The sequence below is a fragment of the Pseudorca crassidens genome, chromosome 2 (assembly GCF_039906515.1).
Source record: "Pseudorca crassidens isolate mPseCra1 chromosome 2, mPseCra1.hap1, whole genome shotgun sequence".
Lineage (NCBI taxonomy): Eukaryota > Metazoa > Chordata > Mammalia > Artiodactyla > Delphinidae > Pseudorca > Pseudorca crassidens.
In genome coordinates this window covers 115,147,366-115,262,083 of record NC_090297.1, presented here as the reverse complement: position 1 = coordinate 115,262,083, position 114,718 = coordinate 115,147,366, and the positions used below count along the sequence as shown (strand labels likewise).

Genomic DNA, 114,718 nt, shown 5'->3' with positions numbered 1-114,718 from the left:
GCACTTGTGAGCTGCTTGCTGGTGAGAACCTAGCAGCATTCCTTCTGGACGGGTGGCCCTGGACCACAATAATCAATTTTGGGGTCAGGTTGTCCTGAGCTCCCAGCCCTGACCCAGGCATGAATGTAGTTCCAACCCCACGGCCTTCCCATCAGACCCTGTGTCTCCCTAGAGGCTCTGGGCCAGTCCCCCACTTCAGCTCCCACCCGCATCAGCCAACCTGGCCTCCACTGTCCCTCTCCCCATGTCCACTTCCGTGTGTCTCTATTTCCCAAGGATGGGAAAGGCACAACGTTGTGCCTGAGGGTGACAAATTGTGCAGTGGTGGATAACAAGAGAGCTTCCATTCTCCTTTCGCCCACCCCACTGTGGTTCCCGCTGCCAAGAAGCACCTACTGTGTGCCAGGCCCCATGCCACTGCTGTACATTAGCCGTCAGCTCAGGGGCTCTCCGCCTTATCCGAGCCCCAGCCATGGGCGAGATGGTGTTTGCTTGCCTGCTGTACTCCCTTGGGCTGTGGCACAGATAAGATAGGGTACAGCCTATTTGCAAATTCCCCGGGGATTAGCTGTCACTCCACCCCGTTATCTCCCATTCAGGAAGCCTCCGTGGAATGCCAGTGAGGAAGAGTGATGTCATTGCAGACGCAACATTGAATTCATTGATATTTGAACTAAAAAAACCAAACCATTTGCACCCTTCTCTGATTTAACTATAGCTATGAATTATGGGCCACAGGCCTCACGACTTTCTGGGACCGGCACACCACAGAGCCAAGACTGAGGACCACTGTCTTCTCCCAGCAGATTCCCATGTTAGTCCACAAGGTGGATATGACTGTATTATTTCCCTCATTTCGTTCCCAAATGAGCGTACTGGGTCCCAGGACAAGAAACTCACCCAAAGCCATATAAGGATTTAGTGGGCAGAGGGGTTTTGAACCCAGGTCATCCTGGCTGGGAGCTGGCTGAGCCTATGCTGCTCCAGCCGGACTGGATTTGAGAGGTGCTCAGCCACGGGGCTCACCTCCCTCCTGGCTGGATCCACCACCCACCGGCAAGCTCTGGGAGGCCCCTCCACGTCTCCCCTTAATCCACTTCGCTCCAGGTTCAGCTCCTTCCTTCTGGAAATGGCCTCCACTGACTCCTCAACATTTTGTTTTGTTTTCTGTTTGCTTTACAGCATTTTGTTCTGTGTGAAATCACAGTTTCATCCCTAATTTGGCCCCTCTCATCTCTCCTGGCACTCCTTCAGGCCCTGGAGCCCAGAATGGGTCCCAGCCCTGGGAATAGGGGGAAAAGCTTCTCTGAGTGGCAACCCCTTTTCCTGCCATCTCCTAGCAACTCATTCCCCGTGGCTTTCCACACTGGTGTTCCCTAACACCCTGCGCCTGCAGGACGGTTCCTGCTGCCCCGAACAATCTCCCCTTCCAGGTGTCACCGTGGCTACTTTCTCTCCTTCAGGTCTTTGTTCAAATGTCACCTTCCAGTTCAAACATACTGCCTTCCCTGGCCGCCGTGTTTAAAATTGCACACTCCACTCTCAGCCTGCACCCCATCCTCCTTCCCTCCTTTCTCCTATCACTACATGATACTAATGTAGTTTACTTATTTATCTTCTGTCTCCACCCACAGGATGTACACTCCGTAAGGGCAGGTTTGTGCTGGTTTTGTTGATGCGCAGTAGTGCCTGGCGTGTTGTAGGCGCTGGATAAATATTTGTTGAATGAACGAATGAATGAGTGAATATCACACTGCCCTCATGCTCCCGAATCCCCTGGCCTGGTGCCCAGCCAGCCCAGGGTCCCAGTGACCCAGCCTGTCATCGGATCTGAAATGAAACCAGTTTCCATTTCAGTTTCCAATGCTTCCTCATTTCCTGTCAGTTTCCAATGCTTCCTCATTGTTCATTTCTCAAAGGTAAAAAGCTGAGAAGCGGGTTCTCCCTATAGCCAGAGGAGTGGAGGTTGGGAAGGGGATGGAGGGTGGTTTGTGTGCTCTGGGCAAGTGGAAGGTGCTTGAGGATTTGGCAGAAAAAAAGTGGGAAGAGGGCAGGAGGAAGGGGTAGGAGCCAGCATTGGTTCATTTACTCCTTGCCTTCAGCCTTGCAGTGGAAGATCACTGTGGAGGTAAAGGGAAAGTAGACTTGGCCCATGGTGGCTGATGGGAAGGAGAGCTGGAGAAGGAAGGCAGGCAGGAGGAAGAGGAGGGGGAGGGGGAGGAGGAAGAGGGGGGAGGGGAGGGGAGGCTAGGGGGAGGGGAGGGGAGGGGGAGGAGGAGGAGGGGTTCACAGTGTGGCTGACCTGTAGGGGAAAAGTATAGTTCTGTGCGGTCTGTTCATGTGCACTGAGTGTGCGTCCAGGTGTGCGAGAATTCACAGGGCCAGGGCTCGGTGGTGCGGGTGGGAGGAGATGAAACTGTGACCTTGTGTGGAGGCTGCCTGTGAGTATGTGTTTACCAAGGACTGGGGACTGGGGGTGCAGAGAGGTGTGTGTCAGGTGTGTGTAGGCAGAGGGTAAGCGTCTGAGTGTTTGTCCATGGCTCCCTGGAGAACAATATGTCCATTCCTGCCTGTGCAGCCCAGAGAGGCCTTTGAGAGCTTGGCAAAAGGCCCAAGGACCAGTGGAACAGGGAAAGGGCTGGACAGTAGGGCCCCAGGGAGGGAGCAATAAAGGGCCTGGGATTAAATTTGTTGAAGAGAAGGCTAAAGGTAAATTAGTAACCGTCTCCTTGTGAAGAAATGAGTTTTAGTGCCAGTGGCTAGGGAGGTAGATTAAAAGAAAATGCACTGAAGGTCCACCTAGAGGAATTTAGGTTAAACAAGGAAAAATGATCCTCTTGACCCTGAGGTGTTATTAGCCTCTGGATTCTCTTAAGGGTCAGGAGGAAGGTCTTCAATAATAGGACAAGTCTCATCTTAAAGTGGAAAATGAGCAATTCCGCCTGGGAACACTCATATACACACCCATTTTTTCATTCATGTATTCATTCCTTCAACAATTATTGGGGTTCTACCCTATGCCAGGCCTTATGGGGCCTATGAAGATTATTCATACATGATCTCTTTGCTCAAAAAGTACCTCGTCCTGTAGGGGAGGTAAAACATGGATAGGAGCCATGATAATTCAGAAAGCCAGTGATATGTGCCTTTGGAGAAAAGCAAGTAGGGCTCTTTGGGAGGATCACTTGCCAGCCTCCCGCAGCCCTGGGTCATTTCTGGGGTGGAGGTTGGTGGTGATGTCATGGTGAGCTGAGGCTATGTGTCTCAGGGATCCTCTCCCCTGATCTGCGGGGGGGGGGGGGGGGGGGGGGGGAGTGGGGCTGCTGGTTGGTGGGGGTGGGATTGCTCCTCCGGAAGAAGGAGTAGTCACTGGCTCTGTGGTCAGAGGTCAAGTTTCAGTGCGGGGGGTGGGGTGGGGGGGGTGAAGGGGCTGTTCCTTTCCTGCCTGGAGTGGGGGTGGTCAAAGAAGCCTGAGTCAGGGTGAGAACCAGGGATTGGGTGGGGACAGATCAACATCACTGGGGGAGGGTAGGTGGGCAGTGGGTCATACAAGCGTCTCCCCAAACGCTGGGGCTGTCACACCATTTCACCCCGCTGTGGGCAGGGCCTGAATTTTGAGTTGTGTTTCCATGAGAGAAATGTAGCTCGGTGTGGGGCTGAACCATCATGGAGATGATGATGATTCACTACCATTTTTCTGTTAGTCACTCTGCTGAGGGCTTGACCTGTATATGTTCTTCCATTATTTCAAAAAATATTTATTGAGCACCTATTCAGGGCGAGGCATCTACTGGGTGTTGGAGGATACAGAAGTCAACAAAACAAGTACAGTTTGTGCCCTCCTGGGAGGAACTAGAAGAGCAGACAATCAATTATAATGTGATTTGTGGCGTGCTAAGGGAAGTCTAGGTGAGAACCCAGAGGAGGGGACTTAACCCAGCCTCACGGGGAGAGGCATCAGTGGAGATTTCTGGAAGGTCTGAACTGAGGATTTAAGGATAATTAGAAGCATAAAGGAGAGGCCAGTAGTGTTGAAGAGGACAGCGGTCTCCGGTCTCTGCTGAGTTGCAGCATGGGTGTGGGCTGGAGGTGGGAATGTACAGGGCTGGACAGTAGAATGGGTGTGTTTAGAGGGCGGAGGGGTGGGTGCTGAGAAATGCACATCCTCAGAGGGCCTTCAATGTCCATGAATAATTTTGGACCTTTCATTAAGGGCAGGGGAAGACATTGAAGGATTTTAAGCAGGGGGATGAGGAGATGAGAGTTGGGTTTTAACTTAGCCGATTTCCTGAGGCTGCAGGGTAGAGAATGGCCTAGGGTTGGAGAAGACTAGTGAGTGAGGCAGGCCAACTCCAGGAGGTTACTGCAGCAGTCACAGCAGAGGCAAGAGTGGCCTGGGGAAGGAGGACCAGTGGGGATGGAAAGAAGAGACTGGATTTCAAAATTGTTTAGTACTCTGACTGTGCAGAGTTGAAGAAGGGGGCGAGGGATCCAGAAAGACGGGCTTCTGGATTCAGCCACTAAGCAAATGGTGTCTGTGGCTAGGATGGGAAATCCAGGAGAAGGGGCTTGACCACCACCACAGAATGTTGTTCTCTCCTATTTTACAGATGAGGAAACTGAGGCTAAGAGAGCAAAAGTAACTTGCAGAACCTACCTAGCAGGTGGCTGAACTGGGACTTAAATCTTGTGGCAGAAGAAGTCCAAGCTAATTGCTCACCACATCGTGGAGCTCCCTGGCTTGGTGGCTGACCCTGGGGAGAGGTTCGGCCTGCAGCCAGCATGAACTATGGTTTTTCTGTAGGTGGAGGCCAGGGCCACAGTGAGGAAGGGAGAGGTCTGGCTTAGGAAGAGGTGCAGGAAGTTCAGCTCTGCAGCTGCCACCCCTCCAAGGCAAATGAAGATCTGGCAGCCACAGGAAGGAACTAAGAAACCCAGCCCCTGATCTTGCACCTTGGGGTTTCTGTCCTGAAGGTCCCCTGACTTTTTTGTTTTTTGCAGTACGCGGGCCTCTCACTGTTGTGGCCTCTCCCATTGCGGAGCACAGGCTCCGGACGCGCAGGCTCTGCGGCCATGGCTCACGGGCCCAGCCGCTCCGCGGCATGTGGGATCTTCCCGGACCGGGGCACGAACCCACGTCCCCTGCATCGGCAGGCGGACTCTCAACCACTGCGCCACCAGGGAAGCGCAAGGTCCCCTGACTTTTTGGAGCCTTCTGACAGCCTACCATTTCCTTCTAGCCATAAAGACTACCACAGCCCCCAGGAGAGTAGCTGAGAGTTGTATTTTCAAGGCATTTCCATATCTATTAATTCCAGGGAGACTTGTCACCTCTTGGGAAGGCTTGAATATTTTTATACCCTTTGGGGAGAAGAGACAAACTGAAACCGAGAGACTGAAAGTGATGGGCCAGGGTCCCAGGGATCTTGAGAGTAGAAAGCACACCTTATGTGTCTTCAGATGGCTCATAGTTCTCAGAACATTAGTAGCAGGCCCAGAGGAGCTCAGCCCAAGTTCATGGTTTTGAATTGGTTCTGCATGTACTAGAATTCAGGTCTGTGGACTCCTGGTCAGTCGCCGGGTGTTGAAAATACCCATGTCAGGCATCCCTGGGGATGGGCTGACTGTAGGTCCCATCCTGTATTTTCCCCCAACCCAGCTACCCTCTAAGACTGTGAGCATTGGAATCCCCTGGGGTACTGGTTAGAAATGCAGATTCTAGTTAGTCCTATTAGACCTATTAGGCCGGGAATCTGTGGTGGAGGTGATGGGGGTGGTGTCTTGAATTTGCATTTCAAACTGGCTTCCCCCATAATTCTTAGGCGGCAACACTGCCCTAGGGGATTTGGAGAGAGAAGTTTCTCCAACAAGAAAACTGAGGTCTGAGCCAGCCCTGGCTACGCCTTGAACGGGAGTTGTCCCCCCCGCCTCCCCGCCCCACGCTGTACTGTTTGGTGACTGTGGCTGGGTTGCCGGGGGAACCAGGCTGTGTAACTTCCTGGCTTGGGTGGTTTTCCCCTCCTTGGTCTTATCTCAGCATCCGCCACCCAGTCCAGGGCCGTGCTGGTCACGTAGGAGGGGAAGCTGGTGCCAGGTGTGTGGAGACGTGTGCAGGGCACCAGGGCGACACTGGCCCAAGGACCTGGGGCGGGCAGGAGGGTGATGAGATTTTGAAGAAGAAGTAGGGGAGGCTGCAGATTTGTTGACGACTTTCTCCTTGGTCTGAGGGTTATCTGCCCAGTGGGAATGTGGCCAGGTGGGGATGTTGAGGAAATGGGGATGTATGACCAGCAGGGGGCTGTCTCTGTCACGGCTTCCACTTCCACTCCCACCCTAACCATCTTCCTCCCCCAGCTCCGCTCCACCCCAACTCTTTCCCTCATGCTCACTATCTTTCTCCTTGGCCCCAAATTTCTTCTTGTTCCTCAAACTCTCTTCTCCATCCCTGTCCCTTGCCCAGTCTCTCAGGTTGTAGCAGGAAGGCTCTACAGTTTTGAAGAATGGGAAAGAGAGAGAGAGTTTGGAAGAAAGCAGGAAGGCAGCAAATTCCTGGAGGAAAATAATTCATGCATTTAAGTATTTATTTATCTTTTAAGCCATACTGTGTTTTAGAGAGACTTGAGGCAATTTTGATAGTTCAAGTATTCCAGGAAGAAGGGGGCTGTGAAACGGTCTCTCAGGCATCCTTTGCAACTTAGAGGATTTACAGTCTGACTCCTGGTCGTTTATATGACACTGAGGACAAAAGACATTCTTCCCGCCCGCCCCCAGTATCTCCCTGCTCTGTGGGAAGGAAAAGGGAAGAAGATCACCAGGCACTATGCAAACTGATTTTCCAGCCTGGTCTGCTCTTCCCAGAGCCTCTCTTTTGGGCTATTACCCACTGCGCAGATGAGGAAACAAGGCCCAGGTGGTTATGCAGTTCACCTAAGGTCTCTCAGCTATAAGTAATGGTGACAGGGGTCCAAGTCTGTTGGTCTGGCTCCAAAATCAGTCACTACTTTCCTTCTTCACTGCGCTGCCCCAGGAGCACAAGTCATGGGAGAGCACCTTCCAGTCTGCCTTAGATAGAATTGGGGGCTCTGAACAGCCTAGGAAATGATGATTTACTGAGACCTGACGGGCATCCTAGAGTTCCCATCATGGGCAGGTGTCACCACTAAGATGGGAGTAGAAGCTGCCCAAGGAGGTGGGTCCAGAGGAAGGAGCTGGGGCCTGTATCCTGGAGAACTGCCAGGATGTGTATATACGGCAAAGGAGTTCAGAGAAAACAGGAGAGCAGTAGACCACCACTAACCCACACCTCCATGCACTCAACACAAATTCTTCTATGGGAATGTGGAAGCCTCATCTTTTTGCCCTTTGTCCATGTGGGGCCCGGCTCCCTGCATGCCACATCCAGACTCCACAACTCTGATCCCTGTTCCTAAATGCATATCAGAGAGAGAGGGAGAGAGAGAGAGAGAGAGAGAGAGAGAGAGAGAGAGAGAGGGAGAGAAAGGGAATCAGTCTCCTTTCTCATGCTCTTAGGAGACATGCTCTAGTGAGAGGCCAGAGTTTTCATTTTAACCAAATGGCTCCTCTGGGTCCCGTCTCCCAGGCTCCTCCCATTTAAACGTGCTTGTTCATCACAGAGTCAAAATTCCTATCCCTCCTGCCTCAGCCAATGTGGGGAGCATCTCAGGAGAACGGCAGGGTGAGGCCTGCCTGACCCAGCGCCCCAAGGCCCGGTAGGGTGAGGAGAACCTGCGGGACCCAGCCCAGCCCCTGGGCTCTGCTCCCAGCTCCGAGGCACCCAGCAACTCTGCGGGATCTGGGCTCCTGGCTCCTGGCCAGCAATCCTGGGTTTACTCTGAGACTTCTCTGGGAGTGGCGATCTGGTAGGAAGCGTCAGGCAGCCAGAGGTGGAGTTAGGGTTAGGCGGATAATCTGGACCTGTCCTCTTCCTCAGGTGGCAGCAGCCAGCCTCTTAAACCTCCCTCCCCCGCCACCCGTTGTTCTCATCCCTCGGCTTGCTAGGCAATGAGAATGCTGAAAATGAGACAGAGCACAGGAGGAGAGTGAAATGACAGCTTAAGGACTGGGCTAGAAGGAGGAAGCCCCCAAAGGTGCACAGCGAATAGAAGAGACAGGAAGAAGAGGAAGGGCAGAGGGGAGAAGGTGGAACAGGCTGGTGAGGGGAGGAGAGGGCTGAGCGTGGCTGAGGTCGGGAGGTGAGAGCGAGGGCAATCCGCCCACACCCACCGGACACGGCTGGGCAATTGAGCCAATCGCTGAGACGGGAAAGGTTGCCTCCTCCCTTCTCAGAGGTGGAACTGGGTTTTGTGAGACCTGAAGCTTATACAATTTTGGAAGCTCCTTTTAAGAAAAACAAAACAAAATTAATGACAGGAGTAAACATTGAACTAGAATAATGTCACAACAAATTATACATTAAAAAAGAAAATCTGGTAGGGATTTCCCTAGCGGTCCAGTGGTTAAGACTCCGTGCTTCCACTGCAGGGGGCACGGGTTCCATCCCTGGTTGGGAAACTAAGATCCCACGTGCCGTGCGGTGTGGCAAAAAAATTTAAAAAATAAAAATCTGGCAAATACTATAAACATCATAACATCTGGAAGAGTGACATAAGATTCGTATGAATTCACTGCCTGAAACAAGTCTAAAATAGTTTTCGCCCTTACCTTTTTTTTGGGCAGCTTATTCTTTGTCTCTTCACACGATAAAGATTTTATAATATTACTTTATATGGAGAACAGAATAATAATTCAGTTTTTTTCCTCTGGCATGATTTTGATCAACACTTTTATTATCGATAGATTAGAATGTTTCATTTCACAGCTTCTTGTTGTATCAATTTTTTGATTGTTGTCACATTTGGGAAAAATCTCTGAAATTTCTCTCTTATATGAGCTGTAGAATTTCAGGAGATTGTCCAGTAATTAATTTTTTTTTTTTTTTTTTTTTTTTAATTTAGACCGTGCCGGGTCTTAGTTGCGGCACACGGGAGCTTTGTTGTGCCATGTGGACTCTTAGCTGCGGCTTGCGTGTGGGATCTAGTTGCCTGACCAGGGATCGAAACTGGGCCCCCTGCATTGGGAGTACGGAGTCTTACCCACTGGACCACCAGGGAAGTCCTTCAGTAATTAATCTTAAGTGTTCTTTGAGTTGATGACACTCATTTACCCGATTGTCATAAGTCCTCATTTTAGTGTACTAATGTGTTTTATGCAATCTCCATCAGTGTCAATCTTTTATATCAAATCAACAAGAAAGTTAATATTTCCCCAATATGTTCATACAATTTTCTTCCCCTTGTTAGTTGGATTATTAAACAATCCAAGTGCTTGTTTATTCTGTTCAGAATTTGTCTATCCCTCTTATTGAATTACCTTTTCTGGTAATCTGAAAATTTTTGTTTCAATTTGCTTCTCAATTTCAAAACAATTTCTACTGATTCATGGTTCATTTTTATTATTTGTGTTTCATAAACCCATTAATATCTTTTATTGAAATATAATTGACATATAACATTGTATTAGTTTCGGGTGTACAATACAATGATTCAATATTTGTATATATTGTGAAATGATCACCACAATAATTTATCACCACACATTTTTTTCTTATGATGAAAACTTTTAAGATCTACTCTCTTAGCAACTTTCAAATATACAATACAATATTACTAACTACAGTTACCATGCTGTACATTATATCCCCAGGACTTTTAAATTTAATTTAATTAATTTATTTTTTTAATATTTTGGCCATGCTGCATGGCATATGGCATCTTAGTTCCCCATCGAGGGATTGAAACTGCACCCCCTGCAGTGGAAGCATGGAGTCTTAACCACCGGACTGCCCTGGAAGTCCCAGGACTTATTTATTTTATAACTAGAAGTTTGTACTTTTTGACCCCCTGCCCTGCCTCTGGCAATCACCAGTCTGTTCTCTGAACCTATGTGTCTTTTTTTAGATTTCACATATAAGTGATACCACACAGTATTTCTCTTTCTCTATTTGACTTATTTTACTTAGCATAATGCCCTCAAGAGCCATCCATATTGTTGCAAATAGAAAGATTTCAGTCTTTTTCATGACTAAATAATATTCCACTGTATATATACGCCACATTTCCTTTGTCCATTGATGGACGTTTAGATTCCTTCCATGTCTTGGCTATTGCTGCAGTGAATATGGGGTGCATATATCTTTTTGAGTAGTGTTTTTGTTTCTTTTGAATAAATACCCAGAAGTGAAATTGCTGGATCATATGGTAGTTCTATTTTTAATTTTTTTGAGGAACCTTCATACTGTTTTCCACAGAGACTGCACCAGTTTACATTCCTACCAACAGTGCACAGGGATTCCCCTCTCTCCACATCCTCGCTAACACTTGCTATTTCCTGTCTTTTTGATAATAGCCATTCTAACAGTTATGAGGTGATAGCTCATTGTGGTTTTGATTTGCATTTTCCTGATGATTAGTGACATTGAGCATCTTTTCATGTACCTGTTGGCTGTATGTATGTCTTCTCTGGAAAAATCTCTATTCAGATCCTCTACCCATTTTTCAATTTTTTTTTGGCTGTTGAGTTGTATGAGTTCTTTACACACTTTGAATATTTACCCTTATCAGATATATGATTTGCAAATATTTTCTCCCATTTGGTAGGTTGCCTTTTCCTTTTGTTGATGGTTTCCTTTGCTGTGTGGAATAAACCCATTAATTTTTCAGTAAATTTTCCATCCTTTAATACATACTTGTAAAGTTGACAAAAGAAGAAAATGTACTCTTTCTTTCTTTCTGGCTGCGTTGGGTCTTTGTTGCTGCATGCAAGTTTTCTCTGGTTGTGGCGAGCGGGGTCTACTCTTCGTTGCAGAGCGCGGGCTTCTCATTGCGGTGTCTTCTCTTGTTGCAGAGCACGGGCTCTATGTGTGCGGGCTTCCGTAGTTGTGGCTTGTGGGCTCTAGGTGCTCAGGCTTCAGTAGTTGTGGCGCACAGGCTTAGTTGCTCTGCGGCATGTGGGATCTTCCTGGACCAGGGCTCAAACCCGTGTCCCCTGCATTGGCAGGTGGATTCTTAACCACTGCGCCACCAGGGAAGTCTGTATTATTTAAATTTTTTTTTTTTTTTTTTCTGTATGCAGGCCTCTCACTGTTGTGGCCTCTCCCGTTGCGGAGCACAGGCTCCGGACGCACAGGCTCAGCGGCCATGATTCACAGGCCTAGCCGCTCCGCAGCATGTGGGATCTTCCCGGACCGGGGCACGAACCCGCGTCCCCTGCATCGGCAGGCGGACTCTCTACCATTGTGCCACCAGAGAAGCCCTGTATTATTTAATTTTTAAAGACACTTTCCAGAAAGCAGTTTAGAAAGGCATATGTAAGTTGTTTCAACTTTTTGAGAATATATTATAGATCATTAAAATATCACTGTTATGTAGCAAGGTGTGGGAGGCAGAACAGTGCACCACCTCCCCTCCTGCGAATGTCCACCTCTTAATTCCCAGAACTGTGAATATTTACCTACAGGCAAAAGGGACTCTGCAGATATGGTTAGATTAGGGACCCTGAGATGGGGGGATTACCTTGGATTATCCAGGTGGACCCAACCTAATCACAAGTCTAAAACTCAGGGAACCTTTCCCAGAACGAGATGCGACTAGGGTGGAGTGCTCAGAGAGATGCAGTGTTACTGGCTTTTTTTTTTTTAATTTTTAAATTAATTTATTTATTTAGCTGCACCGGGTTTTAGTTGCGGCATGTGGGATCTTCGTTGCTGCGAGCGGGATCTTCGTTGCAGCATGGGAGACCTATATCCCTGATCAGGATGTAACTCAGGCCCCCTGCATTGGGAGAGTGGAGTCTTAACCACTGGACCACCAGGGAAATCCCACAATGTTACTGGCTTTAAAGATGGAGGAAGGGGGTCATAAACCAAGGAACATGAGTGGCCTCTAGAAACTCTAGATAAAGGATTCAGCCTAGAGCCTTAGCAAGGAATGCAACCCTGCCGACACCTGGTTTTTACCCAGTAAGACCCTTGTTGAACTCCAGAATTGTAAGATAATAACTTTATGTTGTTTTAAACCACTAAGTTTGTGGTAAGTTGCTGCAGCAGTGGTAGAAAACGAATACACAAGGCTTGAAGAGTTTTCAAATGGAAAGACCATCTCATTATACCTAGAAAAATCCAAGTAAGCATGTGTGTTTAAAATTATCTAGAAGTCGAAAAGAAAACCTATCACTGTTGGAAAAACAGAAGTAGTCAATGAGTTTAGGTCCTTTGAAGGCAGCTTTTTTTCTCTGATGAGATGCATATTGTGTTTATAATTACATATGTTGCATCACTGGGTCTCTTCCAGGCCAGAGAGAACTTCAGTTTGACCAGGTCTTGATAAGAACAGAATACTCACTTACAGTTTTACATAACAGAGGCTTAGAATCTTTTCACAGAGGGACTTCTGGCTTTGTTCATTTCAAACCTTGTTTTTCCTCCACTTTGCAAATACTCTTGGCGTGAGCAGCGTAGCACATATTCCCATGGAGATTATGGCCAGTCCCTCCTGTCCTGACATCAGGTGAGGTGGCATAGTGGCTTGGTGGAAGGAGTGTTCCAGGCAGCCGCTCCTCCACCTGGACAGCTGGCAGCAACTTAACTATCTGTGTAAGTGGTGGAGAACCACACAAACCTGTTTCATTAAATGTATGTAAATGTAAAATGTATGCTTAATTCAGCTTACTTTTTTTTGGCCGTGCCGCGCAGCATGCAGGATTTTAGTTCCCTGACCAGGAATCAAACCTGTGCCCTGTGCAATAGAAGCGCGGAGTCCTAACCACTGGACCACCAGGGAATTCCCTCAACTTACTTTCTCAAGGGGCTCAGGCAAATGGGAGACCTGAAGTTTAAGCACTGATAGCTTTGAGGTAAATTCAAACAAAAGCCTGGGAAGCAATTCCCTTACTCTGCATTTGGTCATCCCCCTCCCTTCTGCCTCAACCTCACACCTTTCCTTCAGAGAAGCAGCCTGAGTTGAGAAAAGAACACTAACTTTTGAGTTTGGACAGTTATCTCTCTTGGTCTCAGTTTTTTCTTTGGTGATGGGGATAATAACTACCCCATAGAGATGTGGCTGTGAGAACTGGGTGGAAAACATAGGGGAAGCATCCAATCCACAGGGGACTGGTTACTTCATCTTCCCTCCTCTCTGGGTTGCTACGAAGAGGCTGGGGAAAGAACGGTGCCAGGAACAGAAAAGCCCTTCCCTCACTCTCAAGCCGGGAGGATCGTGCCAGCACCTGTATGGTAGCTACCCTGGCTTCTCCCTCCCTCTGATCCCACCTCCAACACTTTCTGCCCGCCCCACCCCCTAACTTGTCCTTCTGAGGATCCCAAAGGAGATAAGGCTGGAAAATCCAGGGAAGGAATGTGAAGCTTGCCGGAGTTAAGCCCTTTTAAAAACAACTGGAGGTGACCTGGTCTCCCTTCCCCCACTCCCCTGGAGCTTGTAAACAGCCCTCAACCACCCTAGCTCTGCAGCCGATCCTTCAGCCCTGAGTATGTCCGAGGAGGCAGTAACTGGCTTTACAACACAAAAGTCAGGTTGGAGTAAGCCCCAGAAAGGTGGGCTGTGGAGAGAGGTTTGGGCGTGGGAAAGTAGCTCAGAACCGAAGTCACCACTTCTTTTTGGTCTAAGAGTTCAGTTTATCAGCACTGGAGAAAAAAACAAAAGGACTCGGTCTTGTGGGAAGGCTTTGTGAGGCCCGGAGCAGGCACAGCTGTGGGGTAAGTCCAATCTTGTCCCTGCAGGTTGGGAGGTATAGGTGCCAAACCAAATTGGGAAAATCATAAAACTCCTAAAAGGCTTTCCAGAACAGTACATACAAACTGGGAAGCATTAAAAGGCAGGTTCCCTAAAGCCAGGTCCATAGATTTCGATTCAGATACTCTAGTAGGGTCTACATTTCATTTTTAATAAACTCTTCCAGGCGATTCAGAGCTGGAGGTCTGAGGCCCACAGTTTAAGGAAATGCTCCTGAAACTACATACACATCCTCACGGCTGGAAGTTCTTTCTTTGGTCTAACCAGACTCTCTGCTGCTGTGAAACTTGTTTCGTCTGATCCTGATTGCTTCTCTGCAGACTAAATTCTCATCAGCGTTTGGCTTGGCCCCTCACAAGCACTGGGGCAACGGTTACCATGGTAACCTAGATGGGGTGTAGGGGAAAAACCGTGACCCTGGGCCTGGCTCCTGGAGTGGCTGCCAGCAAGTCAGACCCCCTGGGCCAATGCTAGGACCTTGACGGTTTGGGTCCTGACCCAAGAGTTCAGCCAAAGCTAAGTGAAGAGCGGGGCGCGCCAGGGCGGGACAGTCTTTCAGAGCCAAAGCTCCCGCTCGAGCGCCGGCGGGAACGGTCAGAGGGTGGGGTTCGTGTTTCTAAAGCCACAGCGCGCCGCGTCTACCAGCCGGAGCGGATCAGAGCGGAGGGGCGGGGCCGGGGCCGGGGCCGGGAGGGGGCGGGGCCCGGGCCGGAGAACGCGGGCTCTTGGTTACTACGGTAACGCGTCAACACCAAGCGTCGGTGGTGCAGTCGGTGGCGGAGGCGGTGGAGGAGCGGAGTTAGAGAGTGCGGCTGAGATGGTGAGGTCCCGGGTGTGGAGGAGAACCTCGGATGGGGGCCTCATGTGTCCTCAGTTGGGTTGGGGTTCTAATCTGGGAAAGTGGGCATCTGGGAGACTGACAGAAGTTGGGTCTGGGGTCAGGAAGGCCCAGGAGCGGGGATGACACCCCTGGAAGAGGCAAGGGAAGTCCTGAGGGGGGTCCAAAAGAGAAATTAGGGGTGGGGTCGATAGCGATTGGAAATGTGATCTGGTGCTGAGCAGAGGAGGTGGGGAGAAGGGCTGTCCCAACCTTCTTCCCCCTCCCACCGGTCTGGGGCCTCCATGGGCTGGGGATTGTGGGATGTGATGTGGGAAAACCATTGGTGAGGAGGCCAGATAACAGGTTATGGTACGCGTTCTGCCTCTGACCAGCAGGGTGACAATGTGTAAGTCACCTAATGTCCTGAGCCTACAAGTCCTTGTCTTGTTACTGGGGCTCTGGGTCACTCATAGGTACTCAACAAACATTTGCAAATGAATGAATGAATGAATGAATGCAGAGGGTACCAGATTTGAAAGTCCCTGGAGAGGGATTGGGACTGTCTAGCAGGCCTGGGGTTCCCCAGGATGGAGAGAACAAGGGTCATGAGGGTTGAAAGGGCAGCAGGCCTGGGAGGAGGTATGAAGATGATGTCTGGGATCCCATGAGGAGGGTGTGGTCCCTGAGGAATAAGTGAGAGGGGCAGAGGATAGGTGTTGGAGCCTTGGGTTACTGGAAATAACCTTAGAATTTCTGGGTGAACACCTGGTGGCAAAGGAGTCTCTGATGTACCTGTGGACACACTTCATGTTCAGAGGTCACACTGCTTTTCTGGGACTCAGTGGTTCAAATTCAGGGTCCCCAAGTCAGGATTTCAAGAAGAGCCTTGTTAATTATAAAAGAAACAAATCTCCCACAAAGAGCATTTATGCATTTTACGATGCATGTTTATCTCCAGCTTTCCTGAGTGATTTACAGGCCCAGTGCTGTGTGTGTGTCTCTGAGGGCCTAGCGTCACACTTGGCATCTAAGGGCACACAGTAAATGTTAGTTCTCTTTTTCTCCTGTTTCAAAAATGTCATATTTCCAAGTCCAAATTCATCAGTGAGTTGCACCTGGGCTAGACTTGTGGGCTTTGGCTCATGCAAATCAGGGACTCCCCACCCAAGGGCCACTCAAGGAGGGGTTTTGGTCTGTTGACTGAGCCCTTCTGAAGTCCCTTGGACAGGACTGGGCATATGAGCACCTTTGAGAAGCAATGGGTCAAGTTAATGATCTCTGCCCTTCTGTGAGACCAAGAGTGTGTGTGTGTGTGTGTGTGTGTGTGTGTGTGTGTGTGTATGGTGCTACTTACTAGCTTTTGAGAGTGTTTGGAGGAGTGGGGAGAGGTGATAGTTGCGGGGAGGGTCACAATGAGGCAGACCTCCAGGATTCTTACAAAAACAATGAATAACATCCCCCAGAAGGAGGGACAGGGCCTCAGTACTGAGTAGCATGTCATCTTCAAATGGTACTCCACAGATGGCCAACCCAGTCTTATTTGAGGAAAGAGGTGACCTGAATGTATCACTCAGTGGAAGGTAAGGTACCTGGTTCATGGGCATCCCCACCTTCTTAGTAACCAAAGTCTACAGAAAGCAGGAAGAATCAGGCTAAGAGCTCAAAGCCTGAATTTGCCAGCCTGCAGTGAACCTATATGCAAAAGAGACACTAGGTCCCAGGTGGAGAGGACATCCAGGAAAGGACAAGCCTTTGTCTTTGTTCAGTTGACAGGTGTTACAGTTACGTCATGGAAATTCCACACTGCCCTGTTCCAGCCCTGTTCAAGATCTGTCTTGTTGGATTTGAGCTGAACATCCTGGATCTCGGGACATCTGGCACTGCAGCTTTTTTTTTTTTTTTTTTTTGCTATACGCGGGCCTCTCACTGTTGCGGCCTCTCCCGTTGCGGAGCACAGGCTCAGGACGCGCAGGCCCAGCGGCCATGGCTCACGAGCCTAGCCACTCCGCGGCATGTGGGATCTTCTCGGACCGGGGCACGAACCCGTGTCCCCTGCATCGGCAGGCGGACTCTCAAACACTGCGCCACCAGGGAAGCCCGGCACTGCAGCTTTTTAAGGGCTGCACTCTCTGTGTTCAGAGTCAGGGCACCAGGTCCACTGCTTTGTTTTGTAGTCAAATAAAAATAGTTCCCCCCTCCCCCTGCCCCAGTCATAAAGAGAGTTACCTACTCAGTGCAGAACATTATTCAATACAAGAAACACCTTAAGATGCTAATACTCACATGAAATTACTGTTAAACATTCTTGTGAACTTTCTTTTAGTAACACATTCTGGATGAATACCCTTCACATGAACATTTTTACTGCTGTACTTCCATGTTTCTTATAATCTGCTTTCTTTAACACTTAATATGGGGACTTCCCTGGTGGTCCAGTGGTTAAGAATCGGTTTTGCAATGCAGGGGTTGCCGGTTCAATCCCTGGTTGGGGAACTAAGATCCCACATGCCGTGGGGCAACTACTCGTGTGCCACAATTAGTGAGCCCGCGTGCCACAAGGAAAGATCCCACATGTGGCAACTAAGACCCAACGCAACCAATAAATAAATATTAAACAAAAAAAAGAATTGAAAGCAGGGACTAGAACATATATATAAACTTAATATGTTAGGGAGATCATCCTGTATCTATAACGGAGTGAAAATCATCTTCTGAATGACCAGTTAATCTTTCTGCATCAGTCTCTCCCAGAGCCCCCAGCAATGGCTGAATTCTTGTAAACCTGGGATGGAATGGTATTTGAAGAGACAGGGAGTCAGCTAGGTCACCAAAAGGAAAATATCAAGGCAGAGCTGGCATCTTTTTCTGTCCCAGTCCTCGTCTTTGCCGATCATCCTTGTCTCCTCAGCGGTCTTTCCTTACCTTCAAGAGCTGCCTTGGGAATTCCTTGGTGGTGCAGTGGTTGAGAATCCGCCTGCCAATGCAGGAGACACGGGTTTGAGCCCCGATCTGGGAAGATCCCACATGCCGTGGAGCAACTAAGCCCGTGTGCCGCAACTACTAAGCCTGTGCTCTAGAGCCGCGAGCCACAACTACTGAGCCCGTGTGCCACAACTACTGAAGCCCGCGTGCCTAGAGCCCGTGCTCTGCAGCAAGAGAAGCCATTGCAATGAGAAGCCCGCACACCGCAAGAAAGAGTAGCCCCTGCTCGCCACAACTAGAGAAAGCCTGTGTGCAGCAGTGAAGACCCAGTGCAGCCAAAAATAAATTTAAAAAAATAATAATAAAATAAAGCTGCCTTCCACCAGGGAAGACTAGCCGGCTTCTCTCTAGGTATGGCTCAGCTTCTTGGGGATATTTATTTGGTCATGCAAGAAATAAAACCAGCCCTTCACCTCCTGAAAGAACCTCTTGCCTATTGCCTCTAGCCCAGAGGGATCTAACTTTCCATTTCTGCTTGGTTCTTCATTTTTTTCTAGTACTTTTACACAGTGACCTCCTTAATCCTTCCTGTTGCTTTTGGCAAAACTGGTTATTCTAACCCTGGTGTAAGGCTTGTGGCTTCAAAGTCAGCATTTCCCCAATAAGGTTTTTCAGCCACCCAACCCCAGAGCTCCAGGCTTCCTTCTGCTCTGCCCAGTGGCCGCTTTACTGTGGTCATTATCTGTTTTCCTTCCTATGTTCTGACTTCGAGGCTCAGGCAGTCGAGTATCTCTTGTGCGACTTTCTTTTGATCTGGGTATCAAGAGCATAGGAGAGAAGCGATGCAGTCCCAGCCCTGGAGGAACCTATAGTCTGGTGGACACCCAAGGCCAAGGGAAAAGCTTGTAGGAGCCCTTGAAAAGAAGCAGGAAAAAAAATGCAAAACAACAATAATGCTTTCCATCTGTGCTCCGAAGCCCTTTCTCATACATTATTTTCCACAGTGCAGAGCACATCCGTGATATGGAAAATGTGGAGTGGTGGCATACTCGGGAAAGGCTTCCATCTCAATCTGGCCTGCAGCCCCCAAGAGGTCGTCTTGTTTGGCTTCATTCATTCATTCTTCCTCAAATACATATCGAGCTCCTACTACATGCCAGGCACCTCTCCCCTTAGTTGTCTACAGAATTCACGCCATCTCTCATGTTCCATTGCCCTCCATCTTTTCTGCTTATTCCCAATGCTTTGCCTCAATCCCACCTATAGTGGTTTCTATTCATCTCCTCTTATTCTATTTTTGGTGGAAAGGGGAGCTGTTGCTCCCCAGTTACCATATAATAACCCTTCAGAGTCTGTTATTAGGCATCCTTGGGGCTGCCGTATTTACCTTTTAATAAAGCCGAGTTTCTCTGCTCTCCTATACGGGGGCTGACCAAGGCTGTAAAGGGAGGCGCCCTCTGTAAGCCTCCTGCTGGCTGTGCCAGGCTGGGAGGGAAAGGGTGCACACAGCAGTGCCCGTTGTGTGGAACAGAGCCAGCTGGAGAATAATCGCCCGATTTAGTGTGAAAACCTGATTCAGGTGGAACAGGTGCTGCCGGGGTGGGAGGGTGTCTGTGTGGTCATGGCAGATCAGAGAGAACTTTCAAAGCACACTGTCCAGTGTTTAGTGACCTGGAATGCGTCTCCCTGTCCACCGTGTCCTGTTGACAGCTGCTCATTCCCAGGCTTGGTAGACCTGACGTGCCCAGTCCATTCCCCCTAGGTGTCCCAGATCAGAGAACTGCGGGAGATGTGGGCTCCTCCGGAGCGAGATGTGAATCAGCTTTAGATGAAGCCTGGAGTTGTCCTGCGGTCCTCACAGAAACTGCCTCCTGGAGATAGACTTCTCCTCTTGGGTGTGAGCTGAAGCTGGACTGACTTTGGGGAAAGGAGGTTGTATCAGTCAGGTTCTTGGTTATAAGCAACAGAGCCAGAACTTGAATTTAAGGAGAAGGGAATGTATGGAGAGGATTTTGGAGCGCGCACAGACTTCACACCAACGCTGGGCAAGTAGGCTTGGAAAATGAGAACAAAGGAGGCACTGCAGCCGGAACCCAGGCCTAAATGACAATCCAGAAATGGTCTGGCAAAGACCCTCGATGCACTGTGGCACCTCCAGCACCGGCAGCTTTACTGTGGGCAGTTGCCACTGGTACCCTTATCAGCATTGCCCCAGACACGGGGTGTGGCTGCCTCTGTCAGAAGGGGTTTCCATGTTCTCCTTCTTGCATCACTAGTTCCCTATTTATTGTCAGGCTTGGGGTATCTGATGGCTCAGCCTAGGGGTCCTTTGCCCAGGCTTGGAAGACAAACATCTAGTGTTTTCAGCTTCTACATTCACGGATGATCCTTGTCACTCTCAGCTCATTAGATGGGGAACTCCCCCAATCTAGAAAGTACTGGATGCTTAAAAGCTGACTAATGCACATGAAAGGGGTCCTGGGAGTGAAAGAGCATCACGGTGGATGCTCTGAACTGGTCTGCCTAACTGTAGCTGGCAGCTGTTACAAAACTGAACCACCCGCCAGCAGTGGGCGAAGTGCTTTTCCATCCTGCATGCCCTCAGGTCCCCACCACAACCTTGTGAGATGGTGGGGACATGAAGGAGGGCAAATAGTAGTGTCAGTTATGAAGGAGGTTTGGCACTCGGGCTGAGGAGTTTGGAGGTGAAGAGGACACTGCACTTATCTGGGCAGGAAAGCCCACGTGGCCTCACAAGACTGTGCTTGTGGAAAACTAGAACCGAGCTGACACTGAGATCATCCTCCTGCCGTCCTGTGTCCTTTCTCCTTCCTTCCCTGCCGCACGGCGTCTTGGCCGTCTTTAGCTGGGGAGCCTCAGGAGTCCTCACTGAGCTGGTGTGCCCGCCTCTGCTCCTGTGGGGTGTCCCCTACATTTCAGGGCTTACCCAGGGGCTTTCCCACATGCCCATCCAACATCCCCCCAGCATGGGCTGGCGAAGTGTCTACCTTGCCCGGGGTCCAGATGGCACTCAGTACTGATGACCCCAACTCTCTGCCTCTCCCTGCAGCCGTTAAGCACAGCTGGCATCCTGAGCTCCTCCTCTACCACTTCCAACAGGTTAAGGAATAGGCCTTGCTATCGGACCAAAGCCCTGAACTCCGAGGTGGATGAGAGCCTCTTCGGAGCTATCAAGGTAACCCTCACCCAGCCCCTCCAGGGAGCGGCCACTTGGAGGCAGTGACCCAAACTAGCATTGCTCAGGACAAAGCTAGCTCTGGGCAGGCCACCCCCTCCCAGGTAATTCTCAGACTGAAGACCGGGAGGGGTTCTGAGGCTCGAGTGCACGAGCTCGGAAGCCTAGTGGAGCCCAAGCAAACAGGGCACCTGGCTTCCTCCACCATGAAATCCTTAGGTCTTCACAGCATTTAAAAATCTGTTATAACGTTGAAGGGAGTCTCAGCTGCAGAGCACTCAATATTAGCTCTTTGCTCAGTGAGCGCCCCGTGATGGAAATGTTTGAGGGCCACTGGCCCAAGCTTGCAGATACAGACCAACATAATTACCCCTCCATCGGAGAACAGCATCAGAGTGAAAAAACACAGAATCAGCCTTCTTTCCTGGTTGCTCAGCTAAAACAGTTACTTTGGGCTTCCCTGGTGGCACAGCGGTTGGGGGTCCGCCTGCTGATGCAGGGGACAAGGGTTCGTGCCCCGGTCTGGGAGGATCCCACATGCCGTGGAGCAGCTGGGCCCGTGAGCCATGGCCGCTGAGCCTGCACGTCCGGAGCCTGTGCTCCACAACGGGAGAGGCCACAACAGTGAGAGGCCTGCGTACCGCAAAAAAAAAAAAAAAAGAAAATACAGTTATTTTGCTTTGGGAAACAGGCAGGTGTTTGTTTGCAAATGTCATCCCATCTAAGAGGCTGACGACTTGAGAAGGAGAGCCAGAGTGTAACTTGGAATAACCTTGGTACATGTGATGTTCAGACGGTAAGAAGGAAGAGAGGCAAGAAGAGAAAGAGGATGAGACATGGAGAGAAGGGTGGTGAGAGATTGAGAGAGGAGAGGGACGCTGCCTGTATGTTATCTAGTTGTTAGAGTAAATGCTAAGAGCTCTCAACACAAGGAAAACGGTTTTCTCTATTTCTTTAATTTTGCATGTATATGAGACGATGGGTGTTCCCTAAACTTATGGTGATAATCACTTCATGATGGATGTAAATCAGGTCAATATGCTGTACACTTATACAGGGCTGTATGTCAACTATGTCTCAAGAAAACTGGAAGAAAAATAGAAAAAGAGGCAGAGAAAAGCGAAAAAGAAGAAAGATACCAGTGGTGGTGTGAATACTAGTGTGAATAGCTCTGGCTGCAGGCACACTGGGGAGACGAGAGTTGACGTCTACCCCTGCCCCTCACTCCCCTCACTGCGGACAAGAAAGAACTTTCCAGAGTGTTCCAGATGGGCATCTTTATCCATTTAGAAGATGCCCACTCTGCAGCAGTTTCCTATTGACAAGGGAAAGAATCAAAGCAATGCAGTTTCACTTACAGACGTGTCGTTTATTTGTTTTGAGTCCATGGGGAGTCTTCTAGTTAAACTGAAGATAGATTTGGAAATGGCCGAGTTCTCCAAGCTTAGTCTTGCTGACTTGCAAGAGTGTGCAGGCAAAGTAATGCCTATTCCTGGCCTGTTCTTTGGCCTTTTTGCTGGGTGAGAGTCCAGGAAGTCTCCCAGCCCGGCAATTGGGGGCAGAAGTGGCCTGTGGCCTGACTGAGTTGTGCCACTTGGAAGCAGAGATGGGCACCAGGTGGCAGCAGCACTCCAGGGACGGGTGTGCAAAGCGGGATTCTCCAGACAGGAAGGACCTCCACCGAAGCCATGCCCCTGCCTCTACTCAGGACCACAGATACTGCATTCATGACAAATGAAATTCTCTCCTGTGTTCAAAATTTCCTGAAAAGTGATTTCATTTTCTTACTATGTTACTCCTTCATGGTCAGAGCATTTTTTAAAAAACCTCATATATCTAATTTGTATTTGCCTTGCTGAAATCTGATTCACTGACTCCCTCATCCCATTAGATTTAAGGGCAGGTCTCCACCAGGGCCATTTAGCTATTTCTAAATTCCTCCATATGGCTTTTTTGGGGGATGAAAGTAAATGAATCATTAGAAAGGATTAAAAATAACAAATATCATAGATTAGATGAGTCTGTAACAAATTGTATGCTTCAAACCCACAGCGTGGTCAGGAGAGCTAATTATTTTTTCTTTCGTAAACCACAGAGGGAGGAGAACCTAGAGACCCCAAATTTTCATTCCTGATGGTTTTAGGTTAGGAATGGACATATGCTAGCAACCCTCCCCCCGCGCCCCCATCCCTCTGGGAGTATCTGTACAAGGTATAAAGAAGGCTTGCTCTCAGAAGAGTTGGTCGGTACAGAGCACATCTGGCCATGTTCAAGGGCAGAGTACCCTGCTGCTCTCAGTGCCCTGGCTACTCTTGGTGGTCCTGCAGTCTAGGCCCCAGCCGGCCTCCTCTGCCGCTGGATGGGGTAGAAGCCCCAGGAGAGGGGAAGGCTGCACTTGAAGTTAGGGCTGACCAGCAGGAAGTGTGGTGACCAGCTTTTAAGCTGTCCTTCCTGACACCACAGCCTCTGACCCAGAGCGACGGCCCCATCGTGCTGCTCCGAGACAAGCATGCCATTCGGAAAAATCTCACTGCCCTGGGCTTGGACCACAAGCCAGAGACCGTCCAGCTCATCACCCGGGACATGGTCCGGGAGCTCATGTGAGTACCTAGCGCACAGAGCCTTTCCGCTGAGGACCTCTGCGTAGAGATGGGGAAACCCACCTGGTCTCATTCTGTCATTGCGGACCCCACCACTTTCCTATTCATTTCCCCCCTTTCGTTTCTTGGTTCTCCTTTTTTCTCCATTTTGGTTTCTTTTGTTTCTCCCCACCTTGTATCTATTACTGCCATTGCCCTTGATTCCCAGCTTCTTTCTCTTCCCTTTCTTCTGGCTGCCTTGGGTCCTATGGGGCTGGTAGAGGGGAGGTGCTTAGGGGTCCTCTCTGAGCCCCCATTAGAGCACTTTCCCATTGGTAAAGGGAAATGTCCAGATGAGTCACTTCCTTTTGGCTGCATCAAGAATAGGAAGCAAAGGGAAACTGACCAGATGCCTAATTAGCCCCTTGGCTTCTTGCCAGGCTCTGAGGCCAGAAGAGGAAATTCCCAAGGGCTCTTGGGTTCCTTTGGGATTAGCTCAGCATGGCTTCCTGACTGGAGCAGCCCCCTTGCTTGGGCCCCTCCTGTGGGGTTTAGGCCCAGCTCAGCCATGTGAAATGAGCCAACACCGTCACTCAGTGGTTTAGCTCTTGTGCTAGTGCTTCATTCTCCAAACCATTCTTCCTACTCTGGCTCCACTCACTAAAAACTTGAATTCCCAGAAAATGCAGCCTGTGTCACAAGCTGGGGAGGCTCGGCTGGGACACAGCTCCAGGAGCACTGTCTGGTCAGCTCTGGCATGAAATGGCCAGATGTGGTAGCAGCCCTACAGGTACTCCTGGGGCCCAAGAAATGTCTCCTTCTTGGACTGGTCCATTCCTAAAAAACACGTTGGAGGTGACTTGTCAGGGCTGCTGAGAGCAGCGTGAGATGCTGTCTCAGATTTAGATCATTTTTTGTTATTCCACATCCCAGATGTTTGGGGCCACGCCACCCAGTGAACCACAAGATCTTGGCTAAGCCTCAAGTCCACTCGCTCATTCGTCCACCTCCTGGACACCTCCCCTGCACCAGTTTTTTTTTTTTTTTTTGCAGTACGTGGGCCTCCCACTGTTGTGGCCTCTCCCGTTGCGGAGCACAGGCTCCGGACACACAGGCTCAGCGGCCATGGCTCACGGGCCCAGCCGCTCCCGGCATGTGGGATCTTCCCAGACCGGGGCACGAACCCATGTCCCCTGCAACGGCAGGCGGACTCTCAACCACTGCGCCACCAGGGAAGCCCCCCCGCACCAGTTTTATTGGAGGAAGTTTAACTTCCTGCCTCCTAGCCATGTACCTGTTAAATCGCCTCACCCAGAAGCATCTTTATCCCCACCCCTCTGCTCCATCTTTAATGTGTGTCATTTGTTTGTAATCTTTATAATTATCTATTGGTTTGTTGAATGTGCTGGGCAGCTAGAAAGGTCTATAGACATGTCTCTGACTATTGTTGATCAGAGAGTTTAATTAATATTTAGGTTTCAAAGCTTCTCTCTGGGCTGGATGCACAGGGATGCTTTTGTTTCTCACTGGCATCCACTTCATCCTTGTCTGGCATCCCCTTGCTCTTTGTATGTCATCCTTGAGGAATCATCTATTTTAAAAGTTCAATTCAACAACTTTATTATGAGTCCTCAGTCTGTGCCCAGCACTGTGCCAGACGCTGGGCTGCCTGTGGGGTTAAGACGGAGTCCGTATCCTGGAGGAGCTTGTGAGCCAGCAAGGGAAACAGAAGTTGCCCACAACACTGGCAGGGAGAGCAGAGGGAAGGAGGTGGTCTATGTATGTATACATGGGGGAGGGTCATACACGGCGACGCAGAGAAGGTAGCATATGAACCGGACTTTTTAGCAAAAGTCCTTAAACTGTCCCTTCTTTAGCCCGTGACGCTACTCCACCCTTGCCTGGGACCGCTTTTCCCCAGTGGACCCGTTGCGCAGTTGGCTGTCTCTCCTGCCCTTGCCCGAGTCCCTGCAGGCGGGTGGGCAGTGATGAGGGGCAGGGAAGAGAGCCGAGCAGCCTGCAGTGTGGTGCTGAGAGCTTGCCCTTCCCTCCCCTCCCCTCCCTAATTTTGTTCAATCCTTGTGTCAGCATCCCCACCAAGGACCCCTCCGGGGAGTCCCTTATCATGAGCCCTGAGGAGTTTGAGCGGATCAAATGGGCATCCCACGTGCTGACTAGAGAAGAACTCAAGGCCAGGGAGCAGGCCTTCAAGGAGGAGAAGGAAGCCATTGTGGTAGCTACCCCCGTCCCCCATCTATGCAGAGGGGGGTTGAAGAGAAGGGCTGGGGAGAGGCCGGCTTCCCACAAGACTGGGAGCTCTAGTTATGGGACCCTGAAATGGGGCGTGAACGTGCTAAAGAGGACGTGTTGTAGAATTAAGAGTGGGTGTGGGGAGGAACCGCAGGGCGGCGGGAAGGGTGAGGAAGCCAGGCTGAGAAACCCCTGGGCTCCGACAGTGCGGTGGGGTGAGGCGAAACTCATCTGGGGTCAACCGTGGCAGCCGGGCTAGTGCCCAGGGCACACAGCACAGGCAGTAACCCCCCACTAATCCCGACGTGGCTCCCATAGGACGCAGTGACCACACGCAAGAAGATCATGAAACAGAAGGAAATGGTTTGGAGGACCAGCAAGAAGCTCAACAATCTGGAGGAGGTGGCCAAGGACAGGGCCCAGAACCTCCTTCAGAGAGCCAGGCAGCTGCGGATGGAGCAGGAGGAGGAGCTGAAGGACGTGAGCAAGGTGAGCTCTCCCTTCTCCCTCCCTCCTCCTATCTCTCTTTCTCTCTCTCTTTTTGTTTTTTTAATTTAATTTATTTTTGGCTGCATTGGGTCTTCATTGCTGTGTGCAGGCTTTTCTCTAGTTGTGGTGCGCGGGCTTCTCATTGCAGTGTCTCCTCTTGTTGCAGAGCACGGGCTCTAGCCACCCAGGCTTCAGCAGTTGTGGCTCACGGGCTCTAGAGCGCAGGCTCAGTAGTTGTGGTGCACGGGCTTAGTTGCTCCACGGCATGTGGGATCTTCCCGGATCAGGGCTCGAACCCGTGTCCCCTGCATTGGCAGGTAGATTCTTAACCACCGCGCCCCACCAGGGAAGTTCTATCAAGCTTCCTTTTTTTTTTTTCTCCCCTTTGGCCGTGCCACACAGCTTGCGAGATCTTAGTTCCCTGACCAGGGATCAAATCCATGCCCCCTGCAGTGGAAGCACAGAGTCTTAACCACTGGACCGCCAGGGAAGTCCTCCCTCCTCTTATCTCTTATTCACACACCTGACAGCATGGGCTCCAGCTGGAGACAGGGTGCAGGGGTGAAAGGTCAGGGTCTGGCCTTGGCAGGGGAACGGGGTGGAGAGCTGCACTTGCCACGTGCCTGCTGTGTGACCTTCGGCAAGTCACTTGCCCTCCCTGAGCCTCACTTCAGTTGTAAAATGAGGGTGGTGAAACTACTTAGCAGAATTATTGGCAGGATTAAATATGTTAATATATGGGAGAGGCTTTGCGAACTGTGGGTCGATAAATGCATGTGAGGATGTTACTTGTATCTTTATCCGGCTAGTTCAATTCTGGCCACATATGGTGGTCCCAGGCAATTGGGTTCTTTTTGTCGTGTTCAAAGTGCTTCCCTTAGCTGAGAGCATAAAGACCAGAGGCTCATTGGGAATTCTATTGTGTAACTCAATTGCGTGTGGTTCACTTCCTGGCCAAATGAAAAATGCTGACTCCCCAGCCCCTTCATCTACGGTTTCTGTCTCTCAGGTAAATCTTCTCTACTTCCTTTTATTTTCCAAAGCTTTTACTTCATAGTTCTTATTGATGGCTCATGGTTTTTCATTCCGTTATGTGTCATGTTGGGCTCTTCTAGTTTAAAAATCTAGTGGCTTGGCCTCTGCAAGAATGTTTGTTTCCCCGAAGTGCAGAGCAGCGGGTCTTCACTTGGGGTTCATGGGTCTCTAAGGGGGGACCATGAACTTCTGAAGTTTTATGGAAATTTTGTGTGTACAGATGCAAATGAATTTTATGGAGGAGAAAGCCCATAGCTTTCATTATATTCCCAAAGCGTGATCCATGACCCCCCAAACACTAAGATCCAATACCCTGAAAGACGTTATTGTTTTTTTTTTGTTTGTTTGTTTGTTTTGCGGTACGCGGGCCTCTCACTGTCGTGGCCTTTCCCGTTGCGGAGCACAGGCTCCGGACGCGCAGGCTCAGCAGCCATGGCTCACGGGCCCAGCTGCTCCGCGGCATGTGGGATCCTCCCGGACCGGGGCACGAACCCGTGTCCCCCGCATCGGCAGGCAGACTCTCAACCACTGCGCCACCAGGGAAGCCCCGACACTATTGCTTTTCTGGGCTTGTGAGCACACTCAATAGGATTCTGCTCCCATTTCTCCCCGCTCCCACTTCCCTATCCCGGTGATGCATTCCCCCGCATCCTTACTCCCAGGCCTAGTACCACAGCTTTATTTCCCCTCCCCAGATCATCCTCAACGCTAAGTGCCACGCCATCCGGGATGCCCAGATTCTGGAGAAGCAGCTGATCCAAAAAGAGCTGGATGCAGAGGAGAAGCGGTTGGATCAGATGATGGAGGTGGAGCGGCAGAAATCCGTTCAGAGGCAGGAGGAGCTGCACAGAAAGAGGCGGGAAGAGAGCATCCGGTAAAGAGATGGCTTTGGCACCTTCCCCTCTTAGTCATTTCCATGTGTCTTTAGGTCCATATAGCCTTGCAAAGGGGGAAGACATGAGAAATGGTCATTATCCTCCTCTGTTATTATCTCAAAACCTTTATGGAGTGATTCAGAGAACCACAGAACTTCTTAAAACTTATTTCCAAGATCACAACAGGTGCTTCATAATCTGGCCCCAATTCAGCCTCATTTTGCACCATTTCCTGCCATCCATTCTATGAGGCTTTCCTTCATTTCCCCCAACATGCCAGGTCTTGACAAAAGCTCATGACTTTTGTTGTTCCCTCTCCTTTGAATACCCTTCTCTTTCCTTTCCCCCCGAAAAACGCGCTCTCTTCTTTTAGTATGTAGCTTTGCCGTCTCCTCCCCTGAGAAACCTCCCTCACTTCACCTGGCAGGCTTTAGGGCTCCCTTCTCTGGGTCCCGCCACACCCTCTTTATACTCTGGCGCACCCCTCCTTGCACTGTGGCTCCCTGACCCTCACCAGGCTGTATGCTCACTGAGGACAGGGTCCCTGTCTTATTCATTTCTGTAGCTTCTGGGCCTACCAGAGTGCTTGGACTGTAGTAGGTGCTTAATATATGTTAGAATGAATAAATTCAGTCCCCTTCATTCTGCAGGAAAGGACAAGTCCCAACGCAGGTAAATTATAGAATCATAGTATCCTGGATTTAGAACGCCAACTATATAATTGAAGAATTACCTCTATAAATAGTCCTTGTAAAAAAAATAGTCATTGCACCACACTGAGTGGCAGTTCTTTCTCCCCATCTGTATTCTGTTCTCATGTACCATTCATCTTTGTACTTCTAGTAGGTACCTGGCTCACTATAGCAGGCTCCCAATAAAAGTTTATTTCATGGCCAAGTGGCTCTTCATTTTTTGCATAAATAGTTCCAATGAAAGGAAAATCCCTGCCTTATCAGCAGCTCTAATGATTTGACCTGGTCCTTATGTTGAGTCTAAACCCGCTTCCATGTAACTCTTTTACTCATTGCTCTAGTGTATTTCATCTGGAGTCATTCAAGAGCTCTATCTTTATTTATTTATTTATTTATTTATTTATTTATTTATTTATTTGCGGTACGCGGGCCTCTCACTGTTGTGGCCTCTCCCGTTGCGGAGCACAGGCTCCGGACGCGCAGGCTCAGCGGCCATGGCTCACGGGCCCAGCTGCTCTGCGGCATGTGGGATCTTCCCGGACCGGGGCAGAAAGAGGGCAGGAAGGCTGGGAGAGTGGGAGAAGACACACTCCTTCTACGGGAAGGAGTACGAGATTGACATTCAGATAGAGCTCTTGGAATTCCCTGGTGGCGCAGTGGTTAAGAATCCTCCTGCCAATGCAGGGGACACGGGTTCGAGCCCTGGTCCGGAAAGATCCCACATGCCGCGGAGCAACTAAGCCCGTGAGCCACAACTACTGAAGCCCGCGTGCCTAGAGCCCGTGTTCTGCAACAAGAGAAAAGTACAATCTATGAAAGAAAAAAATCAATAAAGTGGACTGCATGAAATTAAAAAAAAAAAAAAAAAAAAGAAGAACGGTGAGCCCCAGAACCAGGAGTTCAGAAGGGAGAGGACCAACCTGCCAGGACCCTCTGGGGAAGGACTTTGGTCTGGGTTCGTGAAGCATAGCCATGTTTAGGGGGCACTTGTCACATTGTTCCTACGATGCCTCCCATCTTGGGGGTTATTTGGGTGGAGGTTAGAACAGAGAGACACAGACCCTTGGTTTCTAAGACACCGTGGCACTGTTTCTTCCCAGAGGAAGACGGCACATTGTGGAACAGATGGAAAAGAAGCAGGAGGAGCGATCGCTGCTTGCCGAGCAGCAGCAACAGGATAAGGAGCAGATACGGGCGTATATGGAGCAGCTCCAAGAGGAGGATCTAAGGGTAACAGGGCTGCACAGATAATGCCAAGTTCCACCGGCAACAGCAAAAAAGCCCTCCAACACTGGGGTCTGAGTGTGTGGGCTGACGTGCCGTCAGGCACACGCTCATTTCACATCCTCGTCACCATCAACTTTTTATTGCCTTATGAAACATTTGTTTGGCTGTGGAGTCATGCTGGGGGAGGAGCAGTGATTTGGACACCGTCCCTGCCTTACTGGGACTTGGGGTCCAGGACTGACATATCCGTGTGAATGGCCACATGAAGGAAAGATACGGCTACATGCTTTGCACAAATAAACATAGGGATGTTTTATTGTCTTCCCTCAATTACCTAGGGATATTATAGACTTCGTAGGTGAACAATAGCAGTGTCTTAGTTCTAGACTCGCTGCTGTTGCCTCATCCAAAGTACATTGCATCCCAGTGTCATTAATTGTGTTGAGGAGTCAAACCCTTTGTTCCTGTTAGCCTCAATAAAATTAGTAAGCATATCGTTGCAAAAGTAATGATGACACATCTGTTCAGACCAGGAAGATGTAAACAAATCTTCTTCTATTGGCTTCATCTGATCTGTTGCAGTGTACATAGGCCCCTGGCATAGTGAGGTACATGGCAAGCATTTGGGGCATTTATTCTTTTTTCCCCTCAATTTTTCACTTAAAAAAAATTTTATACACACAGACAAGTTGAAAGAACTGTACCACACCCATCAATGCTTCACCTAGATTTAGTGGTTGTTAATCTGCCTGAGTTGCTTGTCTCTTTTAGATGTATATACGTATTTTGATATTGTTAAACTGTTTGAAAGTAAGTTGCCAACGTCTTGACACTTTGCTGCTGAATGCTTCAGCCTGTATCTCTGAAGAAAGACATTTGCTTACAAGTCAACAACACCATTATCAACAAAATTAGAATCCAATGATTCTATAATATCATTTCATATTTACTCTACACTCAAATTTACTCAGTTGTTACAAAAATATATTTTCTTTCGTCCAAACCAGGATTCAGTCAAGGTTCACACATTGCATTCACTAAGTCTTTTAAGTCTATTTTGATCTAGAAGAGTTCCCTCACTCATTCATTCATTCATTCATTTTCATAGCACTGATACCTTGAAGCATCCAGGACATTTGACTTGAAGAATGTCCCACATTCTGATTTGTCTGATTGTTTCCTCATGGTACCATTTAACTTGTGGAACACATATTCTTTTATTGTTCTCCTCCTTCCCCATGTTTATGGGTGATTGAGTTGTCATCTCCCAGTGAATTTGATGGTGAGGAGCAACAGGGGGCCCTGAAGGATCTCATGGAGGGCCTTATAATTATGAGGGCTTCTCAAGCACTTGCCGTATGAGGGTCTGTGTGAGGGCTGGGAGGCTGATAACCAGATGGTCAGGGAAGATGAGGGGCAGGCAGCCTTGTGAACTGCATGAGAAGGGGAGCAACAGGGCCATGAAGACAGACAAGGCCTGGCCAAGCTCCTGGCTCAGGAGAGAGAGGGAAAGGGACAGGAAGGACAGGTCTGGGATAGATATGCAGGAAACTGGAAAATCCAAATTGACTGTGGGGAATGGGCATTGGTGGGTTCATTGAGAAAGTTCCAGGTGTCACTGAGTCAACACAATTACTCTGGTGTTAGGTCATTGTCCTTTTCCCGTCCTTCTAGGCACTCCCTAAGTCTCCAGGAAGTATCATTGGGCAGAGGTAGAAACCTCTGCCTCCCCAGCCTAGAACTGCATCATCTCCCGGTGATGCAAGGGCAGCTTTCCCCACCTTGCTAGCAAGATGGAGAGAATGAAGGGAGTTTTCTGGGGTTGCTTCACGATGGCTTCAAAGATGAGAAACGGGGGAAGTCCTTTGGTTTCTTGGAAATGAAATGAACCCACAAAAACAACAAACCAAAAAGTAAATAAATAGGCAAAGAAGTAAGTAAATATATGGTTATATGTATGTCATAGATCAGAAGTCAGCAGCTTTTCTAGCTTTGAGGGTCAGTGGGATTAAATACTGCCTGGGGTACCAATGGCACGTGTAAAACTGATGGGGAGAAGGTAGGAAGGAAAGGAAGAAAGGGAAAAGGGGAAAAAAGAGTGTGGGAGTTGGAGTGTCAGGAGGGGAACTGTGGCGTGAGCAAGGAGGCAGGTGCTTGGTGGGTGAGGGGATGCTGGCGGCCGTGACTCAGGCACCACGTGGACCTGGGGGGAGGCACACAGCACTGTGCTGGTCTGGTTCAGGAGGCTTCCTGGAGGAAAGAGCCCTGAACTGGGCAGTGAGCCAAGCTGGGGGAGGGTCAGCAGTGTTGCCTGGGATGCGTCAGGGCAGAAGCTGGGCTGAGGAGGAACTGGGAGGCCAGGTAGCGGTTAGTCTTTGAAGAAATGGAAGGAGCGGGAAGCAGTGTGGGAGGTGGGGTGAGTGGATGGGTAGGAGAGTTTGAAGCAAGGAGTCCAAGTTCGAGACGGTAGGGAGGCCACTGCCCAAGGTCCCAGTGCCCCTCCACATTGGGACCTGAGGGTGTGCTTAGAAGTGGTCTGATCACTGGGAGCTTTCAAAGGCTCAGGCTCATTCCTTAGAAGGGATCTTGTCACTCAGGGCGACTGGGACTCTGATGTCCATCACTCATTGTTTTTCTCGCTGAGGTTTTTTCTCTATCTCACTTGCCACTCACCTTGGCCCCCTCTTCCCTGCCTCATTATTGAGTATTTGCTGTTTCCCTCTCAGTATTGGGAAAGAGAAGAAGTGTTACACATGGTCCCTGTCCTCTGGCTGGGACAGAAGGAACACACAGGAAGCGAATGGGATACTCACGGCAACGTATGATTAAGTCCGAGGAGGTGTGGCACCATCTTAAGTGCAAAGGGAATTCAGAAATGCAGAGAGAATGAAAACTTGGGGCAATCAAGTAAGAGCTCCAGAGAAGATTGGAACTTTAGTTTGGACAGACCAGGTTCCAAAATTCTGGCTCTGGAGTTCATTAGCTGTACGGCCCTGGGCAAGTCGCTTAAACTCTGAGCCTCAGTTTTTCCACCTGTACAAGAAAGATAACAAGGACTACCTTTCAGGGTTTTTGGGGTACATTTAGGTGCTAGAGGTAGGTTATATAAAGTGTCTTATGAATAAAAAGTACTCAATTAGTGCAATACTCTATTTTTTTTTTAACATCTTTATTGGGGTATAATTGCTTTACAATGGTGTGTTAGTTTCTGCCCCATAACAAAGTGAATCAGTTATACATATACATATGTTCCCATATCTCTTCCCTCTTGCGTCTCCCTCCCTCCCAAATACTCTATTTTATCTATTTTAATCATCACTATTGAACAGAGACCAAAAGTTTGGGTTTGAATAGGGGAAGGAAATTGAAGGCAGGAGGAAAGCATAATGAACAAAGGATAGGATTTTGCCTGACATGGGGGAGACACTGAGTAGAATTTTAAGAGCCTCCACTTCCTGAGAGTCCATAGAGATCCACAGTGTCAGGGGCTGCCGCAAAGTCAAGGTGAATGAAGACTGCAAAGGGCCATTTGGCTGGAAGAGGTCATTGATGACCCTTGAAAGAACAGCTTTAATCAAGGGCAGTAACTGGAGTTAGACTTCAGAGTGTGCATCTCTCTCCCTGCCTCCATCTGTGTCTCTCCGTCCCACGAGGCCAGTATCTTTTGATCTTTCCCCTTCTACTCTGATGCTCTCTCCCTTCGGTGGCAGGACTTGGAACGAAGACACCAGCAAAAGCTGCAGATGCAGGCTGAGATCAAACGCATCAATGACGAAAACCAGAGGCAGAAAGCAGAGCTGCTGGCTCAGGAGAAGCTGGCAGACCAGATGGTGATGGAATTTACCAAGAAGAAGATGGTAGGGACCTGCTTACCGATGCCTGGGACTTCTGAGAAGGAATGGGGTGTCTGTCTCAGGGATATGCAGGCATGAGAACTAAGCTAACGCAACAGAAGATAGTTATGTCGTCATCCTAAAATTCATGTCCTTAGTTCAAGGGCCTGGCTTCTTTTTCTCTTCAACTTGGCCAGTCCCCTTGTTCATTACCAGAGAGTAGCCTGGAAAGGACACCCCAATTAGGGTATTATTGTCCTTGTTAACACCTTTGATTAGAAGTTGGGGTGAGGGTCAGGTGCAGGCAGGGAAGAAAATTAAAACTATTGGTGAAAGTAAAGTTTTCGTGGATTCCTCATGACCTGGATAATTATATCTTCAGTAATCAATCATGGGTCAGCTGCCCCATAAACTTCTTGTGAAAATTCCTGTATTGGGCATCCATCCTATACTGGATGCTAGGCTCAGAAAATAGAGCCTTCAACCACCACCCCCTGTAGTACTTATAAGAACAAATGCACCACGGAACAGGGAGCAATACCCTCGAACAGTTATAGGGAGATGCAGCTCATGAATGTCTGGACTCATTCTGGGGCAAGAATGAGTAATGTCATGGTTGGGGTCTGTGAGGAATGGAGGGCAAAAGAAAGCTTTTAGGCACGGTTTGGATGGAGTGAGCATGGATTTCTATAAGAAGAGAAGGAAAGACTTGAGGTGGCAGGAAAGTTATTCAACTCCTCATGCGTGAGTCCTGCCTTCCCTACTAGCTTTGAGGTTCCATGATGATACCATACTTCTCTATGGTAGGGATTCTTAATTATGGCCAGGGGGAGGGTGTGGGTGCAATTGGAAAAGGCATATTTGATATACCTCTATACTCCAAATGCAAACGAGAGAAAATGAAGCTCAGCAAAGCTCATTTATTGGCTGTGGCTTCCTTACTGGATGCCAGGGATATGCAGGCAACAGAGTGAGAACGCGAGACTGGGGACACGGGGATTCCAGCATAACAGCGATCACACAACTACCATTAATCAAGCACTTAGTCTGTACACAGGCTCTGTGCTAAGGGCTTTGTGTGTTGTCTTATCTAGTCGTTACAACCACCTTGTGAAGCTAGTCATTGACTGATTGAACAGATCCTGAATGCTTCAATGTGTGTCCAGTATCAGACAGGCTGAATGTACCTAGAGTAATGCTATGTACAACGTATGGAACTCAGCAACTGTTTCCCTGAATGGGCGAAGGTGGCGATCATAAGCCAATCACGTGTAGGAATTGGTGAACAGTTTCACTGGCTGCAGCAGAGAGTCTCTGGTGGTTGTGATGGGAAACGAGGTAGCGAGATGATGGAGAGCTGAGAACGGTTGTTGGGAATGCCTTGGACCTTGAGCAGAGCTGCAAGTGTGGAACGATGAGGAATTGCCATTGATTTCTGAGCGGGAGAAGAATAGGTCTTGTCTTCGTACATGAAAATGTCATTGGCAGGAGAACCTGGGAGAGGCAGGAAACTGGCAAAGGGATCGGGCACTTGGGCATGCCCACAGCCCACCAGAAGAATCCAAGTGTATCACAAGCCCTTCCCTGACCTCACAGTGGTCTCTGTTCTTACAGCCGGGGCTGCCGCTTTAGAGCTAAAGGCAGAGATTGGTGGTGGAAGCCTCCAGAGTTCCCTGCCCTGGTATCTAGGGCAACGTGGAGCAGAGAGACCAGCTTGACACATAGCCAGCTGTGCACAGCTCACACGCTGACAACTCATTGGGTGCACAGAAGTCTAGAAAGGTGGAACGAGGCTAAGGAACATTCTTTGTGGGATGATCACATTTCCACCCAACCTAAGCCATTATTAGTCTTATGACTAACCAAGAATCATAGTTGGGAAGCTGTGTATGGAAAGCTTTTAGGGATATGTCTGCTTTTTCAGAGAAGTGGCAAAGGGAGCTAATTTTGATAGTTCATTCCTTAGGTATCTGCTAACCCCTGGGGGGCCGCACATCGCACGGTTGGCCATTTGCCCAAAAGGACTAATGAGATAACTTCCACCTCCTGTACTTTACAAGACAGGCAGGAAGCCACAGTTGTTATTTCTAGAAACTTGGCCCAGCAGCCTTGCAACTTGGAAATTGTGCAGTAGCAGAGAGAGCATGAAGGCTGGGCTCACCTGCATTTGAATCTGTTTGGTAGTTTACTAGCTGTGCCATCTTAGACAGGACCCTTGAATTCTATGAACATCAGTTTCTTTATAATATCAGTCTAATGAGATGTTGTGAGGACCATCTGGGATATTACAGGAGAAGGCATTTTGTAAGCAACGAAGCATCTTACAAATGCTGATTAGTTTCATGTCAATGCATTGCTAGTCATTTTGCCCTACCTTAAAAGGAGTCAGGAAGGGGTAGAGGGGATATTGAATAGACAAGGGTCTCAGTTTCTCTCTGCAAGCCTGGGGCAATGGGAGCCACGCTGTGACGCCTTTTCTTCCTGGCAGGCTCGAGAAGCAGAGTTTGAGGCTGAGCAGGAGAGAATCCGGAGGGAGAAAGAGAAGGAGATCGCCCGCCTGAGGGCAATGCAGGAGAAGGCCCAGGATTACCAGGCAGAGCAGGTACCTATTCAGTCTCAGCTTCTCTCGGCCTCTCCCATCCCCTTAACTGTTCCTCTGACAGCCTGTAGAATGGTCTCAAGGGTGAGGGTATAGAAGAGAGGATGAAAGTTATCTCGACTTCAGTAGCTGGAGGACGGAGAGATGGGCCTGCTTCCAAGCCCACGGCAAGCAAGGATCGAGAAGTGTATTACGTGCTTAAGGTCCAAGAGAAAGACTTTGGCTGCCACATAAAGAACTTTCAACCTTAACTAACCACTGAAATGTGTCACCAGAGGAAACTGTGCCATCTCCATCATTAGCAGTCATTAAAGTTAGAAGCGATCGCAGGACAGCCGGGAGGTGTTTCAGGTATAGGGAGAGAACTGGAATGAGCTGGGGGTGGGGGAAGGACAAGATGACCCCTCAGGGTATCTTCTGACCTGAAAGTTCTATGACAGGATTCCCTTTATTCTTTCCTAGCATAACCCTGCTGCTAGAGAAATTCGGGGGGCTTCTCAAAGCAAGCTGGGGCAGAGTCCGAAGTAGGTGTCTTCGTAAAGGGACCTGAGGTTACTCTGCATCCTCACTGGTCTCCCCGCCCTCTCCTTTCCCAGGATGCCTTGCGGGCCAAACGCAACCAGGAGGTTGCCGACAGAGAGTGGCGCAGAAAGGAAAAGGAAAACGCACAGAAGAAGATGGAAACTGAGGCCAGACTGCGGAAAAGTCGGCAAGAACAGGTGGCTTTCAAGGAGCACGCTCTGGCCGTTCAGGTGCAACGGGACCGGGATGAGTTCGAGAGGATTCTTCGGTAAGAGGAGCTGGGAACCTCAGCTTCCCTTCCTGGTACTGTGGCAGGGATGGTCCGTACTGGGTGGAGAGGCAGTTTCTGGCATGTCCACGGACAGATGTGCATCCACCTTGACCAGGTTGGTGGGGTCATTCTAACTAGATGGATAATTGAAATATTTCAAAGACACTTGAGGCAAGAATTTTATTAAAGAATTGGAAAATAGCACCTACCTGGAAGTGATTAAGGAATTGGTTATTATAGGGATTATTTCCCCGGGAGCATTAAAAGTGTAAGTAATGGTATAAATCTGGTCTCTTCTGCCCTCCCCACCTCCATGTCCCTCGACAAGTTTGGGCTGAAACTGCAGCAGGGGAGGTTGAAGAGAGAGGGAGAGAAGAACTCACACACTCAGGGTTGCAAGTCATCAGAGCAGGGCTTTGAGGGAGGTCTTTTGACAGATATGTACTAAGCACGTAAAGTCTCTGTGTTGGATGCTATGGGAGATATTAGAGATGAATAAAGCACCATTCTTGCCCATTCATCTAAGAAGGATGTTAGAGACTCGTATTTGGATGGGCTTCACCTGTATTTCTCCATCTTTCTGGCCTTGTCAGCTCTTTATCCTTTTATTTTTGTTCTCTATGTTGGCTTAGTTATAATTCCAACACAGAAGTGGAAGTTAAGTGTTCACATCTCTCACTGTCTGTCTCCCTTCTCCTACCCCAAAGCAGTGAGCAGTCTCAGTAGTTCTACTTTCTACCAGTTAGATCTTCCACCACCAGACCTGGCCCCTGGGACGTTCTACTGGCTCTAAGTGTTCTGGCCTAACTGGGAAAGACTCTCTTCTTGCTCTGGTCCAGACTCTATAACATCAAAAAATTTTTTAAAGGAAACAAACAAGGGAATTCCCTGGCTGTCCAGTGGTTAGGACTCGGCACTTTCACTGCCAGGCCCATTTTCGATCCCTGGTTGGGGAACTAAGATCCTGCATGCTGTGCAGTGTAGCCATTAAAAAATAATAAAATTTAAAAAATAATAATAAAATAGGAAATAAACCAAACAAAATTTTAATTAGGGTGGAGGGCTACAAAAATTACAGAAGTTATGCTCAGATAAGTAGAGATTGAGTGATGCAGCCTATCTTTCTTTTTTTTTTATACAGCAAGTTCTTATTAGTTATCCATTTTATACATATTAGTGTATATATGTCAATCCCAATCTCCCTATTCATCACACCACCACCCCACCCCTCTGCCACTTTCCCCCCTTGGTGTCTGTACGTTTGTTCTCTACGTCTGTGTCTCAATTTCTGCCCTGCAAATCAGTTCATCTGTACCATTTTTCTAGGTTCCACATATATAAATTAATATACAATACTTGTTTTTCTCTTTCGGACTTACTTCACTCTGTGTGACAGTCTCTAGATCTATCCATGTCTCTACAAATGACCCAAGTTCGTTCCTTTTTATGGCTGAGTAATATTCCATTGTATATATGTACCACATCTTCTTTATCCATTCATCTGTTGATGGACATTTAGGTTGCTTCCATGACCTGGCTATTGTAAATAGTGCTGCAATGAACATTGTGTCTTTTTGAATTATGGTTTTCTCTGGGTGTATGCCCAGTAGTGGGATTGCTAGGTCATATGGTAATTCTATTTTTAGTTATTTAAGGAACCTCCATACTGTTCTCCATAGTGGCTGTATCAATTTACATTCCCACCGACAGGGCAAGAGGGTTCCCTTTTCCCCACACCCTCTCCAGCATTTGTTGTTTGTAGATTTTCTGATGATGCCCATTCTAACTGGTGTGAGGTGATACCTCACTGTAGTTTTGATTTACATTTCTCTAATAATTAGTGATGTTGAGCAGCTTTTCACGTGCCTCTTCACCATCTGTATGTCTTCTTTGGAGAAATGTCTGTTTAGGTCTTCTGCCCATTTTTGGATTGGGTTTTTTTTTTTTAATATTGAGCTGCATGAACTGTTTATATATTTTGGAGATTAATCCTTTGTCCGTTGATTTGTTTGCAGATATTTTCTCCCATTCTGAGGGTTGTCTTTTCGTCTTGTTTGTAGTTTCCATTGCTGTGCAAAAATTTTTAAGTTTCATTATGTCCCACTTGTTTATTTTTGTTTTTATTTCCATTACTCTAGGAGGTGGATCAAAAAAGATCTTACTGTGATTTATGTCAAAAAGTGTTCTTCCTATGTTTTCCTCTAAGAGTTTTATAGTGTCCAGTCTTACATTTAGGTCTCTAATCCATTTTGAGTTTATTTTTGTGTGTGGTATTAGGGAGTGTTCTAATTTCATTCTTTTACATGTAGCTGTCCAGTTTTCCCAGCACCACTTACTGAAGAGACTGTCTTTTCTCCATTGTATATCCTTGCCTCCTTTGTCATAGATTAGTTGACCATAGGTGTGCAGGTTTATCTCTGGGCTTTCCATCCTGTTCCATTGATCTATATTTCTGTTTTTGTGTCAGTACTACATTGTCTTGATTACTGTAGCTTTGTAGTATAGTCTGAAGTCAGGGAGTCTGATTCCTCCAGCTGTGTTTTTTTCCCTCAAGACCACTTTGGCTATTCGGGGTCTTTTGTGTCTCTGTACAAATTTTAAGATTTTTTTGTTCTAGTTCTGTAAAAAATGCCATTGGTAGTTTGATAGGGATTGCATTGAATCTGTAGATTGCTTTGGGTAGTAGAGTCATTTTCACAATATTGATTCTTCCAATACAAGAACATGGTATATCTCTCCATCTGTCTGTAACATCTTTAATTTCTTTCATCAGTGTCTTATAGTTTTCTGCATACAGGTCTTTTGTTTCCTTAGGTAGGCTTATTCCTAGATATTTTATTCTTTTTGTTGCAATGGTAAATGGGAGTGTTTTCTTAATTTCTCTTTCAGATTTTTCATCATTAGTGTATAGGAATGCAAGAGATTTCTGTGCATTAATTTTGTATCCTGCAACTTTACCAAATTCATTCATTAGCTCTAGTAGTTTTCTAGTGGTGTCTTTAGGATTCTCTATGTATAGTATCATGTCGTCTGCAAACAGTGACAGTTTTACTTCTTCTTTTCCAATTTGAATTCCTTTTATTTCTTTTTCTTCTCTGATTGCCATGGCTAGGACTTCCAAAACTATGTTGAATAACAGTGGTGAGAGTGGACATCCTTGTCTTGTTCCTGATCTTAGAGGAAATGGTTTCAGTTTTTCACCATTGAGAATGATGTTGCCAGCCCTAGCTTTAAGTTCAATTTCACCTTTTTCTAGGTTAGCATCTGGACCTAGGGTCTCCAGGGCCATGTGACCACCACAGTGGGCATCTCCAAGTGCTAGGAGCATCTCTTCCATGGCCAGCATTCCAACTTTTCCTACTTCAAGAGCATGGCCTCCTCTATGGCCTATATATGGACTTCCTGCTTCTGGACAGAGGGATGCCTTTAACTGTCAGCCTGTTGACTAAGCAGAAATAGCTGACCTTCCCTACCCAATGGTTCTTAGAAATGCCTGGAAGCTTTCAAAGAGTACTGGCGCCCAGGAGCCAACTCCAGAGATTCTCATTTAACTGGTCTGGGGTGAGGCCCAGGCATCAGTAGTTTTGAAAGCCCCAAGATGATTGTAATGCAGCCAGCCTCCAGGATCCCTGCCCCAGCCCTGTGAAATTACCAGGCCCTTCCCCGTTTAGATTTCCAATTGCCTGCCACCCCAGGGGCTCTCTAGTGACACATACAGATTCCCCATTTCCACCCTGTTTCACATAATGTGAAACAATAAAAAACTGTTCTCTATATAGGAAAACAATGGCAAGGCAAGGAGGAGAATCTTTCTGCTTTCATAGATGTGTCCGAGCAGTGGGGATTTGGTGTATAAGTACAGAGGGGCAAGGAAGTCAGCAGTTTTCTTCTGATAAACCTGGAAGGTATAGAATTTTAGGAGGTGTCTACATGTAAAAGAGCTGCTGAGCACCGAGAGGACATGCCATGCATGGTGGAGCTTGGAAGATAGCTAGAGGGAAATGAGTCTGTGAAGTGGTGCTTTTGGTTGGGGTATGAGTGACCCCAGCTGAGACGTCCTGGTCTAAGGTGATTTTAAATTTAGCTTTTGTTTTTGATTACATTGAGGAAGAAAGGAGGAGTTAGCTCAGGATGGCCTATGACTGCATTTCCTCTGAGATGTGAATACATTTCATTTGAGTTTTTTTTTCTGGGAACATCTGGCCTACATTAGCCGTTTTCCTTCTGATGTCAGGGTTCGTGAAGTTTTCTTGTGGAAGCGGCTCCTGAGAGTAGTAAGAAAAATCAGAGATAACAGGCTAAGTTCCTTCTTCTTCCAGCAACTAAGAACCAGCATTGCAGAGTTTACAACTTCTTTGAACCTCCTAAACATCCTCTTTGTTGGTTTTGTTAATGTCATTATTATTGTTAGTGGAAAGGAAGGAAGAGAGAGAGAAAGAAAGCTATCTCAGAACAAGCTGGAGAGGAGTTAGGCATCGTTATAGGAGAGAAGAGTGGGAACAATAGCTTCCAGTGGGTGACATCCTGGCTGTAGGGCCAGCTACAAAATTTGCAGGGCTCAGTGAAAAATGAGAATGTGGAGCCCTTTGTTCAACAATTAAGAATTTCAGAACAGTGACAGCAGAGCCTTAGCTCCGGGCCCAAGCGTTGGGCCCTTCTAAACATGCCCGTGGCATAGAGTCACACGCCATGAACCCGGGCCTGGCTGGGATCAGCCTTTGGGGCTGATCTCTGAGCCACAGAAGAGAAGGGCCTGAGTGTGGAGGGCCTTGGTCTCTGCAGCGTGTCCTAGGAGGAGCCTACCCAGCAGCTGCCCCAAAGACTTCCCTGGGCTGGGACAGCTCAGCCTAGCCCATTCGACCGTGTCCCTCCTCTAGGGCTCAGAGAGAGCAGATTGAAAAGCAGCAGCTGGAGGAGGAGAAAAAGGCCAGGGGGCGCTTACAGTATGCCAATGAGCTCCAGCGCCAGGTGCGGGAGAACCAGCAGAAGCAGCTGCAGGACCGGATCGCCACCTTCGAGGAAGGCCGGCGCCTCAAAGAGGAGGCCCAGAAGTGGCGTGAGCGCATTGAAGGCATCAAGAAGAAAAAGATAGAGGAGCTGAGGTGTGCCGGCATCCCTTCCTGCCCAGCTCCTCTCCTCTTCCCCAGGGATTAAGGGAATGAAGGGATGGTGACAGGGGTGTGGAGAGGGCCTGACTCCAGGCCCACATGGGCTGTGGCCCTCTGAAGGGGGCTCCTGGAGAAAGTTCTGGGATGGGGTCTTCCTGGCTCTCTGGGAACTCCTTGGCGGGATGCTGGAGGCTTGACAGGGATGTGTTTGGGGGACCAGGGTTGGGGTACACGTCCCAAGGTTCTGTAAATGCCTGCTTCTGCTGCCTCCTCTTTGGTCTCCTTCTCTATCCCTACCCGTTACACCCTTTCCACCCCTTACACCTGTGTTTCTCCTGCAGAGCCACCGGCCTTCCTGAGAAGTACTGCACTGAAGCTGAGCGCAAAGCTAACATCCAACCCGACACCTCTGTGGACTGAGGGTGCCTCTCGGCCCCTCGGGATGCCTTCAGCGGGCAGCTTCCTCCCAGGCTCTCGGTGTCCATAACTGCAGCTAATCTAGATACTTCTGAGTTACAGATTAAATCTATTCTACTTCTCTAAGGAACAGTCCAGCTTTCTTGCTGCGGGGATGTGGCTGCCACGGGCACTGAACGAGGAGCAAAATTGGTTACGGGAGCCCCAGGTTGTGGGCCGTATGATGCTCAGAGGCAGAGAATGGAAGGATTCTCTCACGGTCAGCCCTCCCGAGCCAGATGGTCCCTTTGTCCTGGTGTCTCCTGGCTTTTCTGTGACTCTCTGGGATGCTGTCATCATGTCCACTTTCAGCTCAGTCTTATCTCTGTCCCCATTCCACGCCCAGCTCAGAGGCACTTTAGGGCAAGGAGCTAGAGATGCTCTCTCAGGGTGGGGCTGGGGCAAGGGCTGGGTTGGGCGGTGCTGGGGAAGGAGGTGTCAGAGCTCTTACCAGTTTCGCGCCTGTGACCCAGATCATGAATGTGGAGAGGGTGATGTTTGAACCTGTGGCTCACGCTCCTGTCTCAACCCTCTCATGCCAGAGCCCTTTCAATGCCAGGCAGTGTCACAACATAGGCACCCACTCCATCCTCCATCGGGGCATGACGAGGGCCCAACGTCTCACGCTGCCAGCCTGGTCCCCTCGCCCAAACACAGCCCCCCGCCCCACTCAAGTGGCCGGCTCTCCTTAGTCCACCTCTCTCCAACAAGTGAGGCTCCCCAAAGCTTTATCCCCAAAGATAAAGATCTGTGTTCGCTGGCCTCGCTTTTCCCCCAGATATTCTTCATTCATTCATTTACTCATCCAGGTACCTCTGAGTGCCTACCATGTGCTGGGTACATTCTAGTGAAGTCAGTTCTCAGTGAATCAGCAGACCTGTTTCCATCTCCACAGAAGCTTCTCATCTGTGTCAGTCAGTCTGCTCTTGCTTCCCACTGCCCCCGTGCTGCTTCCCACAAAATTTCTTGTAGCTTTAGAAGGGTCTCCCCCTATTTGGAAGGACCTGGAGGATCTGGAGGAGGCTGTGTGCTAGCTTTCCGGGATGAAGCCATTTCCCCCATTTTTGTATGCCTTTGAGGGGAGAGGGCCTCCGTCCGGCTCCCATCACTATGGCAGCCTCCTTCCCTCTCGGTTTCATTTCTCAAATCCAGAGCCGAGTCTTGTCTCCTTCGGTGGGTCCTGCACTAAGAGGAGGCAGAAGATAGCTGCTGGGTGCGTCCCCAGTGTTTACAATGCCAGGTTACAAGGACCTCCGGCAAGAGTCCTCTTTTCACAGGGCCCAGGGAGAGTGGGCAAGCTGCTTCCTGTGCTTCCTCTGCCTCAGGACAACTGCAGCTTCCCCAGGCACCTTCCTCACCTTCCCCACCACAGAAGACTGCAGCCCCCTTTTCCCCCAAACCAGGTGGGCAGCCCCACCAGCTGCTAGGGGAAGAGGCTTTCTCACCTTCCCTGCTCCATACCCCTAAGCGCATACCTCCTACCTAAAGAAGTTAATCCCTTCCTCCCTAGGGGTCTTGGGAAGATGTGGTACCCAGCCTGGGATGGGAGAGAAGACATGGCAATGCCACTGAGGCAGCTGGCATACTTGCTTAGGTTCTCTCTAAGCATTCCTATTGCACGATTAAGAATACCTGCAGGGACCGAAGAGTGAGACTTGACTTGTTTCAGGGGACCCTCTTCCCAGGAAAGTCAGAAAGGACCTCAGGCGCCTGGAGCTTGCCCAGCTCGCTACTGATCTCTTCTATCTCGGGGCTGAGAGGAACAAGCTCCCTTGGAGTACGGGCCAAGAAGTGGACCTCCCCCCAGCTGCCCCCACCTGCCCTGCTCAGGAACAACCAGCCTCAGACTTGTTGCTAGAGGTTGGACTTTTGGGTGGGCAGTGTTTTCTCCTAGGGATGGCTTCAACTTTCCCTCCTAGGGCTCAAGGGTAAAAATAAACTCTGTGCACCCCTCCAAGCTGCTGAATCATCTTCGGGGTATCTAGGAAGCTGCGAGATTCCAAGCTGTAGAGCAGCGCTGGGGAAATCTGGAGATAAGTAAGAAGTGCTGTTTAGTGCATTGTCTCTGTTGATGTAAGGATATTAGAAGCTTGAAAAAAAAAAAAAAAAAAAAAAGGGCCCAAGCTACTAACTTTGTCGTATGTGTACCTCATTGACTTCCCAGCTCCCTTCCCAGTTCCTTGGGTCTTCCGGTCCTTTCAATGACAGACTGGGCTGGTGCAGCCTGGTCTATCCAGTGGCTGGGTGCCACCTTGGAGCACTGAGTCAGGTCTGCAGGCAGCTGCCTCCTGGGAATGTATGTCCCAGCTCCTGGCTGGGCTCCATGCTCTCCCTGCCCATGTGTACGTGTTGCCTGAGTCACGGGGCTTGGAGGCGGTCTCAGAACCTTTGCACCTGCTGCAGAAGCAGCACCAGTTGGGCATGACTCAGCAGCCCACCCTGGTGGGCCAGCCAGGCTGTCCCTGACTCAGTGGGGGCCTGGGATGTCCTCCAATACCCCTGAAAGCCTCAACATCCCTGTCAATGACTCGGGCCCCCCGCTGGGCATTAACTGGTTTCAGTAGAATCTCTCTGATTAAGCTCGAATGAAAGGGGCTCAGGAGAGTTCAAAGCCAATCAGGGCTTCTGGGGTGAGGAAGAGTGGCAGCTGTTGAGGTGACAGTGGAGGGGAGATGCTTTAGTCTCAGACAAGAAGTCTGGGTGTTGAGGCCATGGAGCGCCTCACTGTTTTCTCACTCATCCGACCCCACTGCTGCTTCTGGGGAGCTTGGGGCCTCGGAGAGGACTGCTGGGGAGGGGATGGGTCACTCCAGACCAGAGGTCTCTCCCCAATTCTAGGCTGCCGCCAAGGTGACCTGCCCCCCTTTTCCTCCCCCTCCCACACTCTGAGAGATATCCTGGCAAATCACACCAAGGTTACCCGGAAGAAGCTCATGTCCAACATCACAGAAGTCTAGAGTCCCAGAAAGGGCTAAGTTATTCTTGATTTGACTGGCTTTAAATAGCTTAGACTTTCCCTCTGCCTTAGCTCCCAAAGCTTCCAGACTCCCAGCTCTGCGTTTCTTCCTGCATTTTCCATGTCCTCTTGGGAGCGGGGTAGTCATCACCTCCCTGCCCTTTGATGACTTTGACGAAGTCAAAGCCACACCCAAACATACACGGTTCAGGATGATCAATCTTAGCCGCCTAGTCTATCCTGAGGGTCTGGCTCTGACCCCAGTGAGCACTCAGGAGGTCCCAGAGGTTCAGTTCTCAAGGATCTTCCCTCCTCAGTCCAAAAATACCCATCAGCTGTCTATCCTGACTTCACTCTCTTCTCTGCTGTGTCTGGCAGGGCCCTGGTTTATTTTTCAAGGACTGAGATACTCTTCCGGTCACCTCTCTCCACTCTCAGTCCTGCCCGACACATCCTTAGTTATCCTTCAGATCGCCGTTTAAAGGTCATTTCCACCAGGCCAGGGGGGTCTTGCCAAATATCACCATAGCTCAGCAGCCTGTGACGAGGGGTTGGTGCCCCTTCCCTCGTCTGTCTCCCCCTCCAGACTGGGTGCTCTAGAAGATAGAGTCTTGTTAGCCGCTGCTTCCCCAGGGCCTAGCACAAGGCCCCGTTGGTTTGTTGAATGACTGAAGGATATGGTTGATCTCAGCCAGGTGCAATACCTTTTATCTTCAGGGTCTCTTAATTCTTCTTCAGGGATTCGCATACTCTTTAAAAGCAAATTCTTCTTTCCTCCACTGTTCCCTTGATAACAGTTCAGTTTATAACATTTAATCAGCCGCCCTCTGCTAAGATGCTTTGCTGATAAAGTAGGTTAGGCCACTCCTTTTAGGGATGGGAACCATTTCAGGGCTGTTTGCTCCTAGGAGTCTGGGTCAGCTCCAGGATATCATCACCCGCTGAGAGAGAGCTCGGCATATCCAGGCTCCCTCCTAGGGTCCCCCTTCTTCTGAAGTGGACCAGCAGGAATCACTGAGGCTTGGGAAGCCTAAGAAAAGACCCAGGGAATCCCTGGGTCTCACGTGTCAGAAGCTCTGTCCACTAGCCTTGATCTGGGCCTCAGTCCTTAAACCCCAATCCCACTCCTGAAACTGAACCCCACACGTGGATCTTGTCTTTCTCTCTCCAGCTCACTGTAACCCTTCGTCGTCTCAACGCAATTGCTCCCATCACACCACCTGTACCACCTCTAAGCTCCACTACTCTTGTCATCCAAACCAGGGCCTCACCTGGGGGTTCTCCAACCCCAAACCTTCGCTGAGAGCTGGTGGAAGGGCAGCAGCTGCTGGGGCTCCCTGACTTCTCTGTGACTGTGTGTGCCCTGTGCCTCTGTCTGTCCTCTCTAAGCATGGCATCGTCAATCCCATGGCCCTCCTACTCCTAGACCATTTCCTCTGAGGTTTTCTCTACATGGCCACTCCAAGGGCTGCTTCTCACTCCATGGATGTTGCAGGTGTGAGCCTGGGTCTACAGGGGGACTTGGGAGAGGGGCTCGGGAGCCTGCTGACTCTGTGTGTGAGGGCTTAGAAAGGGTCAAGCTGCAGATCCAGGGCCCTGGAGGGGAAATGGGGAGCTTGAACCTGAGCCTGGGAGGCCTGGGGAGAGGGGTTGGGGGTAGGTCCAGGCAGGTGAGGGGAGAGCCTACAGGCGTTGTGCAGAGTTGCTGTGAAGGGCACTTTGGAGGAAGAGTAGACGGGCCACATCCTTGGCCTGTCCCTCCCCGCGATGTTCTGGGGTTGGGCTGTACATCCTCTCAGAAGCAATCTCTGGGCTTCTCTGGGTCCTTATCTCACCTCTTCTCTCTGCTTCTGTACCTCTGTTCACTCCTTTCCAAGCTTCTGTCTTTGTGTTTCTGCTTCTGCCTTAGAACAGACGCTAATACAACCCAATCTTGGGGGGTTATGCAGAAAAGAGGGGCCATTCTGCCCCCCCGGGGAGCTATGGATTACTCAGGGAAAAGCAAGGGGCCCTTTTGGAAATTGGTGTGCTGGGACCCTGACTGTAGCCTGGGCCCTCTGCCTCCTGTCTCTCTCTCAGCCTCTCGTTGGGCCATTTGGATGGCACATGTGTTTCTCTGCTCCTTTTCTAACCACTGCCTCTCCCAATCTCTTTCTCCCTGGGGGCACAGAGGCAATCCCAATAGTCTCCGAGATCTGTCCAGACCTTTATGGGACCTGAAAAGGAAGTGGATGGGGCAATGGGATGTTTGGGGCTGAGACTGGTGGGGAAGAAGAGAGGGAGGAGTTGGGGGCGGTGACCTCCCAGGAATGGGCCCTCTTCCTCTGCTGAGGATGAAGCCCACAGAGTAATGTGAGCTGTGGGCTGGTCCCAGGGGAGGGGCCATGGGCTGGACTTGTGCTATGAAAACTGAGCTGATGCCCCAGTGCCCTCACTCCAACACTGCCCCCTCAAAACCCTTGCAAGGGTCAGGGCACAGGGCAGGAATGCTGACAGTTTCTTTAACGGTCCCCAGATTGCAAGGAGGTGGCAATTAGACGTAGGTGGATCAAAGGAGAGCAACAACGTGCCCTGCCTTTTGAGGCTTTGAGGGGCCCCTGTATGGAGCCCTCAAAAATGGCTGTTCTTCCGAGAGCATCTAGGCCCTCAGTCTTTCCCAACTCCCGTCTCCTAGACTCCAAAACCAGGACTCCCTTCCTCCCTAGTAAAACTGCCTCTGATGGACCCCATCTTCCAATTCAATGTGGTTTCAGAGCCCCACTCACTGCTGTACGTTCCTGCATCCCCTCCCCAAATATCCTTCTGGGAGCTTGACCAGGTGGTGAGCTTAGGTCGTGGAGCAGAATTTCAGAGGTTCCATTTGTTGTGGGATTCAGTTGCTTCATACCTCTGAGATGGGCTCATGTGTATCTGGAACTCTTGCCAAAATCTTGGGACCCCAATCAACACGTGCCATTGGTATTCTCCCAGAGCAAAGGGATGAAAATTCTAACCAAACTTCGATTTAGTGAACGGAGGCTAAGGTCTTTCTATATCATAAATAAAACCTAAGTTTTGATCCCCATGAATCCTCTGTCCATAAAACTTTAACCCAAGTTCTAACCCTAACCACAGCCTATTCTAACTCAAATCCCAAACTAAAGTCTAACACAGTTATAAATCCAATCCTAAATCAATCTCCCCAGCCTTCAGTTTAGCTCTAAATGTATTCCCAGGAAAAACTCGCAATGAAGCTAAAACACTATTCCTTATCATAACAGGAATCCCAGCCATAAACCGTAGCCTCAATTCTAGCGGTTGTTCTAGGCTTAATCTCAGTGTTAACTCTCATCCCAACCTCAAATCTGACCTCAACCTTACGCATCATTCCACCTAACTAATGCCAACCTTAATCCCAGCTCCAGGCTTCACTCCAACTCTAACATCAGCTAAAATCCAGAACCCAGTTAAACTCCAGCCTTATACTTCAGAGTAATGGAATCACGAACTCACTCCTCTCTTTTCAGACTCCCTCTTCCTGGTCCCACCTGTTCACCCCTGCACCCATCACTGACTTTCCCCATGGGTGGGTCTGGTAACACACAGGGTCACCATGCCCTTTTCTTGGTGTACTCTGGATTGAGAGTCAGGACGCCTGCATACCCCCCACTTAGGCCCCAGCAGCATCACCTGTGCTGAATCCTCATGTTTCTCCAGGCTTCTGTTTCCCCATCTGTGAAGTGGGGATAATGATCCCTGCTCTCCAGAGTGCGCAGGGCAACCCCATAATCCTCAAAATAAATTAGGAAATAAGGATCTTCACTGTGTACATTTTGTGGGTCCCAGAGCACCCTGTTATTGTTGGGAGTGCAGCTGGGGGGCTGGAATGCAGAGATGCATGGAGTCCTTGTGCTTCCTTATTGTTCTGTCTTATTTTTTCCCGGGGGTGGGCCCTGGCAGCATCCTGAGCCCCCCCACCCTTCTTGTGCATCTGTCAGCGACGAGGGCAGGCCCTTGATTCCTTTGAGAGGGCTGAGCTGTTGAACAAGGCAACTCATGACCAGACCCCTACCACTGTTTATGGGGCAGTCCTGGAATCCAGGGGAGGCCCAAGGCCTGTTCTGGGACCCCCTGGACCAATGAGCAAGGGCTGGCCCTCCATCTTCTCCCTCTGCCCAGCAGGACCTCCCCACCCCAGCTCCAACCTGCCCAGAACTGTGATGGCTTAGTCACCTGATGCCAGTCCAGGTTCTGAGGTTCTTGGTTTCCCTTCCTGTGCATAGAAGCCAGGGCACCAAGCGATTCCTAAAAGAGGGGCACGTAGAGGGGCTTGGCGCTCCTCAACAAAGATGCAAGGACACATCCTGGTGAGGGGTATACGGGCACTCGGGCACACCCCTTTCCTGGCCCTCCTGGCGCTATTCTTCCTGTCCACTCACCTCACTCACTCCACACACCCTGGTCCCTCTCCTCTCAGGCCTCACTGAACTGGTTTTAGATCTGTGTGGGAGATGGGGGTCTGGATCCCCTGTAACACCCCCAGATCCCAGGGATCCCCTGCACCTGGAGGTGACCTCACGTCAGGTATGGGTGGGGGGCACAGCTACAGAGGGGGCAACCAGGCGAAGACCCTGTTCCCCTACACACCCCTTCCCTCCTTCTTTCAGATCAGGAGGCCTGACTCCCTTTGAAGTCTTGGGGCCCTTTCATCATCCGGGACCTCCCTTCCAGCCCCAGTGACCCCTTCCCTGGTGCCCTTTCCCACAGACTGGATGGGAGGGGGTCTGGAGGGTCAGGGATAGGAGGAGGGGACCGCAGTTTGAAATGCTGGAGCCTGCGCTGGGCGGGCATGTCAGACACCAGTGTCCTGGGGTCAGTGTGAGCCCTTCAAGGCCTGACCACCCTTCCATCCCCAGCTTGGCTTCTCCTTCCTCTTCTCCATTTCCCCTGGGGAAGGAGGCAGTAAATGTGTGGTGAGGGGAGCCCCGTGGACACTGTAAAATTGGGCAACTGTCGTCACCCCGAGGCTGGGGCCAGGAGGAAGTGGATGTTTAACAGGTGCCTAATTACATGTCCCGTTGGCTGTCTTGCGCTACTGTCAGCATAGGGAAGAGTGTGGGGAAGGGCTGGGTAACTCCTTTGTAAGCCACTGTGTCACCCTGCTAATTAGGGCTCCTGGGACTCCTCCCCAAGGCGGGGACCAGGCCCCCCCCTGCCATAGTAATAACTGGCCGCTCCCCAGCCGGGCCCTCACTGCACCTTCCTGCCACTCCAGGTAGCATCTGGGCCCTCAGCTCTCCCTCCGTCTACTGGTCCCTACAACACCGCTGGCCCCAGGGATCCCAGCCCAGGAGGACGAAACGCTGAGCCTAGAGACATGAGAGTCCATGGAGCATTCCACCTTCTGCTCGTGTGCCTGAGCCCAGGTATGGGGCTGGGGAGGGGCAGGGGGGGCCTGCATGATGCCGGATGGGCAGGAAAAGGGCAGCGAAGGGCTCACAGAGGAACCTGGAAGGTGGACTGAGATGTCTTCTCACCCTTGCCCTGCTGCTACCGGGGTTTGGCTGTTGTCAAGGGGGCCTCTCCCCAGGAGAGCCCTGCACCTGAAGGTTTGGGGCACATGTTCTTGTATGGTTCTTCATGGTGTCTGTGAACGTGTGGGGCTCATACGTGTACGCACATGTTGTGAATGGGAGCATAGGGCTCGCCCTGAGTTACTGGGGGAGCTGGGGGTGGGGTAGGAGGGGCAGGTGAGCAGCAAAGCTGGCTGGGGGTTGAGGAAGAGCCTGGGAAAGATTCCCTTTCCATGGGTCTCTGTGCTTCCAGCAGGAGGGCCTCTCCCCCAACCCTGCTTGCCTTGAGAGGGCAGAGCCTCAGGCTGGTGGAGTGTGAGTGGGCCAGGGAGAGCCGGGGCCTGAGACCTCTGCTCAGGGCCCCTGTGCTGTGAGAGTTCCAGGGTAGCACCCACCCCCTCTCGAATAAGCCTGGGAGGGTGTGGAGGGCAACTCCCAGAGCCCCCTCCCTGGGGCACGTCTGGAGGGCAGGGCTCAGGATTGGACATCATGGCTGCCTGCCTGGGATGGAGCAAGTCCCAGCAAGGGCCCATCTGGGTGGGCATTGCTGGAAATGGCTCTGAGACCCTCCTGGGGGTCTGGGTTCAGGCTAAAGGGGCCTGGGGGAGGAGCTCAGGAAGGGAGGAGCATTTTCAGCCTTGGTGTGAGAGTACGAGTATGTGTGAATGACTGCATTTCTAGCAGGATGCCTGCAACACCCTCTCTGTCTGGCAAGAGCTGGCCGGGCAGAGCTCACTCAGGAGCTGTGCTGTGGGGACCTGGGACATCTCTGTGTATAGTGTGTCTTAATGTTATAATGCACGAATCCCTTCTGTGGGAGCCACCTTTTCTCCCCTCCCTTTTCTTCCCCTCCCTTCTCTTCCCCTCCCTCATTTGCAGAGGGAGGGTTAGGAGCTCTGGAGGAAGCTGAAAAATTCACAAAGGACTTACAGACTTAGAGTAGACATGACTATTGAGGTGTCTCCCTCTTCCCTGGCGAGCCTGTTGTGATTTCCTTCCCTCCCTCCGAGTCTCTGCGCCCACCTCTCTCTCCCACTCTGGTCTTCTTCCCTCCCTCCAGCCTCTCTCTTCTCTCACATGCCCTGGAAGTACTTCCTCAGTGCCACAGCAAGAGGAATGAAGGTGAGACACCAGGGACGACTTCCTCAGGAGAGCGAGGGGTGCAGAAAGGCTGGAACCCTTGGCAGGAGGTTGAGAAAGCTTTTAGGGAGACGGAAAGGCTAGGGTGAGGCTCCCTGGCCTGGGACAAGGGTAGACACTCTGCCTAGTGCAGGGTGGAGGCACCCTCTTCCAGCCTGTCCTTCCTTCTCAAGCCCCCTTCCCGGAATACTTACCTTCCTGTCCGGCTGGCTCCCAGGGCATGGAGACCATTCTCTTGTTGTGGGTTGCTTTCGGCAGTCCTTCTCCAGGGTGGGGCCTCTGCTCTCTGCTGAGCTCTGGCTCATTCCTGGTTTGCCTTGTGACAGCCCAGGACCTGGCAGATGGCATCAGGATCCTTATCTCAGGAGTGGGCTGGTGTTAGCTTGGCCTGGCGCTAGAGGAGGCATCACCAGGTCCCATTAAAGCCCCCAGCAGCTAGCCTGCCTGCTCTGGGTTAACCTGGAGCCTAGCGGGGGTTAGGACATGGCTGACGGCCCAGCCAGGATTCCGAGGGGCAGGTTCAGTGATGCCTGAGTTGTTAGGGGTGTTGAAAGGGTGCCTGCTGGCTCTCTAGAACCAGACTAAGCTTCTGCAGGTATGTCTGGTCTTGCATGAATACACATGCGGGGCTCTAAGTGTGCACAGCGGGTGTGTCTTCTGGATTAATGCGCACTTGTGTTTGTGTGTAGATGTGTGTCTGTATGGATTCGACAGTGTGTGTGTGTGAGAAGGTGGGACTGCATAGGTAGGTATCTGCATTTTGAAGGCTTATAAGAGTGTGTCTATGTGTTGATCTCTTTGGCTGTGACAGTGTGCAACTGTGTGTGTGAGATGCTCTCCAAGTGTGAAGGTGGTCCCAGGAGAGAGCCAGAGAAGGGCAGAGCACGATGAGTTGCTGAGACCAAGGGCTGGGGCTCCAAAGGACTTGCTGCCTCTCACAGGAGGAGAGTGAGCCAGGCTGGGGGAGGGGCCGGCAGAGGGAGGACTGCAGGAGGCTGGGAGGTGGCATGCTGCCGGCCCAGCCAGGGTTGGGGCCCTGGGCACACCTCCACCTTCATATTCCTCTCTGGGTCCAACCGGTTGGGGCTAGCACTTGCCTGGGGCTTCAGGTTAGGGAGGGAGAGATCACTCCTGAGCTTCCAGATCCTGGCTCTTCATCCCAGGCTGACTCAGTGCGACTGAGGCTGGCAGTAGCGGGAGGGGCCCCAACTGGAGCGAGCACGTGGAGGTGGCCACACGATCACACAAGGGGAAGGACGCAAAGCGCACAATGCCACACGCCTTCACGCGAGGCTCACCAGTCCTACAGATGCGTGTGGCCATGGTCCCAGCACCATCGTTCACTATCACACACAGACCCAGCTAGGCTCCCGGTCACAGTCACGCACAGGCACGCACTATCACTCAGAGCACTTACACAGCCAGGCACTCACTGTCACACGGGCATACAGCCAGAGACACACGCTGTCATACACAGACACACAGAGACATACGCATTCTCCTGCTCCTTGGGCTGGAAAGGGACTCCAGGGGCCACGGTGTCCATCCTCCTGCCTCTAGACACGATCACCTCACTTGGCCCAGACAGAGGTGGCTTTTAACCAACGAGCCTCTTCCATCAGAGCACTTAACAACTCTATGTGCTCCATGTGCCTGTACACACACACACACACACACACACACACACGCACACACATGCACACACACGCGCTGTCATGTAAATATATAAGCAGACACTCTACCTGGTCATGTGTGTGAATCTCCCTACAGTACACACAAGCAGCCACAAACACTCGTAAACATGCAATGTACATATGTGTATACACCCATACATGGATACACAATCGTGCAAACATACAAGCATTCTTTTTTTTTTTTAAGATTTTTTTGATGTGGACTGTTTTTAAAGTCTTTATTGAATTTGTTATAATATCACTCTGTTTTATGTTTATGTCGCGGTTCCTTGGCCGCGAGACACGTGGGATCTCAGCTCCCCGACCAGGGATCAAACCCGAACCCAATGCATTGAAAGGCGAAGTCTTAACCACTGGACCACCAGGGAAGTCCCCCATACAAGCATTCTTAACAGCTATATATATATACAAACTGTATAGATGCAACCCTACACAATCGTACAATAGAGACATGCTTACACAAGTCTGCATAGACATGCGTCTATCAATTCACGCACACACCTATGCACACGATCAGAGCAGCCCCTCCTCGTTGTGGAACCCTCACTGAGCCCTGGGTCGCCACTGACAGGAATGGTGGAGGGAGGGGGGCTGAAGCTGGCCACCCAAGCCCTGGTCCTGCTCCCCTTACCCCATCTGCCCTGCCTGTGTCCTAGCACTGCCGCCCGCTGTGCGGATCAGTGGGAATGCAAAAGAAGTCCTGAACGTGGCAGAAGGTGACAGCGTGAGACTGAACTGCCCCTACATCCTGGACCCTGAGGACTCTGGTTCTGATGCGCTGGGCATTGAGTGGATGCAGGTCAACCCAGAACCCTCACGTCGGGAGAAAGTGGTAGGTGCTGGGCACAGGATTCCCCTTACTCTACACTTCATGGTATCTACCTGTTGGGCAGCCAGCACCCTGAGGGGAAAAGCAGGGCAGATAAGAAAACCGAGGCCTTGAACTTCCCCCAAGACTTCTCAGAGAATGAGGGAACAGGGAGGAGCTCTGTAATCACCGATCAAGTCAGCCAGTGAGTCAGCTTCCTCCCACCCCACTCCAAAGGGAAGACGAGGCACTGTCCTGGCCCAGACAATATACTTCCAGCTCCGATGATAGTCTTTGATTTTGAGTACCAGTCAGCTGCTCTGTGTACCAGCAGCTTTATACACCTCATCCCATTTAATCCTCACAGGCCCCTGGAAGGTAGACGTTAGGCAGAGAGTGCTTGATCTCATCTGATCTCACACATTCTGTTAAAAGTCAGTGGATCAGGCATCATTGTTCCCATTTTTCAGCTGAGAAAGCGGAGTCTCAGAAAAGTTCAGTGCATTGCCCAAGACAGCCAAACCACAGGGCCTTCCTTGGCTCTCCCTGTCTCACCATCTCTGTTTTCTTCTCTTCACAGTTCCTTAGTTACGGGGACAAGAGGGCCAACCATGGCGACCTCCCCGATCTGCAGCAGAGGGTCCACTTTGCAGCCCCAGATCCCAGCCAGTACGATGCCTCTATCAACCTCTCGAACCTGCAGATATCCGACGCAGCTACCTATGAGTGCCGGGTGAAGAAGACCACCGTGGCCACCCGGACGGTCATCATCACTGTCATAGGTATGACCAAACTCCTCTGAGCTCCTCTTCCCCAGACGTCAGAGCCAAGAGCGGCTTGGCCACCCTGAGCTTGGCTCTGCCTCTTGGCTGGACCCTGGCTCACAACTGCCCCCTCCCCTGCAGCACGGCCTGTGGACCCCAAGTGCTGGATTGAGGGCCACATGTCATACGGCCACGACGTGGTGCTGAAGTGCTTCGTCAGTGGGGGCAGCCCGCCTTTCACCTACAAGTGGAACAGGATCAGGTGGAGCGCCCACCCCTACCGTGCCAGTTCCTACCAGTCCCAGGACACCTTCCAGTCTGAGTTCTCCTACGACGAGTCCTTCAGCTCCATAAGTCAAGGTGAGGGGACCCGGGGAGAGGGGAAGATTGGGACGTTGGGTCCCGCTGGGGCTTCCCTGGTTCATCAGTGGCGCCAAGTCAAACATAAAACCGCTGTGGGAGACCCCTCCTGTGAGCCTGTTCCAGAAGCTGCTATGGAGGGAAGAGGAGGCAAAAGGGGAGAGTCCGTTGAAAGCAGTATGGTTAATTTGGAAAGAGCATGGTCTGAGGTATAGCTGGGCTTGAATCCTGGCTGGACCATAACTGGCTACAAGACCCAGGCAAGTGGCTTCACCTCTCTGTGCCTTAGTTTCATTCTACAGTATATGAAAAGGGAATGATAATGTCTATCTTCCAGGGGCAGGTACGGATTAAATGGATGAGGTGTATAAAGCTTCTGGCACAGGCAGAAGCTGCCTAGTACTCACAATCAAAGACTAGCAGAGCTGGAAGAGACCTTAGACTTCCTCTGGTGTAACCCTGTACTCGCTGTACAAATGAGGAGACCAGGGCTCAGGGAGGGGACATATTTCCCTAAGGTCACAGAGTGATTTCATGGTTTCTCTCCTGTTGCTGGGAAAGGGTCCCTTCCTTGCCTCTCTGTTTCAGCAGGGAGAAGGTGACTCACCTGGAGAGTGGGGTGGACCTGTGTGTGTGCGCACACCCTTCCCTCCTTCCATGCCCCACCCTGCAGTGGTCTAGGCTGGGGTGAAGCTCTCAGAGACCAGGCCCCTCGGCCTCACCATAGCTCTCTGATGCTCCTTCAGTTTCAGGCATGAGCCACGGTGAGCTGGTGTTGATGCATCTCTCCCACAAGGATAATGGGCTGTACCAGTGCACAGTGGCCAACCATGCAGGCCACAGCGTATGTGTGGTGGAGGTGAAGGTCTCAGGTGGGTGCAGGGGCAGTGGCCCTGGAGGCCCCGTGGCTGGGAGGGTTGGACTGGAGAAACTTGTGCTGTATATTGGAGCCTCAACTGGCTCTGCCTTCCCACTGCCATCAGTGCATAGCTCTGCCAGGGGCAGCTGGGAAGCCCTAGGAGAAAGATGCAGACATGAGGGGTTAACTTGCATCTCTCCATATATTCCTCCCTGTGTGTCCAGGGGCCCTGAGATCCCCTGGGTCCCCCATCCTCTTTCCCACAGACACCCTGCCCCTGCAACTCCTGGTTAGCCAGGCATCTGTCAGTCTGCAGAAAGCCTGACTAATCTTTATTTCTCTCCCCAGGAGTCGCGCACATAGGAATAATCATTGGCGTAGTGCTGGGCTGTTTACTCTTGCTGGGCTGCCTGATTTTGGGCATCTGGGGGCTCGTCCGCTGCTGCTGCAGGGGGCCCCGCGGTGCCTTCTGCTGCCGTAGCCAGGTCCGCAGAAATGCCTGCTGCGACTTGCCTAATGATATCAGGTAAAATCTGATGCCTGTTGCTGTGCTGCAGGGGGCTGGCGCCCTGCCCCTTCTCACCCCTGCCTGCCACCGGCTGGCTGGGATCCCCACCCCAACCCTGCCTGCCATCGCCATGGAGTGCTGGGACCCCAGCATGTTGACCGGCCACTCGTCGTATGTTTTTTCTCTCTCCCCCTTCCCATGTCCAGTCTTCACTTCTGCTTCCCTGCCCTCCATCTCCCTCCCGTCTTTGCACCTGTCTGTCTGTCTTATCTAGACTGTAAGCTCCTGCAGGGCAGGGCCTGTATGTATTTTCTCACTTTTCCCCTGTATTGCACCGGTGAGAACTCTTGGACATGCTTACTTAAGAAGAGTTAATTAATATAAATAATAGCGCTAATAACTTATATTAGAAACAAACTAGAAATAAAAATAGAGCAAGACTAGCAGTGCTAATGATTGCAATGCCCTGGGTATGGAGGAAAAGAGGGAGAAGATTAAGAGGCAGGTGAGGAGAAGGGGGGTGGGCAAGGTCAAGGTTAGTTAAGGAAAGGACAGGGAAAGCAGCTCCTTCTGGATCTCCAAGGTGACCTCTCTATCCGAGCCGGTGGTCCTGCGAAAAGCTCAGAAGGGGAGTGGAGGGCGCCTGGATGGGGCTGCCTGCCTACCGTGGGCTGTCCGGACACGTGTGGACAAGCCCTGTCTGGAGGGTGGGGATGGTGCCCCCGGGAGTCCTGCGGGGTCGCTGGCCCAGGAAGAGGCAGAGAAAAGAGTAGGTCGAGGCTGAGGTTGAGAGGCGAGGGGAGGCGGAGGGAGGCGCGGGAGAGGAGAGGTTGCCAAGAGCCCCCAGCTCTGCCCAGGCCGTGCCCACGCCGCGCGGCGGAGGAGCCCGCTCACCCGCGCGCCTGCTGTTTTCCACAGAGAGGACGACGTGGCGCCCGGGTGCAAGGCCAAAAGGCGCGGCAGCAGCGTTACCCACATCTTGGGGTACCCAATGCAGAAGATCAGGCACTCTCTGAGCCTCAAATACGCGCCTCCTCACTGCGAAGGCCCCGAGGACTTGGCCCTGGGGTCCAGCGCCGCCGCCGCCGCTCTAGACTGCAAAGCGGACCAGTCCCGGGTCTACGTCAAGGTCCAGAGTGCAGAGCCAGCCGCCTGCGCCGCCGAGGGGCCGCTGCCGTGCAAGGATGGCCTCCTGGTGTGAGCGCGCGGCGCCCGGCTCCTGCCCGGCCAGGAGGAGGGTGCGGGCTCTTTGCCTGCACCTGGGGACGCGCTCGGGCCGGCGCCGACCTCGCCTGCCTAGGGCCGCCTGGCGGCAGGGGGCCTGGAAGAGTTTCCCTCGGGAGCGGAGTTGGGCGGCTGCGCCTCCTCCCCTAAAGTGGGAGGGGGAGGGGGAGGGAATAGAGACCATCTCGGCCCTCTCCGCATCCCCGCGGCCCTGAGGCTCGGGCAGAAGGAGGGAGGAGGAAGTGTCCGAGAGCGCTGGAGGCCGGAGACCAGGTGTCCCCAGCCAAGGCAGAGAGACCCGGGGGCCGGGTGGGTGGGGGTCTGGGCTGAACTGTGCGTGTGAGGCCTGAGCTCCGAGACGGCAGTGTTAGCACAATAAAGAAAATGTAAGACTCGAGACTGAGGTGACTGTGGTTCCACGGCGGGTTGGGCATGGGGTCAGGGTGGTGGGCCCTGCTCAGGGATGGGGGGGGGGGCGTTGCTCCCTCTGTCGTCCCGCATCATTTCTGCACCATTTCCCCCCTCCCCCTCCTTAGATCGGGAACAGTTAGAGCTGGAAGGGGCTGTCTAATCCTATTCCTTCCCTATGCAGATGGGGAAACTGAGACTCCTCAGGCTTGATTTTAAATCCAGAATCCCACTTTTCTCTTTTATTCCAGAAATCAAAAGAAAGGAAACAAGGTACTGGCAGGGATGACCTCTCTGAATATCCCCTGACCATTCTCAGCATCGTCCTTCCTTCTCTCCTTACCTACGAAATCTTGACTTCCTTATCTCTCCCAGATGTATGCCATCCTTCTCAAAAACCGGGAAGGGTTTCAGAGTCATACTCTGGGGGTAGAAAGACCAAATGCATCTAACCTAGTCCCTTTTTTAATGGAAGGGGGATTGACATTTTTTGGGCACCCTCTGAATTCCAGGTACTTTCCCATGTTTTGTCTAATTTAATCCTTACTTTAATCCTGTGAGGTGCAGTATCCATTATACAGATGAAGAAACTGAGGCTCAGAGGATCTAGTTATCTTAACCAAGGCCACAAATGTAATAACAGGTTTTGATCCAGGCATGTCTGACTCTGGGACATCAGGCTTTTTCTTTGACATTTGGATTCCTTCTACTGCATGCCTGACAAAAGATATTTTCTTGACAAAAGACCTCTTCTTGAATACCTGCAGTGGCATCTCACTACCTCTCAAAGCAGTCCATTTGGCCTCTGACGGTCAGAGATATATCCATATTTCTCCTTTTCAACCCAATTTTGGACCCCACATAGTTTTTATCCCTTGGTCCAAGTTCTACTCTTAGGGAGCCCTAAGCGTCACATTTCCAATTCAGCTGCCTCTAGTGGACCAAGTGGCTGTATTCCATACAGGATGACTGCAACAGGCAAAAAAATGGACCGATGCCTAGTCTAGGGGTTGAGGGTCTTCTGAAGAGCATAGTACTTGAAGGTCACTCTGTTCTACCTGCCTCTGCCCTGTTGCTATCTGCCTGTTGAGAGCCCAGGCATTTCCTTTTCTTTTTGTCTCTTCTTCTCTTGAGGAGAAGCTGGGCTTCCTAATTCTTTCTGCTTCTACCCTGTGGCCAGGTGAAGTGTGGGGTATGGATGGACCTCAGAGTTTGTTGACAGAGGAAGCCCCCAAACCATGCTTGGTTGTACATAACTAGGAAACCCTTCTGGTTGGCTTGGTTATTTGCAAAAGCGTGATGGCATCTCTGGTTCTGCCTTGATAGAGCTTGGGAAGAGAAAGTGGAGATGATGATGGGACAGAGGGAGCCAGGAACAAACGTCTTGGAGTGAGGGCGGGGAGGTGGGGATTATTGAGGATGGATGGGGATACAGTGGGTAAAGGGATTAAGCAGTGAGGGGAACAGAACTGCAGGAACCATCCATCCCCTCATTTATTTGGAAACATTTATGAGCACCTATAGGATGATTTGTTCGTAAATAGTTAGAGCTTTTGGGCTTCCCTGGTGGCGCAGTGGTTGAGAGTCCACCTGCCGATGCAGGGGACCTGGGTTCGTGCCCCGATCTGGGAAGATCCCACATACCGCGGAGCGGCTGGGCCCGTGAGCCATGGCCGCTGGGCCTGCGCATCCGGAGCCTGTGCTCTGCAACGGGAGAAGCCACAATAGTGAGAGGCCCGCGTACCGCAAAAAAAAAAAAAAAAAAAAGTTAGAGCTTCAAGCAGGGCGCTGGGCCTGGCACACTTTTGCCCTAAGGCAGGGGATTGAATAGGGTGACTTGGGGAGGGCTCTCCCAGTCTGAGGAGCCTCCAGCTCAGCTTTCTGCAAGGAGGTGAGGGACAGAGCTGTACAGGTTGTGTTGAATGACATCATCTTCCCCATTCTAGCAACCAGGGAGCTGGGCTCAGACTTAGCCTTCCTTTGAAAGGTGAGAACAGCGAGGCTCTGGCAAGAAAAGCTCATTAAAGAGCCGTAAGAGATTTTAGAGAGACTCTGCAAACAACTTTTGGCAGGGTGACTCAACAGAGAAGCCAGGGGAGTTCCCGAATCCCTAAATAAATTATCACTGCACTTATCACCTCTGGGTGAGGAGGGAGGGAAGTTTCTGCTTCTAAGGTTTTGCTTCAAGGACACCTTGACCTTTTTTCATTTCTCCTGCGTGAAATCTTGTCAGTGTTAGAGGAGAAAAATTTCTGGTGGTAAATGTTTACCAGTGGCTTTGGGAGCGAGGTTGAGGGTATAGGGGGCTGGGAAGCCCTGATGTGTATCATGTGCTATTTCCCTGAATAAAATTCTCCTATCATGGCTGCTTTCAGGCTACCAGCGTGATGTCCTGGTGTGGAATCGTGAGAAATGTGCAGTAACACACCATCCCTGCGGAAGTAAATAACCTCAAGACCTGAGACAATCAGGAACTATAGAAACTAATTAGGAAGGCATGAATTTTGAGTACTTATCTCCTGTGTCTCAGAAGAATTCACTTAATTGTAAATTGATATAGTTTAAATTTTAATAATGGCAGCATTTAATGATTGGCTTGCAAAACTTAGGCAGACCACGTCCCCAGGCAGGCAGAAGGCTGTGTACACAAATGTTGCTTCAAGAGAGGGAATCTTGGGGCTTCCCTGGTGGCGCAGTGGTTAAGAATCCACCTGCCAATGCAGGGGACACGGGTTCGAGCCCTGGTCAGGGAAGATCCCACCTGCCGCGGAGCAACCAAGCCCGTGCGCCACAATTACTGAGCCTGCGCTCTAGAGCCCACAAGCCACAACTACTGAGCCCACATGCCACAACTACTGAAGCCCGCACGCCTAGAGCCCGTGCTCCGCAACGAGAGAAGCCACTGCAATGAGAAGCCCGCACACTGCAACGAAGAGTAGCCCCAGCTCGCTGCAACTAGAGAAAACCTGCGCGCAGCAGCAAAGACCCAACACGGCCAAAAATAAATAAATAAATAGAGAGGGAATCTTAAGTTCAGTCTTGATTTTTCTCATTTTTCCAGAGAGACACAGACAGCACCAAGTCAGTTGTCTTCATCCCACTTCCTAGTTCTGCCTTTTTGTGTCCCAGCCTTGCGGAAACTGAATCCTAGTTCCTCTGGTCGATGAAAACTTATTCAGATAATTTATATGTCCTTGGTAACCATCAGAAACCTAACTTGGCATCCACAGAATTTCCGTGAATGGGTCTCCCAGGGCATCCAACCCTGGAAAATCTACTCAAGGGACATTCGGAGTCCTTCTTGACTCAGTTCCTTCTCTAGTCCTCTTGCTTAGGTTTTAGGAAGTAATTCTCTAGTCATCTTCTCTTAAACCTGAAATTCTCAAGAGCATGACTGTATGGAATCCCGGTGATTTTTCTTCTGTGCTCCTAGTAGAATAACTATCCTTGCTGCCCTGTTACCTTTCAGTTACTCTAGGCCCAGTCACATTGTGTGACTCTGGGGAGGGATTAATTTTTTTTTTTTTCCATGCTTCACTAGAAACAAAGGAGTTTTGAGAATTCATTACCCAGAGTCACAACTTAAGCAGCAACCTGTCTGGAGGTTTATCCCTGTAGCCTCTGCTCCAAGGGAGCCTCAGGTGAGTCTCTGGAGTTTACGCTCTTTGTCTATCCAGCCCACCTGGAGGAATCATTTCATTTATTCCTGGTGTACGGGAACAAAATTGTCTCCATTCAGTTCCTTGCAGTTAGATGAGGAAAAACATGGCAAAGGGAAAGAACGTTGAGAGATGTGGAACTGTACAGGCAGGGAGATGGTGGAAAAGCATGGGCATGGTCTTTGTGCCTGCCAGTGAGAAGAGGACAACATAGTCTTCTGCCACCCTTCTGTGGCCATTGCCCTCAGCAGTCTTCCCAGGTGTATTTTATTTTATTTATTTTTTTTAATTTATATTTTTATTAATTTATTTTTTCTGGTTATATTTTAGAAGGACAGCAGGATGGGACACTGTTAAGGAGGAGACTGAAGCCCTTGACAAAGGCAGGTCATTGAGCAGAGGAGGATGGAGTGAAGCTTTCGAGCTCATTTTTATAGTGGCTGAGTTTGAGGTGATGGTGGGCCCATGCTGGGTGTCTTGGGGAGAAAAGAAGGAAAAGAGGGAGGAAGAAAACTTGTACTAAATATTTGTGATTTAGTCATGCCCACATATGCAAAAGAAAAGTCCTCAGTTTTGGATTCAGACAAACGTAGATTTCTTGTTATTATTAAGCTCCCAAAGCCTTAATTTCTTCATCTTTAAAATGGAATAGTAATAGGGCTGTTTTGTGTGACGTGCTTATTACAGAGCCTGGTACATAGTAGGGGCTCTGCGAATGGTTGATCCCAAGTCCCTAGTCTTCAATGTAGTTTCATCTCCCAGAGGAGGGCAGGCCTGGAGGCAGAGATCTAACCACACAGGGGTGGGGGGTGGAGGCTGAGGCAGTGGGAGGTCCAAGGCAGGGAGGGAGTGAGGAGAATGAAGCCTTAGGATTGAATTTGGGGATGGCTCACCACCTGGGGGATGAGTCAAGCAGCCCAGGAAGCAGCAACTAGAAAAGTAGGAGAACCAGGCCTTGCTTCTGAATCCTGGGAGGCACGTGCATGTATTAATATTGATGACAGTCCTCTTTAGTAATGGTGATACTAATAATAACAGGAAGCACCTGAAACACAAGCTCGGCAGGGTCCGGAGCCAGGCATGAGGATGAGCTGCGAGAATTCTCAAGGCCCCTCCTTGGACCAGGGTGTGCCCACTGGGCCCAGTGCCCACTGCAGCACCCCATGGAGCACTGACCTGACAGCCCCTCCAGCAGGGTCTCCACACAGCTCTCCCAAAGCTGAGGAGAGACCCTCCCAGCTGAGGGCACAGAGATTTTCTTCAACGTTTTTGGGGGAATCAGTTCCACCTTGGAACTGAGCTCCTTCAGTGACGACAGGCCCCACTTGCTGCCTATCAGGCCCTACAGATGCCCTTGGTCAGGGCACCTCCCGTTCTTCTGCCTGGATGCCACCTGCAGCCTGTGGCCCCTCCCCTTCCTGCCCTGACCCGCCTGAACTTGCTCATCTCCTTGGCTCCGCAGATGCTGGGATTCAATTCAGCTCCCAACCCCGACTCCAGACCCAGCCCCCAGCGGGACTCAGCCCCTTGCTCAAGGCTGTTTTCCTTGCCTGTAACTCTCTCTCCCCCTCTCATATCCTCTTTCTCACCCAGCATCCGTTCTTCAGAAAGGTGGCCTGGCCGTATCCTGTTTCATGATTAGTCTCTACCCTGCTCCCAGATAAGGGGAAGTGGTGTTTACTTTGTGATCTTTGCCCTGTCCTGGGAATGTCCTGTCGTCCTCTTATATCCATCAGACTAGGCTTCCACTGAGGGCAGGGCTGTGTCACCTCTTTTCTCAACATCTACTCCCTTCGAGAGTTCAGAATCTCTTCATGAGCTGACCTTCCCTAAACTTAGTGTGATGGATAAAGATTGGACTAAATACTCCTCTCCTAACTTAGGGTGACAATAGCCAATGCCCGTAATGACTTCAGTGGCACATGGCGGACAAAGCCACACATATCCCCCCAGATCCTTCTCAAATGTACATGTGAAAACTGCCCTCCCTGAAAGGGCCTGGCAGCCAATGAGCAGAGTCATGCAGGACCTGGGAAAGCTCCCACTGAAGCTCCAGGCCTCCCTTGGACTGGGGCAAGTGGACACTCCAGGCATGGCTCTACTGAGCAGCTCAAGGTGCCCCTGTTCCTTTGACTAACAGGCTCCTTAGGAAGCTCTTTCCTGTACAGCATGAAGGCTTTCCATTTGGTATATTAAGGACTTGGGGAAATACCATCTTCTGATCACTGCCATTAAAAAACTGAGCAACAGGTTCTTGGGCAGGAGCCTAATCTGCTATGATAACATTGTTCCTGTGGGGAAATCGGATTCCTTCCTTTCAATACCCATCAGCCGTTCCAGGAATGGAACACTCAGTCGGAAAAAGTGAGGAATGAGGATGGGAATCATCTCCTACCTGGCCCCCCACCTTTCTATCTATCCACCCAGCTAAAATCGATATGCCCAAGGACCTGTGTTTAGTCCTGAATGGCTGAGGTTTTCCCTTCAATTACATGGCTTGTCCCTATACTTGTGCTCCTGAGTATATATAGTTATACCACACCCTAGGTTGTCTCTAGTTGTTGAATACATTGTACCCTCAAAGCTGCCTGTCCATTGATCTTTATATCAAATCTAAATGTAAGGCCAGTATAAGCTTGAGCTCATTGTTTGAAATTTAAATGTTAATAAAAAAAAATTGGGCTTCCCTGGTGGCGCAGTGGTTGAGAGTCTGCCTGCCGATGCAGGGGACGTGGGTTCGTGCCCCGGTCCGGGAAGATCCCACGTGCCGTGGAGTGGCTGGGCCCGTGAGCCATGGCCGCTAAGCCTGTGCATCCGGAGCCTGTGCTCCACCATGGGAGAGGCCACGGCAGTGAGAGGTCTGCATACCGCAAAAAAAAAAAAAAAAAAATAGTGTACCCCCAAATACATAAATAAGTAAATAAAATGGATATGCCTACAAAACCCGAATTTATGCACCCAGGCCAGGCCTCTCTCCCACATTGCACACTCCCATAACTGCTTCGATGTGTAACAGACACCTCAAACTCAGCATGCCCCAAACCCTGCCCCTGGTCTTCCCCAAAGCTACTGCCCCCACTGCCTTGCCCACTGCAGTTGATGGCCACTCTGTCCTTCTTTAATACCTTTCTTTCTCTCACCACTCTCCCCACAACATCCAATCTGTTAGGAAGTCCTGTTGGCTATACCTTGCGTAGATCCAGAATCTGAACATCCGCTCCTCCACCACTGCCACCTAACGGCTCCCAGCCACCATCATCTCTTGCATGGATTACAGCAGCAGTGTCTCAACGGATCTCCCTGTTTCCTCCCTTGTTCACCTACACTTTGTCTCAACAGAGAAGCCGGGGTGATATAGAATCTCCCAACCGGAGACTTTTGGCTTCCTCACTGAGGGGATGTCTGAAACATGGTCACGTGTCTTCCACCTCTATGTCCCCAACTTCTGCATCAACCATTTAGTTCACAAGTATGTTTGGCGATGCACTTACTGCGTGTCTGTGGTAGGACTGCAGGATTAAACCTGATCCTTCCAGGAGCTCCCAGCCTCCCTAGGGAGACCATTAATCCATTTGGAAAAATTAAAGAATGATTCGCATGATTGTTGATTCAGCTTCATGCAAGGCTAGGAGAGGTGATGCTGTGAGATTCCTTGAGGGAAGTCTTCTGGGAGGAGGAGTGCCTAGGGCTGGGCTTTGAAAATTTGATTGGAGAACAAGGTGGATAAACAGTATATTTTAGGCTGAGAGGTAGGGGAAGAGCCTGCAAAAAGGGGCAAAGTGCATGAGCTTGTTAGGTTCAGGGACAGACAAAATCTGGGCCTGTCTGGAATGGAGGGTGTGAGATGGGGCTGCTAATTGCTGAGTCACCTCCATCTTAAGGCCTCCCAGGGTGGGGTTGGGGGAGAGGGGAGGTGAGGTGTGTGTGTCAGCTGGTATGCTCCCCACTAAGGGGTAGGGGTGAGCGTGAAGGGAGGTGTGTCCTTCTCCACGGTCCAGTCTGAGGGCCCTTATTTCTTTCACTGAAAGTGACCATGAAGCCTCATCTGTCCGGAACTCCAACTTCCTCTCTATCTTCCCGGGACTTACCTGACCCTCCTCTTCTCTTTAGCGTAAGGGACTCAGATGACTCAGTCCTCCAGAAATGAGGCTGTGCTCTGAGGGCAGCCTTTAAGCTATGTTGGTCCCCGAGGCAAAGAGGGAACTTGGTGATGGGATGTTTGGGTGTCCCTCAAACCGGGTGCTTGGACTGTCTCACAGGAGGCTGTGTGTCAGTGGAGAGGATGTTCACTGCAGTCAGTGATGGCTAGATGACCACAGCTTCAAGGGATGGGACACAGCAGACCACTAGTACACTCCTCTGCTGGCCTGAGAACACCGCCACCCCAAGGCCCTGATTCATGCTGCCTCACTGCCTCTGACTCTCAGCCCTGCCCTCCCCTCCCCTAAGTACCCATTGGCACTTTGGAAGAATAAGAAACATTCCCAGTCCAGAGCACTGAGTAGCCAGATAGTCTCTGCTTTAGCGCTCCTCCAGCTCTGTGGCTGAGAGCCCCCTGCTGGCAGGCACGGGTTTCCATTCCCAGGAAGCTGCACCCTCCTTACCGTCCAGCAAGGCATAGCCGACGACTCTCCTTTCCCCAGCCAGCCTGACCCTGAGGCGGCTCCTCTTGAAGTCCCCCCACGAAAGGATGCCTCAGAGAGAGGCCCAGGGCCTCTGACCTGGCTGGTGAGACCTATCTCTATGGGACAATCATGGTGTCTGACGATGACTCCTTTCGAGTGACTGATGTGCTGCTCTTCTCTGTCTGACCATGACACGGCCTCTGCTTGGAAAGGCTCTCCTGAGACAGCATCGGGGCTCCACCTGGACAACTAGGTGGGACTCTGAATGCTGAGGGTGTGGGTTGCATTCAGAGGGTGTTGGGGTCAAGGACAGCCCCTCATGGCCAGAGAGGCAGCTCTAGTGTGCCCCACCATTATTAACCTCGGGTCCTGAATGTTTAGGGGCTCTCTGGGGTGACTAGGCAGGATTCAGGCCAGGTGGCTGAGAAACTGACCAGGACAGGATCTGCTGGGGCAGTTGGCGCTGAGGGTGCTGTGGGAGAACCCCTCTGCCCGAGCTGTCTTGCAGCCCTTTCAACCTCAGGTTCATGTTGGGGGGTCTAGAATGTAATTCTGGAGCTGAATGTAAGAACTTAACTGGTTACAGGCATGAAACAGCTGTCCTGGGTGGGAGTGGACTGGGGCAGAGGGATCGATGGCTTCTCTTCCTTAAATCGATTTACATTTAAATTATTAGTTTGGGTCGTATGATATCGCCTATATTTGAGCATTTTTTAACGTATAATAATGACCATTTTCATATGATGCCACCCAATACATTGTTCAGCCTCCAAATGTCTTGTTCCTTTTAAAGTCCCGTTCCCCGATAATTAAGGGCCAATTAACTTTTAACTTCCCCCTGAAACTTGCCCTTCTTTCTGTATTTCCAGTTTGGGTAAGCGGCACCTCCACCTGCTTAGTTACTCAGGTCAGACGCCCCAGTGTCATTCCTGACCCCGCCCAGACCCCCCTTCCCATAACTAAAAGTCCTGTCTAGTCTAGCTCCTAGGTATTTCTCGAATCATCCACTTCTTCACCCCGCCCCCGCCCTCGCGCACCTCAGTTCAAAGCTATCACCGTGTCTTGTCAGGATCCCTGCACTAACTTCATCTTCCTGCTTTCACACTCTCCCCGCATCAATCCATTCTCCACACAGCCCCCAGAGCGAGCTTTCAAAAGTGCAAGTCTGATCATATCATTTCCCTTCTTAAAACTCTTCAGTGGCCTCCGTTTACATTTAGAATTAAAATTTAAATCTTACCATGTCCTACCAGACCCTGCATGATCTGACCTCTGCTGTTTTCTCCTCCCAGGGCCCCCCTTGCTCATTAAACTCTGACCATGGGGATCTTCCTTCAGACGTTCGTATATGCCAAGGTCTTTCCGGAAGGTCTTCCCAGCACGCTCATCCTCAGCATAGCAGTCCTCCCTACTTTGCTTTACTAACTACTGTCCCTGCTAGTCTCAGCGGGAACATCCCTCCTCAGAGGAGCCATTGGGGTTGCCCTGCAACAGCTATATTTTGCTCCCTCATTATTCTTGCTCACAATTTTCAGTCCTTTTCCTCTCTAAAGCTTAGCACAATTTTAATTACATCGTTGTGTGTATTTGTTTCATGCTGCTCTCTCCAACTAGATAGCAAGCTTCCTGGGTGCAGAGCCCCATCTGCCCTACTCACAGCTGTATTCCCTGTGTCTCTGGCCACGGTAGCTGCCTGCAAGAGACACGCTGAATGATGAATGCTGGAGATGCACGGCTCAGTCCTGCAGGGAATCAGGGGGCTGTTGTCCCCCGTTTGATTCCAGAACAGTTTGATTCTGGTCTGCAGTGTGAGCTGGGGGCTTGCTCTTCATCATGGGACGGCAGGGGGAGGGTCTCAGGTTCAGGAGGTGGATGGGACTCATGACAGAAAAAAGTCCAGGGAGAGGGGTCCCCATATTCAGGCCTGCCCTTAACTTTTGTAATGATAAATCAGGCTAACAAACTGTTACATAAAACATGTCCTGTCCTCCTACTTTGACACATATACCTTCCAAATGGCCTGGAAGTCTAGATTTGGATTCAGAAATTTTGGACTATTGGAGTTTCTTTTTTTTAATATAAATTTTATTTATTTATTTATTTATTGGCTGTGTTGGGTCTTCGTTGCTGTGTGCGGGCTTTCTTTAGTTGGGGTGAGCAGGGGCTACTCTTTGTTGCGGTGTGCGGGCTTCTCATTGTCGTGGCTTCTCTTGCTGGGGAGCACGGGCTCTAGGTGCATAGGCTTCAGTAGTTGTGGCACGTGGGCTCAGTAGTTGTGGCTTGCGGGCTCTAGAGCTCAGGCTCAGTAGCTGTGGCGCACGGGCTTAGTTGCTCCGCGGCATGTGGGATCTTCCTGGGCCAGGGCTCGAATCTGTGTCCCTTGCATTGGCAGGCAGATTCTTAACCACTGCGCCACCAGGGAAGCCCACTATTCGAGTTTCATACCAGAACTTGGTAGCATAGGAGTAACTGGCCCTTTGCCCCAGAGCTAAGGCCAGCTCCATCTTTTGTTGAGAGTTTTAATCTTCAGTGAGTAACATGGGAACAGAAAACAGAGATTTATCCCACAGTGGCCCCTAAGGAAGGGGCCTGAGGCTTGCATTCCCCAGGGCCACCAGGCTTTGTTCTTCCCAAGGCCTGGTTGGTCAGGGTTTTCTTTGGTTCTCTAAGTGCTATAGACTGAATATTTATGTTCCCCAAAATTCATATGCTGAAACCTAATTCCCAGTGTGATGATATTTGGAGGTGAGATCTTTGGGAGGTGATTAGGTCCTGAGGATGGAGTCCTCAGGAATAGAATTAGTGCCCCTAAAAACAGACCCCAGAGAGCTCCCTTGCCCCTTCTGCCATGTGAGGACACAGCAAGAAGACAGCTGTCTATGAACCAGGAAGTCTGGCTCTCACCAGACACCGAATCTGCTGTTGCCTTGATCTTGCACTTCCCAGCCTCCAGAAACATGAGAAATCAATTTCTGGTGTTTGTAAGCCACCTAGAATATCATATTCTTTTATAGCAGCTTAAGCTGACTACGACACTGAGCTACCCACGAATTTCTAATAAATTCTTTTTCCCACTTTAGTTAGAACCAGAGTTGGTTTCTGTTGCTTGCATCCAAAAATAGTTTCCCATTGTTCTTAAATACATATATATATATATATTTTTTTTTTTTTTGGTACGCGGGCCTCTCACTGTTGTGGCCTCTCCCGTGGCGGAGCACAGGCTCCGGGCGCGCAGACCCAGCGGCCATGGCTCACGGGCCCAGCCGCCCCGCGGCATGTGGGATCCTCCCGGACCGGGGCACGAACCCGTGTCCCCTGCATCGGCAGGCGGACTCTCAACCACTGCGCCACCAGGGAAGCCCTATAATCCGTTCTTAGCGCTGGAAGGATCTTGCGGATTGTCTAGGGCAGGAATAGCATCTTGGCTTCCCGCTTCAATCAATTGGTCAGAGTTACTTGAGTGTTGTGAACTCAGTGGGAAAATTGTGTCATAATTAGTTCTCCACGTTCGACGTGGTCATGGAAGGTGGAAGTCTGGATATATGTACCACATATTTGTCATTCCTGATCTAATGCAACTTCCCACCTAGTCTGAAAATTCTCTGATCTATAGCATTGCTCTGAGATGGTTTCTGATTAAGCACCTTCATTGGAACAGCTCACTTCATATTTGGATTTCTCCTTTTGTTATGAAGTTCTTCCCTGGGAGTATGGGGCAGAGTAAGGGGCTGGGTTGATTTAGATAACCTAAAGCTAATTCTGATTGACTGCCACTGACTAGGTATGTGATTCTAGGGAGTAACAGTCTCTTCGGGCCTCAGTCTTCCACCTGAGAAATGAAAAACTTGAACTGAGTAACCACAAAATTTCCTTCCAGCTTGAAGATCCTATTATTCATGTGAGTCGGTATTTGCCTCACAGAGACATGTTCCATTGGCCTCACTTACACAGTAGGGCTTACGTGAGAGCCCTTCAAATATTGGAGAACTAATGGCCTTCTGAGCTTTTTGTTATCAGCTAAACGTGCCCAGTTTCTTTAATCATTTCTCATATGATGAGGTTTCCAGACTTTTCACCATCTGGTCATTCTTTTCTGGACATTTGAGTTTTCCAATGTCTCCCTGGAGGTGTGGCTCCCAGAACTGGACCTGGGCTAGTTGTGCAGTGGGGGTATCCCCACTCTTTAATTTTTTTTGATGTGGACCACTTTTAAAGTCTTTATTGAATTTGTTACAATATTGCTTCTGTTTTATGTTTTGGTTTTTTGCCGCAAGGCATGTGGGATCTTAGCTCCCCGACCAGGGATCGAACCCACACCCCCTGCACTGGAAGGCGAAATCTTAACCACTGGACCACCAGGGAAGTCCCCTATCCCCACTCTTTACCCATGTGATCAGCCTGGCCCTCCTGGCCAATGGGACCGGTGCTGACCAGTGCACAGCCCACTAAAACTTTCCTGAATCTAGGGATATATTGTATATTTTAGAGGCCCTCCTTCAACCTGCATGCAGAACGGATGCAGGGAGCCATGGAGTCAAGTCTGGAAGGAGATGGTGCTTCCTCTGAAGACCAGTACATAACCAAGTGCTGATGAACTGAATAGGTGCTACTTCTTAATAAACATGGAAAGAAGATTTGCCAGAGATATCATTCATGTTTGCAGCAGTTATTTTTTTATTTATCAATTTTAAAATTGATAAATACTATCAATTTTTAAAATTGAAGTATAGTTGATTTACAATGTTATATTAGTTTCAAGTGTACAAAATAGTAATTCAATATTTCATAGATTATACTCCATTTAAAGTTATTCTAAAATAATGGCTATAATTCCCTGTGCCATACAGTATATCATTATAGCTTATTTATTTTATGCATTGTAGTTTGTACTTCTTAATCCCCTACCCCTATCTTGCCCCATCCTCCTTTCCTTTCCCCAATGTTTTTTTGTTTTTTGAAATGAGGCATTGGGTGCTCATAGCTCCACTGGTGAGAAAATGTGTCTCTAACCCTTCTCTCTTGCGATACCCTCCCCGCTCCATTCCTTCTGACATCGTGGCACATGACTCCTTTGCTCGAGCAGCTCTTGTATTTACAGAGGACAGATACAAAGGCTCTTGCTCAAAGGAGATATAATGAAAACAAGGAAAAGCAAACACAGATTTGGAGTGGATTCTGGTCTGACCATGAGCCCACTGGAGTTAATGGTGCCAAGGTCATTATGGGAGGAATCTGACACTCAAACAGAAGGGGTCGCTCCTGGCTTCCCTAACCCCAGGAACGGGGTGTTCTGCAGATCACAAGGTCCCAAGTGCTGTGGCCCCAGACCATCACTATGGTCCTCCCCTTTCCTTCCCCACCCCCTTTGTTTTGGCCCAGTTGCCCTGGTCTCCGCTCTCTTCTTCATAAACCCCAACTATGCTCTCCCTCAGGGCCTTTGCATCCTCTGCTCTCTGGAACGCTCTTTGCCCAGCCACTGCATGGCTCACTCCACTGCCCTAGGCTTCTGTTCGCATGTCACCTCATCAGGAGGAGGTGTCCTCTGATCCCCTTATCTAAGACAGACCCCTTCTCCCCAACACACCATTCTCTTGCCATTTACTCCACCTTAGCTTTCTTAATAGAACTTATCCACATGTGACATGTGCTTACTTGCTTACTTATATTATCTAGAATATAAACTCCATGAAGGAAGGACATTGCTTTACTCACTACTGAGTCCCCAGTGCCCTGAAGTGTACCCAGTGCATGCCGCACACTCGATCAGTATTTGTTCCTGGGTGACTTTTAAAGCATCAATCCCAATGCTTTTCAACACGAACACTGTGGTGGGTTAATTATTCCACTAGTGGACAAATGAGTCATTGGGGATGGGAACCTCAGTTGATTTGAGCAGCGTGAATACGTTCAAAAGGCCCTGGCATACCACACAACAAAACCACCGTCTACATGACGTCACCAAGGGTTACCGCGTGAAGGAGAACTGTGGGTCCCATCCCATCCAGAACTGCTCTGATCTGAGGCCGCGCCCTGGAGATGAAGGGAAGAGAGAAGGGGAGTGGTGTGTGTGTGTGTGTTTCCCTCATTCAACCACCATGGTTCATTTGCTAGACCCTGGGCTTACTCTTTCACATCAGTTTTAAAGACTAAGGCCAGTTTTGCCTGGTTCATTGACCAGGCCTGGGGAATGCCTCTGATGACAGGTGGCGGCAGCATTAGCTACTGTGGCCATGTGCACTGTTCAGGTGGACTTGGAAGAAGGTGATGGGAGAGAAGTGGATGCAGGGGAGGCATAAGGACTAGGTGAAGTCAGGTGGCCATCAGGGGACCTCTGAGCAGAGCCAGCAGGCAGGGAAATTCCAGGACTAGTCGTGTGCAGGAGTGGCCATATGAATCTGGAGGCCAGCTGAGCTGACCATTTGTCCAAGGTGAAGTGACTGCCCAGGAACTGGGGAGAAGAGGGAAGCCCCTTGCACAGGGCTGACATCCTGTGTGGAGGGATTGAAGCCGTCCTAGGAAAATACTTCAAAACCTACCCCTGTTGCTTCAATGCCTCCTTCCTCTATCATCAAGACTTGAGTGAGGTCCCAGAAAAAAATCCGGTTACACTTGGGAGGGAGTAATGCTGGACCATATCATCTACTAATTCTTAAGTGTAAGTTTAGCTCATCAATTATTTTTTCCAGTGGCAATATTCCAGAGCTTTTTAAGACAAAATCGCTCAGTGACAGATTGTGTTTTGCAGAGATGGCCACAATAATAATACCTTCCATCCCACATGCGCTCCTTTCAAAGTGACCTTGAACATCTTCCCATTGAGTGGTGGGTCCCTTGAACTTGGGTGGATCTTCTGCACTTGCATCTGAAAATGAGTGTGGCAGATATTAGGATGCCTCAGCTCCTTTCCCTCCATAATTTCCCTTCTGTTTAACTTTTCCTGGCTCCTCCCTCTCTCAGTCTCAGGCAGAGACTCTCATCCTGAGCTGAGCTGATCTTCTTGAAGTTGTGCAAGAACTTCCTGTTGGCTGAGGAATTTAATCTCTCTTTTTCTGGTCACTGTGCTAGACAGTGAGGAGAGAATCTCAAACCCAACTCCAGCTCCTGTGGGAGGTATGATGGTCAGTGCTGAGGGTGAAGATGTCAATTAAAAAGATGTTACCAGCAAAATGGCACCCATCCCAACCATGAGATATCAACCATCCCTTGATTGTCTAGAGCTGTAAATTACCTTTGAGGACCATGAACTTGCAAGTCCTTCAAGCCGGAAAGAGAAACCCTTGACCCCCATGTCTCTTCTTCATCAGGTTCTAGACCTTTTCTTATAATTCCTTGGTTGTGGGAAACATCAGGGTCTCAAATGACAGGGGCTGGGGTTAGGACTGAAAGTGGGTGATTGTCCAATGTCTTTTAGAGGCCAGGACCCAGGCTGGAAGTGATCCTTTGATGCTGGTTGGTTAATAGTTGTGTTAGTCTGCTAGGGCTGCCATAACAAGATACGATAGAATGGGTGGCTTAAACGACAGAAATTTATTTTCTCAGTCTTGGAGACTAGAAGTCCAAGACCAAGATGTTAGCAGGTTTGGTTTCTCCCAAGGCCTCTCCTTGGCTTGCAGAGGGCTTCCTTCTCTCTGTGTCCTTCCATGGCTTTTTCTCTCTGTGTGTGCATTCCTGGTGTCTCTCCCTCTTCTTATAAGGACACCAGTCATATCGGATTAGGGCCATCTCAATGACCTCATTTAACCTTAATTATCTCTTTGAAGACCCTATCTCCAAACACAGTCATATCCTGAGATATTGGGGGTTAGGATTTCAACATGTGAATTTAAAGGGGACAAATTCAATCCATAACAATACTTCATGAACAGTGGTGGAGGAGTGAGTGCCCTGGACAATCAATCTATGGATCCTGGAGAACTTCCAGTGTCCTTGAGGGGATGTCCTGCTGGGCCCATGTTTCCCAGAGCACAGCCAGGACATGCAACCAGGGGAGAGGGAAGGGGGAAGGTGTGGAAGGTTGTGCCAGTGTTTCCTGTCCTCCCAGTGTGATGACTGCCCAGGCTGCTCCTGAGCGGTGGTACAGGAATCTCACAGGAGGTACGAGGTCCATGGTGGTTTCCAGGTACCAGCTACATCCCAGAGCATCATGTGGCTAGGCAGTGGGTTTCCTCGTGATCCAGGCATTGCTCACGGTAGACCCTAAACGAGGGGGTTCTCTGTCTCTGGAGCCACTTCACCAGCACCGACATCCTTCTTCTTTGTCCCTGGCAAGGAGATCAGAACGAAGGTTACCCCTCCAAAGTTTGTACCTAAGGCCTCTGAATCCTGATGGTCCTAGTTCAAGATCACCTCAGGCAAGGAATAGCTCTCCTGGTTTTCCAAGACCCTGGAAAAGGAGATGCTTCAAGGACAGGAAGTTCTTCCTAATGTCTAGACTTTCTCTGCAATTAAGGCACGCATTTAGCTGTAGAAGGTATAGAAACTTAGAGCTGGGATGGACCCAGTTAAATGACTAGGCAGAAGCCACATGTCAGAGCCAAGGGTCAGCCTCCAGATGCCCTGGGTAGAGCCTTTCCACTATCCCCGGTAGTTGGATTCTCTCTACCCTTCTCAGTGTCCAAAGCTGCTCTTTTCTGAGCCTTGAAAACATTAGGCGAAGTGAAAGAAGTCAGTCACAAAGGATCACACAGTGCATGACTCCATTTACAGGATAGACTGTCCAGAAGAGACAGTCTAGGGACAGAAAGGAGATTAGTGGTTGCCTGGGGCTGGAAGGGAAAGGGGCACTAGGGAGTGATGGCTAAGGGGCTTGGGAATTTCCTTTAGGGGTAAAGAGGATGTTCTCAAATTGAGTATGGCGAGGGATGAACAACTCTGTGACTGTAATAAAAGCCATTGAGTCTTACACTTGAAATGCATGAATTACACGGTATGTGCAGTATAGTCCAATAAAGCTGTTAAAACAAAAAGCTGCTTGCTTCCTGGCTTCCACCTTCTTACCACAAATCCTGGGGGCTGTCTGAGGCAAAGGGCCAGGTCAGACCCTCTCAGGAGCAGACAGGGCCCTAGGTGGAGTGTGACCCCTGCTGCTCCCTCTTCCCTCCCTTGCCTGTGGAAAGAACATACAGGAGCCAGCCAGCCAGCCCAGCTGCATGCTCAGTGGCTGCGCCAAGACTCTTGCCTTTTAGGACACATCCACTGAAGTCTTATGCCTCCTTCTCCTTGCTGACCCACTTTCTCCATCCTGGGACCAGCCAGACAGCCTAGGATGGACATGTCCACGAAGCCCAGGTCAGCTGGGGTAGTTCTTTCAGGAGCTGGATGGAGAGCACAGAACCCAGCTTAACCTCTGAGTGTCCCCTTCCCTCTTCTCCTGGGGGAAGGAGGCCCTATCAGTCCCTGGCCAGAGAGGTGCTTCTCTCAGGAAGCCGTTCCTAGGATGATTGGCAAGAGGGAGTTGGGATTCATCTAGATTTTCACTCAACACACCTTTATTGATACCAGCTATGTTCCAGGAACCCTTGCTAGATGTCAGGGGGTGGTGACTCAGCCTTTATCTTTCAAGACCTGAGAACTCCGTGGGAGAGTGAGGGCAGTAAGTGCTGTGACTGAGATGAGCACTGGAGAGTCAAGGCAGGACAAAAACCCAGCCTGGGTGTGGGAGAGAAGGTCGGGAAGGCTTCCTGCAGGGGGCACACCTTGAAGACGGTGGAGGTGACAGCCAAATGAAGAAGGCGAGTTGGGTGGAAGTTATGGAAAATGTGTTCCAGACAGAAAGAGTAGAATGTGCAAATGCCTGCAGAGGCATGCAAGAGAGTAGCTCATTTGAAAACTGCTAAAGGAACTTCAGGTAGTTCAGTCTGACTGGAGACCAGAATATTAGATGGAGAGGGCCAAGAGATGACACGGGAGAGGGAAGCCTAAATAGGAGGCCGTCCAAACTTGGCCCTCCTTCCCAGAAGACCTACCTCCTCCAACCACCCCTAGCCCCTGCAGGACTCCTACCTGAGCAGGGGCCCCAGTGCCAGGCAGAGAGACCAGCCAGGATCACAAGCAGCAAGACAGGCACCACCACCAGTAGCACATCTTTGTAGGAGGCCATCCCTGGAGCTGGACATGGAGGGGGCAGGGTCACAGGTGGACTGGAGGCTTCACAATCCCTCAACCACTGATCCCCAGCCCTCGGCATACCTGCCTGGTGATGGCAGCTCTCCCAGGGGGTTACTGTGGCCAAGTCCCAGCTGACAGGGTTTGAGACAATGCAGGAATAGGCCACACCTTTGTCACCTGGTCCCAGTGACACACTCAGCACCTGTCCGTCCATGAAGAGGCCGCCTGGCTTGATATCAAGGTCAATGGTTCCCTCCCGTCGCCAGCTATAGGTTATGTCGCTGATGTTGGGAGCCCAACAGGACAGGAACACTTGGCAGGTCTTGGGGGGCTGAGCATCCCCTGATACAGCACTGAACACTTGCACCACGGGCCTGGGCACTGCACCTGAGCAAGGACAGCAGAACCAGTGTGGGTTTTAGGGATGCTGAGCGGGGCCCATAGCTCCAGCTCTGGGATCCATGCAGGGCTAGGTGCCACCTCTGACTAGGCCACTCTGGCTCTAAAGCCTCATCAGTCTCCCATTGCCCACAGGACAGAAGCTGAATTTCTAAGTCTGGTATTCAAAATCCTTCATTAAATGGTTGATGTCAACCTCTCCAGCTGTACCTCCTGCTGACCCTCTCCACTCATCTTAATTAATTTCCTGTTCTCCCAAACGTGTCATGCTTCATATCTGTCATGTGGCTCAGCTGTACACATATGCTTTTCTCGTCTCACCCTCCTAGAAAACTCCTACTCATCCTCCAAGGCCCAGCTTGGACACACTCCTTACTGCTCTGATTATGAAGCCTTCTCTGATATTCCAGGTACGGCTCTGAGCCCTCTGAGAACTCTCTGTATCCCTTGTCATCAAATTTCCCCGATACATGATACATCAGTCAGAGAGACAATAAACGTTTGTTAAGGTAGGCACAAAAACAACAAACACATTCCTGGACTTTTGGAGATTTTGGAGTTTGGTGAAGGAGACGTACTAACAAGTGATTATGAATAACTAAGAAAATTATCACAAGGATGCAAAATTCTGTGAAGGAGCGGGCCAGGGGGTAGGGGCTCTACATTTTTGTCTCCATAACCCTTGCTCTCAAGGTGCTCAGCTACCTGGGTCATTGGACAAATTGGTGTCCTGGCATCCCAGGCCATGGCTGCCCCTTCCTACATCGGTTGATGAGTAGATCACGAGTCTCATGGTGAAGGGGGCCGGCGGGAGAGCATTCTGGCAACAGTGGGAGGGCTCAGTCTCTGAGAGCATTCCAAAGTTAAGCTGAGTCAAACCTCATGAATGCCAGCTCGATGTGGTGGGATTTGTGATATGAAAAAAGAAAAGATTTGCTGGGCGCCCTAATAGTATAAACAAAGATTACAGGGGAGGGAGATATTTACACTACTTCAGAGGACAAGCTGCTTCCAAACACGATCAGGCACAGTAGAAACACCCATTGACATTTCTAGTAACTGATCTGCTAATTCAAATCATTCTTATCTATTGTCAAAGCAGAGCTCCTAAGGACGGCTGCCTGGCAGCTTTGTGCAATTAGTTCTAATCACGCTACGTATTTGGAAGCAATAAAACAGCAATTTCCTTAAAATCTGTAATTCAGATGCTGAGAACAAGGCATTTTAGAGCTTAGTGGTGTGGGTGCTGCCTGTATTATCCCATTCAACGTCCTCATTTCACATATGTGGCAGCTGAGACCCAGAACGGGGGAGAGCCTCCCTGGCTGCCTGGATGGCTGTGAAGGCTGTTCACTGTGCAAGGGCGCTGGGCTCAGGGGGTAACAGGTGAGGGCGGGGTGCTGAATTCCAGCCAGCACTCTGCTTGCCAACATGGTGCAACATGGATCAGGGTCGTGTGCATCGAAAAGGACACACATTTAATTGTACACTGGCAACCCGTGTGGCTCACCTAAGTGATGAGCCAGTGATCTTCCTCTAGGTGTGGGAGGGTCTCTTTCTTTCCAGTTTGCTACTGCCTTTCTCTCCCTCAGTGTTTCGCTCTGCCCAGCTATCACCTTTACTCTCCATTCTTAAATTTGGACCTTTTCCTCCCCTTTTTCTATCTCAATTTCTGAGGTTTTACTGAAATAGGGGTCACTGACATATCTTTTCCAAGCCACTAGATACATGAATAGGAGCTCAAAGGCCATTTTATCTTTACCAGCAGAAATACGGTGGCCGTGGTAGAAGTGTAGGTGGTGATGGTGGTGCAGGTGATGGTGGAGGTGGTGGAGGTGGAGGTGGCGATGGTGGTGCAGGTGATGGTGGGGGTGGTGGAGGTGGAGGTGGTGATGGTGGTGCAGGTGATGGTGGGGGTGGTGGAGGTGGAGGTGGTGATGGTGGTGCAGGTGATGGTGGAGGTGGTGGAGGTGGAGGTGGTGATGGTGGTGCAGGTGATGGTGGGGGTGGTGGAGGTGGAGGTGGTGATGGTGGTGCAGGTGATGGTGGAGGTGGTGGAGGTGGAGGTGGTGATGGTGGTGCAGGTGATGGTGGGGGTGGTGGAGGTGGAGGTGGTGATGGTGGTGCAGGTGATGGAGGGCATGGTGGTGGTGGTTGTGGAGGTGCTGGTTGTGACAGAGGTGGAGGTGAAGTTGCTGGAAAGAAAGACCCATCCAGCCTCCAGTGAATTCAGTCACCGCAGCTGAGGTGCTGAGAGCAGCTCTATGAATGACCCTAACACACCTACGCAGAACAGAGGATCACCTCAGCTGAGCCCTGCAAAGTCAGACTTGTGAGAAACAAAAATATTTGTTGTTTTTAACCAGTAAGTTTGGGGATGGTTTATTTTGCAATAACAAATAACAGAGAATACCCATGAATGATGTAAATTTAAAATCTCTCAATACATCTAAAAGAGCTCTTTTAAGAAATATGACATAAAAATTCTATACTTTAGGGGGCTTCCCTGGTGGCGCAGTGGTTGGGAGTCCGCCTGCTGATGCGGGGGATGCAGGTTCGTGCCCCGGTCCGGGAGGATCCCACGTGCCGTGGAGCGGCTGGGCCCGTGGGCCATGGCCGCTGAGCCTGCGCGTCTGGAGCCTGTGCTCCGCAACGGGAGAGGCCACAACAGTGAGAGGCCCGCGTACCGCAAAAAAAAAAAAAAATCTATACTTTAGTTAAAATGAATTTTTAAATTAAAAACATTGTGTATCCTTATTTTTCTTTTTGGTGGTGCATAAAATAATGGCACGTCTTATAACCTGTTATCTTAGAATTGATGATGCCTAGGCCAGCCTCTATCCCAGATGCTTTCTCAAATGCCACTGATTTTACGTTTATTGGGATTTTCATGGTAATATTACTATACTGGTTTTACAAGTGAGAAAGGTCAATGTCAGGGAGTAAGTATTGTGTCCAAGGCCACTGAGATAAGAAAAGACCAAGCTAGAGTTCAGACCAGGACAATAGGGCGGAAAAGCCTGGCTGCCCCAGCCAGAAGCTCACCTGCGAGAACCCGAGGAGTTTTCTTACCTGTGCCTGTGGGGAAGCAGCTGTTCCCTGAATCAGCCATGAGGTCAGAGGCCAGAGGTTTCTAGACCCCAGTTCTCCCCAGTTTCCAGGACCCAGGATGCCTTTCCGGAGCTTTGTGGGAGGAGGTGGGGCAGAGAGCCTGAGTCAGGTGCACTCACCATACACCTTGAGCTGCAGGGTCTGGGTCCAGGCTCGACCTTCCTTGTCCACCAGCAGCACGGAGAAGTTGCCGCTGTCTCCAGACTTCAGTGGCCGCAGCTCCAAGCTGAGGTTGCTGTGCAGCTGGGCTCGGCCCAGGAAGCGGGAGTGGTACAGCGTCTCCAGAGACCCCCGGAAGAACGTGGCCAGGAGCTCCTCTGAAGGCCAGAGGGATCTCCAGATGGCCTCTCGGATTTGGAAGCCGGGAGGGTGCTCTGCCACCAGCAGCGCGGAGCCCCCCACCTGGCCCTGAACTTGGGCACCGGTTACAATGAAGGGAAGTAGTGCTGAAAGGACAGAACCCCATCACTCTGCCTGCCCCAAACGTCCTCATCTCTCTCCTGCGTGCAGCTGAGCTGCTGCGGAGCAAGTGAGGGCCCTTCTCTCCACACTCCCTCCACCCAAGCTGAGAGCGCACTGCGCCAGGGACTGGGAATAAAACAGTGAGGAAGGGAATCCAGTCCCTGTGCTCATGGAGCTCAGACTCTTAAGACAGCAATTTACCATGGTGGCAAAAATGGGTGCCCCGGGAGAACACAGGTAGGCTGATAGGGTGACCTTGCCAGGCCTTGAGGGACTCAGAGAAGAAAAGTTTAAGCTGAGACCGGAAAGAGAAATGGGAATCAGCCAGGTCACGCAGAGGGCGGCTTGGAGTGGGGATGGGGAAGTGTTAGAGACGAAGTGGGCAGCACACACAAAGACCCGGACGGTGAGAGAGCTCGGTGCACTGTGGGGAACCGAAAGTAGTTCTCTGCAGAGGGAGTAAGAAATAGCACTGCAGAGTCTGTGGGAGCCCGATCCTGCAGGGCCCTAAAAGCAACTTTGGAGTTTGGCCTTTATCCTTAGAGCGATGGGGGGGCCTTGGATAGTCTTTAAGTAAGAGAGTGACGTGATTAGATCCATGGTTAGAAAGACAACTCCAGCAGCGGTGTGCAGGCTGCACGGGAGGTGGGGCAAGACTGAGGCTGCGTCTATTAATCCCAAGGAGAGTGGGGTTGTACTGGTACTGGAGGTACTATGGAAACTTGTACTGAGGAAGTGAGCAGATGAGACAGGCAGAAGTGGGAGGAATGGAGAGATTATTGTGTGTAGTCTGTGGGGTCTGGTAACAGATTAGATCTGGGGAGTGAGGGAGCCAGGAGTCAAGGATGGCTCCCAGGTCCTTGGGACCCACTGGATGCCATTCTCTGTGATCCAGAACAGGAGGAGAAACAGAATGGGGGTGAGATGTCAAGAGGCTGTTTTGCTGGGAACATAGTCAGTGTGACTTGTGTGGGTGACACTTCTGCTTGAAGTGCCCCTCTGACTCCTCTGCTGACTGATTTCTGCTCCTCCTTGAAGCATTACTGCCTCCCCTGGCCTCTGCCATCTGTCACTGCAGGTTACAAACTCTGTGTTCCCACAGCGGGCTGGGATCACCACTACTAACGCTCCTGTCCCTCTATTGTGACCACTTGTTTATGAGTCCCATGAGACTGTGAGTTCCTCTTCTCATGTTTGTACTTCCTGTGCCCAACACAGTTTAGGAGTGGGATGCAGGAGAAGCTCGGAGGATATACTGAATGCATGACGAAATTGGCTGAGGACTTCCCTCGTACCCAGCACAGTGGTGGGCGCGACGGTTCAGAGCAGAATAAAAGCAGATGGAGCACACACCCAAGTGCTGGGAGTTTAGTTAGGGAGCCGTGTTCTGGATGATCACTCAGCCAGACGCTGGTAGCTCCAGTCTCCTGTCCGTCTCACTGCCCTGCCAGCCCCAGTCGTCTCAGTCCTAACTGGGGATGGCTTCAGGGTTAAGGCACAGTGGAGACGTCACATAAAGAGAGCATAGCACTGGATGTCAATCCAGACTCCTGCTCTATCCTGCCCTGGCTCTGCCACTAACAAGCTGTGCAACCTTCAGCATACCTCTTCCCTCTAAAGGCTTCCGTTGTCCCATTCGTAAAACAGGGGCGTGCATTCAACCAGTGGTACTCATCTCTTTTACCACTCAGAAAAATTCTTTTTGCTTCCCATGTCCACGGGTTTGAAAGATTTGTGAACCAAACAGATTCCCTCTTTTTGGCAGGATTTCCTTCACATGTTTAGAAATGTTGAAATCTGCAGACTTTTGGAGCCAGGAACTCAGGTGGGGACATCAGACAAAATCATCTTGAAGTCCCTGTGAGCTTCTGACACAAACAAAAGTGTCTGAGTACTTGCCACACCCCATGGCTCCCATCCCCTGGCCTAGCAGCGCTGGCCCTTGTCATACTGACCACTTGTTAACCAAGGGAGGGAAGTCAGGCATCGGACAGGATGGGGGGCGGTGGTGTCGCCCAGTGTTGAAGAGACCTGATTTGTCTCTTCTGACATCACACCGCTATCGACCACTCCAAGTCCACAGGCAATATATTAACTTGCTTTTGTCTCTCATCCCTCCTGAATGTCCACTTCCACAGACCTGCAGGGAGGAGTCTCAGCTCTCCCACAGGCTGTTGGAAAGACATCCTCAGATTGTAAGGGCCCTGCCCTCCCCTGCTCTCCCCAGACCACATTTAGAATTTGCATGCGTTAACACTGCCAGACCCTCACATTCTCACGACCATCTCTTTCAAAACCAATGGGGGGCTTCCCTGGTGGCGCAGTGGTTGGGAGTCCGCCTGCCAGTGCAGGGGGCGCGGGTTCGTGCCCCAGTCCGGGAGGATCCCACGTGCCGCGGAGCAACTGCGCCCGTGGGCCATGGCCGCTGAGCCTGCGCGTCCGGAGCCTGTGCTCCGCAATGGGAGAGGCCACAACAGTGAGAGGCCCGCGTACCGCAAAAACAAACAAACAAAAACAACAAAAAAAAAACAACAATGGTACCACCAGCCTCAGTTTTAACCTCCCTGGGCCACAAAACAGCTTGTGTCTCAGGGACATGGAGGTTCCTTGTGCTGCCATCCTTCTACCCAGGATCCTGCATCTCTTTGCCTCTGCCTAGCGTTTAAGGTCGCCCAAGAACTTGCTTCAGTCTTCCCTGCCCCTCCACAGCTCCTGGGTTCTCACTCGGGTTGGGGAGAGGATCCTGCCCGGATGTCTGGGGAAGGGACTTCAGCTCTCTGAGGCCAGGCCACCCGCCTGCCCCACTTACCTTCCCAGAGAAGCAGACTCCACAGGGACCACACGGCCATACTCCGGAGAGGCAGGCAAAGTCGCTCGACAGCCAAATCCAGAACATCCCAGGTCAAGTGGATGCATGGAAGGAGCTGTGGTCCTTCTGGAAAGTCCCATGGTTAGAAGGAGGAATGTTGACTCAGAACAGGCCGCCCTGAAAGTGAAAATATCCAGAGGAAAGTGGAAGTTGGCCTCGGGTCCAGCTGGGCTCTTTCAGGAGCTGATTCTTGTAAGTCAGCCTCTTTCAAATGCCTATGGTTGGCCAATGCAGACGGCAAGTCCCCCCCGCACAAGCCCACATCCTCCTCGCTGACTCCCGCCAGGCATCCCCGCATCCCACTCTGCCCGGCTGCCCCCTGCCTTTCCTGTTGTCACCACAGAGAACCCTCTTAACTGCGATTCCCATCATCACCTCTCTGCTTAAAATTCTTCCGCAGCCTCCCACCGCCCTCAGGATAAAGACTAAACTCTTGGCTAGCGTACAAGGTTCTCCTAAGTCCAACCCCAGCCTGCTTCTCCAGCCTGCCGTCCCACGTCCATTCCGCTCTCCAGCCACGCCAAGCCAGGACTGCCTCTTCTCAGAACTGCCAACTCCACACTTCCGTTCGTTGTACTTGTTCCGTTCATCCTTCTGGATGTGGCCTGGCTATGCAGGCTATGCAGCTGGCTGGACTCCCGTTCCAGGCTTCCTGACCACAGGCAGCCTGAGGAAGCTTCCTTTCTGGGTGCCCAGGGCCTGCCCGTTCCTGTCATAACTCTTAGCACGCTGTTTCGCAACAGTTTTCTCATCTCCACAGACTGCTTGTTGCCGAGGTCTCATATTCATTTCTGTGCACCCCTCGGTGCTGGGCGTGTCATGGACGCTTAATGGACATTTGTTAAACCGGGGTGTGAGTTCTAGAGATTGCTGCCTATTTTGCTTCCTGGAAGCCCTACAACTCTCCTCTGAGAAGATCTGATTATCACCCTGTTAGAGATGGGGGAGGTTGAAAACCAGAGTGAGGTTAGCACCTTTCGGAGGTCACAGAGAAGCAGAGCTATGAGCTGGGCTTCAGCCTTCCAAGCGTGGTCCCTTTTGCCAGTCGCTCCATCCTAACTCCGCTTCTCTTCTCACTTGCGGCGGTAACTTGGTTTCTTTAGTCAGGGAAGGCTTTGAGAGAAGATAAGGAAAATCTCCGAGCATCCTGAGTGTGGCTTGTGGTATCTAGTCCTGCAGAGCTTCTGACCTGTCGGTCAAACTGAACGCTCTGCTCTGGACCCAGCTGGGAACGAGGCAGACGTGGTGGCACGTGGGCAGGAGGATTCCAGAACAGGGTTCCTGCCCTCCAGTTACTCACCACCAAATTGTAGGAACAAGATATGCCCGGGAAGGGAAGGCCCACAACAGACAGACACGGCTCTGTGCAAAAGAGCAGCACAGGGCTTCCCTGGTGGCGCAGTGGTTGAGAGTCCGCCTGCCGATGCAGGGGACACAGGTTCGTGCCCTGGGTCTGGGAAGATCCCACATGCTGCGGAGCGGCTGGACCCGTGAGCCACAACTACTGAGCCTGCACGTCCAGAGCCTGTGCTCCGCAGCAAGAGAGGCCGCGATAGTGAGAGGCCCGTGCACCGCGATGAAGAGTGGCCCCCGCTTGCCACAACTAGAGAAAACCCTCGCACAGAAACAAAGACCCAACACAGCCAAAAATAAATAAATAAATTTATTAAAAAAAAAAAAAAAGCAGCACAGACAGTCCACGCTGCAAGAGGGCATGGGAAGAGGTCTCTGTGGATGTGGGCAGGGGACACTTCCTTAAAAGGTGGAATTTGAGCTGCATCTTGAAGATAGACGTGATTTGGATAGGCTTAGAAAACAGGGAGGGCCAGAGGTTGGGGGTGGGCTCTGAGCATGAGGGGAAAGCTTGGCAGTGGGGAGGTCCTGTGTGGGCTCCAGAGACAGTGAAGGAGCAGAAGGAGGGATCCTTTAGGGCTGTCTTGGGTAAAATAGAAAGGGACGCTGGGGGTCACATTATGGGGTCCTTGAGTACTGAGTTAAGTTTAGGCTTTTACTCTGGAGGCCAGCCACTCTCACCCGTGCTGAAAACTTGGATTCTCAGGGATTCTGGTTCAGTAGGGCTGGGCTGGGGCTCAGGAACCTGTAGTTTTAACAAACACTGCACTCCAGGTGATTCTGAGCTAGTGAATGGAGGGAGGGCTCTGAGAAACACTGCTTGGAGGGAGGGGGCTGCTGTCCATTTGGGGCTAACTTGCTAGTGGGAGGACAGCGTGCAGGGCTGATTGGGGGAGAAAAAAGAGGCAGGGAGGTCTGGGTAGCAACTATTGTGATTGTCCTGACTGGAGTAGAAAAGAACTCTCTAGAGAGAAAGGGGCAGAGCTGGAGTTGTGACAGAACTCGGACACCACCCGCCTATGGGACACAGAGGCCAAGGGAGAGGACTGATCTGTGACTCCACTGTCAATTCCATCATCCATGTGTCAGCTATTTATTGAGCATCTACTTACATGTCAGGTGCTGGGGACACAAAGATGAAAGGCACAGCCTCTGCCCTCAAGGAGTCTGCAGTTTAGATGAGAAGACAGACGTGTAACCCAGTAATTACAATCAGTGTGGTCAGAGCAATGCCAGCTGCGTGCATGGGATGCTATGGGAGCCCGAGGGTGGATGGGTGGGAACCAGCTGGGGGGCTAGGAGGCCAGATGGGCCTCATGGAGTGGGTAGTGTTTGAGGTGAGCCTTAGGATATAAACAGATGAGGGTGAGGGTAGGACTTAAGAACTCAAGCTCTGGGGTCAAGCTTCTTGGGTTCAGGTCTTGGCTGTGAAACCTTGAGCAAAGTGGCTGCTCTGTGTTTGGCATCTTCATTCACGAAATGGGGATTAATAACAGTATCTACCTTTTCGTGGTGCCGTAAGGGTGAAACCACTTAAAATAGGGTCTGGTGCATAGTCAGGTCAAATAAAGGATGTGGCCCACCATCCAGTTCTACAAGTTACTGGCTACTGCAGTTGCTGACCTACAACACACCTTGAAAGGAATTCAGGGTGACAGTCAAGATGAGCCATTCTGTGCTCTGGGAAAACAGGCAGAACAGACCCTCAAATATTTTATGAAGCCAATTTCTTGCATCTTCCCATACTTATAAAAGCACTAAAATCATTAACTAAGATAGCTGTGCCTCGTGACAAGCAGTAACCTTCTACCAAAATGTGTGCTTAATTGCACGTACTCTTTCTCCAAAATCACGTATATGCTGACCTCCCCCTCTACCTCTTCAGAGCAGTTCCTCAGAGCTATCTGAGAGGCTGTCTCCCGGGCTCTAGTCCTCCGTAAGTCCCCAAATAAAAAGGAAACTCACGTTGTGCATTTTAATTTCAGTTGACAATCAGCTCTCAAAAAAATTAACCATTGTTACTAAGTGGCCAGAGAGAGGGAAGAAGGGAAAGCTGGGCAAATGCAGGTAAAGGAGTGTTGAGGTGCTAGCCGCCCTGCTTCAACTCTCTTCTCCCAGTTCCTGAGGGTGGGGATCAGACCCCCTTCATTTCCGCACCCTGTATATCGCCAAGGACAGGATTTCCATGAGGTGGTACCCTTCAAGCATGTGTTGAAGTGGATTGAATGATTCTGAAATGTCAAGGCCAGGTCTGGGGTGGCCGTGGAATGCAGGAGTCTGGCTGGTGTGTGAATGCTGGCAATACGGATGCTGAGTTCCTTTGGAGGAGACAGTGGGCAGTCACACTCCCTCTCAGCAGAAGGGGTGGTCCATAGTGGTCCATCCAAGCAGCGAATGAGTTGCAATCTTCTATGCACCACCCCAGCCCTTTTCCTTTAGGGGAATTTCAGGGAGGCTGAGAAAGTGGGAAGGGGGAGGTTGGGTGAGGACCTGAAAGTATCCCACCCACCTCCCCCAAAAGAAAAACTTCCAGCAGCCCTGCGACAGCTGGAGAAGAATGGACTGATGGAGGCATAGGAAGGGTTAAGTCTGCGGTGGCAGGTTCCCCCCCTTCCAGTGCTAATTACTGGTTCAGACCACATTAATAACCCAGCCACAGGGGGAGTGCATGGAGTAAATTAGCTAGTAAGTTCAAAGGGGCCACTCCCCACCTTCTTTAATTAAGAGAGAAGCTGGCAGCCGGGGCTGCGCTCAGTCTCCCTGGGGCCTTTCTGGGAAGCCGGGAGCCTCTGCCGCAGCCCAGGCAGGTGCAGTGGTAGCGCCATCTGCCAGGCAGCGTGGGCTGCACCTGCCATTAGCCCACCTGCGCTGTGGGCTGGGGTGGGGGTAGTGGGGGAGCAGGTGTAAAATGTGGCCAAACCAGCATCTGAGCTCAACCCTTAGCCCTGAGAGCAGCGTGGTGCAGAGATTCAGGGCTGGGTGGAATTTGATGGGGTGTGAAGGGTGGTCCAAGTGATGCCCTGTCCCTGTCCACTCACACTCGTCCTTGTTCCTTGGAGTGGCCTGAGGGCAGAATGGGGCCTTGCTTCTCCTGGGATGGGGGGAAGTGGAGAAGGGAAAAGAAAAGGTGAGATGTTTGGAGAGAGAAGGGAGCTGGCAGAGAAGGAGGCAGAGGAACGGCGCCGGGCAGGAAGGAGGGGCCTTCAGCAGGCTTTTGGAAAGCAGGGGTGAGGGAAGAGGGCAGAGTGTTGCTGGAGGGTGGGTGGGCCTCTGGGTGCCACTTCCAGGGGGCTGTGCAGGATGGGGCTGAGGGAGCAGGTAGGCCCCCACCTGAGCCCTGTCTTTGTGTCTACCTTCACCGGCGCAGTTCCCATAGAGTGGACCAGCTGCCTGCACCATCTGCCAGCCGACACCATGCCAGCCCCAAAGGCTGCCCTGGGCAGGGGAGCCCATGTGCGCCCCTCCCTTGGCAGCCAGCTTGGGCAGTGGCGCTGCCATGTGGATGAAGACTGGGTTTGAGGCAGTGCATGCATGTGTGAAATGGAAGTACTTTACCTGCCCCAGAGGGCACTCTCATGTATGCACAGCCCCGAAGATAACTCCCTCTTCAGTATCTGTGCCCGGGGCACTTCTCTTGCCTCACCCTCATCTTGGCCCTGCTGGGAGTAGTTAGAGGGAATGGAACCTTCGATGGACCAGGGGCATGGTGCTCACAGTTGCAAGGGGGGAAACTGAGGAGAGGGGAAAAAGAAGGAGCCTATGAGATGGCTCGTGGGAGACTGGGTGGGAGGCATCTGAGGCTTTGGTAGGGTCTGCTTTTGAGGCAAAGACATACCTTCCCAGAGAGTCAAAGGAAGGCTGCACAAAAAAGAAACAAAGCCACAACTGTGTTGTGTTGAGGTAGAGAGCCGGAGGCTGGAAACTCATTTCTTCATTCACTCACTTGCCCAGCATTTGTTGGATTCCCATCTTGTGCACACTAATGTACCGAGCAAACGTTTATTGAACACCTAGCCTGTGTAAGCCCCATGAGATCAGGAACACATGCAGATGAGGACAGTGACCACGTTCCTGACCATGAAAGGAACAGCCACTATTCATCTGTACGTCACATGGGAGAGAATTCCGGAAACGAGTACAACATAGGCTCTTCACTCACAGAGAGTGGTGCGTGCTGAGTGAGCCTCCTTAGTGACGCTCCAGGTCTGCTGGGTGCAGCTCCTTCCGGCCGTGTAGACGGAGATATGATATGGGAAAGCCTGGGTCTTTCCCGTGCTGTGCACCTTGTCTGTACTCACCGTCATCACAGGTGATACAAAGATGAAGGACACAGAGCTGTTTAGTGGATGCTTATTTAAATAAAAAGGTAGGAGGTCTATTTCCTAGCCAAATTAAAAATAACAACCTGGAACTGAAAGAAATTCCAGTATGTGCAACCTGCCTGGTTCAGGAAAAGGCCATGCTCCATTTTTATTGTTTGTATCTAAATGGTGTAGCCACATACAAGGCAAAGATGGGGTGTCTAATGATATCTTACAAAGAAGCTGTCCGATGAACGGATCAGACCACAGTGCGGGCTGGTGCTCAGGTCCCTGACTACCCAAGAGAGCCACCAGAGGGCAGCCTTGAGGCTGCTGGCTGTCCTCTTACTCTCTACCTTAAGGGGGCAGCTCCAGGCTGCATCTCCATCCTCATCCCAGCTAAGAAGTTCTTTCTTTTCTTCTTGCTCTGTAAGTGATACGACCCCACAGAGCACAGGTCCCTAGATGAGGCACAGCCAACTCGCCTCTGCTGGATATGTGTCTGCATTTAGCTCTGACTTGGAGAGAAAAATAAGGTTTCATAGCTCAGAGCCTTGATCAAGTGTGGAGGCAGCTTGTGTGCATTCCTGTGGGGAGCAGCACAGTGGCAGGCTGGGCAATGTGGCATCCTTTTTCTGTGTCTGCAGGGTCTGGCCCTGGAGAACTGTGAGGGTCCCATCCTCCCTTGGCTGTGGCCCTTCCTCTCCTGCCCGCCAGCATCCTCTAGGAACAGAAGTAGCTGCCTGCTCTGAGGACTGGAGATGGGATTTGGGGCTGGGTGTGCTGATATCAGGCAAACCAGAGAGAGTCTGGGCTGAAGAGTGTGGGTTTCCTCTGAAAACTCTGTTTTCTCTATGTTCTTTTGGGGATTCTCTTTTCCTTTAATTTTCCTAGTAATTGTTCATTTTGGAAAATCCCAGCTCATTCTTTTATAAATTAAGGGTCTGAGGAGAGAGCAAAGTGTCTGAGAGACCAGGCCAGTGGTGTGTGAGAGTGTGTGTGTATGTGTGTGTGTGTGTAAGATAGGACTTCTCACCTTCCTGTGTTGAAGGACCTGTTTTTCTTTTTTATTTCCAATCCACTGTGGAGCTATACTTTGTAAATTATAATAAAAACACATTACCAAAAATAAATATTAAAAATTAAAAGAGAGGTACCAAATATGAGCCCTAATTTTTATGATTATATTAAACAAACATAAAATTACTCTGTCAGATTGCTATAAAACTTCCTAAATTTTTGCTTGCGATTGTTCTATTATCTTGCCTGGACTGGTAAATCCAATTCACAGACAGCCCCCAGTCCATGGACCAGGCGTTGAGTTCTTGGGTGTAGGGCAGGGAGGAGGGAGGTATGAAAGCTCAGGAAGCAGGTGGCCTGTGGGGACGACTGGAGATGTTTTCACTTTTTAGAAGGGGGCGACTCATTTACAGAGGGCGTGGTGGGGGCTTAGGGTCGGGGGTGCTTCCTGATTGACCAGTGAAGACCCTGTGCTTCTAGATGGTGTGTGCCTCTCAGTCATCCTGGCAGAACCAAGGAGGCAAAGGGGAGGGGACCCTGGTATATTCTGACTGTGGATTTTGACTGGTGATGACAGAGACAGGAGGATGAGGAAGACGAAGGGTTGGGTTGGGAGGAGGGAAGGGAGAAAACGGAGTAGAAGACAAGTGAGAAAAAAGGCTAGCATGGGTTGCCTTATCCACTGTCTTTACCCAGAGCAGAACCACAGGTAATTAAGCTCCCGAAGGCAAGTGGACTGATTAACTTCCATGACGTTTGTATTTTGGAGGTAGACCAGGCTTTTAGAACTTTCATGTAATAGATAGCTAGTGAGAAGCAGCCGCATAGCACAGGGAGATCAGCTCATGGTTTGTGACCACCTAGAGGGGTGGGATAGGGAGGGGGGGAGGGAGATGCAAGAGGGAGGGGATATGGGGATATATGTATACATATAGCTGATTCACTTTGTTATACAGCAGAAACTAACAACATTGTAAAGCAATTATACTCCAATAAAGATGATTAAAAAAAAAAACTTTCATGTACTTGCAAATCGCCTGGAGATCTTATTGAAATGCAGATTCTGATTCAGCAGATCTGGGCATCTGCATTTCTAATAAGCTCAAGGGGAAGTGCAAGATGTTTGCAGCTCTGAGGGGCCAAGAGTGCTCTGAACAAGCAGACTTCTTGCTAAGGGAGGAGGGTACCAGAGTTGCTAACTCGGACCTCACTCCCCATGATTCCAGTGCAGAGGCCTGCAAGCTGGGGCCAGGGCCTCACAGGAGCAAACATATAAATCCTTCACTGAGCACTCTGGCTGTGGACTGGACTGGGACTCCCCTCCCTTCCCACCCCCTGCCCCGGCAACTCTACGCTTTCCTCGCCCTCTCATCTCCCTCATCAACAGTCAGGTCCACAGGGAGTCCATTCTCCTTGAATAAACCAGACCAAATTATCAGGCAGCCCAAATGATCACTACTGATGAATAATATGAAACAAATCGATACACCTTTATTAACAAATAGATTCTACAACCATGTATCTTTTTAAACGCGTAAGGGGTAACAGAGTTTTCTGATGTGCTCCACAAACGGGGCTTCTGGCTGCTGGGCTGGGGAACTGGAGGACCACAGAAGAGGCTGGGGTCCCCTGGTCTCCTGGGGAGCGCTGGGGGCTGCGGATGGCTGTGTGTCTTGGGGGAAGGAGATGCCATCACTAGCAGAGGACCCCCTCGCAGTCACCAACGGGATCTTGCTGGGTCCTGCTTCTTCTGTTCAGCCCCTTGGTTGGAACCTCACTGAGCTGAGGGCATCTCACCTCAGCGTAGATGACAGAAATGTCCTGTGGGAGAGTCAGGTCAGGGTGAGGAAGCAGACGTCACACAGAGAATGAGCAAAGAGCAGGGGTCCCATCTCACTGTTTCCCGCCGGGCTGACTGGGCAGGCCTGGCTGTGGGGAAGAGCAGCAGTAAGGTTAGGGCACTGGGTTCATGGGGTGTCCCCTTCCCGCCTCCTCGTGGCACCTTCCTCCAGAGAGCATGGGCCGGCCAGGGTCGGGGGCTGCTCCCTCTTTTACTTCTCAGGGCTTCTCACCCTCAAGCTGAAAGCAGGTGGGCCTGGGAATCAGGAGACCCCAGCTGTGTGACCGGAGGCCAGTCACTTGGCCTCTGAGTCTCAGCTGCTTCAACCAGGAAAGGGTGGTGGTGTTGACAGTGACTGCCTTGCAGGATTACGGTGTGAAGCAAGAGATAAGAAGATGCCCAAGATACTTCTAGAATAACTCCTCCTTTAGACAGCCACTCTGCACCAGGCAACCATTTAGCTGTGAAAATTATATAGCTGATCTATCTAGTATACTGCTAACAGAACTATAATTCTGTATATCCAGTCTCACATCAGTCTTGCCAAGTAGGGGGTATTGATGCCTTCTCACAGTGGGAAGAGAAAACTGAGGCTCAGCGAGGTGAATAACTCTCCACAGTCACTTCCATAAGAAGTGGAACCGTAGGCAAATATTGAATCTTTGTGAACGTGAAGCATTCTCCCACTGATGAAAGATCCAGTCTCCCCTCTTCTATGCATCTTGGAACGTAACGGCTCTCCTTACTCTGGGTTTCAGATCCCTGCACCCACCCAACAGGGAAAGCCTGCTCAGAGCAGCTGCAGACAGCTGCAAGCAGACTGTCCCAGACCCCACCCCTGCCCCGCATCATGCCTTCACCCTTGTTGCCTGCTAGGATTAAAAGGATCACATTTTCTTATTTTCCTTATTTTGCTAATGAAAACCATAGAGTCTGAGGTTGGCTTCATTTTTCCTTTCTTATGTTTAAGTCCTCATTGTGACTCTTCTCAGGAAGGAACTGGACCCACGTGGGCTTTCCCATCTGCTTGGCAATGCTCTGGCCAGCAACCGGTCAGGTCCTGGGAGAAGTGTCCTGAGTCCAAGAAACTTCCTGGCTGTCCACTTTCCCTAGTGCCCTTTATGGGTGGGAGCAGAGTCCCTAGACTGACTCAGATCCATTTGACAGACCAGGAATTGAAATCTCAGCACAGGTGAGACATAAAACAAGCTCCCTATTTTTGAACACCTATTGCATACCAGACCATCTTTATGGATTCTAGAACCCAGGTTCTCTTCCTAGCCATTCATAATAATCTTACAAAGTAGGCATTATCTATACTTTATAGATTAGGCTCGGAGAGCTTAAATAACTTGCCCACAGGCACACAGTGAGTACATAGAATTAAGTTTTGAACTCAATTCTGACTGACTCCACATTCCACAGAACTCAATTCTGACTGACTCCCACATTCCTCTTATGATTCCACGTTGCCTGTTTGTCTGTTAGAGAGTGGACTAGCCTTCCCCGTGCCTGCCATCTTGACTCTGGTATCTGTGGCCGGGGTTCATGGTCTTTATGGCTTCCTCTTAGAGCTGAGGCTGCCCTGTTTAGACTTACACTCAGGGTCAAAGACAAACTGTATCATTCTTTTTCTGTTTTTCCTTTGTTGCTCCACAATGCTCAGAAAAGGGCAAAAAAAAAAAAAAAAAATTCCTCCCTAGTTGGGATGGTAACAGTGGAGGTGTGGTGGAGATGATGTAGATGATGGTGATTATGGTGGACATAGTGCTGTTTGTGGTGATGGTGGTAGTGAAGGAAGAAATGATGGTGGTGGTGGTGAAGGTGGCCGTGGTCAGGGTGTTGTTGGTGGTCATGGTGATGTTGGTGGTCAGGGTGATGTTGGTGGTCAGGGGGATGATGGTGGCCAGGGTGATGACAGTTGTCATGGTGATGATGGTGGTAGTGATACCTCACCCTAGGCCCCAAACTTCCCCTTTACATTAGCAAAGATGTCAAGTTTGACCCGAGATCACTCACCTTTCACTCTCCTTTGGGATCGTACGTACCACAGAGCAGATAACCCCTTCATCGTTCTCATTCTGGCAATGAACTGAAAGAAGGAGCGCAGCTGCAGCTTGAATAGGACCCACCTGCTCTCCCACCTCAAGACCTAGAAACACTTACGGAGGGAAGCTAATTAGGGGCTGTTATGGTGATAGATAACTGGCAGTGGGAAGCAGTTATTAATGTGGGATATCCATCTTGGTAGGAGGTGCCTGACCCCTGCAGCAGATTCTAGCAGCTTCCCCAGCCCTGACATTGTTTAAACTAGAGGTTGGCAATCTTTTTCTGTAAAAAAGGTAGTGACTATTTTAGGTTTTGCAAATACCTGGCTCTGTCGTGTGATAGCAGCCACACATGACACATACACAACGCTCTTCACAAAAATACGTGGTGGACCAGACTTGACCCATGGTCAAATTTGCTAACCCTTGGTCTACACCTCCCTCTTGGGGGCTGGGATCCCTTCCTGCTTCCCTCTCCCACCACCAGCTCCATGCACTGGCCCCTTAAGCTCTCCCCAGAAGCCATCTGTTGCCTTCCCCAGATGACTCTGATTCCTGAGACTCGGGCTCATGAGGCCTTCTTTCTCATGACTCCCCTTAAGAGGCCTTTCTCTGCCTTTATGGACAGACACTGGTGCTACTGCAAGTCCTTACCATTGACATACAGTAGGTGTTCCTCTCCACCTGTGGCTGGGGGCAGATTCCGGGGTGGAAGGGGCCCTAGGAGATGCAAAGGCACAATTCACTGAACGCCCTCAGAGAGCAGAGTGGGCAGCAGGGACAGAGAGGCTGAGAGAAAGAATGTCAGTTACCTTTAAAAATTGTATAAAATCACCTTTAAAAATTGTATAAAAAATTAAACTAAAAAAAAAAAAGAATGCCAGCAGAGGTTGCTGGAGGTCTGAGGCTGGTTTGTTAATGAGGGTTAATTCACAGGTCTGGACACGGTTAACTTTTTTTTTTTTTTTTTTTGCTGTATGCGGGCCTCTCACTGTTGTGGCCTCTCCCGTTGCGGAGCACAGGCTCCGGACGCGCAGGCTCAGCGACCATGGCTCCAGCCGCTCCGCGGCATGTGGGATCTTCCCAGACCGGGGCACGAAGCCGTGTCCCCTGCATTGACAGGCGGACCCTCAACCACTGCGCCACCAGGGAAGCCCTGGACACGGTTAACTTTTATAGGATGTTTCCTTTGAAAAATACCCCAGAGGGGAGGATGGCTCCATGGGAATCACAAACTGGGAGGAAGCAGGGTCAGAAAGGATGGGTCACATCCTTGCATCGAAAGGGCTCAGACCCACCAGTCAGGCTGCTTTTCAGAAGGAGGAAAAGCTAATAACTTTGACAACATACCATGTGCCAGAAACAGGGCCAGGGAATTCAAATACAGCGTCTACTTAATAGCAAACCTCCTTACCCAGGGACAAGCACAGAGCTGGATGTCACAAAAGCCCCCCTACCTAAATCTTTGGTGTCCGATGTTCTTCACAACCACCTTGCAAAGGTTGACATGTGATTTCCATGTTTTAGATGAGGCGACTGAGGTCGGGAGAGCTGACTTCTTCGAGGTCACGCAGAAAGTGGTGGAGACAGAACCTTAATCCAGTGTGTACACTTCTTCTCCACGAGCATGCTGCCTCTGTGAAAGCAGGCGTTTCCAGGACTTTAAAAATTAGCTCTTGGGATAGGAATTGGGTCACAGGTGGATGTTGGGTCACCTGGCTCACGCCTGGTGTCCAAGAAATATTCATTAGCTCTAACAGCAAGAACGCATCAGAGTTGCCAGGTAGCACCTTGGGACATGGCTCCTCCTGTGAAACCAAGAGGGCGTTTGTGGAGACTCAGAGAGGCCTCTGATGCTCGTTTGTCAAGGCTGTGTTTCTGAGTCTCCATTCGCGAAGAGCTCTGTGACTTTGATGGAGCTGTGTTTTATGGGAGGTGTGACAGTGGGAAATGAGATGAACACTTTTAAGCAAACAACCAGCACTTGCACACTTAGGTAACTGCTACTTCGAAGTAGACCTCCTGTATGACCACATCCTTGTCCTAGTAATTCCATAATTGGTCAAAATGTCTTGAACCTTGCCTTCAGAGATACAGTCTGTGGAATATCTTCAGTGGTGGCACATTTGTGTTTGCTGAGGAATGGATATGCTGTCTGGAAATGGTTAAGGGTCTTCTAAAGCTGGGCATGAAGAAAAAAGCTGTTGGACTGTGTTTCTTGTGTGGCTATGGAATTGGGCCTGAAGGTGGTTTTCTGAGTGACATTCTAAGGAAGGTTGTGTGCCCCTGAGCTTCTGAGATGATAGGCCCACCACCAGGAGTCTTATTTTCATGAGAGACAGGTTCCTTAACAAAATGGAGCCCAGGTGCTCCCAGACTGGCAGTAGGGGCGGGGTAGGGGAGTGGGAATGGGTGGGGAGGCAAAATCGCCACATGAAGAGGGACGCTCCTTTGTTCCCTGTGAAAGGCATCTTCCTCTTGAAGATCTTTCACCAGTGACTGTTCCTCCACCATCTTGTTTGGGCCTGGGAGGGAGATGGCTGTACTGTGTTGCTTTGCCTTTAACTCTCTGACCCAGAGGTGAGTGGGCAGAAACACCCATGCTATTGAGACCAGGCTGGTTTTATGACAGGTGCAGAGACGGTAGAATTCACAGACCTTCAGTTCATGGTCCCCTACTCCAGCTGCTTCCTCATCTAACTCTGGGCCTGGCTCCATCTTTCTCCCACTGCACAGGTATACCTTAAAGCAACTCTGGCCTGCCTTCAAGAAATCTAGACTCAAGACTAAAGGAAAGGAGAGATGAGAAGTTAGATGGACAAAGGCTGCTAAATTAAAAAGGGGAGAGGAAGTCGGAGCCTGGCTCAAGCCCTAACTGGGGTGCCTGGTGAGGTAGTGGGTCTAGGGCTGGGGAGAGATGCTTTCAGGTATCCTGGCTGATGGTCAGGGAAGACTACTTGGATTGCAGGACTGGGTGGTCTTCCTCAAAGAACAGTCTGGCTTAGCTCTCAGAACTCATCCCAAATTCCTTAACTGAGGGAGATGCCAACTTGAAAAAGCAAATCTAGCCGGAGGTCTATGAGAACAATTACTTTTGCCCTTGGCAAGTGGAAAATAAAAATATTGCCCCCAGGGAGGAAGAAGCAGGTGGATTTGAAGCCCTAGGAATAAACCGGCACCAGATAGCTTTGGCGCTGGGAGCCATTCCCTTCAACATAGTCCCAGGCAAACAAGGGGTAGAATAAACTTGTAGCCACCAAAGGTGATTGCTTTGAAAGCCAACATTCGTGCTTAATTATCATGACCGTGACAGGAAGAAGAGGAGAGTCAGGGATTTCAAAACCAATAGGTGACCTAGAAATGCCATTTATCTGATTATTTTCACTTATTTCTCTCTATAGAATTCTCTCCCTATAGAATTTCTCTCATCTGAATTTTAGCTAAACTTTTGGCCTTTCGCTGCTGTGGCCTCTCCCGTTGCGGAGCACAGGCTCCGGACGCGCAGGCTCAGCGGCCATGGCTCACGGGCCCAGCTGCTCTGCGGCATGCGGGGTCTTCCCGGACCGGGGCACGAACCCGTGTCCCCTGCATCGGCAGGCGGACTCTCAACCACTGCGCCACCAGGGAAGCCCTTAGCTAAACTTTTTATGACTCTGATCAGAGGAATTACAGAATGGATAACAGGAGCAAAGGCAGTTTGGGAACCTGCCGGGGTGATGCGTTCAGAACAGAATGAGAATGTACTGAGCACCCACTCAGTGCCAGGCTAATACATCAGGTATGAGACAGATGTCGCCTCACTACCTCAGACCTTACAACATCCCAAGAGGGAGACATTTAGTGAAACCTGAAAGAAGCTGGCCCAAGGTTACTGAATTAGCAAATAGCAGTGCTGGGACCGGGCTATTCCCCAGTGCTCTCCACCACACTTCCTTCCTGATGAGTTGACAGCCATGGACTCTCACCCAGGGCACACCACGGCACAGAAGTGTGTACACGTGAGCATGCACGTGCACTGGAGTTCTCACGTCTTCTTTCTCCTCCGCTAAGCAGACCGGAGCTCTGCTGACTTTAACAAGAGAACTGGAGGCCTTGGATTTGTTCAGTATATTCACAGTCACAGACTGTCTCCCAAATGTGAAGGACGTTGATCTACACCTCGTTTGGCTTGTAAGAAATCCTGTTTGTGCCTTTATTCATGCCCCAGTGGGCAGGAGTGTGTCTGTGCGCTCTCTGGGTGATTGGGTGTGTGAGACACGGTGTCTGTGTGTGTGAGCTCTGGAAGCTGTAAGTGTCCCTCCTGGGGCCCCTTTGTATGACGTGTGAAGAAAAGTCCCTCCTCCTCCCAATACCCAGAAGTAAGCAGTTGGTCCTGTCAGCCTCTGGCTTTCCAATGGCTGGGCTGTACCTGGCATAGGGATTGGGCAATCAAGAAAGCCAGAAAGAGTTACTGACCGGTTTTTCTCTGGGGTCTGAAATACCCTAGAAATGCAGCAGCAACGACCATCATGCCAAGCAGGCTTGCAGGCAACCAGGGAACCAGCCAGTTGTTGCTAGTGGGGACAGAGAAGACCCGAGGACCTGGGGGGTGAGTAGGGGTGACCATGAGCATTGAGGATGAAATTAACAAACGCACCCCAGACTGGCACAGGAGAGGCAGAGTGGTTGGCATTAGTGGGAACCCCCTGGCCTGACGGAGCCTTGCCAGTGGGAATGAGGGGTGGATCAAAGGATGTCCACATGGATGGGCAATTCCATGGAAGACCATGTGGCCCTCCCTCCACGGTGCCCCTCGCTCTCTGTGGACTTCATTGTTTCCCTGCCAGGTTCAGTGGACAGGTGCTCCAAGCGGGGTCCATGCTTAGTCAGTCATGCAGTGCCTGCTCTGTACCCAGCATGGCGGGAGGAACACAGAGGAGTGAGATCTGACCCTGGCCAGCTTGCTGGGGCTCACAGCCCAGTTGGGGGACAAGACTTACCATCCACGGAGAGTGTCTCAGGCTTGCTTGTCTCTTTGGAGACGCTGTTCTCAGCCTCGCAGGTGTAGTCCCCAGCATCCTGCTCTGACATCACCGGGAAGAGGAAGGAGATGGCTCCACCATGGGGAGCCACGTGGTTCCGCAGGGTGTCCCCATTGAGGTAGAATGAGGATCGGAGGGGAGGAGCTCCACAACTCGGCTGGTGGGTCTCAAGGTGAGCAGAGGACGGGACACAGGAACCGGGGCAGCACACAGTTGGAAAGGTCAGCGGGACCCCCCGGGCTCCTCCCTTAGGAACCCCTCCCCACATTCCCAGGGGGCCCCACTGCCCAGGCCCCTGGGGAGGATCTCCCCGTCCTCCCCTCACCCTGACCTCCAGCTGGGGACTCTGTTTCTGGACCCAGCCACCCTCAAGGGCCGCCTCGCACCAGTAAAGCCCAGAGTCTCCCTCCTCGGCTGCTGGGATGCAGAGTTCTGGGTGGAGGCCCCTGTCCTGCAGGGTGTGGCCCTCCTTGTGCAAGGAGAAGAGGAGCTGCCAGGCTGACCTCTGGCTCCCCTCACGGGGGAGTGGGCTCCGGGCTCCCCCCACGGAGCTCACGAGAGGGGTGGGCTCTCAGCACAGGAGGCAGGAAGAGCTCTGGGAAGAGGCAGCCCGCAGCTCAGGAGGGGAGCCCTGGACATCGAGGCCCCTGGAGTCTGAGGTGAGGTCTGAGCTTCGGCACATCCCGGGCCCTGCCCTGTGCCTGTGGGAAGTGCTGTCACTGTCTCCCAGCACCTGGCCTCTCATCCCACACACCAGCTCTGAACCGACTCCCACAGCCCTGAGCCCCTCTGGGGTCCCAGAAGGCCAGAGACAGAAGGGCCTTAAAGGTCACCTAGTGCCCAGAGGAGAAGGGTCTGGCTCAGGGTCTCAAGGGGGGCAGCATCAGGGCTGGTTCTTCCCTTTCCCCACAGGGCATCTTCCCCCCCTTCCCTGGCTCCAGACATGCCCCATGGGGGGGGGCAGGGCATGTGGACAGCATCCTGGACACCTCAGGGCCCTGCAGATTGACCCAGCATCAGGGGAAGCCAGAGAGAGGGGCGTTGCCCAGAGCGCTGCTGACCTGTAAGACCAGACCCCTGAGCAGCACCCTTCCCGCTCCCCCCAGTCCCCCAAGTTGTGACTCACCTTGGACTTGAACTGTGACAGTCCTTGAGGTTCGTCTGCCCACATATTGCATGTATGTCACCTGTCCAGTGCAGCTGTACCGGCCACTGCTGTTCACTGTTGCTGTTCCCGTGGACAGAGTCTGGCTGTCCTTAGAGAGATGGAGGAATTTTCCGTCCCTGTAGAATTTCACCTGGGACAGCGCTGCGTTCCTCCTTCCCCAGCAGCGCAGAGTCAGGATATCCCCTTCAAACACGGGGTCTGGCTGCACTTGGAGGCTGAGCCAGGCTGTGAGACACAGAAGCAGGGTCACCCTGGAGCTGCAGGTCCCTCAGTCCCCCAGCCTAATGCCTCCCGCAGCCTAATGCCTCCCGCAGCCTAATGCCTCCCGCAGCCCTCCCTGGGATGGAGGCTCCTGGTCAGCTCCTTCACAGCTGCCACTGTCTCCCAGGCCTTCACGCCAGCCCACGGCCCGGGCTTCTGCTTTCCTGCACCCCTCCTTCCTCTGCCCTTCTCCTCTATTCCCCCCTCCCCTCCCCTCCTCTCCCTGTGCCTTCTCTCTGGCCTCTTTCCCTCCTACCCTCCTTGTCTCTCTTTTTTTTTTTTTGGCTGTGACCAGAGATCTAACCCATGCCCCCTGCGGTGGAAGCGCGGAGCCTTAACCGCTGGACCTCCAGGGAAGTCCCCCTCCTTGTCTCCTTTTATACTGCATTTTCCTCCGCCACCTTGACAAGCCTGAGTCAAGTTGGATTCCTTCCATCTATTGTTCTGCTTCATTCCTCCTTATTAGATTCTCACTCCCCTAGATGGGTTTCTTTTCCTCTGGTGGCTCCAGTGCAGCTCTTTCTTCAGCGTCCACCTCTGATGGGAGCTGCACCCCTGTCCACCAGAGAGGAGCTGGAGGGGTGGGTGTTGGACGTGCCACGGCCTGGGCTCGCTCCCTCCTGCTTCCCTCATCAGGTTTCCCCAGGCCCAGCCTCCATCGGCACTCCCAGCAGTGAGGTTCATTTCCACCACAGTCATGGTGCAGGAGCTGTCATTTCTGTCCTCATTTCTAAAATGCATTTTATGTCCTGACATGGACAAGAAAAGAGCTCCTGGGGACCCAGCATCACCTGCAGGGCAATCCCAGGCTGGCCTGGCCCCAGGACATACTCCTTTGATCCCAGACAGCCTCAGAAGCCTGGCAGTAGTGATGAGTAATCAGACAGGGAGCCCTGAGGAGAGTCCCAGAACATCCTGCCTTTGTCTGGATCCACCTGGATCCCTAGACCCCATTCCCCTCCCCCTAGACTAGGGAATGATGCTCACAGCCCAGCTGAATAATGGGTCTTGCTTCCCTGGCTGCTCTTTCTAGCAGCACTAACTACTGGTTTAGATTTCCCTCCCTGGCGTACACAGAACATGTCCTTGGAGGTCAAGAGGTTTCTAGGCCAGAGTTTCCACCTACTTGACAGAGGCTCCATGGAGTTCAGTGGGACAGGATGGGCGGGAGGGCAAAGGTAGCCAAGAGAGAAAGAAGGAAGATCCCCAGAGAAAGATGCCTGCTTCTTTGAACATTAGAGGGATGGAAGGGAGTCCAGAGCCTTGATGAACGGAGGTTACAGGAGCTCCAGAGCCACACTGAGAGGAGGAGATTGAAGCCATTGCTACTTGTAAGGGAGCCGGACAGTGGCCGAGAGCCATTCTTCTGGGACTTGAATCACCCTATAACTATCCTCGGCCTGAGAGAGTAGAGTGCTGGGTTTTTCCTCTTCCTGGGCATTAGTGAAGACTCCTGAGGAAGAAGCCTAGGCAGGTGCTGCTCTGAAGATGTTTCTGGGGGACCCAATGGCCCTGACTTTTCCCCGTCCATTAAGTTTTGGCCCAGAGACACACTTGGAAATGAAAGAGACATAGACAAGACTCACCAGTTTTCCCTACACAGGGAACTGCAAGAGAACAAAGTGATAGAATTCGATTAAGTAGCAGAAAAAGCTTTCTGACAAGGAGGACTGTCACCTTATAAATGGGTGCTAACATCCATTCAACCAGTCAACCACCCAGCCCCCTAAGCACCTCACTATCTAAGCTGCCCAACCGCTCAGTCACTCAGCCACTCAACACCCAGCCACTCAACTATCTAACCACTTAACCACCCAGTCACCCAGACATCCAGCCACCCAGCCACTCAGCCACTCAACTTTTACGGTGGACCTGCTGCCTAGAATCCTTTATCCTATCTCAGTTCAAATGCCACCTCCTTAAACAGGTCTTGCTGGGGGCCCCCAGTCAAAAGAATTCTCTTCCATCACTATCACAATACCCTATTGTATTATCATCAGAACACTTATCACCGTTTGAAATGATCTTATCATTAAATTGCCTACTTGTTATCACCTGTCTCCCTCTGTCTAGAATGTAAGCCCCATGAGAGCACGTACTCTGCCTGTCTTGTTCACTGCCGTGTTACCTATGCCTAGTGCCTGTGCCTGGATCGTGGTCTGTGTTTAATAAGCATATATTGAATAGATGCATGAATGCTTTCCTTTGTGCCCACTCATGCGGGGCAGGGAAGAAAAATAGAAAACATAGGACTAGATTCTTACACTAATGTGCCGAGGGTCCAATTTACACCTCCAGAAGAACTCAGACAGCAAAGGCAGGACCTGATTCCTGTGGTCCATCTGTCCACAGAGCTCTGGGGAATAGAGTATGGGAGTGATCAGAGGAAAGGGGTGAGATTTCCCTGGAGGAGTAATCATTAAAAGGTCGTGGGACGTGGACGGGCAGCTCGGACGGATAAGAGAAGCATCAGCGGGCCAGCGCATCACACACCGTGTCTCACCTTGTATGCATTGCACTAATGCTTCTAGAGGAACCAATGTTTGAGGAGAACAGGTGTCCAGGAAAGAGAAGTCAAACCACAAAATGATGACAGATGAAGTGAGGCAGGTGTGATCAGTCCAAGGGATGGAGGACCCTATATTGAGGGGCACAGTTGCATATAAAGCAGTGGAGCGTATTCTGGGCTTTGGGGCAAGGGGTGAAAGGATGAATGGTGTGGGGCTGAGTGCAGTCAGTCCAGCCTGTCCCCAGGCATTTACCTGTGCCCTTCATTGTTGGGTGCTGTGCAGATCCCTGAGAAATGCAAGAATGGCCTTGGAGGGGGTGGGTGAAGACCCCCTCAGCAGATGTTTGGCATGTTCATTCACAGGCTGTCATCCTTGCTGTCCACGTGACCTGGGACACATTCTCTACCTACTCAGGTTAGCTCATCTGCAGGTTCTCAGTGTGTGCAGAATCTCTTTCTTACCATCCCTCCATCCCTGCATGTCTAAACACATCTTCTATGAGCTTGGTGTAGTGGAGAGCATGCAGGCTTTGGAACCAGACGACCTGGACTAGACTCATGAATCCGTCTCTTTCTATGTGACCTTGGACAAGTTGTTTAATGTTCAAGAGCCTCCAGTTCCTGGTTCTGTCTGCATAACAGAAAAGATAATAGTCATTTTTCCCTTACAGAGTAGTTACATACATTGTATCAACCCTCTGCCTGGGAAGGTGGTTACTACATTGACTGAAAGCAGAAAGAAGGCCTGACCTCAGAGTGACTAAGTAAGACCTTACTGGGTAGTGATGCCTCCCCTTCCTTTCTCTTCTCCCCTGGAAAACGATTTTGCAGCTACAAAGCGATGAACAGACAGGGTTGAGGGGACTGACGCCTATAACAAGAGAGAAGGCATCCAGGGAGCATAGGCACTTCAAATGAGCTCGTGTCCCCAGATCCTGATGACTTGCTGTCCAGGGCACTGCAAGACCTTGGGGTTGTGACTGCAGGATCACAGTGTATAATCAAGACAGCCGCCAACTGGGGACAGAGTGGGCGACATCTCCCTACAGCAGTTCCTATAAAGAAGACCCGAGGGCCTCAGTGAGCTGCAGGCTGAAGATGTGACAGCGTGATGAGATAGCTGAGAGCTATCGTCATGCTAAGTCGCACAACAGAGTCCCGAATGATGCAGGAAGCAGCCCCACTGAGCTCGGCACTCAGGCCACTGTGGGAGGGATGAGAAAGCCCAGCTCCTGGCCCACTGACAAAGCCCTCAAGATCAAGCAGACTAGGACAATGACCAGAGTCTGGAAAGCATTTCCTATTACAGGAATTGGGAGACATTTATCCGAGAAAGACGGGAGAGAGTACACAGGGATACACAGCGGCCTTCAAATACCTGATGGGCTAAGCTTAAAAGAAGGGAGAGACTTGTTACTTCATAGGGCAGAAGTGGAACCAATTCACGGAAGTTAGATCGGAGAGGCAGATTTCAGTTCAACATGAGGAACTATGTCACGGTCGAGTTCTACCACATCGGAACTTGCTCCTTTGTCAGGTGTGGCTGCCATGCAGCTGGGAGGGTCGTGCGTCACAGATGCTGTGTTTGCACATGGGGGGTGGGTTCCAGTATTGAGAGTGAAACTGGCTAATGCCCAGCTCAGAGGAAGATCAAGGTTCATCTCCTAAACTTGAAATACATCTTTAACGTACAGCCATGTACCAGCATGTTCAATGTCAGGGCTTCTAGCCTCTTGAATCCCTGATAGCCAATACTAATAATAGGCACCATTTATTGTGTGACCATGTCCTGCCAGGCACTTTACATGAATTTTATCTTCTAGTTTTACCTGATTAGAATCCAACTATACCCAGACTAGAGGTAGTGAGGTAGAATGGAGAAAGCACGGGGTTTGACATCATATGAACTTGGGTTTGCATTGTTACCAGGGTAATTGTGCTCTTGTTAGCAGCGTAATTCTAGGCAAGTTTCTTAAACATTTTTGAACCTCAGTTTCCTCAACTGTTTAATAGAGATAAAAAAAAAAACCCTGCCCTATAACGTCCTGAAGGTTAGATGAGGTAATGTATGTACTACAAAGCAGGTATTCAGTGTTTTGTTTTCTCTGTCTCTCTGTCCACATCTGAGAGGAAATAGCAGCTTTACCTTCACGGTAACTCCGTTCCTACACACTTAGCCGTGGGGTCTGAATCTTAGGCTGGCTTTCTGGGGTCCTGAGCCTCAGGTGTGACTCAGTCCTGCCTGGGTTCCCCATACTCTGTCCACTAGTCAGCCAGTCACTGACTCTCCCTCCCTCTTCCTTTGCTCTCTCCCATCCAGATCCTGGGGTACACGCTGGGAAACTCTTAGACTTTATCTAGTCAAGTCCAAGGGCTGTTCCTTTCACAAGGAAGTGATTTGCCCTTGGCAACCTCTCCTCTGGGGTGTATCCGGGCACGAGGCCATCCTGTCCCTGCACTAACGTGAGCACTGACCTTCTCACTTGTCCAAACGGCCATTCATAGAACACACAGGGCAACACGGTGATGTCGGGGAAGGAAGAGCCCTGAGTGAAACAGGTGGTTTCTTCCCAGGGGATAAACGCCCACAAACTCTGTCTAGGAAGCAAGTGCATTTAGGAATGGTTTTGCTTTTCTGGTTCAATGAAAACAAACAAACTTCTGGGACCAAGTTTAAAACAAAAAGTGAGTCAACTCAGAAACCGTAAAGCACTATGTGCCCAGACTTGTTCCTTTTAAGTGTAGCAGGGGGACAGTAGATGAGCCTGAGCCGAGCCTGGGCCGAGCCTGAGCCGAGCCTGGGCCGAGCCTGAGCCGAGCCTGAGCCGAGCCTGAGCCGAGCCTGAGCTGAGCCTGGGCCGAGCCTGAGGTGAGCCTGGGGGAGCCTGAGCCGAGCGTGAGATGAGCCTGAGCCGAGCCTGAGCCGAGCCTGGAGGAACCTGAGCCGAGCCTGGGCCGAGCCTGAGCCGAGCCTGAGCTGAGCCTGAGCCGAGCCTGAGCCGAGCCTGAGCCGAGCCTAGGGGAGCCTGAGCCGAGCCTGAGCCGAGCCTGGGCCGAGCCTGGGGGAGCCGAGGAACTCACCCCACAACAATCCTCTGCCTGGAGACCAGTCCCTGCAGTCACTGGCAGGGGCGACTGGCCCGGGGGTGCTCAGAGCAAGGAGAGTGGTATAGATTCAGAAGAATGGAATTGAACCTTCGTATCGGTCCCAAATCAGAACACCCCCGCCACCCTCCACAATAGAGAGAGGGTGTAGGCAGAAGAAGAATGGTCAGTTTGAAGGGGGCTTTGGACACTTAGAGCATAAACCTCTTGACCAGGTGTGAAACCCAGTCATTGGTGACTGGTTCTAAGAAAAAGCTAAGGCTTCGGGGCTTCCCTGGTGGCGCAGTGGTTGAGAGTCTGCCTGCCGATGCAGGGGACACGGGTTCGTGCCCCGGTCCGGGAAGATCTCACATGCCGCGGAGTGCCATGGCCGCTGAGCCTGCGCGTCCGGAGCCTGTGCTCCACAACACGAGAGGCCACAACAGTGAGAGGCTCGCGTACCGCAAAAAAAAAAAAAAAAAGCTGAGGCTTCATAAAAACGTATCTCCTTATAAAACCCCATGTTTTGCTCCTGTTGCTGACAGAAATGCACGGAATTGCTTTTTTCCCATTTCCCCGATCTCTTCTCTTACATTCTGGCAGCCTCCTTCCCTTCTATAATATCGTTTTCCTTTCAAAATAGCACTGATGGATATTTTAACCCGGTTTCACAGGGTAAAAGTGTCATTGGGTCTCAGCATGTGATTTTCTGCCTCCCTAAATTAGCTCTGATACATCGAAGGGTTGCCCTTCCAGGAGCCAGGAAAATGGGATAGGAAACACCAGGACTCCCCTACGTCTCCATGCCCATCACTCTCATCCCCATCACTCTCAGGCACGCCCATGTGCACGCACTTGTCTCAAGCTCCAGCCATAAACCCACTTGAACTAGGAAAGGTGAAATAAGGAACTTCGCGTCTTAGGAACGACTCACAGTCTTTGGTGCCCAGAAGAGGATGCTGGCGCTTGGTGACTTACCGAAGAGCAGCGCAACTGTCCAGAGCAGCATGGGGCCTGGCCTGGCGTGGAGGAGGGAACCCGGGGCAGACTGAAGGCAGGGGTGAGACTGGGAGGGACAGCATCTAGGCCACAGGCACAGGGGTGGGTGGGTGACCCCCTCTGACATGGGTGGTGTTAGTGCTTGATAATCTAAATACGGGAAGTGGGAAGAAACTTTAAAAGCTCAAATTGGTATTTCTTCTTTGGTAGAAGGAGTGTTACAACCAATGAATTTTCTTGACCGTAAAGCATAAAGGAGTCAGGTAAGCGACAAGCAAGCACTTTTGGATGCTCTCTCTGTGGTTTGAAAAAGCTTATGCTAGGAACTAGGGTGGGACAGGGCTGTGGAAAGACCCAGACACTGCCAGGATTTGCTTGACCTCAGCATCACTTAGTCTGGAAGGTAGCACAGCTCTAGAAACACTAAGATCATCCACTCCCCACCCCGAGTGACCTCTAGTTCTCCAAGGTACCCTCTTCTTCAAGGAGAAATGTGTCTGGACACTGCAATGAGGTAGAGAGGTGGAATCATGAAAAGAGTTCACAGGACTGTGAGATCAGGAGAGAATCAGGGATTGATGAGGTTGGGGTAGAATGGGGCTGGAGGTTCTGAATCTGAGGCTTTAAGACTGTCAGGTTATTATTTTGAGAAGAATCATTCATTAAAAGACACCATTAGGAGAGTGAACAGGCAAGCCACAGGGTGGCAAGGTATTTTCAATACATATGGCTGACAAAGGACTCGTACCCAGAATATAAGAATTTCTACAAGTCAGTTAGAAAAAGACAGACCACCCACTAGAAAAATGGGCAATATTTTGGATAGGTACTTTACAAAAGCAGATATCCAAGCGCCCAATAAACACAGGATAAGGAACTTGACTTCATAAATCACTGTGGAAACGCAAACTTAAACTGCAGTGAGATACCACCACAACCCCCATAAGAATGGCCAAAACTATAGACAACCAAGTGCTAGTGAGGATGTGAAGCAACTAGAACTTGCGTACACTTCCACAGGGAACACAAATTGGTACAAACACTTTGGAGAACTGTGTGGCAGAATCTACTAAAACTGAACATATAGATGCCTGATGACTGAGCGTTTTCACTCCTACGTATATGCACACGTGTGGGCACCAAAAGACAGGTGCAAGAATGTTCATAGCAGCATCAGATTAAAAACTGGAAACTGCTGGTCTCTCAACAGAGAAGGAGGCCATCTCCCCAACCCGCACATCCTCTGAGGACTGAACATGTGAGTTTAAGGTGAAGCATGGAGAGGTGGGTAACATACCAGGAAGCACTTTCTGACAGTAAGGTTGTTCCTGGAAGTCTTTGGGTGAGAAGTTTCATATACTGTAGTCTGGAATTTGCTGTGCTTACTGCTGAAAGCAGGAACAGACAGGGTGAATTTTCTAAGTTTTCTTGCCCGAGATTCTCTGATTCAGTGGAAATGGGAAACCAATCTGGCACTGCCAGGCAATTCTTTTGAGACTCCGTTGATTGGGAATGAGGTAAAAGGAGTGAGGAAGTAAAGTAGGAATCGAATATCTTGTTGGCTCAGCTCAATGTTAACACTTATACATTTTCCTCTCTTGTTCTCTTTCCAACAGATCTCCTGACTCTAGTTGTCTTTAACTTTGTTCAGCTGCAGGTCTAGAGGGTAACGTGGGCTACAGCTAAGGTAGGAGATGGGGCAACCACAACAGTCTAGCTTGCAAGCACTCGAGGTGCTTTGCAGGCAGAACCCTTGAAGCCTCGGCCCCTGGCTGCTTCCGCTTTCACTGGGTTCCGGCAGCTTGAGTGCATGAAGCCTCCCCCACTTCTCGCTGTACCCCTGCAGAGTAAGATTTGGTTGTACCTTCAGAGGTGTTAGTGAAGTTGGTTCTCTGAGCTGAAATGGCTGCACATCATTTCTTGGGGACGAAGGTCACCCGAGGGAAGTAGGGTTGCTCCCAGGTTAGGATTCTTCCCAGACCCAGGCTCACCTTGAATCAAGGCGGGGATGGGCTGGCGGGATTAAAACCCATAATACTAATACTTTAAGGGAAATAAGGGGCTAAAAGGGGGTGGGGAGGGTAACAGAGGGGGGGTTCTCAGCCAGAAGGGGCTTGAAGCCCAGGGCCCCTCATTCCTCAGGGTGAGCTGGCAGGAGAGCAGTGGTAAGGGACAATGGCTTCTGGGGAATGGGAAGATTCAGCCCCACCCCTAGGAGGTAAGAAGGAAGGGCAGGGTAGATAGCAGGGGTTAGGGGCAGCTCTGGGTGTGGAGACAGCATGGTGGGCCCCAGAACCACCCACCTGAGCTTCAATCCTTGCTCTGGGTACTAATAGGCTGAGAGCTTGGTGAAGTTTTTAACCTCTCTGTACCGCAGAATCCTTAGTTCTAAAGTGGACAAACAATTACTCCTGCGTCATAGGGGTGTTAGGAAGTTTAAAGGAGATAAAACCTTGAGAAACACTTAGACAATGCTGTCTAGAACTTTCTGCGATGGTGGTGATGTTCTCTGGGCTGTCCAGTTCAGTAGTTACTAGCCACACGTAGCTACTTGTGGTTGCCTAGTGAGACTGAAATTTTTTTAATTTTACTTAATTTAAATAGTTAGTAAATCAACTATACTCCAATATAAAATAAAAATTAAATTAAAAAGTAAAAATAAATTTAAATAGCTACACGCGGCTAGTGGATGCCTTGAATATCGCAAGCGTAACATAATGACTGGCAAGTGGGAAGTGCTTGACGATTAGCTACTGTTGTAAGGAAAAGAGTGCGGAAGCCTTGAGCTACCAGAGCCTTCCTCTCAACCTTAGTTTGTACTGGAAAGGCCCAAAGAGGTGAAGTAAATTGTGTAAAGTACTCGGCCGTGAAGCCTGCTGGGATTGGAGCCACATCCCTAGCTGGGACTGGAGGCCTAGGGAAAGACTTGACATTATTTCTCTGAATTAGGTTCGAAAGAGAGAACTGAGGAGATTTATCAAAAGCCTAGAATTTAGGACAGGAGCTGTAAAGACCAGGAGTCCAGTGAAGATGGAGCCAGACTGGGAATGAAGCTCTGGGCCTGGCTGTACTATGAGGCATCTGATCAACCTCTTCTCCTCTCCCTCCTAGAGACCTGGAGAGAACTTGGAAGGGCCAATGGGAAAGTTTGTGTCAGGTCTGCAGCGATCCCCTGTGGTTACATGGACAATTGCCTAGTGAGATCATCTTTATTAATAGCGAAAGGTCATTCTCTGTCCACCTACCCACTTATCCATCAAGCTTTATTTTTTATTTTTTAGCTCTTGCTCAATGCCCAGTCCATCTGTGCCCCTGGGAGCTTAGGAGGAGACAGGCATACACTCAGTATGGTCTTTGTGGGTTTTTTTTTTTTTTTTTGCGGTACACGGGCCTCTCACTGTTGTGGCCTCTCCCGTTGCGGAGCACAGGCTCAGTACGCGCAGGCTCAGCGGCCATGGCTCACGGGCCCAGCCACTCCGCAGTATGTGGGATCTTCCCGGACCGGGGCACGAACCTAAAGCTAAAAAGAGGGGATATATGTATAAGTATAATTGATTCACTTTGCTGTATGCCTGAAACTAACACAACATTGTAGGTCAACTATACTCCAATAAAATTTTTTTTAAAAAGATATGAAACTGCTTATCAGAGAGCTCTGGTAAGGTCTCAGAGGCTTCATAAGCTCAACTGTCGAGACTGAACCCAGCCCCTGCCTTCGAACCTGGTCCTCTTCTGGTGTTTCCTGTGTTAGCTGGCAGCGCCACTCACCACCCCGCTGTGCAAGACACCCTACTGGGTGTCACGACTCTGATTTGCCCCAAACTTTCCCATGCTATGACTCTTTTGGATAACTGGTATCGTGCATGTGTGCATGCTTTGTATTTCTGTTGTTTATCATTTCCCCACTGCCAGTCTGCCTGAATCCCAGTCGTGTCTTAGATTTCAGTTTACATAACCATTCCTATGGACGCTTTTTCCTGACCACCCCCCATCCCCCGGCCCAGGCCGGCTGAGGGGCACATACATCTGTCTCAGCATTTAGCACGCCCATCCGGCATTGTAATCGCCTCTTGTGTGCATTCCCTCCACAGGACTGCAAGCTCTCAGAGGGCATGGGGCAAGTTTGTCTTGTTCTTTGCTGTGCATTCAGTGCCTGGTTCAACAGACATGTGTGGGATGGAGACTGAGATACAGCAGAGGCTCCCCTCTTACTGGTCCTGCTTATGCCCAGTAATAGCCCAGCTGGAGGGCTGCTGAATTGTCACCTGATCTGCCCTTCTTCAGGTCCTCTCACCCCCGCTTCCATTCTCTTATTCATAAATAAGTGGGTCTTAGGGTGGGATTGCCCTACCTAAGGTGCTTGGCTGTCTCTGAGTTAGCCTAGTATCCAAATAATTCAGTACTTCTATTCCTTCCTTCCTGGCAATGGGAGATCGTCAATTTCTTTGGTGGGGGGGGCTTCCATTTAATCTGTGTTTCTTTGAATCACTGCTGCATCCCATCTGTATTTCCTTCCTTTTGATTGTATACACACCCATTACATTCCTCCTTGCATATATTTTCCTAAGTAACATGTTAAAGTTTTTTTCAGCTGTGGTTCAGATAGGGCAGCCTAGAAGCCTGTGGTCACCAAAAGCAGTCTTAGAATTAGGCAATGGCTCCATAGAAGTGGCTGAAAATGGAAGGAGGCACCTTCTTCCCTGGAGATTGAGGAAGAAAAGCATATATAATTAAAGCAATAAATTGGGTTTTTGGGGTTGTCTGTTTACCACTGTCAAATATAATCTATTTCATGGATTTAACCAGAATGCATAAGATAGGTCAGATTACATTTTCTTCAGTTTGCTTATTTTCTCCTCCAGTTCCCTGCGTAGACACAGAGCCCAGATGGAAATGTGAAGACTGTTGACTTGTGTACTTAGAGAAGGTGGTGGTAAAGGATTCAGTGCACTGGACCCTGGGAATTGGATGCCCGTGAGCAAATAAAAACTAAAAAGAGGCAATGAGGTATCTGGGAAAGAGCATGGTGTTTGGAGTCGGACAGATCTGAGTTAGGATCCTGGCTCAGCTGCATTCACTGTGCAGCTTGGATTTCACTCTCGTTCCTGTCTTCCCTGCATTCACTCCATGCGGTCCTCCCACCACCAATTTCTCTCTCCACTGGGTTCTTTTCATCTGCCTATGGACATGCGCAAATATCATCTCAAAACAAAACAAACATTGCCCTCTGTCTTCTGCGTCTCCTTCAACTTCCACCCAGTTGTCTTCTCCCTTTACTGCCAAGCTTGTCAAAAGAGTCGCCCACACTCCCCGTCTCCTCTTCTGCAATCCCTACCCACTCCCCAGTCTCCGATGATCTGGCTTCGGCCCCCACTGTACCACTGACCTACTTCTGTCACAGTCACAATGACTCCTGTGTGGCCAGCCCCAAAGACCGTTCCTTGCCCTCTGGTCATCTGGCTACTCAGCAGCATTTCCAACAGTCGAGCTGCTTCCCTCTTGAAGCAACTTTTCTTTCTTGGCATCCATCTCATCCCCCTCTCCTGGATCATCCTCCTACCTCTCTGGCCTCTCCTTCTTAGTCTGTTTGCTGGGTCCTTCTCTTCAACCTGACACTGAACATAGGGGTCCTCAGAGTTCAGTCCTGGGGTCCCCTCCCTTCCCCTTCCCATCACTTCTCTTCACTGGTTACACTGTCTCCCTAGTCCCACGGCTTTAAATAGTGGAGAGCAACACGAAATCCTGACCTGACCCGACCTCTCTGGTAGACTTCGACCTGGAATATACAACCGTTGGCTGTCCTCCTCCACTGGGGTAATTCACAAATATCTCAGACTTAACGTACCCAAATAAAATCCTTCATCCTTCTCCTTGGTGGGAACAAACTACCCTTCCACTGTCCCTCCCCTCCTCCCCATGTTTTCTCATCTCAATAAGCATCACCACTAGCTACTCAGATAGAAACTTCAGAGTCATTCCTCACAGCTAATCTATTACCCAGTTCTATTGGTTCCTTTCCAAAATATATCTCGAATCCACCTGATTCTCCCCATCTTTACTGCCACCATTATAGTGGATCTTCTGATATCTTTTGCCTCCATTACTGTGGAAGCCTCTTAATTCTTTTCCCCACCTCTGCTCTTGCCCTCCCATGCATTTGACACAGAGATATGACCTACACAGAAGATAAACAGACCCAGCGTAAACACTCCTTGGCTTAAAACTTCCAATGTCTCTCTCCATTGCGCTGAGAATAAAACATAGCCCTTTTTATAATGCCCAGCAGGGGGCGCCCTACCTCTCTTTCCGGCTTCCTTTGAAACCACCCACTTCTCTCACCTTGCTGTGGATGATCCTTCAGTTCTGCTAAAGACCACAGCTCCTCCCTCCATGCAGCCTTCCTCTGCTGTTTCCTTTGCCTCAGAGGCTCTGACCCCACCCCACCTCTGCCTTCACTCTCTCTGGTGTGTGTGTGTGTGTGTGTGTGTGTATAATATTAAACATTCAGAAAAGTAAAATTTTATTGTATGTAAATTATACCTCAGTACACCTGATTATCAAGAGAAAGAAAGAAAGAAAGAAAGAAAGGAATGCATAACAGATAACATAAGAAACACCTGGGTACCCACCACTCAGCTCTATTTAATTCTAAAATGTCATATTTGCTTCAGCTATTGTCTTTCTTAAAGGAATAAAGTAGTACACAATGAAGACACCCCACCTCTGGATTCCTTCCCAATTCTATTTTCCTCCCTTCTTTCCCAGAAGTAACTCCTGAATTTGGTATTTGTCATTCCCATGTTGTTTTTATACTTTCCTTACATGTGTGTGTCCATCAACAATACATAGCATGGTTTGCATAGTTACATTTTATGCCAGTAGTTTTATTGTGGGAGGATTCTGTAACTC

At 50.4% G+C, this 114,718-nt stretch overlaps 4 protein-coding genes across 13 annotated transcripts; 2 read left to right on the top strand and 2 right to left on the bottom strand.

Annotated features, from left to right (window-relative positions):
• Positions 1–1,655: 1,655 nt before the first annotated feature.
• CFAP45 (cilia and flagella associated protein 45) lies at positions 1,656–42,787 on the top strand. Of its 5 annotated transcripts, none has more exons than XM_067728308.1 (12): positions 1,656–1,919; positions 20,639–20,764; positions 23,228–23,364; positions 25,432–25,576; positions 25,912–26,082; positions 27,813–27,991; positions 29,785–29,914; positions 33,622–33,768; positions 36,233–36,346; positions 36,940–37,133; positions 42,014–42,238; positions 42,586–42,787. In XM_067728308.1, the coding sequence occupies exons 1-12, from the start codon at positions 1,836–1,838 to the stop codon at positions 42,662–42,664; spliced, it is 1,731 nt and encodes a 576-aa protein (XP_067584409.1). In that variant the 5' UTR covers positions 1,656–1,835; the 3' UTR covers positions 42,665–42,787. The 5 variants fall into 5 exon arrangements, with proteins under 5 accessions (XP_067584409.1, XP_067584408.1, XP_067584406.1 ...); XM_067728307.1 differs by lacking the exon at positions 1,656–1,919 and adding an exon at positions 13,640–13,789; XM_067728303.1 differs by lacking the exon at positions 1,656–1,919 and adding an exon at positions 14,605–14,646.
• An 8,106-nt stretch (positions 42,788–50,893) lies between these two features.
• On the top strand, positions 50,894–71,889 carry VSIG8 (V-set and immunoglobulin domain containing 8). 2 transcript variants are annotated; one of them, XM_067728294.1, is made up of 8 exons: positions 50,894–51,061; positions 54,699–54,874; positions 55,431–55,632; positions 55,756–55,974; positions 56,721–56,846; positions 57,182–57,359; positions 58,260–59,246; positions 61,349–62,004. In XM_067728294.1, the coding sequence occupies exons 1-7, from the start codon at positions 51,013–51,015 to the stop codon at positions 58,540–58,542; spliced, it is 1,233 nt and encodes a 410-aa protein (XP_067584395.1). In that variant the 5' UTR covers positions 50,894–51,012; the 3' UTR covers positions 58,543–59,246; positions 61,349–62,004. The 2 variants fall into 2 exon arrangements, with proteins under 2 accessions (XP_067584395.1, XP_067584397.1); XM_067728296.1 differs by lacking the exons at positions 58,260–59,246; positions 61,349–62,004 and adding an exon at positions 71,744–71,889.
• A 2,389-nt stretch (positions 71,890–74,278) lies between these two features.
• Positions 74,279–84,820, bottom strand: SLAMF8 (SLAM family member 8). 5 transcript variants are annotated; one of them, XM_067728300.1, is made up of 7 exons: positions 84,652–84,820; positions 84,146–84,322; positions 80,994–81,191; positions 77,446–77,751; positions 77,260–77,364; positions 76,436–76,571; positions 74,279–75,518 (listed from the first exon to the last, which is right to left on the bottom strand). In XM_067728300.1, exons 2-7 carry the CDS (start codon positions 84,183–84,185, stop codon positions 75,488–75,490), a joined length of 816 nt encoding a protein of 271 aa, XP_067584401.1. In that variant the 5' UTR covers positions 84,186–84,322; positions 84,652–84,820; the 3' UTR covers positions 74,279–75,487. The 5 variants fall into 5 exon arrangements, with proteins under 5 accessions (XP_067584401.1, XP_067584398.1, XP_067584399.1 ...); XM_067728297.1 differs by having other exon boundaries at positions 80,994–81,320; positions 84,652–84,818; XM_067728298.1 differs by having other exon boundaries at positions 80,994–81,320; positions 84,672–84,818.
• Positions 84,821–92,350: 7,530 nt separating this feature from the next.
• Positions 92,351–107,819, bottom strand: FCRL6 (Fc receptor like 6). The gene is made up of 11 exons (XM_067710665.1): positions 107,789–107,819; positions 102,804–102,824; positions 100,850–101,181; positions 100,073–100,356; positions 99,981–100,028; positions 99,747–99,940; positions 99,223–99,348; positions 95,422–95,487; positions 94,436–94,670; positions 92,796–92,808; positions 92,351–92,700 (listed from the first exon to the last, which is right to left on the bottom strand). Exons 1-11 carry the CDS (start codon positions 107,817–107,819, stop codon positions 92,575–92,577), a joined length of 1,476 nt encoding a protein of 491 aa, XP_067566766.1. The 3' UTR covers positions 92,351–92,574.
• Between the last annotated feature and the right edge of the window lie 6,899 nt (positions 107,820–114,718).

Bases quoted from the DNA above. Each gene is read 5' to 3' on its own strand.
- CFAP45 (XM_067728308.1), top strand. From the start codon at position 1,836: ATGAAACCAGTTTCCATTTCAGTTTCCAATGCTTCCTCATTTCCTGTC. The intron at 23,365-25,431 runs GTGAGTACCTAG...TCCTTGTGTCAG, and splicing joins GACATGGTCCGGGAGCTCAT to CATCCCCACCAAGGACCCCT. The intron at 27,992-29,784 runs GTAAAGAGATGG...GTTTCTTCCCAG, and splicing joins AGGCGGGAAGAGAGCATCCG to AGGAAGACGGCACATTGTGG.
- VSIG8 (XM_067728294.1), top strand. From the start codon at position 51,013: ATGAGAGTCCATGGAGCATTCCACCTTCTGCTCGTGTGCCTGAGCCCA. The intron at 54,875-55,430 runs GTAGGTGCTGGG...TTCTCTTCACAG, and splicing joins CCTCACGTCGGGAGAAAGTG to TTCCTTAGTTACGGGGACAA. The intron at 56,847-57,181 runs GTGGGTGCAGGG...TTCTCTCCCCAG, and splicing joins GGTGGAGGTGAAGGTCTCAG to GAGTCGCGCACATAGGAATA.
- SLAMF8 (XM_067728297.1), bottom strand. From the start codon at position 84,185: ATGGCCGTGTGGTCCCTGTGGAGTCTGCTTCTCTGGGAAG. The intron at 76,572-77,259 runs GTAGGAGTCCTG...CTCTCCATCCAG, and splicing joins GCACTGGGGCCCCTGCTCAG to CTCCTGAAAGAACTACCCCA. The intron at 75,519-76,435 runs GCAAGAGTCTTG...TCTCCTTGCCAG, and splicing joins CAGTGGATGTGTCCTAAAAG to GGACAAAGAAGAAGGATGTC.
- FCRL6 (XM_067710665.1), bottom strand. From the start codon at position 107,819: ATGCTGCTCTGGACAGTTGCGCTGCTCTTCG. The intron at 102,825-107,788 runs GTAAGTCACCAA...GTTCTCTTGCAG, and splicing joins GACAGTTGCGCTGCTCTTCG to TTCCCTGTGTAGGGAAAACT. The intron at 99,349-99,746 runs GTAAGTCTTGTC...CTCACCCCCCAG, and splicing joins TGAGACACTCTCCGTGGATG to GTCCTCGGGTCTTCTCTGTC.